This window comes from Thunnus albacares, chromosome 5, assembly GCF_914725855.1.
Source record: "Thunnus albacares chromosome 5, fThuAlb1.1, whole genome shotgun sequence".
Taxonomy (NCBI): Eukaryota; Metazoa; Chordata; class Actinopteri; order Scombriformes; family Scombridae; genus Thunnus; species Thunnus albacares.
This window is the reverse complement of record NC_058110.1, coordinates 4,620,195-4,747,572: the sequence shown is the minus strand read 5'-3', so window position 1 is coordinate 4,747,572 and position 127,378 is coordinate 4,620,195. Positions and strand designations below refer to the sequence as shown.

Here is a 127,378-nt window from a genome sequence, read left to right as displayed (position 1 = left end):
ACCAAAACTATAAAGATGGGGGACATAAAACCAAATCAATGAGCTGAGAGATGCTTAAACATCCTGTAAGACTGAGAAAAAGTGAGAGAGTCCAGTGATAATTCTCTTCAAGCGATTCCCCACATTACAAGAAGTCATTTTTTTCCATTATTGATTGGCACAGCTAGATGCATTCTTTATATATAGAATTATTCTGGATATTCTATGTTTAAAGGCGCAATATATGACATACAGCCCAATTACCCTTGCTATGTAAAGATATAGTGGAGTAATGGCTTCTTAAGTAGAGAATGTATGAGAGAATGTATCTCTGTTCTTTGTTTTGATAACCAGTCTGGCCACTTGTGCATGTTAGTGAATGAGTCCCTCCCTGTGAAACTCCCTCTTTGCAGTTTGTCCTGTAGCTCTTTAACTCTCACACTGTCTGTTTCTGCAGTTATCAGCTGGTAAATCGTGATTTAAAACTGTAAATTGTAGTGCAACCGGAGCTTCATCGTTACTCCGCTGTTACTCCACCGTTGCTGAACTGAGCTGCTCCGCTGCCCGGTTTTAACAGCTGATAACTGCAGGAGCAGATGGAGAATTAAAGAGCTACAGGAGGAACCACAAAGAGGGTTTCTGTTTTGTTTTTTGTTTGTTTTTGTGGCTGCCAGCAGCTTTTCCTCCCATGGACACAGACAGAGAGATTTCCCACAGTAGGTCAGTCTGAGCCTTGGCATCTGCTGCTGTTAGTTCCTGAAGCTAAAACTGTCTTCTGTGAAAATAAACTAAGTTAAACACATACAGGTTAATTTAAAGATGACTTCCAGCTTGTTTAAATGTTGTTGCACTGTTTGTCTTCCTCTCAGCTCTGTGAATGATTCATTCATGTGAATCAATGTGAATTTGAATGATGAGCTTTACTTCCAATGCCAATGAGCATTTCATTAACCAAGTAAATTATTTTTGGGGGGTTACAGGTTACATTAAAAAAAAAATAAATTACACAACGACTGCGTTCACAGTTTAGAATTTATTTTATCTGGAGCTGGTCCTGAATGCTATACGAATTTAAGCTAACATTAGCAGATGTTTAAGTGAGAACACTTTTGTTAAAATAAAAGTTTAATCTCTCAATTGAAGTGTCAATAATTAATTTATACCAATTTTTAATGTTTTTATTGTTTAATTTGTCAAAATGTGTCAAAAATCTGGCATGGGCTTAATGGGCGCCTAATGTACAGTTTAAGCCCATGGGTGTTCCAAATAAGCCCACGTCATGATTTGTTTGTAAATAAATATATGTATTAAAAAATCTTAACAATACAAACTTCTTCAATTCAAATATGTAATCTCTTAGCTCTCAATAGCTATTTTCATTTTGTCTCCACTTCAATCCTATGGCCTGTAGATGGCATTTGAAATGGGTGTGAACAGCCATTTTGCTGTGTTGTCAATGCAGAAAAAGCTAAATATACAACATGTATGTTGTTTGTAATGTAGCCAAAAAACTATTTATGAACAAAATCAAAACTATAGTGGAAATTACTCTTCAATACTTCATCTTTCAATATATGTTGTCATTTTGTCTGTATCTCTATGGTGTGCTGTTGGCATTTGAATTTGGCCAAAATTTCTGGTCTAGCCAGCTGGGTGAAAGTGCAGATGTTTCTATGAAGATTTCTGAGGACCAACTGACCGAAAGAAAAACAATTTGCAGGGTCAATACTAATGTTCTAAGCATGGTAAATGAGTCAATTTCAGGATTTACAATTAAACAATAACTTTTTCAAATGTTAATCACATTTAGGCTAGTATGAACACATTGTAAAACACATTTTAAACCCATTCAATTCATTTTGGAGTAACATTAAAACACACAGTTAATTGTGAGGAGACATCAGTCATAACATCTTGAAGCTCATGATCTAATCCCAAACTAAAACTCATCTGAAAACTAGAGCTTAAAAAATTATTGCTTATGTTAGGATAAATATAGGCCTGTCCAGAATGAATTGAATATGTAATATCACTGATCTTTAAATATGGGTATTAATTGTTGGGACTACATGTGGACCACAGTTTACCACATGTTTCAAGACTCCAAGAAACCTGAGCCCTGGGGGTTCGTACCCAAAGTATGAAGCTCCACCCATGGATCCAGGTTATCAAAACTAGAGATTCCCCTCTTATCTTTCTCTTTTCTCCCCGAGCTGCAGCAGGAGCAGCTCCTTGCTCTCTTTCTCCTTCAGCTGCAGGAGCAGCTGCTTGCTCTTTCACACCTCCAGCAGCTGCTGGAGCAGCTCTCTGCTCTCTTACGTGGCCTGCTCACAGCAGACACACACAGTCTTCTTTATGGCAGAAAACGCAAGAGCCTGCCTAAGACTCCGAAACTAAGTTTCCTTGTGCCAGCAGCTACCACACAAGTTTGCTGGCCAGTTTACCAAGTACAGGAGCCACGAAATGGAGTGCTTGCGGCAAAACTCTACACAAAGGAGTGACCTGGGCCCTCTGCACGACTGGAGTGCTGTCTCCCCAGCAACGCCTGCATCTTTCAGCTTCAGAGCCAAAGCCTTCTGAGCCTGACTCACCCACGGATTCACCGGCTACAAAGCAGAACGCCACAAAGCATCTCTTCCTTCATGGACTGGTAACAACTGGGCATAGCCTAGAAACACAGTGAAGCATAGTATGGCTAAGCAAGAATGTTTAACTCAAACAATGTACTGTACGTGTATTGATTTGGTTAAGGTTATACATTGAACTGTTGTTGTGATGTCCTTGTTGCTTATAGTCAGGTTACTGCATAGCCACACCGCTAGGTTAATGTTAGCATGCTTAACACATGTTACATCCAGTAACTAGGCCTTGCATGCAACTAACCTCATTTTAACCTGGCACCTTTAGCATACACCAATTGGCCTTGAATAGAGAACCACACAGTTAAGAGGTTAAAACCTAGTTTGGCAAACTTTGGCTCAGGCAGCACATGTGGTTCAGGACACCACATGGTCTGGCCTTTTATCTCTGTAGTTCCCTTTCAGCCAAACTGTCGGCATGCCATGTACTCAGTCACCAGGTGACTGCAGCCATCTTGCTATTGTCTTCCCTACACACACACACACACACATACACACTCATACTTGTATATAGGTACACTTAGCTAGATTAGTATTGTGTGTTGCTTTTACCCTTTTGTTAAATAAATGCTTTTGGATATACCTGTTGTCTGTTTTAATGTTGCACAGGAATGAGTTTTGCCAACCCCCACTCTGTAAAGAACTCCAAATCCTTCAACCATAACTAACTAACTAAAAGAAAACTACTGTTTTACAGTAGTTCTCTGCCTAAGGGCAAGAACTCTATTGTTTTTCAGGTGTTTCTTTCTTTCTTTCTTTCTTTATTATTATCTGACATCACACCTAAATTTGACTCCCTAAACATGCTCAAAAACTCACCAAATTTGGCACCCACATCAGGTCTGGTGAAAGATTTGATAAAATGTAAAAATTAATTGCCAAAGTGCCAAAATGTGCTCGAGAGCGCCACCTATGTATATGGCCGCCACTGCCCGTAGGATTGTCGTAGAGAGATCGAACCAAAACCCAATTATTTGTCTCATCAAGACTTACAAATCATATGACACCCCTGACCTAAATCCAACAGGAAGTCCACAATATGCCCATGTACGACTTTACGCCAATTTTGGACCCCCAAGAAACGCTATCTCCTCCTAGGGTGTTAATGGTATCGGTTTCAAACGTGAATACATGACTTATGACACTGTGCTGAACAAAAGTTATTAAAAACTTTGTAATGACTTGAACGATTTAGATTTTGTAAGCCCCGAAAGTTGGAGTGCCACATCGCACCTTACAATGTAAACCAATGGGGAGGCAATCTCTGGGCATGGACTTTGTGCCAAACTGGGGCATCTGACGTCTAAACTATAAGTCAGACCACTTTCAAACCTGTATCAATGGATTTGCAACGAAAATTCCTACTAAATTCAAGCTGCAAGCAGCGTTGAACGGGCCCTCGTGCCTCCGCGCATGTCTGGCCGCGGCGCAGTTGAAGGGCCTCTGTCATGGGCATGTAGATGTCTTCAGACTCGGGCTGTTTTCAGACAGTGCAAGAAGGAGATAAACATCACTTCCTTTGTCCACTATATTGCCTGCTGCTGGGGCTGCTTTGCTGCAATTTCGTAGGGGGCACTATTCAGCCAGTTTGCATCACTGATGGAATATTGTCATATAGACGTGTTCAGGCCGGGATTCTTATCAAACATGTAAAGTTTGGTGCAGACTAGAGCATGTACAATAAAGTTATAGCAACTTCCTCTCTCATGGCGAGCATCAAATCTCAATGGTGCGAGGACTTTCTGCAGGGTGAGACATGTCTGTCTTGCTCACACCTGTGGCAAGTTCTGGGCCTATTCACTGTAATTTCAATTAGTACACAGAAAACTCTTGATTTTTATGTGTATAAAACAAATTAATTTCCTAATTTTTATCAAGTTTATTTTTTAGAAAAGTAAAGACCTTTAACCCACATAATCTGGTCAAAGTTTGATTGAAATGTGTGCTGTCAGGTGAGTAGAGACAATAAGTAACTGCAGCTGGACACAGAAATATATATATAACATATATATATTTGAATGGAGAGTGTGAGCGAACTGCTAGGTGCTTGGGCCCTAATAAAGGAAAAACTGCAGTACAGAGCTACAAATTTTAGTTTTGATGGTATTTTTCTACAGCACTTTATCACTAAACTGTCACTCTCACTCAACGAGCTCCATTCAACCCCCACACCAGGTCTGAAAACATCTACATGCCTGTGACAGAAGCCCTTAGACTGCGCCACACCCCAGTTACTTAATGTTTCTACACATTTGACAGCAGTGTTCAATGCTTACTTTTTTTTCAAGGAGTACATGTGCTCCTAAATGAAAAAATTAGGAGCACACATAACTTTAGGAGCACACTGAAAAATGTTCAAGTAACAGTTTCTTAAAGAAAACAAATCATTACATACATATTTACAATTTATCATATACATATTTAAACTCTTTGTGTGTGTGTGTGTGTGTGTGTGTGTGTGTGTGTGTGTAAATCAAAATTTATGTTGTTTTTAGGGGTGCTCGATTATGGCAAAAATCATAATCACGATTATTTTTGTTCAATATTGAGATCACAATTATTTAACATGATTACTTTTTGACTGTCATTTTTGCCAGTTGCTGATGTTGATATATGTTCATATTTTTTCCCACTTCGCTGAGGAGACTATTACACATGCAATCATATATTGTACTAATGACCAAGAAAGACTAGCCTATATGAGGGAAGAACTCAGGAAGACTGGAGTTCCGGAGCTCAGCATTAAAACTTTAACGGACCTGCCAAGAGGGTGGAGCAGCAGTTTTTTTTTTTAGTTTATTAGACAGACAGGATTAATGTGTAGGATTTAATCATTGGTTCATAGTCCAAAGCGGAGGGTGGTAGTAATGCACCTAATATGCTGGTTGCCAACCACTGTTATAAACCAAAAAGAGGAGAGTAAAATATTTTTCCAAACAGAGTGGTACATCCTGTCAGCCGAGGGATTTCCTATGTGTGCAGCTGAACACAGCAGCTCCTCTACGGACTGTTTCTCCATGATGGTCCTGGTGTTTCTTCCGCAGGTTTCACTTCACTCAGCTGGCCGACAGACCTGCTGGTTCTTCCCGCTATAACCTGAATAACAAACCAGGGCTCGGTGGTCCGGTTGGATCCAAACAGAGAGTCGGGGCTAGCTGAGAGGCTAGCGGAGGCTAATTGGTTGTGCTTCTTTCTGGTCATGCTGCAGCTTACGCTCCGCTAGCCTTAGGAGCGTCACCACTTTCTGTATCCGTTGTTTCAACTCTAAATCCCTCTAGCGTTTCATGTAGTGTTATGGTTGTAATTTGTAGTTGCACAGTGTGCGAGTAAATTATTTCTCCACTGCACACATATCTATTTTTAGGGGCAAATGCGAGTGAAATACTCACACTGTAGAGCCAAATGACAGTACACATTTCAATAAAACTTTGACCAGATCATATGGGTTAAAAGTGTTAAACTTTAAACTTAAAAACTTTTTTAACAATAGACGATGAAATATAGGAAATTAATTTGTTTTACACACAAACTCATCAAGACTTTTCAATTTACTGCTTGAAATTCAAGTGACCGGGCTCAAAACTTGCACAGTTTTGATGACACAGGTGTGAGCAACTCAGCCTTATGTGACAAACATCATCTGATTCACATGAAATTTTCAAGGTGTGCTCTACAGTTGATATACAGCGACATGATGTTCACTTAATGTTTTCTAGCACCATATGGAGGACTCAGGAAATTATATTTAACTCCTTCATGCAATGTTAGATAACAGTGAAAAGCTAAAGTTACATGTCTTTGTCCAGCAAGTACTCTTAACAATGTACATTTAAACATACGCCACATAGAAGTGCAATCAAACAGGCTGAATAGCGCCCCCTACGAAAATTGAAGCAAAGCAGCCCCAGCAGCTGACAAGATAGTGGACAAAGGAAGTGATGTTTATCTCCTTCTTGCACTGTCTGAAAACAGCCAGAGTCTGAAGACATCTACATGCCCGTGACAGAAGCCCTTCGACTGTGCCGCGGCCCGACATGCGCAAAGGTGCGAGGGCCCATTCAACGCTGCTTGCAACTTTAATTTTTTTTTGAGTTTATTAGACAGAAAGGATTGATGTGTAGGATTTAATATTTGGTCTACAGTCCGAAGCGGAGGGTGGCAGTAATGTGCCTAATATGCTATAATTTAAGTATCGTTGAAGGTAGTGGCCGTGGCATGGCGTTGAGTTTTGATGTTTCGCCATGACAGAGGAAATTGCTATAACTTTAGTGCAAATGCTCCAGTCTGCCCCAAACTTTGCATGTTTGATAAGAGTCTTGACCTAAACACGTCCTCATGACAATATTCAGCCAGTGATGCAAACTGGCTGAATAGCGCCCCCTACGAAATTGCAGCAAAGTAGCTCCAGCAACGGGGAAAATAGTGGAATTGCCCGGGTCTGAAGACATCTACATACCCATGACAGAAGCCCTTCGACTGCACTAGAATGCACTATTATGCACTAGAATGTTATTTCACTACATTATTACAGACACGGATGCATCTCTTCATTTTTATTTATTTTATTTTATTTGAAAGGGACCATGTACAGTTTCAAACATAAATGTTGCCATTTAATGCACTGTACCAGTTAGCTTATAGCTAATTTTCATCTGCAGTCCCTTGTCACAATTAAAACATATTAGAGCACAGTAAAATGACCTGTTTTCCCTGCAGGACGGGAGAAGACACAAAAATCATTGTGTGGGCGTGAATGGTCAGAATGTTCGCTGGTGCGGGTGGGAGTGTAACACACACATTCCGGGAGCGGGTGGTAATGGTCAGAAATCCACCGGGAGCAGGCGAGAGCGGGATTAAGAAAATAGTCCGGTGCAGAGCTCTAGTTCAGCGGCTCAGAGACTGTTCAGTTGGGGGCACAGTTTCAGCGCCTTCAGCAGGCATACCACCAGTTTTTCAGAGTTCAGAATACTGCTTGTTTTTCCATGATTTTGAAACCTAATTTTATAAACTTGGCGATTTTTTTTAATCAAATTTGGCTGCATGGTTAATAACACATTTTTCTGTGGTTTGAAAAACTCATATTTATTATTGCTTTACACAGACTAATACTAGGATTAACTAGCTCTACACTACAATGCAAGAATACAGTTTCTTTATATCCATGTATTCATGAACCAGTCTGCTGATCTCTGGCTGAGGAAATGCAACTTTAGCCTCTGTCTTTTAGAACAGTATCATTATGAAGCCATCAAGTGCATATTTCAGACAGCTGGAGACAGTATTTTTTTAACTAGCTCACAGAGATAACATTAGCCAGCTAGCTACAGCTGATGAAATCTGCCAGCAATAGTAACATTTCAGCTAGCAACAGGGATGGACTAGGACTACAAAATGACACTGGACTTTTTTTTACCCTGCTCTCTCTATTACTCTCTGGTGCTGTCAGCTCGCTCGTGCTTTTTTAAAATGAGTCGGGAAGCCGACAACAAGTCTAACTTTACTTTTAATGTTATTCAACAAAGAGAAATGTCCTTCCTTTGTCCTACCCTCATGCTAGTAACGTCTTTGTACTCCTTCATGCTACAATGCTACATGTACTATAAACATAGGCTCTTCCGGTCTGCGTGCCATAAATCATTTTTGTCTGATTTCACAGTAACTCTGTAGTAACTTTAAGCACTGTATATATTTGGCCTACTGCAAAGGTACAGACCAATACTCCTGGGTATTGCTGGTTTATAAACAATACAATAATATTTAAACAAACACCAGTTACTGCATATATTTGTGCTAGTCCTATGCTATTACTGGTCCATAAATTATAAATAATATCTAAAAATGAACAAAAATTAAGTAAGTAAGTACTGTACATCTTCGGCCTGCTGCTAAGGTACAGACAACTATTCTTGGGTACTGCTGGTCTATAAACAATAAATATTTAGTGCAAACATCTACTGGACACATTTCTACCTCTGTTATGGTGCAGTTACTCTTGAATATTGTTGGTCTATAATCAACAAATAATATTTAATATTTAAATAAACACCACATAGCTTTAGATACAAACTTCATCTGAACTTTAAATGAGTCATGAGACTTTGACCTACAAATCTTGAATTTACATGTTTTTTTCTATCTTTTACTGTTTTTGAGATATTAGAGTTTGACTTTTAAAGTCTTTTCTTGCTCCTCCTGTGAGTTCTTGTGTATTGCAGAATGTTTCACAGTACTGAGGGGGTGACATCACCAGGAGCAGTTTAGATTTTAGGAGGATTTTAGAGTATGCTTCTTGTGGCGGCCATATTAGTTACATAGGTGGCTCTAGAGAGCACATTTTGGCACTTTGGGGGTTAATTTTTACATTTTACCTAATTTTTCATCAGACTTGATGTGCGTTCCAAATTTGGTGAGTTTTTGAGCATGTTTAGGGGTTCAAATTTAGGTCTGAAGTGGCAGAATAATAAAGAAAGAAAGAAGAAAGAAACAAACACACAAAATACAATAGGGCCTTTGCCCTTTGGGCTTGGGCCCTTATAAAGAAAGAAAGACACAAACAAACAAACAAATAAACAAACACATGAAAAACAATAGAGTCCTCGCCCAAAGGCCTTTTGGGCTCAGTCCCTAATAAATAGGCACATGAAGCAAGATGACTGATTACATGAAACTGTGTAATTTGTGTGGAAGCAAAAGTTTTGTTCAATTTGAGACACTCATTCAGAATTTTTAACAATTAAATAATCCATAAAGGTACAGAATACAAGTGTATTGTTAAATAAAATTTTACTGATTGCTTTGCACCTAGTGTTTTGATTCCAAAAAAGACATTAATGAAGTTTTGCAGTACTACTTTGCAAATATGCTCCATGTAAATGTTGAACTGATGCACAGGTGGACCAATTCAATCATCCATAGGCTCCCCCCTTCCAGCAGGGCAAAACAATTTTTACCTATAATCATAGAATCCCTCACCTTGTCATCTTTCACCATGTATTTTTTCTCTGCTTTGGATCCATCCTTGCACAGAGAAAGATCAAGGGGGGTGTTGTCCACTAACGAAGGGGGGGAAAAATGCATCAAAGCCCATATACAAAACATAAGGTCAAATTAATATCGATTTTAAAGGTCAGGCATTGACTTCCACCACACTCAATGCATTAATATTATTACATCAATTTTAACTTGAAGTGATATGGACGTTTAGTAAAACATTTGCCTATATATGTTTACCAGAAGTTTCCACTGTAGAACACAGATCTTCTGTTTTTCAGGCAAATGCATTGTCTGGCTACCAGCAACAAAAATGGTGGATGCCATAGATTCATCTGTCCAAATTTTGGACATGGCCAACTTTTCTAAATACATTTTAATGCTTTAATGTAGTAAGCAATCAGCTGTAACCTGTAAAACGTGTAAAATGTGAAAACTTACAAGACTTGGCTGAGTTGTAGATTAGAGTAGCTAGGAAGCCAAAATACTGTAATGAGCTTCAGGGGTGTCAACTTACTATATAATGCTTACATAAATCCATGATACCACATTTTGCAGAGGTTTCACTTTCACAAGAACATACCTTGCACTGCAGATGTCCCTTGAGTCTGCTCTGGCTGAGGAAAGTCCCTTGGGGTGCCATCCAAAGAACCTGAAGCTGCTGGATGATTGGTAGGGGATAGTTAAGTTGAGGGGTTCTAGGCTATACTGTGGTTGCAAACATTTTACAGTGAAATAGTCATTTATATCAAATTACTGGAAACAAAAGCTGTAATGCATGTAAGTGATATATCCATAGGATAACTCAATATACACAACTTTCAAAAGGAACACACCTTGCACTGTAGATGCTTGACTGTGCTCTGGAAGGGCAGGACATGGGTTGCCATCCAAAGTTGCTGAAGCTTAAATGTGAGGGACAGACAAAAAATAAATCAAAAATTATGTTACAATGGGAGTCAACAATATATAATTTAAAATAGGGCTGTGCAATATGACGATATATATCGTGTGACAAATTTGCTGCTTCACTGCCACTGTGTCAACAGAATGCATAGCACTCTGATCCCATATTCAACCTACAGGGTGACACAGGGTCAGTGCTATTTTAGAATATGATTCCACCATTTTGGAAGCCAGGGGACAGGAAAAAATGTTGAACTCCTGGTGAGGCTGTCATTCTCGACAGGGAAGGAGTTAACAGACCAAAGCTGATGGACATATTCACTCATAGAGAGCAGGAAATACAACTATATAGGCAAGAATCCAAGCTATCACTTTAAGCACTGCCACTGCAATGTATACATGTGTAAAATTCACATTGCAAAGATAGCAATAGCTGTTGGTACTGCCAGTTTCATTTTTCAAACTTTTTACCCCTTAAATATCAAAACACATTGAAAAAAATAAGTAATTTCTCAATATCATTGAGTCTTTCGCATCTTTTTGAAGTATGTCACATAAATTTGGTATAATATAAATATAATTGAAATCACAGGACAACTTCTAAAATGTATAAAATTGTGGATTGTCAAAGCTTGTCAGATCATAACAGAATACTACATTTTGTACTACATCAAAGTTAGAAAAAGGCCTACTTATATGTGGGGTTGAGAATTTTTGACATCAGGCATTTTTGGAGAGTTATGTATAGGTTTCAATAGTTATCAACCTCTTCCCTCAGAACATGCATTTTTTCTAATTTTCTCTTCAGGGCTTTATTTTCTGTTTCTGCTTCAGTCAATAGTTTTTTTGGTGCCACCTCATCATTACTTTCACCTGAATCTGTTGCCTCGTTATCCCTCAGGACCATCTCCCTTGGGAGAGTGCTGTGGTCCCTCTGGATTTCACCAAGGAAATCACCAAGGCAGAGGTACTGTTGCTGTTATTGAGGTATACACCTTGTGTTCTTGAGCAAAAATTAGAAATTTATTTACAACTTAATTTCAAATCAACAAATTCTTTTTTCAAAATACAAAAACAGAAAAAAACTAGATTAAAGTAATTTCAAAAACTAGGACCCTTTAAGTCAAAGTGAGGTCAACTAAACAAACAGCAACCTGAAGTGAACTCAACATAACAGACCTGACAAATGACACATAAGGGGGATTTATATACACACCAGCTAGCCTACACAGACACATAAGGGGGGCAGGAATAAACAATTAACTCTATAACACAAATTAACCTCAATCTCAACAAAGATTTAAATCAAGAAACTATTTACAACCAAAATTAAGTATCAAAAGCAAGAAAAATAAACTTAAAGTCCTAAAGTAATTAAATTTAATTGGATCCCAAAAGGCAGACTCCCCTCTGGCATGCCTGGTTGGCCTTTTCCACTTCCTGCCTGCCACAGTATAAGAGGCCATCTTTACCGGCACCAACTCTTTGGGCCAGAGGGAGGACTCGCTGGATACATGGAAAAATGACAAAGGTAAAGCAGGATTAAACACAAGCAAGAAATATTAAAGACAGATTGTTAACCAAAATGCGTGCACTCAAATTAGCAAACAAACTGTCAATAATAAAGTGTGTGCTGTATGAAAACAAAAGACTATGTGTACTGTGATTATTTGAAATATTTGTATGTTAAGTGTTAGAAAGAAAACTACTAACATTTGCTCACATGTGGTGTGGCCACCACACCTTTGTACTGAAACATAATTTGACAACCTCTGCTCTCACAGATTTACTTAAAATTGTTAACCACATATTTTCTGCCATAGTGATACCAGGCACTAAACATCTGTTTAAAAAGGTTTTCAAACACTTGAGCACTGGCTCAGTACAACACTATGTGTGCAAATTCTGCCAGTCATATATTGGAAATAATTTGGACCCACCCCAACATCAAAAATGTACTACTTGTAACAAGCCGTACACTATTACAGATTTAAAAAATAATATTATAGTATTCAAGGGTTCTTGCAAGGAGCTTGCAAAACCTGGGGGCCCACTACATAGTAAATACAATCTTTCCTATGTTTTCAACTCTGATGGAAGCCCATTATTCAAATCATCCTCATTCTCCACATGGCCAATTCAAATTTCAATTAATAAAATTCCTGCCAATGACAGGTATAAAAATATGCTTTTAGCAGGACTATGGTTTGGTAAAACTGAACCAAGGATGGACATTTTTTTGAAAAGTTTTCTTGAGGCTGCAAAAATCTTTTGCCCAGACGGTGTTATTTGGAAAAAAGGTTTAATTTTCATCAAAACTAGACTCATTGGATTATGCTGTTGTGTGGACTCTGTTGCCAGGCCACAGATGCAGAACATGACACAATTCAATGGTTATTATGGTTGTGGGTTCTGTTACCATCCTTGTAGATACATAGATGGCACAATGAGATACCCTGTTGGCACAGAGCAATATTCTGACAGAAGTGAAACAGAGACACTCAAACACATGGAAGAAGCAGTGCATAAAGGGTAAAGTGTCAGAGGTGTAAAGGCACCGTCACCCTTAGTGAATATACCCTTCTTTAATATTGTCAGCGGTTTTGTGCCTGATCATATGCACTGTGTCCTGCTTGGCATCACAAGACAGATTTCAAAAAGGTGGATTGAAGGAGTTGGTGAGGATTTGTATATAGGATCATCACAGGATCAACAAGTTGTAAATACCCATATCACGGTCTCTTAGTGAGAGAAAATTCTGGAAGGCAGCAGAACGGCGATCATGGCTACTTTTTCATGCCATTCCATGTTTAAAAAGGTGTCTTGCCCATGAAGTACCTGTACCATTTTAGCTTACTTGTAAAAGCCATTTACATTATTTCAGGGGAGTGCATTTCTAAAGTGGACTTGTGCACTGCAGATTTATTGTTACTTGACTTTGTCTTTCATGTGCAGATGTTATATGGAGAAAGGGGCATGACTTTCATGTCCATCAGCTAAGTTTCCTAACTAAAAGTGTAAAAAACTGGGGCCCACTTTGGGCACATTCTGCCCTCTGTTTCAAAAACGGAAATGGAAAACTTGCCAAGCTTGTAAAAAACTGTAAAGGAGTGCCTCTACAAATAGTGGATAAGTTTATGATGTCCAAAACTATTTTTTCTTTTACAAATGCTCATTGTAATTGCATCCAAAAGGGTACCTTACAACTATGCAGTACAATGACTGAGGCAAACAAACTGAAACATACCAAGACAGTTGGTAATATCTATTTGTTAGGAGCTGCTACTGTCTCAAGGTTGAGTGAAAGGGAAACTACTGCTGTTAGACAAGTCAAAGACATCCCTGCTGACACTGTGTTCAGTGTTTACCAGAGACTAATTGTAAATAGTGAGATGATTCATTCTGTGGACTATATCAGACCTAAGAGAACAAATGACACTGTTGTACTCCTCTTTGATGGGACTATTGGAGTCGTGTCAAAAATTGTCAACTTCTCAAATGGTGGCGTTGAGCATTGTTTTTTTATTAGTGAACATGATGCATGGTTTGTGTGATACACAACTGAAACATGGAAGCTCAAAACATGGAAGCTCTTGCTCACATAAAGATGTGTGCTTCCTAAGACAACACAGGTTTGTGTGCTATGCACCCTACTCCTATAAAAAGCAAGTGTATGTTAATTGACCTCTCAAATGAAATGTACTGTATTTATATGTTGTTAGTATTATGCTAAGCAAGGATTACTGTCCTGTCAGCCAGTTCAGTTTGTGACCTTAAGTGTCATGTTGTGAAACAAATTTATTAAAGTAAAAGTCCTGCATCCAAAACATATGTAACAGTAAACATTTTTATCAGTTAAATGTAGTTTAAAATCATCAGATAAAGTCTTCAACTGTTTCTTACTGTTGGAGGAAAACCTCTGTAAACATATTGTTAAATTTAATGGAGCCAAGCTTACCGGTGAACCTCTACTCCATCTAAAAGATCATTTATGATTTCTCATAAACAGACACTAACTCATTCTGCAAACATTTAACATAATTCAAAAGTGCTTGCTCATGGGGGAATTGTTGGGTCTCTGTAAATCAAAGAGTACGGTCTTGACCTGCTCTATGTGAAAAGTGCCTTGAGATGACTTTTGTTGTGATATGGCGCTATATAAATAAAAATTGATTGATTGATTGATTGAATTGAGTATTTATAGTATATAGAGAGTGAACGCTGGAGAGTGAGCGCTGGTGCAATTTGCTGCCGCTGCTCTCTGGAATTCTGTATTTTGTCATTTCTCTGCTGTTCCTCCAGCCAAATGAACAGTAGCTCACTCTGCCAACACATGACAGAGATTTAATTTGATAGATCTTATGGACTATTTATTGGTCTTGGTTTTGGCCCTGCAGTGTGTCCCATATCTGACCACAAGTTAGTGTCTTTCAGTGTCAATTTAACATTATTCAAAGCAAACCTACTTCGTTCCATCTCATTCCACAACATCAAGAATATTGATTTATCCATTGAAATCAAATTGATAACCTCCCAAGCAATGACAATTTATCAACTCCAGATGAACTTCTTTACTCATTACTTTTTGATGTGCTTGGTCCATTAAAAACCTGGACTGTCTCCTTTACCCACTCTTCCCCTTGGTTTACTCCTGAACTACGCCAACTGAAAGTTAAAGGTTGTTGCCTGCAACACCTCAATACTAAAACTGGCCTTGCTGTTCATAAAAATATGTATGCTGACCACAGTCTTCATTATAAGGATGCTCTTGCCACAGCCAAAACGACCTATTAGAACACTAGAGCCCTGTTTTCCACAGTGAACAGCATCATACAGCCACCTGATGCTTTTACTACTGTTGGGACTGGTAGGAGTGTGGTTATTAGTAATAATTCATAATTATCATAATTAAGAATTATGAAATCAAGAAATCATTAATATTAATTAATAATATGGGGCACCAACTGTTAGAGAGCCTCACATGGGGACACGACTGTCAGATCTGTGAGGAGAACAGTTGGTTATTAGCAATAATTAATAATTATCAGAGATAATTATTGATTATAAAAATAATAAAATTATTAGTATGAATTAATAATAATTGGGCACCACCTGGAAACCAGGACCAATAACCAAACAATAAAGTAGTCTCATAAAGGAGTTCACCTAGAATGTTAATATCTGAGGGATATCAATTTTCACTGGTGAACAAAGAAGGTATGAATTTGAGCTCTGACTCCCTCAATCAGCCACTTTTCACAATACATAAGCACAATAATGACAAAAGACTTCTCTTTAAAGATATAACAGTGTTTATTAAACTTAGAATTAACAAAGTTAACAAATGCTTTGATCAATAAACAACTATTCTAAAATCTAGTTCTACCTACGCAAACACATAAACAGCTATGTACAGTGTTGAACACATGCAAGTGAATGCATATGGGTGTGTGCGTGTGTGTGTGTATGTGTGTGTGTGTGAGGGAGTGTAGATGGGTATGTGTGTGTCTCTGTGTGTGTGGGCAAGATAGTGACCGTGATCTTGTGAGATGATGTTGCGCAAGATTTAAGATGGCTGGCGTAATCTCATGAGAAGACGTCATGCGATCTTAAGGATAGCAGGCGTGAAGTCACACGAGAACCAAATAGCGGAAATGACCGCTTTTTACTATTACTATTATTATTTATTTATTTATTCATTCATTTATTTTTTTTGGCTAAATGTTCGACCCTCAACTCAGACTGGACAGAGCCTGTCCACTCAGGTTCAACTTCAGAAATGATGCAGGTCGTATTGATCAACAAAGTGCAGAAGAGTAATAGTAATAAGCAGTCAATTGTGATGTGCGATTTTGACTGGAAGACCTTCTGTTTACCTGTACCTTAATGTTCTGATAATATTCACACATTATGGTCCACTTCAGCTGTGCTGCGCCGTGATTACATGCGTCTCCACTCCAAACTCACAGCAGAGGGTAGCTGTACTGCCCCTTGTTCCTTGTTCCTTCAGTTGGATGTTGTTCTCTTCACTGTGCAGAATGATGTATATGCAGAGTTTGTTTTCACATTGATCTGCTGAAGGAGGAAAGATTATCTGTCCTTACCAAAAATCTGAGTTCAAGGCATGTACATTTGAGCATGATTTCTGACATCACAACTAGTTTGGACCCAGTTATTACAGACGGACTGAAGCATTTCAACAGAATGTGCCTTGAAACACAACCTACAAAACTTACACTTGTGTTTTATTATTTGTGTACCTAAATAAATGAATACTTTAATTGAAAACTGGACTGAAATTGATGATTCAACAGACAAATGATACTGATAATGTTGGGAGACAGGGTCTAGTGAACAAAAGAATACCCAGCTCTGATCCGATCTCCTTTTCCCAAATCTAAACTTTGGCAAATAAATCAGACTTATTATAGTATTACATCCTAAAGGAAAGGCTATGAATACTCATACTGAAGGATTTCATTTTCAGCTCTAACAGGTTTACATTACAAAACCAACTATGTGACTTAGATTTTGCTGACAAAAAGAGTGTGAAATCTGTTTCCTGTCCTTTGACCCAGGACTTGGTTTGTCAGACAACATTGGTTATGAAGCTACTGCTTTCTCAGAAAAATATAATTTACTTCCCTTTTTCATAAGCCATCTGTGCCCACATGACTTCCTCTGTCCAAAAAGGTCCCTGTTCCCTGGAAACCTGAGCTCTTTTAAGTAGTTGTTTGAATGTGTTGAAGATATAAATAACTCATTGTCCAACAATTTACTCCAACTTAAGTGGGGGGAAAAGGAAACTGTTGTTATTGGATCTCTGCGGTAGGAAATCCAGTGTGTTGATATTTAACCTCTCTACCTGAAATGGACATCTGGGTGAGCCACCAGAGCTGCACAAACTGCCTTTTACTGTCTAAAAAAATACAGATTACAGGAGAAACCTGGCCAAAGGAGTGGAGACAATAATGAATGACAGGCATGAAAAAGAATTAAAAAGGAACAAGAGCAAAAGACTACAGTGATAAAACAGGAAAAATACAAAACACAGCAAAATGATGAGCCTGTGAGAGAAAAGTTCCACAAATTAATAAAAAGAATTATATCTTTAAACCATTGAGAGAAGATTGGAGGCAAAAGTGATTTCCAACCAAGTAAAATTCCATGACATGTTATAAGCAATATAAAAGCCAGAAGAATATCTTTTAAAACAGTTCACCTTACTAACACTTCACATGTTTTTTTTTATTTAATTGTTTTAATTATATATATATATATATATATATATATATATATATATATATATATATATATATGTAGAAGTCAGCCAAATACCTACACAAGTCAGCCACAGCCAAATACCTACACAGAGTAAGGCAGGTCCTGAAAAGTTGGCTGAATGGGAAGAACAAGATATGAGCCATCGACATGTATGCCCTGCCAGTCATCAGATACCCCGCTGGTATAATAAGCTGGCCAAAGGAGGAGATAGAGGCCACTGATATCAAGACAAGAAAGCTCCTCACAATGCATGGAGGTTCTCATCCCAAGTCCAGCACCCTGAGACTGTACACTAAGCGGAATGAGGGAGGCCAAGGACTGGTGAGCGTCAGAGCCACTGTCCAGGATGAAACAACCAACATCCAGGAATACATCAGGAAGATGGCCCCCAAAGATGAACTACTAAGTGAATACCTCAGACAGCAGAAACCCGATGATGAGGAGGAGGAGGAACCATCATGGAGGGACAGGCCCCTACACAGCATGTACCACCGACAGATAGAAGAAGTGGCTGATATCAAGAAATCCTACCAGTGGCTGGAAAAGGCTGGACTGAAAGACAGCACAGAAGCACTAATCATGGCAGCACAAGAACAGGCACTCAGTACAAGATCAATAGAGGCGGGGATCTACCACACCAAACAGGACCCCAGGTGCAGGCTGTGCAAAGATGCTCCTGAGACAGTTCAGCACATAATCGCAGGGTGTAAGATGCAGGCAGGAACAGCGTACATGGAACACCATAATCAAGTGGCTGGCATAGTGTACAGGAACATATGCACTGAGTATGGGCTGGAAGTCCCAAGGTCAGAATGGAAGACACCTCCTAAGGTGGTTGAGAATGACCAAGCCAAGATCCTGTGGGTCTTCCAGATCCAGACTGACAAGCTGGTGATGGCTAACCAACTGGACATCGTGTTGATCGACAAACAACAGAAGAAGGCAGTAGTGATAGACGTAGCAATCCCAAGCGACAGTAACATCAGGAAGAAGGAACACGAGAGCTGGCTCCAGCAGATTCCAGGTACAACATCTGAGGTCTCTGTCCAGAATATTGCAGTTCTAGGAACAGCTAAGATACTGCACAGAACCCTCAAACTCCCAGGCCTCTGGTAGAGGACCCGAGCTTGAGGAACACCACCCCCCATGGGAGGGGGGTGAGAGGGAGGGATTTTTTTAATATATATATGAGTAAATAAATAAACTTAGCACACAAAAAGTAAGGAAATTTGTGTTTAGTAGATTATTTCTTTGTTGTAACAATGCTTCTTGGTAATAAATCTTATACCGTTGGAAATCCTGTTTATTTCCCTTTTAAATGGTGCCACATTTGTAAGGAACATGCATTTGTGGGATGAGCAGCAGAGCTGAGTATGTGGGTTGCACCCATGAAAAATATGCCAAATCTTCTCTGCCAATGCCAAACAGCGTATTCTGCCATTGACTCTTGTTTGGTGTTTGGTGATTTGGATGATTGAAGTTTGAAGAAAAAAGACATATTGGCAATTTAACAATTTATTCATTTAACAAACAGATGGTAGCGTGTGGAAGAACCATACACAGCCAAAACAGCCTGGCACCTCCTCCTCATGCTGGTCACCAGCCTAGTCACACACTGCTGTGGGATAAGCATCCCATTCTTCAACCAGCATTTGCTGCAAGTCAGCCAACGTGGTTGTGTTGGTCACTCTGGCACAAACAGCATGCCCAAGCTGATCCCACAAGTGTTCAATGGGGTTGAGGTCAGGACTGCTGGCAGGCCATTCCATCCTCTCCACTCCCAAATTCTGGAGGTAGTCTCTGATAAACCCCGCTCTGTGGGGGCGAATGTTGTCATCTTGGAGGATAGAGTTCAGTCCCACACTGTGGAGACATGGGATTGCCACTGATTGCAGAATCTCATCTCGATATCTCTCCGCATTGAGATTGCCTCCAATGATGACAAGCCTCGTTTTTCCAGCGAAGGAGATGCTGCCCCATACCATCACACTACCTCCACCAAAAGATGTTCTACTCTATTCACTCTATTGGTGCAGCAATCAGCATAGTGTTCTCCGCATCTTCTCCACACTTTGACCCTACAACCCAACTGCCGTAGGCAGAATCTGGACTCATCGCTGAACATAATGTTCCTCCACATGTTCAGGTGTCAGTGCACGTGTTGCCAACACTAGCGCAAACAGGCCTGACGGTGAAGGGCAGTAATGGCAGGCCTCCTGGCAGCCATATGAGACCGGAGATTGGCTGCGTGCAGTCTGTTCCAGATTGTCTGGGCAGGGAGCCATATCATCCTGCAAACCTTGACTGCAAATCTGTAGAAGAGAGCCTACGGTACCTAAGTGCTGACAGGGTGAGGAAATGGGTGTCATCTTCTTGGGACACCCACTTCGCGGCCTGTCTCTGACATCCCCCGTTATATGGAATTCGGCCTTCACTTTGGAGATGGTACAAGGGCTCACTCCAAATAATGCCGCAACTTAGTTTTGCGGAACATCAGCTTGAAGTTGCCCTATCCAGATCAGTCAAACGTGGCATGTGATTGGAGCAGACACCTACTGACCACTGTAGCAGGGCCCATGCTCACACACCAGGGGGTACCAGAAGCTCAAAACAAGTCAATAGCAACAGCAAAATAAGCTGTTTGGCATTGGCAGAGAAGATATGGCAAATTTTTCATGGGCGCAACCCACATACTCCGCTCTGCTGCTCATCCCACAAATGCATGTTCCTTACAAATGTGGCACAATTTAAAAAGGGAAATAAACAGGATTTCCAACGGTATAAGATTTATTGCCAAGAAGCATTGTTACAACAAAGAAATAATCTACCAAACACAAATTTCCTTACTTTTTGTGCTGTTTATATCCTAGCAAATGGCAAAGCTAACAGAGTTAGTGTTACACATTTAACTTACTAGATGTGTACACAAAATGATCTTTATGAACCCGTAATAACTTTTAAGATGTAACAGGAGCATTACCAAACAAACAAATAAACAAGAGTTTGTTTTTTGTTTGTTTTGTTTTAAATCAAGGGCGTTAATGCATACTACTGTCGACAGTTAGACAACTATATGTAAAAAGTTGGAAACTTAGCTACAACTTCACTCCTCAACTTAAGCTACCGTAGCCACTCAAAAGTAAATGGTCCAAATAGGGGTGTGCCACTGCCTTCTGACGTTTGTATGTTATTTGGTCACTCGTGCAGTCAACCACCAATCAGTGAAGCTGAAGTGAAGAGACAGCCTATGTGACCAATTTGACCATTTTTTTCTGAGCCAGCCTTCCTCCGAGCTCGCTCTCTGTGCCTGCTAACTTACTCCAGTCTGTTCGGCTGAATGAGGAGTAACACTGGGGTCCCTAAGACAAAACTGAGACATATAGGAAGAATCATGAGATCCTAGGAGTCATCGCAGAGTTTTCTTGGAGCTTTCTTTGATCCATGTTAAGGAGACTTAAATTACACTTGTTTAAGATCATTTAGAGATCTCTTTTTTGATAAGAGTAAGACACAGATGAGTTATATGTGGTTGTTTCTTCTGAGATGAATTTGAGAAGTAGAAGAAAAAGCCTTTGGTCTCACCTTTGTCTTAAAAATAGCTCATTTATATCTAGAAAAAAAGAAAGAAACTACTATGAGATCTCTTGGATTTTGCTCTCCTATGGGTAGGCCCAAAACTATGCATGAAAACTCTCCAATATTACAAAGTTAATGTCTGAACACATTAACAGTATTACTAACAACAACAGCAAAAACATAAAAATGTTCACAATCTATCATTCTGTGTGTTCTCAAACACATGTTGGAGGAAAGATTCTATTGGGGAAAGGTGCCCATGGGGGTTGCCATGGAAGCCAAGAAGGGGACTGAGGTAGGTGTGTGTTTGTGTGTGTGTGTGTGTGCGCGCATGCTCATACACATGCATGTGGGGGGTTGGGAGAAGAAGTGTGTCCATCTGATGAATGGGCATGTGCCTGAACTCAATTTTATACACTAAATGTAGTCTCACACATAAATTTCTAAAGACCAGTCATTTTTGAAGTTAAATAAAAACACCCAAAATTTAATGAAAATAATCAAAATTTGTTTTGTGTTTTCAGATGCCCTGTGTGGACAAAGTCATGGAACCTTATCACAATCTGATTAAACAAACTACATTTTTCACAGAGAAAACTTGTAAAATTGGTCCAATTTCGACTGGAAAAAAGACGGTTAAAAAATACAGCAGAACCAGAGATGTTTTCTTGCATTCTTACCCATAATTCAACTAAATTCGATTGACTTGGCTGTACAGATTCGGATGTCTTATGCTAGCAACTGCTAATGCAGCCTCCAGCAGAGATGATGAGTGGGCTATAGAGGTCTGGTAATCTCACTTCTTCCACCTCCACACCCCCAGATTTGTTTCATTTTCAAACTTGCAATCATCAGCCCCAACCGATACTGCCTCAAGTCACTTGAGGCAAATGATTAGACATGCAGCTCCCTCTGGAGCCGCAAAATTATTTAATTTTATAAAAATCTCAGTAGTAGTAGTAGAGTAGTGCTTCTCAACACCTGGAAACACATTTTGATGTGTACAATCAATGGAGTTCCTCCTTAATTTCTCCCCTATATAAAGTGCACCCTATTTCCTCCATTGATACTCAGCACAAATCATGAGGTGCAGAATTGACAAGACAGTCCTACCAAGAATTTCAGCAAGTGCAACAAGTATGTTTATGTTTACAATCTCTCCCCTGGCCCTAACTACATGGATATGATTGTAGCAATGACGACAAATGCAATTTTAACCCAAACCATGGTTGTTTTCTAAACCTAACCAGACCTAAACCATAGTGTCACATCATAAAATGTATTTAATTTTTGTTATTTTATTTAGAGGACTTGTTGGAATTGTCCAACACAGATGAAATTGCATGATGAAAAGTAGTGGGCTGAGAAAATCTGTATATGCATTAATCTCTCTCTCCTACCTTGGACTAACTTTTTGCCATATACATACAACTTTGCTTCACATCCGGTCAGAGTTCCTCTTTCCTAATGGTCACAGCACACACACTTCCTCCTAAATATTAAGAATAAACATCAAATTTCTTTTAAATCAGCACAGGCCTGTCTTAATTATCCATTCTGCCAAATTATTTCTTCATCATCATTACCAAGTTATTATGTCTGTTTACTGATTAACACACATTCATTTCTAGTCACACAATCACAATATAAATCATTCACAACCACATGTATATACTGATTTTACTGATTATTCCCAACCATTACTTGTTTTAACCATTAGCTTTTTAGATGATAATTCACTGTCTCCTCTAATGCTCAAGTTGTCACACATTGCAGAGCAGTTGGGCCAAATGCAGAAACCAAAAGCAGGACTGAAGAAAACCACTTTTATTTCTGGGACCAGCAGGCAAAAACCAGCTGGGGCCTGTTTCAGAGAGCAGGTTCAGCAAACTCTGAGTCAAACCCTGAACTCTGAGTTGATGAACCCTGAGATGGGAAACTCCGAATTTTTGGTTTCAGTTTTCAGTTCAATCAACTCTGAGTATGTTCACTCTGAGTTAAGCGCATGTGTGATGAATAAAAAAAGCATCATCAATGGAGCCCCGATACTACGAGTCACCATGGTAACAGGTAAATAAAAGGCAGAGCGTCCATTTTAGTTAAGTGGACGTAGAGAACATGAATGCATGTGTGTGTGGACGCTGCACAAAAAAAAAATGAAACAGCGTGTCTGGCTCTGTAAGAGGGAGGAGACAGAGAGAAACTCAGGGTTTGTTGAAGAAAACCTGCCAGCGAGCAAGTAAGGTTCAGAGAGTCAGTTACTGCGGTAACTGAAAACCCAGAGTTTCCCTCATCTCAGGGTTAACAAATTCAGAGTTTTCACTAAATCCGCTTTCTGAAACAGGCCCCTTGGCAGGATGAACAGAACAGAATAGACTTGCTGAACATAACAGACAACTCAACAAGGACTGAACAGAAAACTGAACTTAAATACGAACTGAAGTAATCAGACAACAAGGTACAGATGGCACAACACAAGGGCAGGCTGGGAGCTGATAGTCTGGGGAAGACAGTAGGGCAGGGCAGGACTGACGAGGCTAATACAGGGCAGGTGTAGGGAAAACACAGAGCAGGGCAGGGCTAATAAGAGTAATGCAGGGCAGGTGAGAGGGGGGGCACATGAACACAGTGAAGGAACATGTTAGGGAAACACAAAGCAAACCAAATCCCAGAGCACACAACATTCAAATCACAATCAAACCAAGAATACAGGAAAGTCCCCCAAAGTCAAATAACAAACGAGCTCAACCAAATGACCAGGCAACATAAGTGTAACACAGAAAACCCAAAGAACACTGAATCCCCAACCCATGAATCCATTCTTCACAAAATAGAAAAAGTCTGGAGGGCATCTGATGGATAATGGAAACCAAGGAATTCAAAGACACACTCACAAGAGTCTCTAGAGTCAGTGACAGAACCATGACACAAGTGTCCTCAGCTGTTGTGGATACTGGAGACATGCAGGAGGTCTGCTTCTGATAAGCAGGCCTATTGTCCTCCTGAGGCTGTCCAAATTTTTCTTAATATCTGTACTGTATTCCCTGACATTAGAGACTCAGTAGCATTATATGAAGGCTCCCAGTGCCTTAAAAAAGGGCAGACTCAGATGTAGATGGACTCTCATTATGGCAATGTTCCACCACGTCTGTGAAATACAAAGACCTTTTTGAGCTAATGAAAGTATAATGACACCCCTCAAGCATCCTTTCAGTGGTCTGTTGATTGTTTTTATTGACTATTGCCTCATGCATTTAGATTAAAATGAGTCTTCCTGTTTGAGGTATACAAACAAAGCTTTTCATTATTCCAAACAGTTTCCCTTTGTGGCTGTACACTGAAAAATTTAAAAACAGAGAGGATCAATCAGTAGAAATCTCCTGCCTCTATCAAGGGCTCAGGATTGTTGTGTGCCAGTGTGAGATTAAGTTCTCCATTTCAGTGTCACCAGTTCCTTCTCCTCGCTTCAGAGGAAATCATTACCCATAAGAAATGTTTATTTCCCATACTCAATCTGTTTGTTGCCAGTATGAGCAGTGTCTAGACTAACTGCTTCGCTTTCATAACTTCAAGGTAGATAGTGTACATACTACCACACGCCCCTGAGATACATCAGTGTTGCTGATACAAATGCACACAGGTGTTAATTCATTGAGCAACTTAATATGTATAATCATCTTCCTCCTCCACAACACACAAACACAAGCAGCCTGAAAGGTCAGTGTAATTACATACACAGTATACATTCAAATATGAGTCTCAACTTAACGAAATTACTCTCCTCATGAGGGCAAAGTGTGATAAATTTGAGCACTAAGCAAACAGCTGTGGCAGTCACTTCATTAACACGCACAGTGTGGAGAGCAAGCCACAGAGAGGTAGGATGCAATAGTATGGCTCGGGCACTGCTGCGTATGATGATGATGATGATTATTTACTTATGGCTGATCTGCTCCACAAAGAGACACCAGGAGCATATATAAATCACTTGATGTTAAATGTAGCTAACATTAGCCCAAGTGTGCAGCGCTCAATGTTGCCAGTAAGCTAGCATTAGCTTTGGGCCAAGGAAGCGGGGCATGTTTCCAGAGTGTGAAAGGCACCCTGTATTGCTTATTTGGAAGGTCCTGGCTCCAAATAGAAAAGATGGCACTGACCATAAGCTGCAACTCTGGGCTTCAAATTGGCTCCAAAGAAACTGGCTCCTCGTCATCATCACACCTCACTACATCGATCTAATCCATAAAGTCTATGGTGGCAACTCAATACTATGCCAGTGTAGGTCACTGATGACTTAAGTAGATTGCCAAACTATGCCATTTTTATGTTGTTTGGTGCTGTCAACATGTGATGGTTATAAAGGTCCCCATGTGCTTTTGGGCTGAAGCTGTACAGTAACAGTCAAAAGTTTTGCGTTGAGATCTGGTGACTGCGAAGGCCATAACCTATGATTCACATCATTTTCATACTCATCAAACCATTCAGTGACCCCTCATGCCCTGTGAATTGGGGCACTGTCATCCTGGAAGAGACCACTCTCATCTGGATAGAAATGTTCCATCATAGGATGAAGGTGATGAATAACTTTGTATTAATTTGCAGTGACCCTTCCCTCTAAGGGGACAAGTGGGCCCAAACCATGCCAGGAAAATGCCCCCCACAACATAACGGACACCAGATCCCCTCACTGTATGAGTCAAGCATTCAGAGCTGTACCAGTTTTTCCTTTAATTTGTCACCCGTCTGTGTATATGTGTATTGTCCAAAAGGTGATAATTCTACTTTATGTTTATTATTGAGGTCATAGTGGATGGTGGTGGTGTTATGGAGTGCACTACATTGAAAAGTATTCCTAATATTTTACCCCCCTCATATGTTGAAGTGGACAAAATATTAGGAACACCATCAATAATACAAGTAGTACTAAGCTTTGTAAATGTAGATGTAAAAGAAAACTTGAAGGCAACAGCTTTAGTTGTGTAGTAAAGTGTACTCATTAGTAGAAGAGAAACAAGAAGTGTCTATATATTCATTTAATTTAGATTAAGTCAAGATACTGTATAACACCATGTCTACACAGAAAGCGTTTCAGGTGTGTTTTTCACTTGTCCATCTCATGCGTCTGACAGAACAAGTACAGTGATTGTGTGTTGGGCTCTGAGTGCTTCTAAAACATGGGTGACCTCCACTCAACATTGTGCCTGAATGCTATGTAGAAACACTGCACCTGACTGAGACCTCTCCCTGCCCTGACATTACCCCTGCCCCTGTTATAATTTCCTGTGCCACCCAGAATCTATCCCATCAAATTAGCTACCTGTTTATTTCACCAAAATTAACTTAAGAATCTACTGCCAAAAGATAAGCTACACTGTCGAAGTGTATAATAACAAATGACCTCTAACCCTGACCTTCCCATATGTGTCAGCTCCAACTTTGACATTTCTTTAAATCCCTTAAACCGCTCTGTCTCATCCAATTTCACAGCACACTTGAATCAATAGCCCGGAACCTCAGGGTGTTCCCAGTGCACCATGTATGAAATATGAAACACCCTATTCAGAGCACACACAGCTGTAGTAATGGCCAAATCAATAATGCGAAGGCACGGTGGGGAAGAGAGGAGTCTTCACATGAGAAGTAAATTGGAGCACCTTCTCAGTTGGGGCTCTCTCAGCAGTACTTGTCATTTCTTTAGAAGAATCTGCCCACAATCCTGTTTTTGCTGAGCAAGTTCCTTCCCAGCGTTGCTGCTGCTACTATGGTAATGCTAGCAGACATTTTCTAACAGAAAGCTACATTACTGTTCTACTCTGGGTACATAAAGCAGCCTTCCTGTACTTGAAAATATGCATTTAGACAACTACGTCACCTTACAATAACAGCAAACTAACTGCAAAATAAATACACAACACATTAATGCTTACCATTATTATCTATGGCATCCTCAAGTACAATTACCTGAGTTGCAGGAGAGCCCGTATTGTTGTCCATCTTAAAAATCAGGACCTGGAGGGAGATGAAAGCAACAGAACCATCTGCCCTCTGATTGGACAGATTGACTCTGTGTTCGACCAATCGGATTAAGCTGTAAAAACAGGGTCAAAATTTGTACTCATACTTCGTACTTTGAAGCTTGTAACTTCAGCGTTGCATACACAGGTAGGAAATTTGGGTGTCCATTTCTCATGTAACTTCACTATTGCACAAAAGGTAGAAAATTTGTGTGTCCATCTTTCAGACTTTATGAAACCTCACAGTTGAAAAAAATCATGCACATATTTTAATTACTTACACTAAATATTTCTACAGCTGCAAAACTTACACATTCACAATCCATTTCACAAGCTCAGAATATTAATGACTTTCATTTGACTCCATACACAGTATGTATGCAGTTGACTTCAACAAGAGACACCAGAAAGGGTTTTGACCCTTACACAAATAATACACAAATATTATTGCATATCTCAACATGGAGGGAGAATGATATCCTTGCCTACACTGGTCCCTGTGCCTGCAGCTAAAACTCGTTTAAATTCTTTTGACATGAGGAACTCTCTCATTGCTTGCACATGCTTGCAAACACACCACAGTTTTGTAAAAATTCTAACATGTTCCACAGAAATGATACTCCTTTTTTCCTAAGAAATTACAATCCCCTTATTAAGAGTAAAGGGCTCTTAAATCAAGGTCATACTAAGAAAAGAGTCATACTCAAGAGCAATATTTGGTGCACAGGGCACCAGATACCTGTCTGCCCCAAAGTTCATCAAAGCTCTGTCCTTCAAATTGCAACTTTTTGCATGCAAATGGTAAGCAACAGTTACACACAAGCAGGTGAGTGAAAGCTGTGAAAGTCGCAACATCAACCCTCCTGTCTCAGAGGCTAGTGACCTCCAGGCCTCATATATAAATGCCAGGAATACGAGTCCAATAATAACCTCCAGGAGGAGGCAGTAGCAACGCAATGCACAGAACATCAGGTGGAATCATTACATTGGGTCAGAATATCATCTATTCATACATTGTGGACAACTAAGAAACACATAAATATTTTGTTTTCCCATCATAAATGGAAAGTGAAACAGTGTACACAGAATCAAATAAACTTATGGCTGATTCTAGTCTAAAATTAAGTGAGTAAGATACAAATGAATGGGGACACTGAAGATATTATTTAATTTACACAGTGTGATATTCCATCTGTATGGAGATTATTATGTTACTCATGCTAGAGATGTGGCTCTATGGATGGCAATGTTGATCATAGGGCTAGTACCCCACTTTGGGTGAGACTGAAATGTCAAATGAAGAAGCATCTCAACTCCATCAAATTTATGCTGGCGGTGGTGGGCTTGAAACACTTGACTGCTTGAAGAGTTCATCTGAAATTTAGAATCAAATGTCATGGATTGCCATGAAATTTTGTACATGTTCATGGTCTCAAAAGGATGAATCTTCTCTTATCCAGTGAAATATCTCAACAACTAGTAGATGGACGGCCATGCAGTTTGGTACAGACATGCCTGTTCCCCTTAGTACATATTGTAATAACATTAGTGATTCACTTTCCATCTAGCACCATTATCAGGTCTAAATAAAAAAAAAAAAAACAATACTTTGGTTTATGATCAAACACCTGCAACTTGGGGGGCTTATTTTGACCCCACATGATAACCACATGACCTGTGAACACTTTGAACAGACTCTCTTGCTGCGTTACAGCTGTCTTTATTGGACTGTAGAGTAACTTATTTTGCAGTGAAGTTTGACCTTGATATGATGGCCTTGAGACACAGACTAATTAAGCAACTTGCTTAGTGGAGAGTAAATACACTTTGCGATCTTTAATGTTGTCTAATGCGTTCAGTGTGATGCTGCATTTAACTGATGCTGTGGAAATTAAAGAAAAGGTAAAGGAAAACTGAAGACTTTATTCTCTGGTGGATGCCATTTTTCTATAAACTATAAGTTGCAGGACAAAACACATTTGTCTGTTGTGTACCTGCCTAAATTTTTCTCTGAAGACAGTAATAAAGGTCATTCCCAAAAGCAAGTGTTAACTACATTCAGAGTGACCCAGACAAATGGGCTCAGCAAGATGATTTTGAAGTATTCCAAAAGTAATCCAAAGTGTTAAGAATATGTTACTTAACTTGAGTAATCTAATGAAATATGTTACAAATTACATTTTAGGGCATGTGTTCAGTAATCTGTAGTGGAATACATTTTAAAAGAAACTCTCCCAACACTGCAGCTGAACAAGAAAATAATTTGAAGCAGCCCAATATTACTGACAACTACAATCAGTGGAGGTCACAAGGGAGACTCAGTCTGGGAGGAACTCAATAAAATTTGCTGTCTTCAGTAACAGAAAGGAAAGTCTCACTCAGCTTACTCAACATCTCCACACCACCAATGTCTATGAGAGTGTTGCCATGCACAAAGACACTATAATGTTATGTGAACTATTATGTGAATTCATGGACTCTTTTTAAGATGTAGCTATTTTTCTATTGTTGTAGATATCCATTAACTATACTGCTCAGACTTAAGCCATTTTAGCAATGCTAACAATGGCAATGTTGGTCGGTCAGTCTACCACTGTGGTCAAGAATGAAATATCTCAACTCTTTGACTGATGACATGCCATGACCCTTTGTACAGGCATTCATGGTTCCCAGAGGATGAATCCTACTACTACTGATTAGTGCCGCCATGAACTTCACATGAGTGGTTTTGAGTGAAATGTCTCATCAACTATTGAGTGGATTACCATGAAAAAAAATCATGTCCCCCTCATGATGAACTGTATCATTAAGTGATCCCTTAACATTTCATATAGAGCCATCATTAGGTCAAACTTTTGTCCCATACTTTGGTTTATGACCAAATACCTGCAAAACTAATGATTTTTCCCATCAGCCTCAGCTGTACTTTGTGTTTAATGGCAATTATCAAATGTTAGCATGCTAACACGCTAATATATTATGGTGAATATGGCAATCATTATACTGGCACATCAGCATGTTAACATTAGCATTGTGACACGGCAGTCAGAAACTGTGACTCTCAGAGCAAGCAATGTAAAAGTTGTCACAGCATCATTCATAACCTTTTACCTGACAGAGTATTACTTCACTTAAAGACATAATATGTAGCTTTTCTGCATTAAAATGTCTGAAAATGACTGGACCTATGTTATATATTTTGTTGAGTTGTGTACTTACATTATTCCAAATGTTTCAAACAATGTTCAAATCCAGGGAAATCCATAATTTCCCTGCCCTCTACTGGACTCTATGGATAATACTCTCTTCCAATCACACGCATTCAATCGCCCACTAAAATTTGCATGTACGTAGCCAGCCAATCAGGACACGCCTACCGATTATGTGTGTCTCACACAGTACATAAGGCAGTGCTTCACTGATGCTCTCATTGTTCTCACTTCAGTGACGGCAAATCTGCACACTGATCTTACTTCACAAAGGATGGAGTCACTGCTTCAAAGCACTTATCACTCATCATGTCACGGTTTCATATGGGTGCCTGCTGTCATGGAGCACGGACAGGGCTCCATGACAGCAGGCTCCCGAATGGACCAAACCGACAGCGCAGAAATGACTGTGGGAGAGAGTGTCCCAACAGCAAGGGCTGTGCGCACCAGCACCCTTGCAATGTGATGGTGACAGAATGGTCTTCGCCCACCCCTACGTGGCCCTAGTGAGTGATTCCTATGAACCTCTGGAGCACTCCTCTCTGAAGGTGTTGTCAATCAAGACAGCTTTGCTGCTTGCACTGACAAGTGAGTAAGAGAGTGAGTGAGCTGTGTGCCCTGTCGGTTCACCCCAGCTGTTTGCTGCTTTGTGGTGACCATAGTGGTGCTACTCTAAGACCGAACCCCTCCTTTGTTCCCAAGAACATAAGGAGTTTAAGGGAGGCAAAATTGCATCTATTGTATGTGCGTTGGAATGTTATGTTGAATGTTCGTGTGCTATGGAGAGGGAGTGGCCAGTAAAGCCCTATCCAAGAAGTGCCTAGCTAGTTGGCTTTGTGAGTGCATCTCCCAAACCTACAGGCAGGCGGGTAAGTACCCTCCCACCATGGTCCTAGCGCATTCTACACATGGTGTAGCAGTGTCGATGGCCTTATTCAGTGGGCCAAGTGTTGAGGACATATGCATGGCATCGTCTTGGGCTACGCCTTGTCTGTTCATAAGGTTCTGTCTCTTGGACATGATGGGCTCATTTTCAATGTCTGTGCTCACAGGGATGACTCAGGACTTGTGAAAAGGGTGGTGTGAGTGTCAGCTGTGGTACCCGCTCCACCTACTGTACCCATAGAGTCCAGTAGAGGGAGGAGCCTGTGTGAGATAGAACGAAGGTTACGATATTTTAACCTTAGTTCAATAAGCACAGGCGGAGCCCTCTGCCTATGGACCCTGCCACTCCTACGCCATCTGCTGAAATGGTTTCTTGATGAAAGCGGCAGCAAAGCGCTGCCTTATATACTGTGTGAGACACATGTAATTGTTAGGTGCATGTTGCTTGGCCGGCTACATACATGCAGATTTCAGTGGGCCATTGCGTCGCGTGATTGGAGGAGAATATTACCCATACAGTCAAGTAGAGGGCTCCTCCTGTGCTTATAGACCTAGGGTTACAATATCATAACCTTTGTTTCATTTGGTCAGCAGTCAATGGCATCATATCCCCATTGCACATGTGTCAGTGTTTTGGTTGTCCGCTGGAAACTGTCATAAATTGACTTTTTGTCCACTTTTAAGCCACATCTTTATGATACACTTTTTAGATCTTGGTCATTTTTATACTATATCTTTTTGGATGAAGGATTTTAGTCATCGGATGTCTGGATCCTAAGTCATTAGAGAAGCAAGCTGAGCCCCTCCAGATGTCCTGTGTCCACCAAACTGTGTGGGGAAAAAACATAGATTTTTAACGTGAAACTGCTTTATTCAGTGTTTTTACTGGTTTTAATCTCCGAGTAGAGACCTCTGTGGATAATTTGGCTCCTGGTAAAAATCTCCTGAACAATGAACACTGAAGGAATCCTAACTGGGAGAAGCTGACTGCAATGATCAAACACAACATCAAAGTCCATCTTTTGTTACTGTTTCTATCGAGAAACCCCTAGCAGCAGAAAATTATATATTGCACTTTTAATACTGATGTTATGTTATATACGATATGTCACATATTTTATGTTTGTGACATCAGTGTAAATCAATTCTTATTCTTAAAACATATTTTATTTTAGCTGAAAAGATACAATATCAGTAAGTAAGATGTAAGACAGCTGAAAAATATCCCCTCTCCACAAAGCATGTTGTATTTATGCGGGTAGATAGTAGTTAAAAAACAAAACAAAACCCTGATGATGTCATCAAGATGTCGTTGTAGGCTTCAGATGTCACATTTTTAATTGAAAGGCCACTTTACAAAGTCAAGATGTAGGGTTTGACAGAAGTGCTTACTTAGGAGGCAGTGAGGCTCTAATGAAAGATGCTATTGAGTTGCTTTGTGAGAAATGTATGTGCATTTTTAGAGCATCTCAGCCTGAGGTACTTCAGTTTTGATCATTGTTTTTTTTAAAAAAATTGTCTTTTGTGAATGCAATAGTAAATCACTGGAGTAACCTGACTGTTAATTGTTCTTCAGTCCAGAACATACAGTATAAATATAAATAAATACATCCAATACCATGTATGCAACAATTAACAGTATCACAAACAATAGAACTGGAAAGTGTTAGGCTAACAACTAAAATAGCCTCTTTTTGTTTAATCTTAGTCAGTAATTTCCCTTTTGGTTTATTTAGTTTAACCTTCTTTCTGGGCTTTCACTCCAGAAGTGTACATTAAGCGTAAATGTACTGGGCCTGGTATGTTTGCTTTAAGCTGCAAAGGAAATGGCTGCAAATGAGGAATTCAGATTAGATAGCAGATCTTCAGTCTCTTGGCCAAAGAGCCATTTATCTCGAATTGCTGCTGTCAGGTGAAAACCAAGCAAAGGAATTCTCATTGTTTGTCACACGCTAAGTTATATATGGACAGCTGGGCTGTCCAAGCCATTTCTCAGCTCAGTTTATAAATTATTTTTTGCCAGTTATATTTCAGGCTGCCAAGTTCATTGAATCCTGTTAGCTACAACCCCTGACAAAATAAGGGTATACCAGCTGGAAAATCCCGTTACTTCCTCAAGACAAAAGGAATTTGGGTTAAGGTGTGTTTTATGTAACACTACTGAAATGTAGCCTGTGTATTCCCCAAACTTGCAACAAATTACATTTTGGCACTCAAGGCACACAAAGAGAAGAGGTTTAATTTTAATACTGTATGACTTTCATGTTGAGTGACTAGTCGAATGCTTACATCAAGTTTGCAGCTGATTCACTGTGGAGAGAAATTTGTGTCAACAGTAGTGGTACCTCAAAACAGTAGTGATAGCTCGAAATGTGTGGATGTAGCTCGAAACGTCATTTGTGGATGTCCCATTAAACTGCATCTAAAGAAAAAGGGAGCAACAGTGTGTGGACTTTCTTCTTTCTTTTGTACATTGTTTCTTTGGTCCATCACCTGTTTTAAAGTTTTTTGGACTTGTGCGTCTACCACAATCTTTTTCATGTCAACAGTAGTGACAAATGTGTGTTTAATGATCCAAAAGTAAAAACAAGCCATGGCAGTGTATGACAATTTGTGAATAATTGAAGGTGTTCACAAATACATTTTCTAAACACTAAAAGTGAAGAAACAAATTTGCTTTTTGCTTTTGAAATGCTTCTTATTACATTTTAGACATTATGTTGCATTTATTTACAGATTGTTGTTGAATCTGGATCACCTGACGTGCGGATTGAGCAACCTTTGTGTGTGAAGAGGCTGGTAAAGCACAAAAATGACATTAACAAACTAACAAACACACTATCACACAGTAATGAGGGCTAACTGTGAAAGAAATTTTGTCAAAAAGACAAGCTCTATCAATTATGAAAACCTGCATATATAATGTAATGTCAAAAGTACTCCATAAACCTGTTTATGTCAAGAAAGGAACATCACAAAAGCAGTTCAATCAGGAGAGACAAGTGAATGAAACTTGATGACTTCTGTTGAGACTGATAAGGCTGATGAGGTTCATGAGGCAATGCACTGATGAATCTGTGAAGAATGGGCGGTGATGGGGAGGTGATGGGGCGTGCAACACAGCACCATGAAAGTAAAGAAAATATATTTGAAAAGACAGCGGCATTATGATGGGGAAATAAAGGTGTATCACTGTGCTATTGGTTAGATGTGATCAGCTGATGTGAACAGTTGATGTCTTAATGGACACCCAGTGGAATGACAGCAAGGAAATTACAAGTGAGCATGTGTGAGGGATGGGAATGACAGATGGTTTGCGATATAATACTAACGACTTGAGCATGCAAAAGATAGTCTTCCTGACTGAACTTTCACTAAGCGTCATTATAGTCAGTGTGAAGTTGAATTAGCCAAAATTTCAGCCATATGTATCTATTATACTCAATGTAAAATATACTGACTTATAGCAACATATATTGTCTTCAGGTTTCCACATCCCACTTGTGTAAGTTGCATACTGGACCACGATGGTGGCTTCCAAACTAGCTGTGATGTCACAAATCATGCTTGTGAGTACACCTCTTAAAATCAGATTGTTACTGAGCACAGAGAAGCTTCCTACTGTCAGCAGATGAATGTGAAAACCTTCTAGTGTCAAACTCACATACATCATTCTGCACAGTGAAGCTCAAACAGTCAACTGTAGGAACAAGAGGAAAAACAAATTTCTGAGTGGAAGAGAACTTTAACTAAGTCCTGCCAGTGCCTAAAAATGACCATAAAAAATGTAATAATGCTTGCAGGTTAGTTGTGTAAATAGATATTAGAATTTAATTCTAATATCACTTTTGTTTTATTTCATTATTTATCATCACCTTACTTATACTCTATTTTTATTCTTTATCCCTCTATGTTGCGTTTGTGGGAGCAAATGCCAAGACACATTCTTTGTATGCTTGCATGCTTGGCTAATAAAAACAGATTCTGATTCTGGTTACTACCAGCGGATACCTTACTGCAAGATTGGCTATTTTTGTGGGAAAAAAAAGATGTTGTCAGTGAACATTTTATTCAACTTGCCCATTACAATAATGCACAACATTTTCTCATAATATTGACAGAAAACTTAATTTGGGCGGCATTTATGTCTCTGACACGCACAGATTTGCCAATATGGAAATAAATGCAACAAAATAACTTTTAGACATACAGTATGCACAGGACGCTTTTCAATTATTATAGGAACATGCATTTGCAAACACCACCATTTATTCACAAATCACCATACACATTTGATTTTATTTGTGGATCGTGAAACGAGCATTTGTCACTAATATTGACATTAACATCACTCCATAATGACATAATGAAAAGAACAACTTCAAACACTGAACAAAACTTGACATTGAAACAGAAAAAAGACACCCACACACTGGATGCACATTTAACATTATTTCACCAAAACTTGAACAAGAGTACAATCAGTAAATGTGTGAATACTTTTTTGTCTTCTCATTTCTAACTTAACCATCAGCTGCCCCTTTTGACCCCTTCTGAGGGAAGTGAATGAGATAAGGGAAAGAACATTAGTAAAAAAAGACATCCTGTCCCACAGTAAACATCATATTTAAGGTACTGCAGATGTACTGTACATCCGCTTATCCCACTATGACTCCTGGAAACAGGCCAAACTGTGAACAGCTGATAGTTGTTATAAGTAACGCTATATGTTTTTTATTCCTCAATGACAGCCTGTCAGCTAAACACATTAACCTCTGTAGGAGCCATGGGCCCTGGTGCCGGAAACATGGAGAGATTTCCTATTTAAGAAGAAGAGCATTTCCTCACAGTCTGAAGAACATCATCATCAGGTTCTTGATGCTGTGTAGAATGACACTGCAACACATAAACACACATATGCTTTAATGTACTATGTGCCTTGTAACACATGCACAGGTTTAACTTCTTTATATGTACCACTTTGTGTTCAACTATCTGTAGAGATTATGTGTGTGTGTGTGTGTGTGTGTGTGTGTGTGTGTGTGTGTGTGTGTGTGTGTGTGCGTATTGGAGTGTGTGTGTGTGTGTGTGTGTCTGTGTGTGAGAGAGAGAGGAAGGCCTGTCTTGCTACATTGGTTCCAGCAGTGGCAGCTGTGGTAGTGTCCAGTGATTACATTTCCCCTCAGTGAGACTGGATCATTAGCACTAAAGACACAATCTTAACTGAAGCCTCTAACACAATCAGGTATACTGTGATGGGGCTCAAGCTGTTGCCTAACATTATTTCTTTGCACTTATATGCCTGTGTGAGAGAGGAGAAAAGAGAGAAGAGTGTGTTTGAGAGAGAGGGAGTTTTTGGTGTCAAGGATACTTACAAAACAGAAATCAAAAAACGTCTCTCAGAAAGTGTGCTTGAATTTAATCGCTTGTGATTTTTCGATATGTAGGCCCTTCACGTTATTTTTGGTTTCCAAGGTTAAACATGAATGGACACAATAGCGAAAGCTCCACTCACTGAATGGCCGTGCGTCATCGCAGCAGCGCCAATAGCGAGCACGCCTCCTGACGTCCCTACTATAAAAGCTGCTCTCCTTTGAGACCTTGAAGCCATTTCACTCCGTTTGATGTGGATGTGAGAAATAGCCAATGTCCACTCAGTTTAAACAACTTCACTCACAGTTTATATGTGTCCACACATAAAGGCATCATGGATTTAAACTCCACGCTCTCGGGGCGCGACTTGTCCGGCTTGGGCGCACTGGCGCAGAGAATCTTTGGGAATAACTCACATTTTCCTTTTGAAAACAGCAGCGCCGCTTCCAAAACAGAGGAGGAAGACTTAGAAGTCAACACGGACGTTTACTCCAAGGTGATAGTCACAGTTATCTATGTGGCTCTGTTCGCTGTGGGCTCACTGGGGAACTCCATCACCCTGTACACCCTGCTGACAAAAAAGACCCTGCAGAACCTCCAGAGCACCGTTCACTATCACCTGGCCAGCCTCGCCGTCTCCGACCTGCTGATCCTCGTCCTCTCTATGCCCATCGAGCTCTACAACTTCATCTGGTTCCACCACCCGTGGGTGTTCGGGAACGCTGTGTGCAGGGGTTACTACTTCCTCCGGGACAGCTGTTCCTATGCCACCGCGCTCAACATTGCCAGTCTGAGCGTGGAGCGCTACATGGCCATCTGCCACCCATTCAAAGCAAAGAGCATCATGTCCCGCAGCCGCACCAAGAAGCTCATCAGCGCCATGTGGCTGGCGTCCTTCGCGCTCGCCACGCCAATGCTCTTTATCATGGGCCAGGTGATGCGCAAAGGCGAGAAGATTTGCACCGCTATCGTCTCCCCTATCACCATGAAGACTGTGCTTCAGGTGGGTGTCTCAGATTTTGGCTTTTTCAGATTGTTCCACTTCATGCAGGTTCATTTCTTTCAGGAAATGAAGAAGGCAGAGTCTTTCCACAAACAACATGACGATTGTTTTTACAAGATTAATCAAAAACGATATATGTGAAATTATCAGATCCTTAGTTCTTCTAGACGATTTGTTGACCCAATTTATCAGTGAAATTTCAGGGAAAATATCAAAAAGTGAGCAAACCTGCTTGTTGGCTCAGTTATTACGCATATTTGTTGTTAATGTGGAGCTGAAACAATTATTCAATTAATTGATTAGTCTAGTATATGATTAACCATTTACGTCATTTGTCAAGCAAAACTGACAAAGATTGTATGGTTCCAGCTTGTCAAACGTGAGCACTTGTTGCTTTTGCTTTTTTCTCTTTTTAAGCATACTTTTTGTGGAAAAATAAATGATATTTGAAAACCCAAAAGGTCGTTGTTGCACTTCCAGAACCATCTCCTCCTCTCCTAACCATCCTCCTCTGCTGCACCATAAAAACAGATTTTAATCCTGTCTCCCAAACTGGAATTTTTCCTAATCCAAACAAACATGGTGGCCTGAATTCACACATCTCCTTGCTCAATTTGTACAAAATGAACCAATAATAACAATGTTAAATGTTTTTATAAATATATAAATAAAAAAATAAAAGTTATATTGTATATATTGATGTTACAATATTGTCATACAATATCACATCTCAATGTTGTACAAAAAGTGCAAGGACATACTGTGTGTTATTTCCAGCTACCTGCACAGGAAACAGTTGCAATTTGGAAAAGGGTTAAAAATCTTCTTTATTATGCAACTGAATAAAATGCAATAATATGCAAGAATATTGTAATCTTAGTTAGTTTTATTAATTAGTTAATTAGTCTTTGAGAATTCAGAACAACTGTGTTTTTCAAAGATCTGAGGTCATTTATATTCTGAAAATCTGATGCTTACTGTAGTTCTGTGACTCAAATGTATTGATTATACATGGGGCTACTTGTATGGGATTTAATTTTGTACAAATGCAAAGAAATATGCGATCACAAATCATCCAACAGTAACTGCAACCCCAAGTCATTTCAAAATATGACAAAGAGCTACAATTTCAATGCAAAGCAAAATCCAAAACCACAGCAGTCTTTTGGTTTGCAATTTTTTTGTTTTTCCTCGGAATCCTCAGATTTTCTTGGTCTTTATGGTAATTGTGCACATTTTCTTGGGGCAATGAATCTGTGTGGTGTGGCTCTGCTGCTCTTCTATTGGTCCAATAAACTGCCAATCATATCTTGCTAGGAACTCACAGAGGTCTGATGCTATTAGCATTCGGCAGCGGTACTCTCTAAAGCTGAAATAAAAATTATTTCCACTGTCATTTTTATCACTTACCACATGATGAATCCATTAATCACAAAAATAACTATCAACCAATAAAATAATCATTAGTTATAGCCTTGTATTCATGTTAAGCAGGCATGCGGCTTAATGTAAAGAGCCACACACCTTCCAGGCTATTTCTCAAGGCCATCCCTTCTCTCCCCACTACTCCCCAAGATAAATGGTGTTTCTCTGCAGGTCGTAGGTCATATAAATGATGAAGCCAATCTCTGTGGCTTTGTTTACAATGCACATACTTGGCATTGACTCAGAAGCCCAGCAGAGTTCATGGTGTTGTGAGAGAATAGGAAATGATTAAGGTGAGGTTTTCTGTGGATGCTCTGTCACTTCGCTGCAGCTTTATGGACACTTGGCATGAGACAAAAGCAGAAGGGAATGTGACATTTGCTTGTGCGTATTCTAAGTAACTCTTTTTGTAATCACTATGATCATCACAATCATCTGCTGCGGTTTCTTCTGCTTCTGGGTTTAGTCTCTCTCTGCTTTTCTATGCCACACTTATTTTTTTACCATCTGTCTTGTCTTTTGTTTATCCCTCCATGCATGTCTTGTCTTTTCCTTTTCTCTCCTGTTCTCAATGTTTTCTTGCCCCCTCTATTCATCACTCCTACATGGCAATAACTATTTGATGCAGTGCCAAGGCTAACAATTCTTATCCTCTGATGCTTTCATTGAGGCTGTTGACATTCGTGAGCCAGGGTCTAGCAAATAGTTTGTGTCAGTGAAAAAACATTTTCTCACACATATGCTATAAAAATCATACGCTATAAAAATCACATAAGACTTTGTGTTATTTTTTCCACTTGATATAAAGACAAGAACAATATATACTCCAGGACAGTCGAGTCTGGGGACATAATTTGATGCACACTAGACTGACACACTGGACTGTGCTGGCAAAGAGGAAACAATCAAATTGTTCCCATAACATTTTATAAGTGGGTGTGTTTGTTTGTCTGCGCTGTGTATGTGTGCATGGAAGATTTAGTGCAAGCTGATTCAGTAGGCGCCTGACTGCAACAGAGGGTTCCCAAACACTCACTGTCTTTACAACAGTGAGTGACATGGGGTGAAGAGGAGTGTGTGTATTTGTGTGGGAAAATTGAAGTGAAAGGGAGAGATGAGGAGGTTAGACAGCAAGAGGGGAGACAGAAGGCTTTCCTGTGGAGATTAATAGGTGGAGCATGGCACTAACACTGCCAGGATAGGGAGTTCAATTCCCCCATGCAGTTATCCAGAATAAAGGTACGCAGTGCTGTGAGTAAAACTTTATGTCAAATGGGAAACATAAATGATACAGAACATCTACAAAATGGTTTTAACTTCTTAAAACTTTTTAAGTCCCACTGAAATTAAATTGCATGTTTTTTTCTGCTACAGCATACATATCTGCAAACAAAAAAAATCAAAACCAAAAGGGAGAAATTAATATTTTATATTTCTTGAGACATTCAAGTTTAGTAATGTATTCCATTTATAAGGTGCAAAGTAGTGGGCAGTTTTCCCAAGTTCAGTATTTACCTGAGGGGTAACTGGAGTTAAAGTCCAACTGAAATCACATTTAATCACCCCCTTTGTAGTCAAAAATAATGTCAACATGTTCTTAAAACATCCCCTCCAGATATGTATTAAGACATATCAAATACCTACTATAATGTTTGGAACAATATTGTGTGTCTGATATGGTTTTTCCACAAAAAATATAATTACCACTTTAAAATCCTTAAAGTGACATCTCCTCCTTCTCCCTCATTCAAAATTCCAGAATCTATAAATATGCATTTTTTTTTTCTCATAAGTTTGGACTGCTGGACACAAGGTGTGTCGTACTTTAATGTAAAGTCCTTTTTCAGTGTATGTGTACTGGAGGCTTTAACCCTTTGAACTCTGCAATAGAAATGGTCCGCCAGTGCCTACATTGGTATTTTTGCTTATTGTGATGTCATTTTTTGGAGTATCGTCAAATGCTTCATATCCCTAGAATCTGTACAACCTAAGCTAAAAGGTTATGTAAGTCAATAAACCATAATAATTGATATATGTATTGAAATTGTGTCATATATTTAAAAAATACAAAAATCGGACATGTTTTTTCATCAAATTTTACTGAATAAACACACAAAATACATTGATCCAAAACATTTCTGAATGTAGAAACATGAACAAAATATTTCTTAACATTCCATAAGTTATTTGAACCATGTACATTTTTTAGTTTTTGAGATATGCTCATTTTTATGAGCAGAGTGCAAAGGCGTTTTGTTAGTTTCATCTGCAATAGACATATTTCCCCAGTGTCTACGTTGGTATTTTTGCTTATTGTGATGTCATTTCCCAGAATATCTTAAAATGCTCCATATCCCTAAAATTTGTACAACCTAAGTTAAAAGGTTATGCAAGCCAATAAACCATAATGATTGATATAGGCCTAAGTATTGAAATTGTGTCATAAATTACAAAATACAAAATGTGTGTTGGGATGCTTTGCGTCTGGGTGGTCCTCTGTTGCTCCTTCATCTCCAGTGGGGCTAAAACAAAGATAAATGAAAATGACATTAGAAAAAACATAAAAAAAAGACATATCATTAAAAATAACGATGAACTTGAAAATATAATCCTTTGACAAGCAGAAACGTTCCGCTTTGTGGAGAAAGTCTGAAACTTCCCACACCCGCGAAAACCACACACTCCCACCATACACACATGCACACAGCACAAAAAACAACTCTCTAAAATGTAAAAAACAAACAAATAAATAAATAATAATCCCTAAAAATATACTTACATTTCCTGATATGGATCGATGCCTTCAGCAAAATGGTCTTCATCCTCACTGAAGGAGTCCGGATCAGAAGAAAGCACCTCTTCTGTTTGGTCACCACCCACGAACAAAACCCCCAAAGCCTTCTTTTCTTCATCATCACGACAAAAAAAAGACACATATATGCTCCAAAAATACACTTACTCTCTCAGTATCTGAATCTGAATCTCTCAACTTTCTCTCAATCTCTCTGACTTCGACCTGCTTCTCCATTCTGCTCCACTCCGCTCCACCGCACCACCCCGTGTCGTCATTACGTTTTACCCGGTTTTATTACACGCACGTAATGTGATATAATGGTGTCATCATCTTCTGACACAAGCGTACAATGTGATTGCGTAAAAGATGAGAGCTCTAGCTGTTATGGTTTTTATTTTAGATCTATTTGAATTGGACCATGTAAACAGCGCTGGCAGGATAGCTGTGTTACAGGCATGGAGACAAAGCAAACAAAGTAGTGTAGCAACATGTCATGGACAGTGTGTCACTAACAGGGATTTTGAAAAGCAACAACCAAACCAATATCGAACGGGTCCAAAGTGATATTTGCAGGTATGATTACATGCTGTTTAATGTGCTGTAGCTGAGTAGCTTATTAGATATCTAGCCTGCTAACTGACATTAGTGGTGCACTTTTCCCCAGTGAATGTTTGTTTGATAGCTCGTTCAACAAGCTAAGGTGCAGGACAAGACGTGTTCATGTTTGTAAGATAAAAACTGGACTTTAACAGGAAAGCTAATGTGGGTTGTTGTTCTATGGCTCTGTTGGGTAGCAGGATGCTGTCAGGCTCAGTGTGACCATCTGTTCTGCAACACAGTAAAATCCAAGCAAACCAAAATGTATCACTAATAGCCAGGTGAGATCATTCTCTCTTCTCAGTGGTCAGATGTGTCTGGGGTGGGAGCCCCATAAACACAGAAAGAAAGCCCTGAAGAAGTTCCTATTTGCCCAAATATCAAGAATGCAATGTACTTCTTTGTGGTAGTTCAGGTCAGATCTCAATTCATTCTCCGGCAAGCAACTGTTGATTTCACTCATCTGCTTGCAGAGTATGTCTGTACTTGGGTCAGATCAAGGTTGGATCATGTTCCTACCACAAACGAACTGCTTCAGAATTTGTTTGTGACCAGACTGTGACCACTTTATCTAGAGGGTAAGGTTGTTTTGGTCCACACCCCGGTGTTCAGATCTGCCAAAACAAATCATACTAAGGAGGAAAACAACCTATTTGACAGACGATACCTATATCTGTATCTTCATCAAACTTTATAAAAAATCTTTTGAAAGATATCCAGTGATTTAGTACTGCGTTTGTATAGTTGTTACCCGCAAATGTTTTTCATTAGACCTCTTCTGTAATGGTATAATGAATATCTTTGCACTTTTGGTCATAGGAAAAAAGAACACGCCACCTTGGACTTGGGAACATTTGATGGTTATTTCTCACTATTTGCTGACATTTTATGAATCACTAAGACCACACCATTTGAACGGTATAAAAGTAGATTTATTTGGATTGTCGAGAGGGTTCAGGATTGATGAGGAGAGTGTATGGTGGGTTGCATGTGGATCAAGGAGAGGGATGAAGGGGTCGATTGATGAATGGGAGCTGAAGGTTGGTCCGGGTCGTGTACGGTGGAATGATGGGGTTGAGGAGAGGGATGAAGGGGGTCGATGGCGTTGGGACAACCGGGGACCAAATGGAACATGTGTCTCTATGAGCTTTCTGCTTCGTCATCCCCCAAAATTAACTTCATTGGACTAAGTAAGAACGGGCTCTTTGAATGTCGCTGAGGTAGGTATGGAATCTTGGGAAGACTAGCGGTCGAGAATTTTATATATTTAATTTTAACGGGTGGTCTGGGATTATTATTTGGAAGTGGTTGAAGCGGCTCCACTGCGGAAGAATTGGCCAGAGTACGGTTAGGAATGTGGACTGACTTTGTCAATATGGGGAGACAGGTTGCCTGTGTGGAGAGTTTGGTAGTGGGCCAGGAAGTCTGAAGTGAGGGGCAAGCGTTTAGCATAAGATGTGGTTCGGACTTACAGATAACATGTCGAAGTGTGCGTGAAATAAGGCTAGGTATGGTGCCCCTGAGGACAGTTTTATGGAGACGTTAGTTTGGCTGGCATAGACGTGTATTGTGGGAGATTTAATCTTGACAATGGAACGGGCCGTTCAGGTGGCTGATCGGAGGTGAACCACCTACTGCTGCGTCTGAGCACAGCAGGATGTCGTGGGATTAGGTACAGAAACAAAAGAAGGAGCTGCTGGATCGGGTGGAGTCAAAAGCGTAGAGGCAGCTGCTGCTGAAGGAAGGGAAGAGGAAAGGATGAGGGGATGCGAGAAAAGATGAAAAACACGAGACAGATCAGACAGGGAGGGAGCAGGCACATGGGAAGATACGACCTGGCCCTGCGAGAGGGCTGAAGCTGTTGGCTGCGTCGTGACGTCCTCGACATGCGGCATATCGGTGTTGCTGGGCGGGGAATCCAGAAGTGAGTGGCCGTCTGGAGCGGTGATGGAGGTGGAGGCAGAGAGGAGCAGGGAGAACCGGGCATCGTTGTCAGTTCGGCGAAACAGGATTTGTATCTGGAGTTCAGCCTGGCCTTCAGCCAGGGCTGAAGAAGTCTGGGCTCTGTTGTAGTTGTCGGCGTTGTGATGTCATCGGTGTGCGGCGTGCATCGGCCCGGCGGCGGACAATGAACACGCAAGAGCGAGAGGATTTGAGCTGCCGGTGAGAGAGTTGATGGAAGTACAGTCTACATAGACTTGGAAAGTTTGTCTTTATCATCGTTTCATAGGAGTGGGACGACCGTCTCCTCGAGAGCTTGCCGGAGGTGAGCAAACATCCGATTGAAGATGTTAATCGCTTGGAAAAGAGCCACGTCCAAGTGGGCCATTGTGTGGATGCATTTGGAGCATCTGGATCCCAGCTGCGTCTGGAGGAGAAGGGGAGAAGGAGAAGGAGAATGTGGATGTGGTGGTGAAGGAGATATCCGTTGGTACTGCTGGATCTAGTCGTGGGTGGTATGTTGCCCAGGAACGTGGATCACGGAGCACGGGCAGGAGGTAAGGGTTTTCGATGCAAGCGTGTCGTAGGTCGCGTGAGAACTGAGACGTACGGGAGAGAAAGGGGTTAGACACACTTATATAGGTATGCACGGATGATTGAATTAGTGAGGCACGGGTGATTGAATTTAGTGAAAGAGAGGGGTGTGGTCTTGTTCCTGAACCTTGTCATAATAATAACTCCATTTAATGGAGAATCAAGGAAATAATGATTAGTTACAGCCCTATAGTTTGATTATGGTTTTCATACCCTACAAAAGAAAAGTGCTAAAAACTAAACTTGCAAGTGCAAGTGTGTAAATTATCTACCAAGGGGAAGGAGGAGAGAATGAGGGAGGAAGAGGGAGAGAGTAAAGAAGCAAGAGAGGATTTGTTTTTCATTTCTTCAAGACTATAGGATGTGAGCAAACTGAAAGGGAAGTTAACTCACTGCAGTTGACAGTAAGCTCAGATATTTCCAGTACATTTACATTTCACATGCTGTGTGTTTAGCTGGCACTGGTGTGTGCACTTACCTTGGCCTATATACCTGCGGGTCTGTTTGCTGCCATTGCACTGAGTGGTCTCCTGCTGTGCAGGAGTCTCTGCTTTGGTTGCAAAGGGTCATGCAGTTTGTGCAGAAGGGTGAATTTGTACTACAAAACAGTCAGAGACTATGTACATTAAGCCAGCTAAATTCTAATTTGCTGTTTTTGTGCAAAAATCCCATGCATCCGCAGTAGGAGTTTCAGCTCATTTCTGCAAATACCTCCATCCACATTAAAATGCCAAAATGGGTAATTCTTCTCCTACTGGGCATGCACGGACATCTGCAAGTCTGCCAAAATAAAACCACTGAAGAAGAAATGGTATACTGTTCCCCGTACACACTACAAGGCCAAGCTGGCGCGTTCACATTTGCACACTCTGAAAGCTGTTTTCAGGGAGAAAAATGCTGTTTTAGTCTGTGCGGAGGGCCAAAACAGAGAGAAGATGTGTTTACAGATTTAGCCAGCTTAGCATGGACACAGTCTGATTCCTCCGGGGGAGAAGGAGAATGTTTTCTAATAGCTTCAAATGTTTTATTGGTTGTTGCACACTTATTTCAGTTCCTCCTGGTAGACAAAATTATCATTTTTTTACCATCTAAAAACTGTTGTTTACATCATTTTGTAATTCTGGTTTACAACAGCAGAGAGCTAACTACAGAAACAGGCATGACAGCTATATTTTGACCTTGCAAAATAGGAAAAAAAAAAAGTCATATGAAATCCGATACTGCACTCTATGTTCAGACGATCTAAGCTAGGCTAGGGCATCTAAACTGGGGTAGTTAGCTTTTAGCTGGACAAGATTATCTGGTCTTACACTTTTCTTCATTATAATTTGATTTAACTACTGCCTTGTTTATATGGTATAATACACTCAATAACAAAGATTTTGTATGATCAAAATAGATTTTTTTATTACAGGAAACAGTTTGTAAAAAGTTGGTAAATTTTCTTTAGCTTAGGCTAGCTGTTGCTGCCCTCGATCAGCTAGCTTTAACTAGCTGGACTGCAGTCACTGCAATTTGGTTTTTACCTCTGTTTTGTAAATCCTGAAAATTTCATGTTTCTTTTAATTGCACATGTCTATGGCATAATCAGTTTTATATGTGAAACAGATGATGAGAAGTCAGATTCAACTCAATTTTGACCAAATATGTAGTTACTGTGTTTTGACTTTGAAACATAAATTTCTGTGCTAAATTTAAAATTGTGACTTGTGGCTAAAGTCTGAAATGACAACTCATTTAAGAGTTCTTTCCTTACCAGATGGCTTAAACAGTAGTTCTAACAGTAGCTTTAAAGCCAAATTACAAAGTCTGTTAAACCTACCCAATTCTTTATACACCCATTCTGCATCTTATTGGTTTTTGCTTTGTATAGAGATTCTTCCATGGCATGTGTGATGTGCTGTTGTACATAATTTTGCATTATGTGTCCTGTTCCATTTGTTTAATTTTCATGCTGTTCAATGCAGCTCATCTGATAATGATCATTTTAATTTACACACTGTTCAGTCATGTACACAACTAGCCCCCTACATTGTATCCTATACACTGTGTCGCTGCCCTCAAGCACTCAAAATAACCACAACAATCACAAGGTGATTTCAGTCATACATCACTTGATGATTGACAGTGATATCTTTAGTACAGATGTCAAGTCATCGCCATACTCTGCACACTGACAAACTTTTACACAGTACATATATGCACCATGTAATTTACACAAAATTAATGCGGGTGTATTTCTTAATATTAATGCAACATACAGTGCAGTCAGAAACTATTAAAACACTGACAGTTTGTTGTGTTGGCTTCAACCCTGTGATAAAGTGGGTGATACCGTATATCCATGTGTCTAACTCTCGGCAAGAAAGCAAGCGTATTTCTCAAAGCTGATATGACCTGCCTCTGTCAATGTTTGTCATTTTAACTGGAGAAAGTGATGGTCAGTATCAGCTGAAAATGAGAAGCTTCTACATATTGTAAATGTTTTGCATGCTGTTCTTTGCCTATATGAAAGAAAGGTAACTGCTGCTACAGCAGATTTTTTAAATGTCAGAGTTTGGCAAATGTGTATTTTTCTATTTTCCTGGGTTTCAGAACTCAATGTCACCTGTACCAGAGCACCTAAATAGTTTTTCACATTAACACACAGGAGGAGAAAAACGCAGTAATCTACAGTAAAGAAAAGATCAGATATTTGTTTTATATTTAGTTTATTAATCTTTTATTTTAGTTGATACTGTTCCAATAAAATCAGCCCTGATGTGCCTATTAAATTTAAATTTGCTGCTGAATTCTTAAGCATAACTCAGTCCTTAAATTTAATACATGTTTCAGGTCCAAACCACAATCATGGTCACACTCTTGATTTGGTTTTTTTGGGTCTGAATCTGAATTCCCTATACATTGATGACTTTTTTGTGTCTGACCACAAATGCATTATCTTTGATATTACCTTCAATGCTGACACCCAATCCATCAAACGCTCAACCCGCTCTCGCACTCTCAACAGCCATCCTGCAGACAAATTTGCCTCTATCTTTGCAGATCTCAGTAAAAATATGGCTTTGCCTACTCAGACCAACGATTTTGTCTGTGTCTTTAACAACCTCTGTTTGTCAACTCTAGATATTGTTGCTCCATTAAAAAACAAAACTATTCGAGTTAATTCATCCCCCTGGATGAATGACGACATAAGCTGTCTTAAAAGAGAGTGCAGAAAGGTTGAGCAGAGGTGGAAAAATACTAAACTTGAGGTTCACTTTTTACATATGAAAGAACTACTTTCATCTTTTAATAAGAGAGTGAAGGAGGCAAGAATGGCTTATTTTTCTAATCTCATTGAGTGCAACAAAAATAATTCAAGAGTTTTAGTTAACACTATCAATAGATTAGTGAACCCTGCCCCTCTACCTGTACCGGTCTCTTCAAATACTGACTGTGAAATGTTCTTATCCTTTGTAGATAAGGTCTCTGATATGAGGTCAAAAATATCGCCTTCTCATACTACAGGTGTTGACTGTTAAGCTCATGCCTCATTATTGAGCCAGTTTAGCCCATTAACATTGGAAGATCTCTCTGCCATTATCTCCCAAATGCGCCCCTCTTCTTGCTCTCTTGATATTGTTCCAACCTCTCTTTTTAAAGATGTTTTTAGTTTTTTAGGACCATTTTTACTTTCAATTGTAAATAGCTCTCTTAGCTCTGGCTGTGTACCTGATTATTTTAAGCATGCAATTGTTCAGCCACTCTTAAAAAAGCCAAGCCTTGACCCATTGCTGCCCAGTAACTACAGACCGATATCCAAACTTCCTTTCCTTGGACAGTAATGAGATCTTTGATAAGTTTCAGTCTGGTTTTCATGTGGGGCACAGTACTGAAACCGGTCTGCTTAGGGTTTCAAATGATGTTTTAATGTGTGCTGATGCTGGGTATTGTTCAGTTTTGTTGCTTCTTGACCTAAGTGCAGCTTTCGACACTGTTGACCACTCTATTCTGCTTAATAGGCTCCAGCAGTGGGTGGACATAACCGGAACTGCCCTTGACTGGTTTGCCTCCTATTTGTCAGACAGTTTTTCTGTGGCAATTGATAATTTCATGTCCTCCTCTGCTCGGTTGTCATGTGGTGTACCCCAAGGTTCAATCCTTGGTCTGATTCTTTTCTCACTGTACATGCTCCCCCTTGGCCTCCTAATTAGTTAACTCAAATGCATGTCTTATCACTGCTATGTGGATGATACATAGCTATACATTTCTGTCAATTCAATTGACCTGAACAAACTCTCCACCTTGCAAGACTGCCTAACAGCTATCAAGATCTGGATGGCAGACAACTTCCTCCAACTTAACCCTGACAAAACAGAAATCCAATTATTGGCTGTGAGATCATTACGGAAACAGTACAGCAGTGTATAGGTCCACTAGCAGTAAATATCAAGCAAGCCTCACGAAACTTGGGAGTCCTCTTTGACCATCACATGAACTGTCACATAAAGAAAGTTGTCCAATCTTGTTTCTTCCACCCTAGAAACATTGCAAAAATATTATCCTTTCAAGATCTGGAAAAAATAATTCATGCTCTTCTTGATTACTGCAATTCACTGTATATCACCCTGAGTCGTTCTTCTGTGTCTCGCCTCCAGTTGGTCCAGAATGCAGCAGCCAGACTGTTAACTAATACTTGGTGTAGGGCACACGTCTCACCAGTGTTGGCCAACCTACATTGGCTACCAATAGCTTCTAGAATTGATTTTAAAATTCTTTTAATTAACTATAAGGCACTACATGGACTGGCCCCAACTTATATATCTGAATTACTGTGTCCCCTGACCACAGTGAGATCACTGAGGTCTACTGATCAATGCCCTCTGGCTGTGCCAAAAACTAGGCTTAAGTTGTTCCGCCATTAAGCTGGCAGCAGAGGTAGTCACATTGCCAGATTGACATCTGTGTAAAAGGAACATGCACTGCAATTGCTACTGTGACAGCTTGACAGTGTTTCAGAACAGAAAAGTAACATTTCAGAATCTTTAGGTTTAACATAAGGTCATGCTACATAACTACCAAATGTGGCTCATAATAAGGCTGCTCAATTATGGCAAAAATTATAATCACGATTAGTTTAGTCAATATTAAGATCACAATTATTTAACACAATTAGTCATTGACTCACAGAACAGAAATGCTCCCATTTTATGAAATATATTAATCCACACTCCAAGACATGCATGAGTGATGCGCATCTCACTGAGAAACCCTGTGTTTTATTTAAGCTCCTGGTCTATTTCTGTCGCATTTAGTGAAACGTAATCTGCACAGACAGCCGTTTAAATCACACAAATATACTGCTGTATATGTGTCTTGAACTTATTAACAGTAGCTACATTGATTGATCAAGGCCCCCAGTCTGTCTGTGAGCTGTCTGTTTCACTACAGGCAGATTCCCCTCACTCACTATGGTTGGCGCTGAAATAAAATCACCAAATCAATAAATACAACAATGTCGATTTCTTCCCGTGGAGCTGACATGAAAACTATTTTGGTTGAGTAAATTTCTTATGTCAGTCAGCCTGGTGAAAGCAGTTTGCCCAGCCACTGTCCTCCCAGCTCCCCAGGAGCTGCAGCTGACAGACAGCCGGCTCTGTGGACACTGAATGCAGGTCAGGGTTGGTGTGGATTGAATGGATAGAGCATGCTTATGTGCTGCTCATGTCCCGCTTACTATGGATTCTCAGTGAGAGTGAGTTTGGCCTTTAAGGGAGGGAAGAAAGCGCACTGCTGTAAAGGAAAGGGATACACTGGATTTATAACACAAGACAAAATGAGAGCACCATTACGAAATGGAATGCGGCACAATAATCGCTTTTATCTCAATTATCTTGTTTTCATAATCATTGGAATCCAAATGAAAATAAAATTTGATTGATCACCCTAGTTTATAACACTATAAATATTCTTGTATCTGCTGACACATCTGAAATGTCAAACAAGAGTTCAGTATTACTTTGCCAAACAGCAGGCTGTTTTTTCTGTAGTTTTTTTCATTTTCACAGTGTAATGTGATGAATTCTCTCAGCCCCACTGTTTGAGTACAGTGAAAACAGATACACCAGAGGGGTGTTCCATCAACGCAGCTAAAGAAAGCTGTGCTTACTTGAAAAAGCCTTGCTGGAATTAACATCAACTTCCACTTGAGGCTCAAGCCATTTCATTAACGCAGCTTAGCTGTGTCTAGTCAACGCTAACTCTAGCCAGGCTGGAATAACCTGGCAGTATGTGCATGCACATGACTACATAAGCAGCCCAGAACAGTCGATTGTCGAAAAGACGATAGTATGTCACAAAGCGAAGGGAAAACTAGAGCAGTGTTCTTCTCAGCAGCAGAACTAACCTGCTGATGAAACTATATGAAGGATATAAAGGAGTCTTCTCCAAATAGGGCAGTACTGTTGCAATTAACAAGGTGAAGGAGATGGCTTGGCACAAAATTGAAGACAAAAGTTAAATTTACACCCGTAGGCGGGTAGTGATGGCCTAAAGGTTAGAAGAGCAAACTTATTACTAGAAGGTTGATGGTTGGATCCCCACATCTGGCTTGATGAGTCTGTGTGGGGAAAGTGAAGAGCAGCACTTGTCCTTGTTCATGGTTTTATCCTTATTTGTGAATAAAGGAGCATTCAGATCAGTAATTGTGGCTATATTATCACTAGGCTAGTAAATATCAGATGTATATTTAAAATTATGGTGTAGGCAACTTAAGAGAACAAACTTACCATTACCAACATTATCATCTACTCTTTGACACATTTTCTCTTTCACAGGACATCCATTTACAAGCACCAATGAAAGTTCAAAGTTAGGAAGTTGGAGTTGGAGATGAAGAAAATGGAAATGGATAATAAGTACAGTGGAAAGCGCTTACAGTGATCACGTCTGTCCGAGTCAAATATCACTATAAGCAGATGATTATAACCTTTTCTTTTTCTTTACTTCTCATGCAGAATACCATCTAATTGACATTTGTATATTTATTAGCCTACATGAATATAAAGTAATGAAATGGACAACCTCACTATTTACTGAATTTTTTTCACTGTTTCAAAATACAGTATAGCTGTTTCAAATGCAGTGTGCTTTTGCCAATGACAAGTTCCTTATTTTCCTCAGTGGCAGAACAGGCGAAGATAGCAGTGAAATTGATTTAAATTTCTTTCCCCCGCCTTTCATTGTCACAAGCTTCTAGGAGACATCTGTCAATGACAGAAAATTACTTTCTGCCTCCATCATGATTTCAGTGTGCACGCAGCAGCAGCCTCAGGTAGGCAATATTTGTGCCACAGCCGCTTATCATGGGAGTAAAGTACAAACAATAGATTTACCGTAGTTAAAATGTTTTTACATATGTTGTCATGTATGAAGACACCCAAAATGAACACTGTCAGTGTAAGACTACTGTAAGACTACTTGATTTCTATAGGCGAATTATTTATACAGCATAAATTTTGTGTAGGAATGATTCTGTCCTGAGCTTTTTGATCCATATAAGCAGCTGATCACTGTAACCGTGATCGCTATAAGTGGTTACCACTGTATACATCAACACAGCAGAAGGTCATGGTTTGGACTTTATTTAATTTTCTTTTTGTCTTCACAGCTTGAACAAAATGAGTGAATGAATGAATGAATAAATAAATAAATAACTTCAAAACAACATTGGCACCCTTTTATTTCTTAAATTATAAATGCTAAGCTTTTAAATAAAAGGGTTCACTCCAACACAGAAGTGACCATGAATAAAATGGGGATTAATTGAAGTATTTTTGTAAAAGTCCCTCACAGTTCTTATGTTTCTGGACAAGTGATGCAAGTGCAAAAATGCACTTGATGGAACTATCTTTTGGGAATCTATTTCTTCCGTCAGACATTCTTTGACACACCACTAAATTAAACTTGACAGTTAGCCTGCCACAGAGCAGGCTCATTCTGCTGAATAAGTCACTATGGTTACTGAGCTGAGAATCATAAAAGCCGCAGTGATGGAGCGGAGCTCTCACTTAAATTAGTGAGGCTTTTCGAAATAAGCCAGGCTTCTCCTTTAGCCAGCTTGATGGAACACCCCTCAGTTGGGTGTCTTCTGTTGTTTTTCTGACAGAGTTGCTGCTCAAAGCATCCATTTCCAGTGATCGATAAATGTGTAATTTCCAACAGAAATCTGGGACAATTATTTCAACCTTTTTAGCATTGTTACTATTATAAACAAAATCTTCAGGATTGCAACTGTAATACTACAGTGTGTGTGGGTTTTCTGGTAGAGAATATATGAGGAAGAAGGGTCAGAGAGTAGATTTGCCTTAAATTATTGTTCATTGCATTTTAAATACTTCACAATTTGTATGTGGTGAAATGTCTGAACATTGCAGGTCATTGTGAAAGCGTGTTTGGGTTCTTGTGCTCTGTGGATGTGAGAGATGAGGCTAGACAGGAGCCATCAGTGATTGTGTCTCTATGCAATTCTAAAACACCACGTGACACATGGCATGTAGCTTGTGCAGAGACCATTGTCTAAACAATGTCAGATGATGCAGATATTTGGATTGGATGCTGAAAGTGAGATAGATGTCTCTTTAGATATGAAGAAGTGGGTTACAGCAATTGTGAGAACAGTGTGCCGGAGGAAAATAAGGTAAATAGGTTCTCAACTGGTTGTAAACAGCATGTAAACACTGACTAAAAGGTAATTACTTAATTAAGGATAATAAGTCTAATAAATGATTTTATGAAAGGGCAGAAGATTTTAAAAAGAAAGAACACGCTTTGTAAAGCTGTGGGAAATTAGTCTTTTTGTGGGCAATAAATAAGCCAAAATAGTACATGTACACAGATTTTATTCATCAGGGACAAGAGGATATTTAAGACAAAGCCCTAAAACATAATTTTAATTTTAAAAGGACAACTTTTCTCTTTCTTTCAGAATCAGTCATACCCATCCTGTTCACCAAGCACTCAATCTCATTCTTTGCGTGCACACCTGTTACCTTTCACCTCATCAGCCCTGACCTATTGCCTACCTCCACAGCTGCACCTCAGTGGCTCATTAGAAAAACTGATAAAATGTATGTTTGTTACTATGTTTTAATAAAATATTCTTATTCCATATAGTCTTTAAGTTTTTGTGTAGCACCCCCAGTGAATCCAGATTAAAAACACAGACATTTATACAGTACCCCTAACTGCCACCAGGTCAAATTTACCTGTAAATGAAATGCATTTATTTCCATGCGGTGTATGTTTTAAACATTCTAAGTTGCTAGGCAGCAGCATTCGTTTGAGTGTGTGATCTGACAACTAAGTCAGAGGAGAATGACCTGCAATAAAACCTTCGCCATGTGCCTGAAGTGCAGGAAAGCTGTTTGTGGAAAATGGACAGTCAAGGTACTGAATGTCTGCTCAAAGTGTGTTTGAGGGACATGTCATGTTCATGTGTTAGCCCACTCACAAATGTTCACTGTATGTAAAACTTACTTTTAGTTAATTGATTATTCATCCATTATTGTTTTGCCATGTTACTGTTTATTGTTTATAGGCTATTTAGCCTAATTTGACCGTTGCCTTACTGTTTTCATGAATAGAACACCAAAAGAGAAATATATATTTGTGCTATGATGTTATAAATTAAAGAAGGCTTCAATGATTACCTCAAGTTTCTTAGTGATGTTCTCTTATTCACACACTGTTCAAATGCCTAAATTAATAAATGATTAAGTGAAATTGTGTGCTTGATTTTGTCATGTGGATTTTGTTGCGATATTGAATCACCCATAAGTGCAATGGTTGTTGTTATTATTATTATTATTGTTATGGCTCATTATTGCCCATTTGGGGTATTTAGGCTACTTTGGTAATTTAAATAACATGAGTTATCTCATTATGTGATGATACCTTCTAATACCCATTTTCAGTGTCATTTTAAGACTGATTTATACTGACACCCATGCAAAGCGATTAGTGTTAGATCTGTTAGATTATAACACAAGAGGACCAAAGCACAGGTGATGATTAAACAAACTCATGTCGTGACTTTAGATATTCCTTTGTGAAGACAAAATGCGGTAGCCAGATGCACAGGTGAAAGTGTTAAGAGTATTTTCTAAGAGTGTTTATAAGTGTAAATGTTGTAAACAACACAAAAAAGGTTTCCTACTTAAAATTGTTCAGAATGAAAATGAAGCTTAATGTGGAGTAAGCTTTCCATTATAATTCATGTTACTGTGTAGAAGTCAGTTTAAGAAAGTAAATTTTGATTGAATGAGCTACTACTCGAGGCAGATGTTACTGTCACAATCATATATCATCTAATGATCCTTCATTCCCTCTGCTGTGAGGCTTCACAACGCCCTTTGCTCTCAGTAGACAACACAGTGACTCATCATAATGCAATATACTACTCCCCTCAGAAATATTATATGTAAATATTTTTGCACTACACACTGCCAATTGCAGTGGAACTGTTTTCGGTTTTGCCCTACGCTGCCTTTTGCATTTGTACTGTTATTGATTAGGTTGGACAGTTTTTCTTTAAGTTCACAGTTTTAGGTTTTACAGTTTTATCAAGGTTGTACAGTTTCCTTTCTGTTCAATAGTGTTCAACAGTGTTCCATTAGCTCATTGGCTTTGCACTTCAGTGCCACTTGCATTGAAATTCAGGTTGTATAGTTGTACTGTTCTGCTTTGCTCGTGTACTTACCCATAATGGCATTTTATTCTTACTTTTACTTATTTATTTAATTATTTCCCCATTCTATATTTCAATTCTCTGATGTTACTTTCCTTATGCACATGTAACCCCCTGTGTTCTGATTCAGCCGCTGCTGCTGCTGCCGGAATTTCCCCCCAGGGGTCAATAAAGGCTTTCCTATCTTATATTAAAATTAAAATAAAGCAGTGGTGGTTCCTATAAGTTTCATGAATATGCACGTCGTCTATTGAGAATGTCATTCTGTCATCATTTCTGTATTAGAGTTGCATAAATAAAAACAAAATAGATAATGAGATAGATAATGAACCTGAGAATATACCACCAGCAACATGACATTTCAGCCAGAAGAAATTAATATAGGTCATTTGCAAGAATAGGGAGAGGAGGCTGAATTAATTTGTATGTGTTGGTTTATTTTCTAATTTAAACATCATCACTCATCCGACACCAAACATCACTTAACAAAGAACATCAGTGTTCACAATAAAAGTATAGAATTAAAAATGTACAAAAACAATGAAAATTTAAATAAAGCATGTCGCTTTTGGTCCCTCCTGCACATTGTAGAGCTTCTTAAGATGCTCTCAGCCTCCTACAAGTCATTCATTAATCTATGTCATTTCTGTAGAGTCTTCAGTCACAATACTTTTGAGAAACACCTCTTAAAGTTCAGAAAGTTTGTAAAATGGCTTTCATGATCATCTTTGCCTTTTGGCCTTTTGGAAAATGAGGTCCAGGTCTGTACATCTCAGTCCCCTTAATTGCATCTCTGTTTCCTCACATCGTAGTCAGATGCAAGAAAGAGGAATCAAGGAAACATGTTTTTAGTGAAATGAGACGTCTGCTCCTCTCAAGTATCATCTGAAATTTGCCATTTTCTGACAATGGCACAGCTTGATCAGCTGTCACTATACATAGCCTCAGTGGGCCTCCTTCCTGTTTTAAAACAACTGCTGTCACACCTGAACAAATAACTGAATCAGTGAGTAAAAGACTTTGGTGATGAAGCTGCAGCTGATTCTCTGACTCTCTGTGGCTGTTCCTCAACATTAGGCCCATGCTGCTTCATTTATCAGCAAGATAACTATTCTGATGTTAGGTAGCTAGCCATGTTACATACCAGTATTAAATCACCCTTAGGCACTGTTGCTCACAAGAAAATTGCCAACAGCTGCTCTCCCTCTGATTGTTTCCTTTCTTTTCTGATTTTGCTTGTTTTTAAAATGACTCGATAGCTCCAAATTCACCTTAAGTTCTCAGCATCACCATTAGCACAACTACAGGGTATGAAACCTGAACTATTTTTGTCCCCCTTGCTGCAGGAGTGGACTAAACCATGTCCACCTTTCAGAGGGGATGGCCCTGCAGAGGCTCTAATGTTGTTTTAGATACAAGAGACAGTCTGAACTATGTATTAAGCCGACAGTAATAATTTATGTATAATGCTAATAATATAAAACTTCAATATTTCAGATAAAAACTTTTATTCCAGGCTTTTTGAGGGACCTTCCCATGTTTGGGCACTGTTAATTTAGTTCCACAGTTCCCCACACTATGATTCAATTCCATTCAAGCCCCTATACCCTCCCCCTACTCACTGTCACTCTGTTTACGGGGTCTGACACATTATGTGCCATTCCAGAGTCTTCTACCACCAAGTCTGCTTCGACATTTGCTTATTTGCTACACTCCTTGAAAGTGCAGTGCCTTTTGTGTCCAAGATTACCAGAATTTGTGTAATTTATGTAAATCCTTTCATGTGCAACAAGTTAAAATATAACTTACAGTAAAACAATGTGGCCTAATAAAGGTTGATAATAAAGAAGAAGAAAGAAGATAAGAATAAAGACAAGTAGGAGCATTTCAGAAAATGTTTTATAAGTTGTAAATGCCTAAATGTAATTGTAACGTAATAGACACACATACCTGCTGCCAGTACATTAATGAGAAAAGGTGTCTTACCAGAGGCACTAGTACTAGAGGTCAGAAACTCCACAGGGTGCCTTTTAACAATAAAAACTGGACAAACATATCGTTTTGTATGTATAGTGTATACAGATCAGTCCAACCACTTTTAATCCATGATATGATTAGAATGTGCTCTGTGGATACAAAAAATTCCCTTTTTGTAAAACATTATTATTATTATAACACATATGTTGTGACTGAATGAAAATGACAGCAATAGATAAGAATATTTATTGTCTAAAGACAATCTTTCTGATGAATGATGAAAGTTGTTTCATGGTTCTTTTGGACCCAAGTAAAATCTAAACATTGGTCGTAATATGACATCTGAGTTGTATTTTTTCCTGATATACAACAGCAGCAGATGCATTGTCAGAGCAGTCCAATCACAGGTTTCCAAAAAAGGAGTGCGTCAGTCTGATAAAAGACCACCACAAAAGCTGGTGTATCCTCATTCAGGCCTCCTTGCTCCTCAAAGCAGAAATAAAAGCATTGGAACGTCCTTCATGGTGGTGGAACGGACCAATTTCTGCATGGCCATGAGAGTATTACCTGGTATCTAGACAGCAAGTGTGTCAGATGTATTTTTCACATGCATGTCACATGCAACAGATACACTCTCATTTTAATGTATGCAGCTGTCTGCACCGGCTCCGTGCAGGCTTGCGTCTCACAGGCATAACTGTGACCTGAAGTGTTCATTTACGCTTCAAGTCTATTTTTGTTTTACGGGGAAAATGGAGGAAAATAGGCTCTGAGCGCTTCCAACACACAGGTGACCTACGCTCAACACTGTACCCGAACGCCTTCAGTGTAGATACACACACAGAGCACTCATTGCTGCTGCTCTGCTGACGTACTGCTCACACTATGCTTGCTGTCTAGACACAGCAATAGGGAGCAACTGACTCTGCCAGTCATTCTGAAGGCTTTGTGGAAAGATTGTACTTGGGATAAAAGCTGCAATTTGTATTTAATAAAAGTATATACCATATTTTCTCTGATAGTGGCCGGTAGACCCTCAATTAAAAGCCGGGTGTCCAATAATGGCCATGGGTGTGGTCGACACGAACAAATAAAGGCCAGCCCCAAATACAGGCCGGGGAGGGAAAAAACAAGGATGGATTGAGGCTGTATTCAGACCAAATCAGGTGTTGCTGCGCACCGCTGCAGGGTTGTACGGTGGTGTGCAGGGGTGTGGGTGTGTTTATTATACACTGCTTTCTTACCAGCTCCATCTCTTCATTCACTCTCCAGCCCCCTCTCCCTCTTTTTTTAACAGGAGTTGGGAAACTGACAGCAACTTTTAACATTATCAAATGAAAAGAAATGTCCGTCTCCCTCCTCTTGGTGCCTGTTATAATGTGACTGTGGTTTGTTGTAATGTACAAGTGCCACAAGATGGCGGTAGCTATAATTGAAGTACCATATAGGACCTGTGCAAGTATCAGTGACTAGATTTTCCATAACACCAATGCCACAACACTGTAGAGAGCGAACATGGCACCCACCAGACGGAAGTTTGACATCAAATTCAAAGACAGAGTTTTGCAATATGCAGAGGAAAATTAAGGAGCGAAAGCTGCAAGACATTTTGACATTGACTCGAAAAGAATCAGATACTGGAAAAAAACAGAAACGTGAGCTGCTGTTAGCTGACAAGAGGAGAGCATGGCTAGCTGGAGGTGGGAAGAAGAAAGTTAGCTTGGAGCTAGAGAGACAGCTGATTGATATTTGATATTTGACTGTGCTGTTAACTGGCTATTAATGTTTATATCCAGTGTAACATTACCCCAGATTTGTTTAATTTTAACTGACACTGGCCATATTTCCCCTCCTGTACTTGACTGGTCATACTTCACACAAGTTATACTGAAATGTTTGTGTAATGTTTCACGATAAAAGTCAGGAAATGAAGGCTTTTATTTTATTAATAGCATAATTAATAAATAAATAAATTAATTAATTAATTAATTAAAATAAATATAAAAATTTAACAGAGCAAATGGAAGCAGATCAGAAAACAGGGAGGCTTTGTACTAAAAAAGAGCAAATATACTTATCAAACGGAGGGAATTAGGAATAAAGGCCTCTCTCTAATATAAGCCTGCTTCCAATAAAGGCCTAGTTCCCTCTGCAGTTGAGGTAAATAAAGGCCCCGGCCACTACTAGAGAAAATACGGTATTTTGTTTCACACAATATGCAAATTAACTGTAATTTTCCTAAAATAATAATAATCTGTTTTTCAGATGACAATAATTACATAACTAATAATGTTTTGAGAAGAAATAAGTTAACATTTTTCCATGATGGTTGTTTCTTACAGTAGTTCATTCTTGGGGTCCCCAAGAACCCCAGTCGGTAATACTTGTATGTTAAACCATTTAGGGTAAATTGGCTTTATGTTCTTCCTTTTCTGCTCCTCTTTGATAGAAAAATGAGGAGTGCAGCTGTTTCATTGCTTCAACATGGCCATGCCAGCAACTGAATGTGTACAGAGAGAAATGGAAGAGTGAATAATGGATATTATATAACTGTGAAGGCCTGGTATAAAAATGTTCAGGTAGCATGATGTAAGCAAGAGTATAAAACATTTGTGAAGAATGCAAAGGATATCCTTCAGGGTAAATGCTGCCATCCCTGAAATTGCATTATTGTACAATGACAGTGCATCCAGAAACAATGTAACAGAATGACAAAATGTGTGGTTTCACTCAAAAGTGACATGACAAATAGTATGATATTTTGGTAAACAGTATTAATCATTTAAAAGATACTTTAATTGAATAAGAGTTTAGAGGTAGAGAAAAACTGAATAGGAGAAGAAGAGGAGAAGAAACTAAGTAAAAAAATGTTGGTCATTTGTTTCAGTTGTACAAACAATGATGAATGGCATAGGGCTGCCAATAAAGCTATAAATCTTGTCTAAAAAGTAAGCAATGGTTTGAGGAATTGACTCGTACACACTTGATCATAATTTGAACAAAAATACTTTAATCTTTCTATCACTACAGTCAACATGTTTCTGGAACAGAATTGCAAATGCTTTTCTCTCTAATTGTTTCCCAATAGAATCTCATTACAGCATTGCATGACAGCAACACGGGGTTTTAAAACTTTTTTAAAAATTATGCAGGACACAAATGACAATGAGCAGCAGCTCATTACCTCACAAGGTTCACTAGGTCCTGCAGCTGTGTGACAGTGAAAAGTAATGCCTGGCTGAAAGAGGTCAATATTAAGAGTTTTAAAAATATGTTGGCCAATTTCTTTTCTTTTTTCTTTTTTACATAAATAAATAACATGAGCGGAAGTTTTGATAATTAAAGAATTTTGACCAATACATTTTGCCCATTCTGACTGGATTTATTTCTCTTGGGGAAGTGGGGTGATTTCAACATTAGCTGCACTGGTCAGTGATTTTAAAACCAGTCCAAAACAGGTATGTGGGTAATAGGGATGTGCAGAGCCCAGTATTTGTATTTGTATCTATATTTGTTGAGGCAGCAAAATTATTTATATTTGTATTTGAATAAAAGTGGAAAGAAGCTAAAAAATCCTGTTTCTGTTACACTTTTAATTTAAGAAAACTGAAGTGTTACAATAAGTGTTCATATATGAACTACCTTATGAAGGAGGTCTCCCAGATCATAGATGACTGTGCTGACTACTGAGCTAAAACTTTACTCATTGCCTCATTGTAGACAGACCTCTACCTATTTTTATACCCATAACACAGAGACAGCACACTGTGTAACGTGGAGGGAAGAACTTCAACAGTGATTATTGCTTTGCACTTTTCATTCATTGCCTATTTTTTACAACCTAACTTTGTGGAAAGGAGAAGGGGAACAACAGGTTATGGAGAGTCCATTGGGAGCACCTTGTGTGTGTCAGGAGCTCAGCTTTATCTCTGGGGAACACCCTCAACTCTGGGAGTGATGTCCAAATTAGGAAATGTGCGTCATGTAGAGGGTGGATGTGACTCCCCTCGTTGTACATAACAGTGGAGCTGAGGAGAGAGACTGAGATAGCAATGTAACCAACCTGCACGCTGGTATTTGACTTTTTTTTTTTTCTTCCCAAAAACAAATAATTTTAAAAATATTTTTATGAAATAAATATTTGTAAAAAAAACCCCACCATTTGTACTTTCGGGCACACCCCTAGTGGGTAATTAATCACCACCACCCCAGTAATACTTACAGCTGCAATTACTTACTTTTTTTCAGCAAACTCACTGATCCTGATGGGATCTGGGAATGACATTAATTTTAGAGGTATTTGGTCATAAAAGTGAAAATTTGACATTATGATTGAGCCAGCTAGGGACCTATTACGCTCATTTCCAACTCTATATTGTTATATTTGGACTCCACCAGAGTAGCTTTGGATGATTCACAGTTCAAAAGCTCCTTATTTATCCTATACTGTCCCTTTATGCAGCCCCTGTGTTCAGCCTTTCTCTGAAACAGGCCTTTTCGGATTCCTCTCTCCTCTGCCCTCCTTCCTAAAAGCCCACTCTGTTATGACCAGCTTCAAGAAGCTTTCCCCGGCTCCAGAGACAACTTAAACAAACTACAGCAGTCAGATTTTGCTTCTTGCGCTAGTTCTTTATGCAAAATATAAACCTCTCAAATATATCCGTTGTTTGTTTGAGCTGAAATCTGATTCAAAATATGCGAGTGGACAGCACGAACATCCGCAGCAACAATTACAGCAGGATGTCTCCGTTTGGTAAGGCTCATTACCTGTTTATTGTTTGATATCTTTATTTTATCTGTGTTCAGCTCTCAGTACTTTTATAGCTTCTAACTGAAACTCTGTGATTTGAAGTTAAGGATCTCTCTGTGTTCCAGTTTGTACTTTTAGATATCTGGCTTATTATACTGTTTGCTGATCACTTTCAGCATGTATCAGAGTCGTGTCACTCCTGATGAAAACCCAAAATTTTCTGTTTGTGCTGCTTCAAATTAAAATCTTTCAAAGGACTAAATAATGGGAGACTTTATTGTGAAGAATTTACAGGAAATTAAATGTGCCACAGCCGCATTGGGGCAGGAGGTAGAGTAGGTCATCCACTAATCGGAAGATCAGTGGTTTCATTCCCGGCTCCTCCAGTCCGTATGTCGAAGTGTCCTTGGGCAAGATACTGAAACCCAAATTGCTCCTGATGGCTGTGCCATCAATGTATGAATGTGTGTGAATGGTTAGTATCCTCTGATGGGCACACTGGGATCTTGTATGGTAGCCTCTGTACCCATCAGCATATGAATGTGTGTGAATCGGTGAATGTGTCTTTGAGTGGTTGGAAGACTAGAAAGGGGCTATACAAGTACAGTCCACTGACCATTTATATGAACACTGGTATAAATAAATAATAATAAAACTGGTTGACAGAACAAGATCTTGAAATCTGTCATGAGCCTATGTCGGCTCGGACTGGAAATAAAAAAAAAAATGTTGGAAACCAAGCATTCAGAGCAGTCTGAAGCCAGCCCTTTTTGCTCTACATGTTTACCTCATTATTTGACACTTTAGCCATGATTAATGTGAACTTCCAACACAATAACATTATACTGCACTGTAAAAAAATATTTAAAAAAAGGTTGTTTTTTTTTTTAATTTTTCCCAATAAATTTTACAATTTTTTGCCTGTATTTCAAGCTGACAGAAAAATCATATTAAATTACAAGAATAAATTGTATATTGAAATGTGTCGTGAGTTAACAAAAAAATCAGTAAAAATGGAATACATTAAATATCTGTTTTTTTAACAGCTTCTAAATGTCAATTTTACCAAAACTAACCATAATAATAAAGTTTTATTCATTAACAAAAGTAGCAGAATTTACTGTAATTTTACAAAAAAATTGTTATGGAGCTATATCACTGTCAAATACATAAAAATACTGTTATAATACATTTAAAATTGTACAACTGCAAGAAAATGTATGACTAAAGAAAGAAATATTTTGTCATTTTGCATAACTTATCCACTACTTTACATACATAAATTGAAAAAACACAGGGTAATAACTATCCTATGAGACAATTAAAAATTAGATATTTAACAGATTTTGACATTCACTTTATCGCCACATTTGTATTAATTTAAAGATTTGTATTAATTTAAAGATTTGATTGTTAAATAGGTGTTTTTATGTCATAAAAACTGTTGTGTGTTTAGAGTAAAATTTTAAGAAAATATTGAAATGGCTACTGATGGTCTTCAGTGGAACATATAGAGAACATATAAAGAACAAAATTCTGTTTGTGGAAGCGCTATGACCTTTGACATCTGAATAAGTTTGGTAACAGGTTGAGAGTTTAATCTGCCCTATTTTGAAGCACAGTGCTGCACAGTAAGTCACTAATCCCTCAAAATGAAGATTCTAGTGTCAGTGGTCCCAAATCACAACCTTCGATGCATTCGACTTTTGTCCCTCTGAACATCTGAGAAATTGTTCCACCACAGCACGGTTGCAGTGCTCCACTGATGATTACGAAAGTTGAATGACGTTTCTAGGCTTATTGGTTCTGAAGATATGACTAAAAAGTTGAAGTACTCAAGAGCAGGCTTCATTTGAGGCCTACCTGTAGACAAAATTCACAGGTTTGACCTAGACACACCAAAATGGGACTGTGTCATCACCAACTGGTCTAGTTCAAGCCTGTAAAAAAAGAGCTCTAGGTTTTATAGTTTCCAAGCAATGATGACAAATGTCACCCTCTGACCCTTGTAGGGTTAGAGAATAATAATTTTATTTCTGGAAGCTTCAGATTCAGTTTTTAGAACGTCACTTGACCAATCAATTGACTGATCAGAATCTATTACATACAGTGAACAAGGGTGAAAGTAGCTCCAATCAGGAAGGCTTGCTAAGATTCTCCTCCTGTTTGGAACACCTGGAAGGTCAGGAACCCAACCACACAAGATTAGGCCAGATTTGAAGCCTGACCTTGTTATTCAGAGACTCAAATACATTTTTTGGAATGGCTTCCAATGCTCTTCAATTGACATATAAGCCCCCTTCACACCTTGCATTAAAATGCAGATTGTATCTAGATATGATTTGACCTGATTACATTTACACCTGGTATTACTATGTGTCTCCAGTGTCCATACTGAGATCCGATTTAGATTTGATCACTCTGTCCAGCTCAAACAATGGCGTGTCACATCCTCCTCTTGTTTGTGTGAGGATGATGTGTGAATAAAAAAAAGACAGCAGCCATCTGTGAAGCTGCACTATTGTATGGGCTAAATTGAAAACAGACACTTGGTCTCATCTTGACACCATCCACGAGTGTCTTGAATAACCATAGCTTCTTGCAGCTTTCTTACTTGAAGCTTAGTTTGCTAACTGTCTGGACAATCCATCCTCAGTGCATCTTGGGTGCATTTAGAGGCCATAGAGAACAAAATTCTGTTATTGGAAGCGCTGTGACCTTTGACATCTGTATAGATTTAGTAACAGCTTGACTTCTGATTGGTTGAGAGATCAAGTGACTTCCAAATTGGAGATTCTGCTTCCAAGAGTTTGATTTCAGACTCAGTCACCCCCTAGTAAAAAAGCCAGTATTGCAACAGATTTGCCAATTTTCAACTATTTTGCGAAAACCGGAAAATATTTTAATGTTGTGCCCATGGATTCTCAAAATATACATTCAGAGCTGTCCACACAACAATTTTCAGATTTTTGAATTTTTTTTCTGAAAAAGATATGGCTTGGATAATTAGTTTTGGAAAAATTGGATTTTTTTTATTTTGTAAAAATAGAGCAATAAGTGATGCTGTACTATGCATGATTATAAGTAATTGTAAACTACATGGACTTTAAATAACTTGTTTATTAATACCTATGCAGTATTGACATATTCTCTGTGTTGCAAAGGCCAGAATGTTGGTTTGACTAGAACAGTAGGAGTATATGTGACCCGCATGATTCAAAAACCCATCTGTAGACAGAATGGCTGGGTTTGTGTGTATCGAACCAGGCATAACCCAGATATGAGTTTATCTTCTTTACCATAATATGGGATAGGGCACTAAATTGCAGATGGGATATTCAGGATTATAATCAAACTCATGCAAATGTACAACAACATTTGTTATCAGAATTCTCTGTTCTCAATTTAAAAAATACATTGACACAAAAGAAAATCTTATCCCATATGTTGCTTGCCTCTGTGGTAGGCCTTCAGTGTTTTTTTGTTTTTTTTTTTAAATCAACTAGCATGTACATTGTAATTTTGTAAATTAGAAATTAAATTAGTCAAAAAATGACAGTTGCAACGTAAATAATTTGCTGTTGTTTGGGTTTGTTTGTTGTCAATGATTAATGATAATTAATTCATAATTTGCACTCCATTGTCTATACAATTTGTACTTTTACATGAATATTTATGGTGCCTATTCTTAAACTATAGCAAAGGACTCGAGTTATGACCATGGCCGGAAATACATGATGGACGGAGTCTGCCAACAAAATGTGTAACACTCAATTTGCAGGCAATCAGAGTTGCTCCTGCTGAATGCACACAGGTAACGCTATCACGCAAGAAGCACACGACAAGAACATGAAGCAGATAGCACGCCAGGACTATTCCAGCTCTATTCAGCCACTTTTCCAGAAGAGAGGAAGCAGCATGTTTGAAAGGTAACGTTAAAACCTTTTTTTCGAAGGATTCAAAACATTGAAAACGTCTAATGTCCTAGCTAAGGGTATACATTTTGACCAAAACTGAAAAAAATCTAAGTAATGTTAACATTACGTTAGCTAGGTAACACTAGCAGCTAAGTTTTTGCTAAACTTTGACATCGGGACATTTTTGCTGGAGATTTTGACCGTTATGTCGGGCATATTCATGCCTTTAAACCGGACAGTTTTGTGACATCGGGACAATTTAGCTGGAGATTTTTACCGTTAGGTTGGGCATTTTCAGGCCCTTATACCAGACACTTTTTTTGTGACGTTGAGACATTTTAGCCAGAGATTTTGACCGTTATGTAGTGCATATTCATGACATTAAACGATACATCCTAAGCTTCACGTCTGGCATTTTTGGGTCATAAAACGAGACATTTTTACCGCATTTACTGTTTTAACCAAAAACCAAGATCTTTTCCTCATTTGAACGTGGAATTTGTGCCTAAATCTAACCAACTGTGTTAAATGATATGTGAAAAGGTTCAATGGCGTGCTATTTAGAGCTATGTAATGAGTGTCGTTGTGATGAATGCTGCCAAAGCTGTGTGTGAGGGCGCTCTATTTCTGTATTCCCAATATATAACAATACACTACTATGCGAAATTCAGTTATTTAAATGTGATTATTATTTTGTTATTTGTTGTAGCCTACAGTTTATAGATGAATTTTAAAATGTATTTGACCTTTTTGAACTGTAATGATATAGCCTAAAGCAATTGTAAAATTAATAAACCCCATAGACTGAATTATAAATAGCTATTTTGTCAAGCAAGTGTTACTTATTCTGGAATTACTGGTACACATAAATGCAATAGAAGACGAATATATTATAAAATGTATGTATGTAAAATGTATTATTATTAAAATGTAAAATATGCATATACATATAAATAAATGTAAACTTGTGTCTCTTTTTTTCCCTTTGCTGCAGTACCAGAAATTGGAACGTGAGCAACCTAGAACTCCTGGAATTGACAGCAGTCAGAAGTCCTCAAGCTCAAGCATTAGGGAAGAGTGGGGTGAGTTGAGCCAGTTTTTACTTGAGGCGTCTTTAAAGTGAGGGCATGACAGTAATGTCTCCAACTAAAATATGTACATATATTTTAGGATGTGGTCATCCTTTGGAATAATCACTTTATATCTAAAATAAACAGTTTTCAAAATATGACTTTCCCAAAAAAAGTGGTCTCTTGGCTCAACTTGCCCCCAATGAGGGGTAAGTTGAGCCTAGGGAGAGGATAAGTTGAACCACATGGGGGTAAATTGTGCCATTGATTATGTTGAAGTAAAACTGAACATTTTCACCTCATATAATCCTATATCAAAGCAAGACAAATTCAATACCAAGTTATACTTCTTAAAGGTTGTATTTAAAGGTGAAGTTTACAACTTCGAAGGCCAATTTTCTTAAAACAAGGCCTATTTAAAATTTTTAGAACAAAATCAAATTCAAAATGAAGAACAAAATCAACTGCAATTCTGCTCACAGGACCAGGCTACTCCTCAACATCCCACCTGTCAATGCTGCAGGGGAATATGAACTTCTGCTCCCTTCTAGATGAGATGTTCCACGTTTTTGCGGTCTGGGTAGTTTCTTGAGGACATCACTTCTAGGGATGAGTCCTTCATCATTCTCTTTGAATGTGAAGGTGGGCTTTCCATCCACAGAACTCCCACGACTTTATCTCAGAAACTTTGCACGGATGTCAGTGCCCTCAACCTTCTCCACCAATCCAATGTAATTACAGGATTTGTATTTACCCGCAAAGTTCACAACGATAAAGTCACCAGCAGACAGATTCTTGTCACCATCATTATCACTCAGGTCATCTTCTGAACTATCGTAGTCAGTGGTGTCGTTAAGTGAAATGTTTATGTCACTTTCTTCTGAGCTACTGTAGTCAACAGTTTTCTTCTTGGTTTTGATTTGTTTTGACCCTTTCAGAGCCTCTGTCTCCTTTTTTCAGTCTTTTTCTTCTCTTTTTCAGTCTTTATTTTCTCATTGTGTCATTGTGTGCCTTCTCCGGCTCCAGCTTTTCAAGATTTTTGTTTTTACTTTCTTCCTTTTCATTCTAAGTTTGGTTGCTGTGGCTTTAGGGAAGGGAAGTATGTCTCCTGGAGACACATACCCCAAATGGGCAGGAGAATCAGTAGCATCACTTACAGATGAGTGTTCAGGATTCATGATTCTGTTTAATGATTCAGGCAGAGTAGCAAGTGGTTCGTCTGGGTCTGGAACTGCTGATGAGCAATCAGAACAGAGATCATATAATGTGTTGTGGGTAACGTTAGTTTGCTTGTTGAAGTTACAGTGAGCTGTCTGGACTCACTCATTCATTCGTTTTTAATTGAGTGGTTGTTCAGTCACCTGTTAATGTTGTATGGGTAGTGTGCAGGAGGTCTGGCTGCTTGCTTCTGACAGTTTCTTTAGTTTGTTTTAGGCTGAGCTGTATATTGAGTAATAAGCTTAATGTAGCTAGAATAACAAGTGTTAACTAGTGGTGTAACTGATTGTAGTTGATCCGTGATCCGTACGGATCACCCCCCACGGTTCGGCAGGCATATGAACCACGGATTAATTGCAAAATTTAATGTCTCATTTAAGACAAAGTAAACAAACTGGTGTAAGTACAAGTCATGGACAGACAGCGCGTCGCTAACAGGAATTTTGAAGAGCAACGATCAAACCAGCATCTATAACGGGTCCGATGTGATATTTGAGTCATGTTTACCTGCTGTTTAATGTGCTGCAGCTGAGCAGCTTATTAGCTATCTAGCTGCTAACTGACTTTAGCGGTGAATGTTTGTTATCATCAAGTTTTGATGCTGTGGACAGAGGCTGTTTCATTCACTGTTTAAAAGAGGAAGGTTTCATGCCTCATATTGCAATAACTGAGCATTGAATATTTTATATATTTTATTTTATTTTATTTAAACACCGGACATCTTAAATGTTGTTTTCATTTAAGACCATGGGCAAAAGTTCCTTGCTGTTTCTGGCTGTCAGTGTGTTATAGAATAAATGGAAAACAAAGTTTTATTTGTCTCCCCCCTTTTTTTTTCGCTGATCCTAATAATGATCTGATCTGTGACTCAAATCCGTGATATGATCTGAACCGTGAGTTTTGTGTTCATCTTAACACCCCTAGTGTTAACATGTCAGCTTTGTAGACTAGGCCTATATTTTGTATATCATACATATAGATAAGGGTGTGTAAGTCATGTATTTGATACATGCATTAATACTTTCTGATCTGAACCTACACTTTTAGATCTGTGAATGTTTTTAGTGTTCAATCTTTCTAGTATTCAGCACTGATCTGAACCTGTATCACATTATAAGCTTTGTGCTACTTTATATATTTCTGTATACTAAGAAAATACATAGGAAATGCATGCAAATCATGTGATATCTTGTCTGTTTTTGATGAGAACATAAATTTGTTGTCACAATAGAACAGTACTATAAATTTGAATTTCACTTTGTTGGTAAAATGACACATTTGAACCACTCCATGGCTAAAATGAGCACTTCTTTGTTTAGAGACATTATGTATATGCTAAATGTCTTTATAGAAGCAGCCTTTTTTTTCTGTTTTTGTTTTTGAAAGCAAATTGTTTTATTGGCATATAAAATTGCCCCCCACCCCTCAGATTTCATCAAGTGGGGGACAATGATATAGTTTGATGTGGTTTGTTGTAAGATTCCATGTTAGTTTTCCTCCTGTGTGCACTGCACAGACCAGATAATTTCTCCTGCTAGCTTAACAACAGTCCTTAACAGTCCTTCCATGGATGTATAAAGAGTCCTTCAGGCTGTTACAATAAGCTAACTGTTGCGTTGGCTAATGCAAGGAGCTATATACTGCTGCTAGTCTGCCTTACAGTGGAGAGAATTGAAGATGAATTCTGGAAACTATCGTTGGACCAACTCAATGTCAATATTGCATTCTGGTTGTTGATTGGTAAGGGAGGACAGCCTCCCTTGGAGCGTCATTTTACGTGTCATGGCCAATCACAGATTAGCATGAAAAAAAATGAAATACACTGAGTCCAATGTAAGAGATCCCGCCCTGCGGAGGTGAGCAGGCACCCGTCCTCCTCTGTCCCCCACTCCACCTCCACCAATTTAAATTAAACACAGACTCATAACACTGTTATTTCACCATCTATTGTGTGTGTGAGGAGTTTTTTCAACAGTTTTTTAACAGTAACTACCCGGTTTGCTGCTTCCTGTTTGGTGCTGGAGAGAGCGCACCTATTGGTTGTTGACAATGTTCATGTCATTGAACTTCACTGTTTGCATGAACCAAGATTAAAGACTGATGATAATATTCAACATGTTTGATTTTATCAGAACGTCAACACATAAAAAGACTGACATAAGACAGCTTGGTCTGAGTTTTTTGACCACCTTACACCAAACGATCGAGATGACAGGAGCATGCCATAACTCTAGCAGAACTCATGATTTTATTCAGACATTGGAAATTTGTCTCAGTCTGGACGTCGATCTATTTGGATTGATTATGTATGTGCACCACCTGCACATACATAATAATTAGTGATGGAATAATAAATAATCCTTTCATTAATTATCAAAATCCTTTGCATGCCCTTAGTTTTCCTTGTTCAAGAGCTGATTTTTTCTATTTTTTGGTTGAGTTTGTAAAAGAAGCAAGCAGTGATAAAAAAAAAAAAAAAAAAGGTTTCAACCAGTGCTACTGTGACAGCTGAAACAGCAAGAGAGGGTCAGGAAGGGATAGCTGTAGCTAATCAGAAAGATGTAGGAGGCGGAGGACAGCAGTCAACATGCTGCTGTGGGAGAACCAGCCAGGGCAGAAGCAACAGGTGAAATTGACAGCAAACAGAGAGAGTACAGTAGAAGCATGGCAGGTCAGAAAAGCAGATTTTTCAGCAAAAGGGGCCTCATCTCTGTTCTTCTGTGCGTTGTAGACTGGACATCAGCAAGCAGCAATCACAGAAACACTGGATTTGATCCAAAGTGGCTGAATATGCCTCAATTTAAGACCTGGCTGTACCACACACAGCATGGTTAAGTTAATATCTCCCTATTTTTGTGCTATCATAAATGTTTTTATTTCTTCTTTCATTTTCACCTTTTTGTTATTATTATTATTATTATTGTTAGTAGTAGTAGTAGTATTTTTATTATTATGTGATCTCACTGTGTTACGTCATGTCCTATGTATATAATTTAAAGGGGAAAAAAAAAAGAAAAAATACTCAAGTATATGTGTGGCTGTTTAACAAATTTGATAAATTATTGCTCTACTTTTTAGGGATATTTTGTTGACTGTGCAGGCACCACAAGCCCACACTTAAGAAAGGCCACACAAAGAGGGCTTTTGTTGGGTTTGGAGCGGTTATCTACAAAACGATGACCTGGAACAGCACGTCACCACAGAGCACCACCAGGACAGCATCAGATGCCGGACATCTCTTGCATCTGGTAGGTTTCAATTTCAACAGCAGATAATATAACTGGAGTATACTCAAATAATTTTCTAACCACTTTGTCATTTACAGGCATCTCAGTGATGGACACCTTTGAGCCCACTGTTGCTGTGGCGCATGAGGCAATCATTGGTGGGTTCAAGTGCCTATTCTGGCTCATTAAAAATGAACTGGCCCACCACACACACTTCTCAAAGCTTCTAGGGTGTAACTACTTCAGGAAATTGAAGGTAATGGTCACCTAGCCATCATTTAAGATTGGCTGAAGATTTTATTAAAGAGTGAATACAATTTACAAAGTCCTTTTTTTCCTTTTTCCAATGTCAAGATTGACCAGAGGAACAATTATAGATCTCACTGTATCATTGACGAAATGCTTGAGATCTTAACAGAAGTCATTGAGGAGCTAATTCTCATCAAGATTACATCATCACAGGCAATTAGCCTGGAAAACAATGAGAGCACAGATGTCTCAACGTAGAGGCAACTCTATTTGCACGTCCAGTATGGGAACATTTATTTTCTTTGATATCAGAATCCCATAAATCCTAGGTCCTGTATGAACTGTAAATATTAAACACGCCTATGCTCTCTCTCAGATACCTGGATGAAGAGGGACATGTTCCCATTATCCCCTTTTAAAATGGCTGTTAAGGAGCAAAGTGAATGCTCTGTTCAGGGCAGAAATTTGTTACCCCAAAACTTCATATTCATCTTTGTACCAGAACACATTGACACATTATATTTGCACCTAAGTAGTTCCCATGACACTGTTGAATGTATTGTCTTAATCATTGTGCACCCTTGATTAAGATCCAAAAGTTTTCAACAATTCTATTTTTGAAAAAAAGTTTACGTGGTTTCTTTACTTGGAAACTTAATATAAATGAAGATTTTTATTTTTTGCACTATACTTCATTTCTTCAGCTCTGTTTCTCTTAACACAGAAAAATGTGTTTTGCATGCATATCTGCCACTATAACTGCAAATTGATTTCAGTTTACAGTTCTTCTTGGTGTATTTATTTTCTCATTCATTACATGTCTGAAATTGGTACCATTGATACCAGTAGCCTGCATTATGTCCGGTCAGTAGGTGAGGAAATATGAACTGTTTGGCAGTAAATCAATAAAGTATTTTGTTGAAGTCAAATCAAGTGAAACCTTATTTTTTCATACACAGGAAACACAATGTGCTTTACATAAAATGCAAACTATATGTGGTATTATTTAATCACCCACTCGGCCAGTTACCAAACTGTGAACCTATCCTTTCATCTTCAAAAGTTGCAAATGAAACTTGATACTGCAGCTGTTCCAAGATAACGTGATAAACATGGATTTTTCATTCCCAAATGTGTCTCTGTGAGAATTCACTTCCTAAATTAAGGAGGAGGAAGGAGGAACCATTTCAGCCTGATCTATTTGAGATTTAAGCAAGTACTGATACAGCTTTTACTTTTTATGTTCACTAAATTCAGAAATCATAAATGTCAGCATTTGGACTGTGCCACTTATATAATACAAACACATATGAATACAAAAGTACATTGAGATTGGAAAATCGAAAGAAAAATCAAATAATAAAAACATTTAGATGAAACTTAAATCACATCTGTATTGATGTTAAATATTTCAGACTTGGTCTATTTCGACAACTGACAACAAAATGAATTAATTTAGCATGCAATCACTGTTTGATTTGGGCTGTTATGGCGATTAAAATAAAGCCGGCAGTTAATATGTCCTCGCTAGTTGCCACATTCAAAGCTACAGAGGCTATCAATACAACAATAACAACATAGAGTTAGCACCAAAAATAATAATAAGCCTTACAGATTCATCTTGCAGTTTAACTTCATCCATTAAACCATTTTCCTGTTTGCCTTGCAGCTACACCCCCAAACAGGTGTCCAGCAGCACAAAGCTAATGTTAGCCAGCTAAACAGACCAGCACAGCTTGGTTAAAGTTACACACATAAACAACACAGAGTTAAAATCCTCCAGAAGGCTTAATTTCACTGCATTTCGAATACATTACCTGACATGGTGATAACATCCACCGACGTGAAGCATGTTTACAGGACAAACAGTTGAAGTTAGCTTGTCAGTTTCCCATAACTACATAACATATTAAATTGAAATAACTACTAATAAGGTCCCTCTTTTACAACAGTCATAACTTACGTGGTCAACCACGCACACCAGAAGACAAAAGATGAATAAAAATTAGCCAGGTGAATGACAGGTAATCACTACGGGCTTTAAATGACAGTGAACCTAGTGTGTGTGTGCAGCATGTGCAGCACCCGGCTATCGCTATTTTCAGCTGATGAGCATTCATCAAATGTGCCATAAAGGACATGTTTTAATAATAAAATAAATGATAAAACCTGTATATAAGCAGGTGTAGTTAAAAGCTAACTCACTGCACTGAGAGATAGTCTTGAGAGTAACGTTATTTCTGAGTAAACATATTAACTAACATTAATGAACACATTAATTAAATAAGTTGTAACGCTACCGTACTTTAAGTCCATTGAGGCTATCAGACATTAAGTTTTCATTTTACATTCAAAATATAAATATGAAGGACTTACTTTTCACTCTTAATGAAATCCCATGATCCTGAAGAGCAACTCCAATCTTAAAATCCACCCGGCTGCGAGCACGGCAAATCTTCTTGATGTATTCATATGACATAGTAGGCAGGTAGCCAATTTGTGTATAATATGGCAGGCAAATGTGTATAATTTGAAACAATTGTGTATATCTTGCAATACCAATCTCAACTACTGGGTGCACTGTTCGAAGTTCACACATACACATCCTGGTTTGTAAGGTCCATATCTGTAAAGGTCATTAGTATTAATAATGTTTTAAAGTATTATTATTCAATAATTATAACAATATAAATTCCTTGAATTATGAGACCATCAAAAATGGTGGAGGGTGAGGGAAGATGGCCGATGGTGTGAATTCTTGTGCAGTACTCTGTGCCAACTTTCCCTATCATGCCGCTAAACTGGGTGTAATCTGTGATCATCCAAGCATACACTAAACTGGAATAATCTGTGGATGAATCTGTTGAAGATTTGGAGTCTTTTATCGATGCATATTACTACAAAATGCCAAGTTAACGCAACAGCAAACATGGCAGGCAGCAGCTTAGCTCAAGCGAAATTGAAGACTCTCACATATCAGTGGACCTCCATGATGTACCTGAGTCTATAACAATGATGAAAGAGCAGCTGCAGAAGTTTGATCTAATGAAAAGGTTAACAGACGATGTTGAAGAGTTAAAGCAATCGCTGGGTTTAACAATTCCCTGATTGAGGTCTTAAAGGAAGACAACGCATCGCTTAGGATCAAGGTTAACAGCCTCAAAAGTCTGACAGCAGAACAAAAAATGTTAAAATGGCAAATGACATGCTATATGCAATGCAGAAGCATGAGAGACAATATAATAGTTCACAGGCTTCCTGAACAAACCAAAGAAACTTACCAGACAACAGAGTGGCTAGTCAAGTAATTTATGAACAACAGCCTGAAGATGGAGGTGCAAGAGGTGGAAGCTATTCGCTTCTCCAGAGTTCACCGTATCGGGCAGACAAAGGCTGGAAAACAGAGCTGTCGTTGTGTTGTGGCAAAGTTCACTGACTCTAAGTTGAAGCTTGCCATCATGGTAAAGGGATCCTGTGGAGACGGAGGCTGCTTAGTCCAATCACGATAGAAGCAAGGCATTCTTTTCCTTCTCTTTCTTTTTTCCCCCGGCTCAAATGACTATAACTAACGTGGCTAGGGAGTGGCCAATTGCATCTTTCGTCGAATTTCTTTTTTTGATCGTTTGTTTGTTTGCATGTTTTTTAATATTTTGTTTTTCTGTGTTAGGTTATGTGAAGGCATGGGGGTTTGGGTGGGGATGGGGGAGGTCGGAAAGGGAGGAGACAGTGGAAGGGGAGGGAGCGATCGAGGGAATGTATGTAGTCCTCAACAATTTCAGGAACATGATGCTAAACTTACAGTATACTGCATTTATTTGCACTTGATACTGAAGAGAAGAAACATACAAATTTGTTCAACACATTTTCTGTTGCCTAATGAATAACACAAAGCTAAGAATTATATCTTGGAATGTGAATGGTGCTAACAATCAGGTCAAATGTGGTAAAATTTTAAAACATTTAAAAAGCTTTTCCCCAGATATTGTCATTTCTTACATTTTAAAAATGGAAATTTGCAACATCTAAAAAGAGAGTGGGTTGGGGAGGTAATTGGTGCTGGACAATCTTCAAAGTTAACAATATATCAAGACCCATCAGGAAGATATATTTTTATTAATGGTTCCTTAAAGTCAAACAGTATTACTTTCGTAAATATTTGATAAATGTGCCTAATGAAGATAGTCCATCATTCTTCAGTACAACTGACCATAAATTATCAGATTTTTGCAGCTCAATAATAATTTCAGGAGGGGATCTAAATCTAACATTAAACCCACAAGTTGATAAAAGTGGGAAGATATGTCAACCAAAAAAATCTATATTTTCACTGCTGAAAGTAATGCAGACTTTCAGTCTCTTGGACATTTGGAGGACAATACATCATGATGTCAGAGATTACACTCTCTACTCAGACATCAAACCTACTCACGAATCAACCTTTTCCTGATCTCCCAAGAAATTGTTAGAAATGTGACACAGAGTTTAATACATCCAATAGTTATCTCAGACCATAGTCCCATTCAGTCTGACTCTAATTTGCAATCAGCACCACTGCAAACTAAACAGTGGAAGTCAATAACTTTCTATTTGAAGATCCATAAATCAAAATCAAATAAGTGAATACATTCATACATTCATGGACATTAACAAAAACTCTCCACTCCACTGATATGTCAGGGAAGTCAGGAAAAAATGGAAAACAGCGTCGTGGCAAGACTGAAAAATGTGAATCGATTCTTGGAATTTCTGAATCGATTCTGAATCAGCAGAGATAGAATCGCGATTTTTATGTGAATCAATTTTTTTGCGCACCCCTATCGAATTATGCTAAATGTTTGCAGAATGAGTTAATGTCTCTTTATGAGAAATCATAAATGGTCTTTTAGGAGTAGAGTAGATGTTTACCTCTGTTAAGTTCAACAATATGTTTATGGAGGTTTTCCTCCAACAGTAAGAAACAGTTGAAGACTTTATCTGATGATTTTAAACTACACTGAACAGAAAAAAATGTTGACTGTTACATACGTTTTGAATGCAGGACTTTTACTTTAATAAATATGACACTTAGCATCACAAACTGAACTGGCTGACAGGACAGTAATCCTTGTTTAGCGTAATGCTTACAACATACAAATACGATAGGAAATCCCATAGAAAAATGGCAAAGCTAGCAGTTAGTGTTGCACTATTTAACTAAAAACATTTAGTAGATGTGTACAAAAATGGTCCTCATGAACCCGTGATAACTTTTAAGATGAATCAAGAGCATTACCAAACAAACAAACAAAGGAGACAAAGGAGCCTTGAATTAAGACATGACGAACCTAATTTGCAGTGCTAAGCTACAAGAAAGATAGATTTTTTTTCTATCAAGGGTGTTAATGCATACTGATGTCGATGGTTACACAACTATATGTAAGACGTTGAAAACTTACCTGCAACTTCACTCCTCAACTTAATGTCGCCCACTCGAAAGTTAGCGGTCCAAATAGGAGTGTACCACCACCTGCAGACATTTGTATGTTATTGGGTCACTCATGCAGTCGACCACCAATCAGTGAAGCTCAAGTGAAGTTACAGCCTATGTGACCAATAGGACATTAATTAATTACATTAATTTCCATTGCACGCTTTTTTTTTTCTGAGCGAGCCTTTTGTTGAGCTCGATCTCCGCACCTGCTAACTTACTCCAGTCTGTTTGGCAGAATGAGGAGTAACACTGGAGTCCGAAAAACCGAGACATATTTTTGAAAAATCATGAGATCCTAGGAGTCATAACAAAGTTTTCTTGGAGCTTTCTGTGATCCATGTTCAGGAGACTAAAATTACTTGTTTAAGATCATTTAGAGATCTCTTCTTTTATCAGTGTAAGACACAGATAAGTTATATGTGGTTGTTTCTGTTGATGTCACAATGAGAAAACTGAGATATTTTTGAGAAGAATCATGAGATCCTAGGTGTCAGCTGAGCTTTCTTTGAGCTCTTTCTCTGATCTCATGGTCTCATGTTCAGGAGACTTAAATTAGACTTATTTAAGACTTATCTCTAAATCATAAGAGATCTCTTGAACAGAGTAAGGCATAAAAAAGATTATATGTGGTTGTTTCTCCTGAGTTGAATTTGAGAAATAGGAAGTAGTCTCACCTTAGTCTTAAAAATAGCTTATTTGTGTCTAGGAGGAATGAAAGAAACAACTATGAGATCTCTTCTTGGATTTTGCTTTCCTATGGGCTTGGCCAAAATTCTTGCAGCCAGATTAGTTCAGGTAATCAGAAAACTGATACACACTGACCAAACTGGTTTCATGAAAAATCGACATTCATCTGACAACACAAGGAAAATATTCAATATCATTCATTATGCAAAAAAGTGTTTGTGTATTGTGTATCTCAGATGCTGAAAAAGCCTTTGACCAAATTGAATGGCCATTTCTGCTCAGTGCCCTGCAGAATGCAGGATGTCCAGCTTCAGGACTTTTATTCAATATAAACAGAGCACAAAAAGTAAGGAGTTTGTGTTTGGTAGATTATTTCTTTGTTGTAACAATGCTTCTTGTCAATAAATCTCAAACTGTTGGAAAGCCTGTTTATTTCCCTTTTAAATGATGCCACATTTGTAAGGAACATGCATTTGTGGAATGAGCAGCAGAGCTGAGTATGTGGGATGCTATGTTTATCATTGAAACATTAGCTGAGAAAATAAGATCTTAAAAAGTATATTAAAGGCATAAAAATTGGAAGTCAAATCTATAAAATGTCACTATATTGTGATGACATCATCCTATATCTAACAGGTAGATTCCTCATTTTGTTATATCAGACAGGTTATCACTCAACGTGGCTTACTTTCAGGGTACAATGTACATTGGGGAAAATGTGAGTTACTGCCTTTAAACAATCATTACAGTATAACTACAAAATACAAAAATTAAATGGAAACCAACAGAGTGAACATATTTAAGATTAAGTATTACAACTAATAGCTATCAAACACAAGATATAAATCTCACATAAATATTTAATAAAATAAAGTCAAATATAGATTGATGGTCAAATCTTCCCATATCTCTGTGGGGTCATATGAACATAGTAAAGATGAATATTCTTCCAACTGTCAATTACATTCTGAGGATGTTACCTGTCATTATACAGAAAACCTGGTTTGAACATTTGCATAAAATAATCTCAACCTTTATATGGCATGGAAAAAAGGCATATTGTTCATACGTAAGGATGTCTAATTCGTACAATAAAGGTGGACTACAGCTACCCAACGTTTTTGGAATTGGAAATACATAAAATAAAATATGTTATAAAACTTAAACATTGACATGAAATGTCTATATTTTATGAAAATATTTCCAAAGGAAATCATGCAAAGCCCAATCGAAGCGTCATCTAACATCTTGAAATCATGTACAAAGATCATTGGAATTAACACAACTATGTCAGTAAATCAACCACTATGGCAGAATTCAAATACAACAGTAAACAAAAAGGTCATAAAATGGAATAAATGGAAATACATCATTACGTTTTGATGACAGTAAGTGTATAAAATGTGGTGCTGCTGAAGGAACTCTGCTCCATTTGTTGTGAGACTGCAATAAAATTAAAGATCTTTGGTATAACAAAGCAAGCAATGGACTACACTAATATAGTCATTCAACTTACACCACAATCATGTATATTGGGAAATTTGCATAACTTCAGTGGAGTATCTTCAAAGAATAAAAATATCTTTCTTTCATTATGTATGGTCACAAAAAAGTAATCACGAATAACTGAATTGCTTTAAATACACCAACTCAGAAAGAATGGATCACTGAAGCATTAGAAATGATTAAAGATATAATATGTGACAATTACGTTTTAAAATGTCTAAAAACAACTAGACCTATGTTATGTTTTGTTGAGTTGTGTACTTACATTATCTCAAATGTTTGCAACAATTTTCAAACCCAGAGAAATCTGTAATTTCAATGAAGGTAGTGGTCTGTTTCATTTGGTTGCCTGTCAATGGCGTCATACCCCTCTACCAAAGAGTATATGCACACAAGATGCATGAGTTGGCGTTGTGTTTGTCCATTACAATTGTGTCTACCAAAGAGTGTACACCTACAAGATCAGACATCGGTGTTGTGGCTGTTCGCCATAATGGCATCTACCAAAGATTATACACCAACAAGATAATACATTGGCCTTGTGGCTGTTTGCCACAGTGGCATCTACCAAAGAGTATATGCATAGAAGATAATACGTCAGCATTGTGGTTGTTCGACAGAAATTGTTATAAACTGACTGGTGGTTTTTAACTCTATCTTTTAACCAGATGACGGATTTTAGTCATCGGATGTCTGGATCTTAAGTTATCAGAGAAACAAATTGAGCGAAGGTTAGCAGCAGCTTGGCTGGCAGCCCTTCCCAGAAGTCCGGTGCTCACCAAACATCGTTGGAGAAACATTGATTTTTTTACATGAAACAGCTTTATTCAATATTTTTATGGTTTGAATCCCAGTGTACATTTGTTTTTGGAGAGGAGGAGACCTCTGTGGATAATTCGGCTCCCAGTAGAAACCTGCTGAATGTCTGGATCTTAAATTATCAGAGAAACAAGCTGATCAAACATTAGCAGCAGCTTAGCTAACAGCCTGGTGCCAGCTGAACAGCATCAGAGAAACACTGATTTTTATTCAGCGTTTTTACCTGTTTTAGTCACCAGGTCCGTTTTTTTTGGAGAGGAGGAGACCTCTGTTGATAATTTGGCTCCCGGTAAAAACATCCTGAACAATGAACACTGGAGTAATCCGAGGAAGCTGGTTGTTTAACAATGAAGACAACAACTCCCATGATCCCATGCTACTTCACACCGTCAACACACTCCATCTTTTGTTATTGTTTTGATTCAGGACCCCTAGCAGCTGAAATTACATATTAAGGCATTTTAAGTTGGAAAAGGTAGCTTTCCGACTGCAAAACAATGAGACAGATTACGCTGGAATATGGTTGCCAGTGGAAAAGTACTTAATGTCAATTTTAAAAACAAACACAGAAAAAAAAACAAGACTACCATGTTTATTCTATTTTATTCACTTTATCTTATTTTATTTTGTTTTTGTTTTTTTGTTGGTTTTTTTTTTTTGTTTTTTTTAATCTAGGCTAATGAATGTTGTTTTCTTTTTCTCTTAGTGCTGTTCTACAGTATCAACACTGCATGTTATTTGTGCTGTGAGACAAAAGTATAGTAATATAGTTTATGACTGATATTGTTTGAGGGGTGCATTGGTATAGGGTTGTATTAGATTTGTAAGTTGATTTGGAGGGATTTAGAAATGATAGGACTTGTATGTTGATTTATTGTCAGAAATGTATATCTTTTGTCTTTTTGTTTGTATTTTGTGAGTCAATAACATATTTAAAAACAAAAACAAAAGAAAAAAGGTTGTAACCCCACCCGGTCTTGTAATATTGGTATGTAAGCCTGAAAATTGAAACTGACAAAACCATATAGGCCTACTCACACACACGCACGCACACACACATACGCACACACACACAGACACACATAGACACACACACACACACACACTCATTCCAGCCATTTTCTCCAGAGCTGACAAATGCAGATCTCCTTATGGCATTTAGAGGCTTTGTGGTCCTCAATAGCTGCCAATTTTAAATTTTTGGTGCCCACAATAAAGCTATTTGTTTGTAATCGATTGGCCACTGATCAAAACCGTCGGTGACTGGCTTCGACTGGCTATCTGAGTTTTTGCTGGTCAGATTTACACACTTGTGCCACACATGGCTGCACGATGGTTCACAGTAAGGTCACAGTCACACACAAACTAAAACTAAATGCTATGAACTGCAACAGAGACTCAACTGGTATTGTTACAGCATGTCGGCCACTGTGGCCGGTAGGTTTAGCAATTTCACCAGCCACATAACAAATTCCCATGCATTTGGCTGGTGGCCAGGGCTAATTTCCATCCCTGGTATATGTGCATAGTGTTGTGTTCAGGGTCATCCAGGTTCTTAAGGTGGTGCTGGTATGGAAACAAAACAAAACAAGACAAGACTGTTGTGTTTCAATTTGTGGTTGTTCTTATGAGTAAACTAGGAGAAGGTCTGTTTTTATTTCCAATTACCTTTAATGGATATTCCAGGTGAGTGTTTTTGCTAGAAGGCAGAGAGTGTAGGCAGCTAACGCAGTTAGAAAAGCAATAGTCCTCTTCGTTTGTGAGCTGCAGCTTATACACCCCTTCACAGTCAAATCATTTTTCTTGTTGCAAGCTCTCTGGGTTTACACCAACATAATAAAATCTGAGCAGGGCATATTATGTCTTATCTGCTGCTGTGTAGATAACATATTATAATGCACTTTATACTTGGGGGCCCAGTGACCAGCATTTAAAGGATAAGGCTGGTGATTTTCTATATTTCTTTTATTGTCAACAAATCTCATGTGCAGAGTCAAACCAACAATGAATTGACTTACAAGTCTTGTGTGTGTATCCAAAGTCTGATATATTGTATTCCTCTGTCAATGTGCCACACTGACATGTTCCTTCATTATGAAGGGTCTAATGGGGACTAATAACAGCGTTCACGTTTTCAGTCACCAGAGACTACTTCTGTGTAAGGCAGTTGCCACTGAACCTCTTGACTTTGTACTGAAGGTCTCTGAGAAATTTACACTGCACAATGTAGTACAAAGAGAAGAGGATTTGTGGGTTTGCTTGAAGTATGAAGTAAATCCACAACTATTTTATGTCAAGGTAAACTTTGGTGAACATTGACACTTGATTTTGTGTTGCATTAAACTTTGGTAAATTTTGACATATAAGGGAATGGAGATCCAGAGAGTTCAAAACAGAGAAAGCTATCATAACATATTCGTGATTCACCATCTCCATTTTTATTTAACCCTCTGTGTCAAAGTATAAACTGCCCGAAAGAGAGGTTTATAGACAGTTTTGAGACAAGAGTTGCTGGCACAAATGCATGTTACCAGGAGGTGCAGTTTTCTCTTTTCGTAGAGGCAAACTGTCTGCCCCCACCTCAGGCCTCTTCACCAAGCTAACACAGAGAGACAAAACTGATATCAACCCTCCATCAAACACCCAGTAGGACAACAAACAATTAACTCTCAAAACAGCCAGGATTAGTAACTGTAATGTAATTACTGAATTTCAATTTTTGAGACTACTTGTTTCTGTGTTACTGAAAAAAGTAATCATTATTGTATTGCATAGTGCCTTTCTGAACAGCACTGGTGATTGACTAGCACCGGCATGTTTCCAGCTACAATAGTTCCTAAACTAGCCCTGCGAGTAGTCCCTACGTCACCAAGCTTCTAGTAACACTTCAAAACTTGATGTAAAATGAAATTTGAAATTTGATATAATAGGATGTCATATCCAAATGTATACATTAAAAATACTATGCAAAGCATCTAAAGTTAAATCAGAAACTGTTAAAAACCCACCATAGTTTATTGTGGCCCTTCTAATCAAACACCAGCATGGTAGGTTTCTTTTATACAAATGAAATCAGGACAGCATGTAAACAATGCAAATGACCTTAAGACATCACAGAAGAACAAATGCACATGGCTGAGGTTGCTAGGTGACAGTTTAATGATGGCATACAGTGTTAGATAACAAAAGATCCCTACAACTGCAAGCTGTATGTTTGAGCCAGATGAGACTTAACAGCCTGAAGAGTCTGGAGGAGCTGATGGAAATACAGCATACTGCCTCGCCTTGTTTAACACATGTAATGAATGGTCGGTTTGTTTATTAAAGTGATAGTAAACAAATATATTTGAGAAGTCTTCAAATAATAATGCACAAAACTAATTCAACACAGCAACCCACTGAAGTGCAAGGTCTGTATTTTGTGGTGAATGCATGTTTGAGGCAGAGACAGAGATGAAAACAAGCTGGCTACAACATTGTATAAAAGCAAAATATGTACAGTATTCTAGGTGTCTGGCTCATTTAATTGTAACAAAATACTGACAAAAGAAGTGTACCCTGTTTACCATGTATCAAATCCAATGTTGTATTAAGAGTAATATCCTTTTTTGTTGTCACTAGAGGCTTGGAATTTGTTTAGGTAATAATTCACTGCATACACACCAGGCATCTTGTTGGGCATCCAGTTGAACAAAACGTTCCTCTTGTTTCACTGTTCAACAACACAGTCCCATTGACAGGTTGACATTTTCTCAAATCTAACTAATTAATGAAGCTGTCAATCAAATATTAAAGGGTATGTCCTGCTATCACCTTTTGATGTGGGTTGTAACCCTCTGCACCACTAGTGAGGCCAAACAAACTTACTTGGAGATTCAAAACTACTCAAATATCTTTGTAAGACATACAGGACAGTCAGTGGTCTGTGCAAATGGAAATGTTGCAAAAAACTGAGCTTCCTAACATATTTACTATGAAAGTGGGGAAGCAAGACTACACTAAACACAACCTGAGGGCATACAGGAGCCTGGACACCTATATAATATTTAACACCAAGAACTAGGTGATAGGTCTTGAGTCCAAAGGCTGTGTGGTCGTCTCCAAGCACACCTGCTATTTTGGTTTATAGGTGCAGCGGTGCAAAGTGCCACAGGGTTGAGTGAAGTTGATTATAGATGGGTGGGTGTGGTGATTAATAAATACACTCTCAGCTAGTCACATCACTGCTCTGATAGCTCTGAGACAGCTGAGCCAATCACAGTGAAGCATTATGACGATAGCAAATGGAAAGACATTTCAGTTATTTCAGGAAATCGTATTGTTGTCTGGATGGTGCACAGCAGCAGATGGCAGATAGTGTGTTTTTTGAAACAGTAAATGAGTACAGTGATGATAGGCATAAATCATAAAAATGTTGGTGAAGCTGTTTAGGCCTATAATGAATGAATTCAACATTATTTTTACTGTATCTCACATCTCAAATGTTCACATCATATCATACTTGATATGACAGTGTTTTCACCATAATACATTTAAAGAATAACACATGAAATGCCACTTTTTGCTTAAAAAAAAAAAAGAGGTAATCATGCATTGGATTTATGAGCCCAGTTAATCCAGTGTCTCACAAAAAAGGACAGAATACTAAATTATGACCAGTCTGCTGTATGTAGAGGTGTGTGTAGTTATACTGTAGCAGCCTTGTGTCCTTCACATGTAATTTAATGATGGTAAACACAGTGAACATAATGGTACTGCTCTCTGGCGCAGCACTTCATAAATGAGAGGCTGCAGATTTGCACTAAACTAAATACCAAAACACCACACAGACAGCCAATTCCAATTTCAAATTCAGAAATATACCGAACTCTGTGTGCTGCTTGAGCTGGTTGTTGCACCACTACTAAAATAGGGCCTCTGGTCTTAAAGCAAGATCTGTCAGTGAAACCAAAATCACAAGGACTTCAGTCTAACAGAGAACTGTGAAAGGCAATCGAGACAGTCACTGAGCAGTCCAAAGGCAGTCTAAGGTATAATTTGATCTAAAAATGTAACAGCTGACACAAAAAAACTACCTGTCTAAATTTTGCCACAAGGATTCCAACTGTCTCACTGAATTGCAGCGATCCATTTGCTTTTCTTTTATTTAAGTCTTCTGCTTTCTGTAAAAACTTCAGTCTACATTCTTTTTTAAATCTTTGTTGTACAGTGGATTACACAAATCACATTTTGTGTGTGTATAAACGTTTTTTGTTTCTTCTTGTTTTCAAGAAGAGAGTTTGTGTCTGCCATTCAGAGGGGAGTGACTGTGGTGACCTCCACATATAGAGATGTCATATGCACATACTGTATTCACAACTGTTCTGAAGAGTTGGAACTAGGACATGAAGATTACAAAAATAAAGTAAAGGAGCACACAGGACGTACTTAACAGTTCTTTACAATGGTAGGAGTGGCAAGGTCACCAGCTCTTAAGATGATGGGCCGCAATTGGTGGAGGTGGAGTGGGGGGCCATGGATGTATAAAGAGAACTGCATACAGCATCGGAGGCGGGGCCCCGTTCATTCCTATGAAAATTGCTCAGTGGGCATGAAGCAAAAAAAAATCAACTTCCCGGTATGAAAGTACCCGGATCTTCCGCATTGTGCGGCACATAGAGCATGCACACTAGTGACTTTCGCTGGCTGAGTTGGCTACTTCTGGTTTAGCCCTCCGGCTAACTTGAATGGGGATAAAACAATTCAATCATGCGGCTCTTCGAGGCTTTTGAAATGTGATCAGACCGAACGTATGTAATTCTGATAGTGAGACAAGTCATTTCGTGGGGGTTGTGACGCTCAGAAAAAATTATCGGCTGATTTACAGACGTCTCTTTCACAATATAAGTCTATGAGAAAAAGTCTTTTTGGGCCAGTGTGCATCACGTGACATTGTAATTACACGGTTTGGTCGCCATTTCAAATTGGCTTCAAAGCCTGGCGCTCTTCCTGTATCCAGTGCTCTGTATACATCCATCTGGGGGACAGAGGAGGATGGGTGCCTGCTAACCTCCGCAGGGCGAGATCTCTTACATTGGACTCAATGTATTTCTTGTTTTTTCATGCTAATCTGTGATTGGCCATGACACGTAAAATGACGCTCCAAGGGAGGCTGTCCTCTCTTACCAATCAACAACCAGAATGCAATATTGACATCAAGTTGGTCCAATGATAGTTTCCAGAATTCATCTTCAATTCTCTCCACTGTAAGGCAGACTAGCAGCAGTAGATAGCTCCTTGTGTTAGCCAACGCAACAGTTAGCTTGTTGTAACAGCCTGAAGGACTCTTTATACATCCATGGAAGGACTGTTAAGGACTGTTGTTAAGCTAGCGGGAGAAATTATCTGGTCTGTGCAGTGCAGCAGCTGCAGGACGCTTCCGTGGAGACTGGGGAGAGAAGCAACCAGAGAAACAACCAGGAGAGTTAGCTTGTTTGTCATTGTTGCTAATGATATCAGATTGGTTAACCAGTAGCCACAAAGTTCTGTTAACTAACAAACAAGATGACCAACAGCTACAAATGGACGTTATGACATGAATACTTCATCTCCATGAAAGAAAGAAGAAGACGTCAGATAACTTGACTCAGATACAGCTTCTCTCTCTGTGTCTCTTTGGTCGCTAATTTCATCTCTGATGGTTAAATGTCTCTGTGTGGCTTTTTTGTGCTTTTTATCTCCTTAACAAGAATGCAGCAGAGATCATATAATGTGTTGTGGGTAACGTGACTTTGCTTGTTGAAGTTACAGTGAGCTGTCTGGACTCACTCATTCATTCGTTTTTAATTGAGTGGTTGTTCAGTCACCTGTTAATGTTGTATGGTTAGTGTGCAGGAGGTCTGGCTGCTTGCTTCTGACAGTTTCTTTAGTTTGTTTTAAGCTGAGCCGTATATTGAGTAATAAGCTTAAAGTAGCTAGAATAACAAGTGTTAACTAGTGGTGTAACTGATTGTAGTTGATCCGTGATCCGTACGTATCGCCCCCCACGGTTCGGCAGGCATATGAACCATGGATTAATTGCAAAATTTAATGTCTCATTTAAGACAAAGTAAACAAACTGCTGTAAGTACAAGTCATGGACAGACAGCGCGTTGCTAACAGGGATTTTGAAGAGCAACAATCAAACCAGCATCTAACGGGTCCGATGTGACATTTGAGTCATGTTTACCTGCTGTTTAATGTGCTGCAACTGAGCAGCTAATTAGCTATCTAGCTGCTAACTGATGTTAGCGGTGAATGTTTGTTATCATCAAGTTTTGATGATGTGGACAGAGGCTGTTTCATTCACTGTTTAAAAGAGGAAGGTTTCATGCCTCATATTGCAATAACTGAGCATTGAATATTTTATATATTTTATTTTATTTTATTTAAACATCGGACATCTTAAATGTTGTTTTCATTTAAGACCATGGGCAAAAGTTCCTTGCTGTTTCTGGCTGTCAGTGTGTTATAGAATAAATGGAAAACAAAGTTTTATTTGTCTCCCCCCTTTTTTTTTCGCTGATCCTAATAATGATCTGATCTGTGACTCAAATCCGTGATACAATCCGAACCGTGAGTTTTGTGTTCATGTTAAGTGTTAACATGAACACAAAACTCACGGTTCAGCTTTGTAGACTAGGCCTATATTTTGTATATCATACATATAGATAAGGGTGTGTAAGTCATGTATTTGATACATGCATTCATACTTTCTGATGTGAGCCTACACTTTTAGATCTGTGAATGTTTTTAGTGTTCAATCTTTCTAGTATTCAGCACTGATCTGTAACTGTAGCAGATTTAAGGTTTGTGGTACTTTCTATATTTCTGTATACTAAGAAAATACATTGGAAACACATGTAAATCATGTCATATCTTGTTTTTGATGAGAACAGTACTATAAATTTGAATTTCACTTTGTTGGTAAAATGACACATTTGAACCACTCCATGGCTAAAATGAGCACTTCTTTGTTTAGAGACATTATGTATATGCTAAATGTCTTTAAAGAAGCAGCTTTTTCACCACTCTGGGGTTTTTATTTTTGAAAGCAAATTGTTTTATTGGCATATGAAATTGCCCCCCACCCCTCAGATTTCATCAGGTGGGGGACAATGATATAGTTTGATGCAGTTTGTTGTAAGATTCCATGTTAGTTTTCCTCCTGTCCTCCCCAATTTTTTGAGTCACCAGCCGCCACTGATATACTGTATATCAATACAAAGCTCTTTTTGGTAGATTTCTATCAATAACTTGTAGTCTATATAGAATTCTTGAATGTCGTAAATACAACCAAAATGTGATCAAATATTGAATGTCAGCTTTTCATTACATTCACCTGATAGTCTGTCTGTCTGCAAAGAGAAATTATGACTCAAACCTTGCAAATAAAAGGAGAACAGAAAAACAGATGTTAGTGTGAACATGGCTCGTTAGTGGTTTTCTCACAATTTTGGACATAGTAATTAAAACTAATTATATTCACAGTTGGAAAAAAAGTAGTAATTTGCCAGATCAGGTATGATAGTTTTTAAAACTAAATTGGCTGGTGTTTGTATAATAACATAATAATAAAACATAATACATAATAATAATTATGTATTACATTGCTCTTTTTTCTCTCACTGCCTTACTCTTTCTCCATCTCTCTCTCCTAAACATGGACATACTGTGAGTGACACTGAGGGTGTGGCTGATAAATTATGTATTAGAATCACCACCACTCTACCCCACTCACCAAAACCATACACATGTGCAAGAGCACAGAGCTTTGGTTTCAAAAGCTGCAGGGATTTCTTTTTTTTTACCCCCAAAAACATGCTGAGGAGGTGGCAGTAACTGTTTTCAGTATGGCCAACAGCTTCCAACAATTTGGAAGCCTGGGTACACTTGAAAACGTGTTATCTGACCAGATCTGAAGACAAAAGTGTTTTAGCTGTTCCAAAAGTACTTGAAGGTGAGGCAAAAAGCCTATGGTCATCGAGAAGGAAAACATGCAGTAAATAAAAGCTTGAACAGTGATAACAGCGAACACTTCAAAGCATTCATAGTGTCATTTGTACACTATGAATGCAAAAATTGTGGCAAGCAGCCCCCCAGTTAAAATGGAGAAGCAGCACATCGAAGGCGCAAGTCAAACCTTTAGTGGATTCACACCATAGTTGTTGAATTAAACCAAGATGAACCCAGAATCTGAAAGTGAATTCATTTAAACTGCAGATTGTATTATCAGTTAGTGAAAGTGTTATCTTTAGCTTTCGCCACACTGGCAACACACATACAAAGATTTTAAGCTCTGTGAATTGATGTTTCTTACAGAAATTCCAAGTGGAAGTGCTTCAACTAGTCATGTAACAGTGTCTATGGAGAAAATGAATGTGACTTTTACTTCTGGAATGGGCTCAAATTAGAGTATCAACATTTTTATTAACTTGTCTCTTCGCTCATCCGGATTTTGGCTACTGACAGTTTACAGACATTTCACTGAAAAAATCCTAAACAAACTTAAACTTTTGAGGTTGAATGGACAAAAAGGATTTTGATGAGTGAGGGGGAACATGTTTCTCCATCTGCAATGGAAGTTATGCCTGTGCATGTGGCACTTTTATTATTTTATTCTTAAAATTGATTTAAAATATCAATGTGGTGCCATTACTGTATGTTTAAGATATGACTTAATTAAGGCAGCTAAACCCCCTTTTCAATGTTATAGAAAAATGGCTTGACTAAATAATAAAAAATCTAGCATTCTCTGTTGGAGGAGATGGAATGCCCTAGCACTGCATTGCCGTTAAATATTGGCATTGGACTGCAGAATGATCAATTCAGGTCTAGACCATACTCTTTAATTTACAGAGAGAGACCCAACAATTCCCCCATGAGCAAGCACTTGGCGACAGCGGTAAGGAAAAACTCCCCTTTAACGGGAAGAAACCTCAAGCAGAACCCAGCTCTAGGTAGGCGGCCATCTGCCCCGACAGGTTGGGTTGAGAGAGACAGAGAAGAGGGTGGATACATGACAATAGATACATGACTAGCAGCAACAAACAGCAACCACAGCAGGAACAGCTGGTGAAGTTCAGAGGAAGGACATCAACATGTCAGCATGGTCTCTTGCGGATGAGAAAGCACAAAGAACTATAAATGTATAAATGTAAGTCTTGGGAGAATGAGCTGGATCCCTCCAAAGCAGTCTGTAAATTATGGAAAACCAAAGTGAGCCAAAGCCCAGACTTAAGGGGCAGTACAATAGTACTGCAAATTCACATGCACCTCATGCATTAAGAGAATGACTGGCCTACTGATGCTTTCTCTGGAAGCACACACCCTTACAGGACACTGTTAATTTATTTGGCATGGACCAAAGTTATTGAAATTCATCTTCTTGTCACCAAGGATATCTGTACCAAAAATTATAAAGATATTTTAGTACGATCAAAAATGTCAACCTCGTGGTTGTGCTACAGGAAAAGTCAGGGGATCACCAGAGGGCTTCATCCTCTGGGGACCATGATTGCTTGTACAAAACTTCAGGAGCAAATTAGTGGACAGACTGACCATCTATTAGATGCCATTACATTCATAGTTCCCAGATGATGTATCCTAAACAGCCTTTACTGTAGTTTGTGTTTAGAGCTTATTGTGTTGCCAAATATTTCCAGTGGAAAATAGCTAATGCCTGCTCATTAAGTCATTAGATTGAATATCAGTGACATTACCTAACTTAAAACGAGATTTTAAAAAATGAAAAATAAAGTAAATTAAGTCAAACAAAACTTAACTGACTCTAACTAATTATATCATTAGCAATTATTATTTTTTAAGCTCCTTGTGACTGTTCAGCTCACTGAATACAGTCAGTCCAAAGAGCCACAGCCACATGCCAGCACATTCACTGAGTAATATTGGCAACTCCCTTCAAGGGAGAGGAGTTGCCCACAAAGTCACTAGATTGGTCCTTTGGCGCTTTTTTGAGAAAAGTAGCTAAAGGGGTTTTAAAAGTCACCAAATCTAGTGAGAAAGCTGCTATGAAGGCAACATTGGTGCTAGTTAGCAAATGTTAGCATGATGTTAAAACACTAAACTAACATGGTTGTACCTGTTAAACATTGGCATGTTAACACTGTCATTGTGAGCTCATGTTAGCATTTAGCTCAAAGCTCAGATGTGCATAAGTACAGCCTCACAAAGCCACTAACTCTTAGGACCCTATTTTTGTGAACCCAGTGGCAGATCATTGTCAAGTGCATCCCTCCACAGCACACAGAGCTTTCCCCATCATGATGCACTGACAGTTTGGTAATCCTGTGGAGAGTTTTCCTCAGAGGAAACTTGTTGCCTGGGATGTGAAGAGTTTCAAATATGAATACAGCAGCTCAAATATGCTGCCAAGATTATATGATGTCTTTTTTACTTTTTTTTCACTTTTATGAACACGTGTGAACATGTCTACCTGCATTGTGTTTAAAAATGTGGTGATTTGCATTAGAAACCACGCAGAATAATTAATCATAACCAACAAGTTTGGTATGCATATAGCACAAAGGTTTCTGTATTTATTTTGCAACAGTCTGGTGATGGTAACACAAAATATAACCAGCAGATCTGGCATGCGTAATCATAATAATCATTATTATAGCAAATCACAACATTTAGGCATTTTACATATAAAACATTTGAATTTTTGAAGGAACATCAACCTTGTCTTGTTAATTTCTATATTGTGAATATCTAAGACAAAGATTTTTGCACCTCTTGCCTGTTTTTGATAAGCTTGTATGCAGGTATTTCATTGTTTGTTCCTCCTTTGTGTTATGTCCCTGAACCTCACCAAACTAGATGGGACAATGAATTTAAAAAACACAACCAAAACAACAAAACTACATACACATCCCTGCACAAACCTTTAGCAAATCTCAGTGTGTTCATATAAACATTAATATTACCAGCAAGTGCCATGATGCTGAGCTCTTATGCCCCAACAACTCTGTGTCCACAAACATAGCAGGGTGTTTTTTTAACTCAAGTGCCCAATGAAAAAACAGCATCTCATTTAAGTAAAAATATTGTGGTATTCTTATCAGAGTTCTCACCACCCACTTTCACTCACTTCCTAAAGAAAATACAAGTGCAACAGCAGTTAGTCGTAAATCTCCAGTGACAAGGAGGTAAATTAGAAAATAGGTTATAGGTTATATATTGTACACAGTTGAAGCTATGCCAGCAGTCAGTGAAGGGAACATTAAGTTCTGTAGTTTTGGAAGGCCTGGTGTAAAACTACACATTAGTTTTAATGTTTTGCAAACTGACGCCTAGATTTTAAGCCCTGTATGCATGAGTCACTCCAAAGTTTGCCAGACTTTTAATTTCACTTATTTATTTTTGTGTGTCACCCTTTTCCCCTTCAATCATTCTAATTATCCACATTAGCTCTGCCAGTTTTTTGGCTGCTTTTCACAAATCCCCCCCCCTCCAAAAGCTGAGGTTTTGTCTCACTCTGCAGCCAGGGTTTGCCTTACTGCTTTTCTTCTGCTCTCCTTTTCAACTTTAATCAGTCATCAATGTCTAGGAGGCAGGGGACCCTCAGAAGTCAGCCAGCCTGTTCATTAAAGCCATTAACATTTTTCATCCATGATTATCCCTTGGAAAAACAACAGCACTGCGTCCGTTTGTGTCTGTGTGAGTGTGTAGTAGGTGGAGAGAAAATGCTGTAGGGAAGAAGAGATGTAAAGCTGTTACGGTTACATTGATTAAGCAAATATCTGTACAAATGAGCACTACACACATCCCTGCACGGTTCCTCTTTTCACCAACCTCTCTCATTGTTCGCATACTTGCTCCACAGTCACACAGTAGGTCTAATAAGAAGTCTGCTGTCATAAATGATGTCTAGCAGCACCTCCTCTCTCTTTCAACTTTTAGCCTTTCCGCTCTCGTTCCATTCTTCTTGCTCATTAATCCTCACCACTCACTTTATTCTCGCTCTTTTATGTTCTATCAACAGCAAGGCAACACAGTGTGAAGAAAATGATTCACACAAATCCATCATTCCTTTGCCAGGGAAAACAAAGACAGAGCTGAAAACTATTGCTTCACATGTCTGCTAAATTAATTAATGAAAGGAGAACTGCATTACACTGGTTGTAAAAAAAGGTTTTGAAAAGCAAAAAAAGTGCTGTACTCAATTTCTTACGCAGCACCCCTAATTTTCTTTCAGGTATGTGCCTGTGATTCGTCCTACTGTCACTCAGTTCACCTGCACCTTGCTGCCCCTCATTTCCTCTCTCCCTACATGTTTTCTTTCACCACTATTTTTACACCCTGTCCATTATCCCTCTCTCACTACAGTAGGTGTCTGCTTTCACGTTTCTTTTTCTATTCTTATTTTGATTTTTTTTAGATTTTTTATAAACTTTTACCCGGTAAATAATCTTGTGACATCTCAAAGTTATCTCATGACCCAGGTTTATGACCACTGATCTAGGTCAAACATTCTAGAAAAACATTCTTAGGATGTGATATGTTTTACCTGACCTTCAGCCGTGTGTTAGCTCCACAATCTAACCAGTGTTTACCAGACTACTGCCTTTTCTCCCTGAACAGGTAAACGCATTTCTGTCCTTCGTGGTACCCATGGTGGCCATATCGGCACTGAACGGGGTCATAGCCAATCAACTGCTGCGAATGTTCCGTGAGGCAGAGCAAGACAACCGTGTCTGCATCATTGGCGGCAATCCCACCATGCTGAATGTCACTGTGGAGCCCAACCGTGCTCAGTCCCTTCGCCATGGAGTTCTTGTTCTTCGTAAGTGAACACTCCCTACTCCCACAACATAGACACACATACATAAACACAGCATGTTATAGCCCATGTCATCCTCTTTGTAGATGGAGAGGACTGTTTAATTGACCAGTTTGTCAGATTGTCTAGAATATGTTGTGCCTTCATTCAAAACATGAAATTCTGAGCTTTGGAACTGGCGGCATCTTGACACCCCTCAAGACTTATTTCCTAGCCCCATGACAATTTGCATGAATTGTGGGCTCATCTTCCAGTTATTGAAAAAGAAAGACACTTATTTAATACCACTAATTTTCACAGATGCTGGTTCAGTAAAAAGAATAACTGAAATTCATGTCCATAATTAATACAAGGTGTCATGGGGCTAGAAGTAAACTTGATAAAATGTCATATGATAGTGAAAAATTAAGGAATCAAATAAGGGTCAGTAATATTTTGTGGCTGTAGAAATATTTTGTGTATGTGTAATTAAAATTTGTGCAACAATATTTTCAACAGTGAAACAGGTTTCACAAGGTCTGAGAGGTGGACACACAAATTTCCAACCTTTGTGTGCGACAATGAAGTTACATGAGAGATGGACATACAAATTTGCTATCTGTGTATGCAACACTGAAGTTACAACTACAAACTGCAAGTTAAGAGTATGAATTTTGACCCTGTTTTAACAGCTGAATGCGACTGGTCAAACGTAGAGTCAATCTGTCCAATCAGAAGGCAGATGGTTCAGTTGCATTCATCCCCCTGCAGGTTTTGAAAGATGGATGAGTGCGGTCTCGCAAGTGGGTTTAATTGTACTTGAGGATACTGTGGATATTAATGGTAAATATTTAATGTGTTCAGTATTTAGCTTGCCGTTAGTTCACTGTTATTGTAAGGCAATGCAGTTGTCCAAAAGCATATTTTCAAGTTCGGGAAGGCTGCTTTATGTACCCAGAATAGAACAGTAATGTAGCTTTAGGATGTTAGCAAATTTCTGCTGGCATTTCCAAAGTAGTAGCATGAACGCTGGAAAGGAACTTTTCAGGCTGGAGGAAAACCAAGAATGATACATGTACCGTAATGACATATAGTTAGACATGAACACTAGCTCAATTCTTTGTGTTTACAATTTTGTGGATTTAGGACAGTCTAGCTCCTTTAGGAGGACTGTTTAGGAGCTAGAGCTAAATTTGAAGACAGTATCAGATTCATATTGACTTACTTACTAAGATAAAGCTAGCATTAGCTATTATATATATATTAGCTTAGGTAAAATTGATGGTAACAGTAAGCCAGTAAATTTGCAGGAAGTTGATTATATTTTCTGTGCTGTGATAGGTTTGCATTTTAATCTTATTCTGTTTCTTGGCATAGGTTTCTTGGATGATCTGTTGGAAGTATGAGCAGTGGACAGGAAAATAGGGGCTGTGGAAAATGGTGCACAGGATGTTGGCCAGAAATGCAGGGATATACAGACAGCTGTGGAGAGGAAGTGCTACAACCAATGACTAGAGACAATTTCAACATTGCTGTATATGGAGGCACATATATTGCGGGGGGGAGTGTTGCACAGAGGATCAAGTATTACACCTAGGTAATAGCTGACCTGCCAGACACAGCAGAGGATAACAGACAGTATTTGCATGCCAGTGTGGAACTCTTGGTCCAGGTCACACACTTGTCATCCCAAATTGCTGTTTTTGGAGAATCTGATATCCAGTGTGTCACAGAAAGCACAGTTTCATCTGAATGAGGATGTAGCTTCCATTTCAATTTGTCAATTATAAATAGTCTGAGATGCTTTATACTGTAAATAGGTTACTTATGTACATTTTATTTGCTATGTAATTTTTCTTTTGCCACTGCGTCTTTTACAATAAAGTGACTCGAGTGAATTGTTTCTAAACAAATACATGTTTGTTACACCATTGTACCATTAACTATTTTTACTAGACCCTCACCTTCATTTACACTAATGGCATGGACAAATTAATTAACAGTTAATCATGACATGCAGTCTTTAAGAAGCTAAACAAAATGAATTATGACTTTTTAGAGTTGTAAGAATTTATTTGGCTCAAGAATAAATATACCCAGAAGGTTGGATTACAAGTCACAGATAAACAGCTATATGGGGGGCGATTTAAATGGTAAATGGACTGTTCTTGTATAGCAGCAGCAGCAGAGTCTCAGCACAGAGTCCTGCTCTCTGTTGTAAACACACACAGCTGTTAGTGAGCAGCTGCTCTCATGTCTCTCTGGGTCTTGGTTCTTGTTTTTGGCAGAAACTTTCCCCGTCTTTACCTGCTCAGACATCCGGGTACATACAGCATCCTTCCTGAACTTGAAAATATGCTTTTGGAAAATTATGTTACCTTACAATAACAGTGAACTAACAGCAAGCTAAATACACAACACATTAAATACTTACCATTAATATCTACAGAATCCTCAAATAAAATTAAACCCACCTGAGAGAGGGTGCTGTCGTCCATCTTTCAAGACCTGCAGGGGGATGAAGGCAATGGAACCATCACCCTCTGATTGAACAGATTGACTCTATGTTTGACTAGTTGGATTCAGCTGTAAAAACAGGGTCAAAATTCATACTCATAACTTGCAGTTTGTAGTTGTAACTTAAGTGTCACATACTAAAGTAGGAAATTTGTGTGTCTATCTCTCACTTTTGACTTTGTGAAACCTCACTGTTGAAAATATTCCTGCACAAATTTTAGTTACACATACACAAAATATATCTACGGCTAGATTCCCGGCTCCTCCAGTCCACATGTCGATGTGTCCTTGGGCAAGACACTTAACCGCAAATTGCTCCTCATGGCCGTGCCATCAGTGTGTGAATGTGTGTGAATGATTAGATTTCCTCTGATGGGCAGGTTGGGACCTTGCATGGTAGCCCCTGTACCATTCGGCGTATGAATATGGGTGAATGTGATTCGTGGTGTAAAAAGCGCTTTGAGTGGTCGGAAGACTAGAAAGGCACTATACAAGTACAGTCCATTTACATTATATGTGTGTACAAAACTTTTTCACACATACACAAAATATTTGTACAGCTGCAAAACTTTATTACACATTCACAGAGCATTTCACAAGCTCAAAATATTAATGACCATTATTTGATTCTATAAAAAAATACACTGTATTCTAATGGCTCGTTTTGTCAGTCAGTCTAAAAGATATTTAATTTTCATTGATATATTAAGAAAAGCAGCAAATCCTCACATTTAAGAAGAAAAAAACAGATTTTTTTCCCTACCTAAAAGCCTCCTAATTTTGATATTCCTGATGTTAATATTCAGTGTGTCTGCTTGCCTGACTGCCTGCCTATTGCTAACTGTAAAGCACTGGTTACATAATTGTGGTTACATCATCAAAATGACACATCGAAAATCAGCAGTGTATTTTTGCAAAGTACATGCTAGAAGTTAACTAACTCAGTTTCATTGTGCTCTATTTGGGTAAAACATAAATCTAGATCAATTTTTCTGTAGATATAAGCAATTTGTTATTTGACAATGCTTTGATGTCAAATGTAATAAAATAAATAAATGCATAAAGGCCCTGTCACACCAGCACAATACATCTGCTTGCTAGCTGACTAGCTAGTTTGCTTAGTCACTAACTGGACAAAAAGTTCACACAGTTCATTCAAGAGACATCTGGTATTTATACTTTTGACTCCTGTCTCATAACTGTCTGCCAAACATGCATTTTAATTAGTTTTATACTCCAACATAGGAGGGTTAAATGAAACAACTGATGGTGCAACAAAGCTAATAAGCTACAATAGCGTTTGTTTCAGACTCCCAAGTTTTCTGTTCCCTCAAAGGTGAGCATTGTCAAAACAGTTTGTTAAGGAACAATGGCACTAATTTGGGCTTCAACATTCACCAAACTTGAATGCAACACGAAAGATTTGCGCAGATTTATTTTGGGACCTGCACACAAATCCATTTTCTACGCTCCAGTTCCGTTTTGTGTATGCTCTTGAGTCCACAGCTTTTCAGCCATGTGGCAGGAAAAGCAGACAACACAGTCAGTCAGCATATTTTCACACAAATTAACGCATGTGCGCACACTTTAAAAATAAGACCTTTATAAATCAACTTAGTTACTCCAACAAACTTTCAGTGATCTGCACTTAACTCACTCCAACTGAGCGAATGCGCCACCAAAACCATTATATTCATCACTGTTATCTAGTCAGTGATGTATCAGTAAATCAAATGTGGGTAAGCAGCTGGTAATCATCATAAGCCCAAACAACCAATGCTATAATTTAAAATGCTGATTTATTATGTATATGTTCAATTCAATTCAACAGCGGTAAGGAAAAACTCCCCTTTAACGTGAAGAAACCTCAAGCAGAACCTGGCTCTAGGTGGGCGGCCATCTGCTTTGACCGGTTGGGTTGAGAGAGAAAGAAAGGTTAGTGGGCACAGAGAAGCAGAACAACAACAACAATAGATACATAACTAGCAACAGCAAACAGCAGTAACAGCTGGAGAAGGATGTCACCATGGCCACGGGCTAGAGCTTGTTCCTTGGGGTTTCCTGCGGATGACAAAGCACAAAGTACTCCGGGGAAGAAGTCAAGTTATGAACATGCAGTAATGGTATATGAATACATACAGATAGAGAGGAGGAGAGAGGAGCTCAGTGCATCAAGGGAAGTCCCCTGGCAGTCTAGGCCTATAGTAGCATAACTAAGGGCTGATCCAAGGTGAGCCTGGTCATCCCTAACTATAAGCTTTATCAAAAAGGAAAGTTTTAAGCCTACTCTTAAACATAGAGAGGGTGTCTGCACCCTGGACCGAATCTGGAGGATGGTTCCACAAGAGAGGAGCCTGATAGCTGAAGGCTCTGCCTTCCATTCTAATTTTGGAGACTGTAGGAACCACCAGTAAGCCTGCATTCTGAGAGCGCAGTGTTCTAGTGGGGTAATGGGGTACTATGAGCTCTTTAAGATATGATGGTGCTAGACCATTAAGAGCTTTGTAGGTGAGGAGAAGGATTTTAAATTCAATTCTGGATTTTACAGGAAGGCAATTTAGCGAACCTAAAATGGGAGAAATATGATCTCTCTTTCTAGTTTTAGTCAGTATACGTGCAGCTGCATTCTGGACCAGCTGGAGAGTGTTTAGAGACTTGTTAGGGCAGCCTGATGATAAGGTATTGCAATAATCCAGCCTAGAAGTAATGAATGCGTGGATTTTTTCTGCATCTTTTTGAGACAGTATGTGCCTGATTTTTGCAATATTACCTAAGTGAAAAAAAGTAGTCCTTGAATTTTGTTTTATGTGGGAGCATATCTTGATCCAAAATAACTCCCAGATTCCTTACAGTGGTGCTGGAGGCCAAGGTAATCATCATTAGATAATGTATTTCTAAGGTGTTTAGGACCAAGCATAATGACTTCAATTTTGTATGAGTTAAGTAGCAGAAAATTGTAGGTCATCCAGGTCTTAATGTCCTTAAGGCATGCTTGGAGTTCAGTTAACTGGTCGGTCTCATCTGACTTCATTGATAAATATATTTGGGTGTCATCTGCATGGCCATGAAAATTGATGGAGGGTTTCTGAATAATATTACCCAAAGGAAGCATATACAAGGTAAATAGTATTGGTCCAAGTACAGAACCTTGTGGAACTCTGTGTCTAACTTTTGCCTTCCTGGAGGATTCATCATTAACATGTACAAACTGAAATTGATCTGATAAATAGGACTTAAACCAGCTTAATGCAGTTCCTTTGATGCCAATTAAATTTTCCAGTCTCTGTAATAGGATTTGATGATCAATTGTGTTGAATGCGGCACTAAGATCTAACAGGACAAGCACAGAGATAAGTCCCCTGTCCGATGCAGTTAAGAGATCATTTGTAACTTTAACCAGTGCTGTCACTGTGCTATGATGCACTCTACATCCTGACTGAAAATCCTCAAATAAACTATAAAAAACTATACTAAACCAACGTGAAAATAAGCATCTTTCAGGTTGATGATGGTGAACCCGTTGCCTAGTTGAACCAGTTCCAGCAATCTTCTGATGGTCAGCATGCAGAACATCTTTCTGGCGATGCATTGGTTTAGAATGTGGAGATCCAAAATGGGTCTGAATCCTCTCGTCTTCTCGCCTTCTGTCTGTCATGAGCGGGAATGATCGAGACAGTCTGTTTCAATAACAGGTCACGGATCTCTTCAGAGAGAAAATCTATCTCCTCTCAGGAGGATAGGTGCTCTTAGAAGGAGCACAGCAGAACTGGAGAGAATAACCCAGTCTCAGTGTTTGTCCATCTACTCCTATAACATGCAGCTGTGATGATGCCATTCTTCGTAACACTGTGTCAGAGGACAGGTGGTCAGCTGGGGGGCAGCAGCCAGGAAGCTGTGATATTCTGATTCGGCCCTGTCCACTGCTAAACCTTCCATAATTAGAAGACTGGCCCATGGGGGGCCAGTATCAAAAGGACCAAGCTGACAGAGTGGTCTGTGAATGCATCACTGTCAGCTGCCTCAACACAGTATCAGCTTTTGTGTCTGTCACCCTCCGTATTTCCCACAGAAATAGCCAGAGGGGAGCGGAGCAGACTTGGTGTCTCCTCTCCTTGGTCCATGAGTGAGCCCCGGGTATTACTCTCTAAAGAAGAAGTAACACCGCGGGCTGCACTAACGTAACCCTAAGTGGTGAGCTGTATATGCTGGTCCCAAGAAGGGCGCGAACAGCTGGAGACACTAAGCAGACAAGAAGCTTCCTCGCTCTGGTCAGCATGTAGGTGTGAGGCATTATTCCTGTGTGAGGAATGCCTTTCGCCGCATCATCATTTCCCAGGGCGAGCGCAGGTCTCACTGCGCTCGCTGGTACTGGCACAGATTTGCTTTTGAGTGTTGCAATGTCAGGCAGGATGTGTGATTTGTTTTTTCTCACCACATTGTGCCTAACATAGTGTTCATTGATGCAGTCAGGGCTGGGCTTTTTTCAGCTAGTGCTGTCTGCAGCTGAATAAGGCCGCTTGCCATCTGTTTCTTTGACAGAGAGAAGAGAGGCGGGGGCACCAGCAGAGCAAGTGCTTTCTTGATTACGCAGCCTCTGTGACTGGATGAAGCAGGCTACCATCCCAGCGTCACAGAGGACCAGAGAGGTGGAAGAGTGGAGAGTGGAGAATTGTGCTCTTTGTAAAATGTAATATTTTTAAAACATTTTCAAGATTTTCAAAATTAAATATACAACTTGAACAGCGGTAGGAGGGGGTGGTGGAGGAGGCAGTGAACTCCGCTGACCCATCCGGGGGGGTGGGTCCACGCCGATGTGACACTCCCTTCCGCTGACAGTCATTTCAGTGCCGCTGACTTAGTATAAGCCAGCTTCAGCAGGTGTCTGTCTGTGCTCCTTGCTGCAACTTGGGCTGCTCTGTGGTCACGGGTGGGCTGGTGCTGTGTTGTCTCTGTTGAGGTGAGAAATGGAAGGTTAGATATAGGTCTATAAGTTGGCTAAGATGCCTGAATCAAGAGTAGGCTTCTTAAGAAGAGGTTTAATTACAGCTACTTTAAAGGACTTTGGTACATAGCCTGTTACTAAAGACAAATTGATCATATGGACATAAGAGGTGCAGTTTGGCCTCCCTGGCTTCCATGGGGTGGAGGACAAAATGCCTCTATCAGAATAGTTCTCAACCTAAATGAGCTCCTTATGTTCTTAGGAACAAAGGAGGGGTTTGGTCTGAGAGTAGTACTGCTGTGGTCACCATGAAGCAACAAACAGCTGGGGTGAACCAAAAGGGTGTACAATTTGCTCATTCTCTTGGCTGAAGTCAGTGCAAGCAGCAAAGCTGTCTTGAATGAGAATGCCTTCAGAGAGGAGTGCTCTAGAGGCTCTTAACTTTATCACTCACTAAGGCATTGAGCAATTCCTGCTGGGGGGCAGAGACATGCATCATTGGCTGTTGTCTCCTAACCCCCTGCAAGAAATATTTCATGAGGGGTTGGTCAAAGACAGGTTTGTTGCCAAAACCCTCATGACAGGTGGAAACAGCTGCTGGATACACTTTAACATTGCCGTGAGACAGCCCCTTTTCCACCAGATACTATAGAAAGGAAAGAACCTCTCCCACTGCATATGTCAGGGGGTCAAGTCTCCTTTCCTTGCGCCAATGTTGGAATCCCAACCACTTTGCCTTGTAGAAAACAATGGTAGATCCCGCTCTTGCCGCCTGGATGGTCTGCACCACCTGTGCACATTTTGGGGGTGGACCAGGGCTGCGCTGCCAACAAGCAGCGGGGGAATGAGATGAAAAGGGGGAAAGGCATAAAGCAGCCTCCTTGGCCATGGCATGTGTGCAAACATATTAACCCCAAGGGTGGATCGTCTTGCAGTGTCAGGGAGAACCAGAGTGGGCAGTGGGTGTTGTTCCGACTGGCAAACAGGTCCACTTCTGCTCTCTCGAACTGGTTCCAAATCTGCTGCACCACCTTGGGGTACAGCACCCACTCATCTGCCAGAGAGCTACCTCTCAACATGATGTCAGCACCCCTATTCTCCAGACCCAGAATGTGGAGGGCTCTCAGAGACAGGAGGTGTTCTAAGATCCACACCAACAGGGCTGATCAGACTCCGCCCTGCTTGTTGATGTAGGCCAATGTTGGAGAATCAGGAGCACCACCTGAAGTTTGAGGAGGTTGATGTGTCGGTTTTTCCCTGAAGGCCACATACCACCTATCATTCTCCCCAGACAGGTGCCCCTCCTTCCCACTAGGGATGCTTATGTGAACACCGCTATGTAGGAGGTCACTCGACCCAGCGGTGTTCCTGCCAATAGATGCTGTGGGGACCACCAATAATGCAGGTCCTCCTGCACTGATGACAGAATGTTCACCGAGTGTTACTTGTGATGGAATGGCCCGCCGGCATGAGCCCCAGTGCCTGCATGACAGTCAAAGCTGTCACTGCCACTCCCTGCCAAAGTCTGAGGACTGCCTGCTGCAGGGCTATCTGTCTGGGTTCCAACAGAACAGCCTGCAGCCTGACTGAGTCGAGCACGACCCCTAGATACTGCGCCTGCTGGTGTGGCCAGTCTTCTTCCAGTTGATGGCAAAACCTAACCGGGTTAGGTGCAGCACCAGGCTGGCTGTGCAGAAAATGGCTCATTCTCTGGACCTGGCCATGACAATGAGGTTGTCTAAGTAGAAGAAGACCCTCATGCCCCAGTCATGCAGCGGTTGCAGCACCATGTCCATACATTTGTTGAACATGTGGATAGCCAGGGAGTAGCCAAACAGTAGCCTGTTGTACTTGTAGGCCATCCCCTGGAAGGCAAAACGCAGGAATTTCCTGTGTTTGATGCCACCTCAACGTGAAAATAAGCAACTTTCAGGTTGATGATGGTGAACCTGTCGCCTAGTTGAACCAGCATGGTTCCAACAATGGTCAGCATGCAGAACATCTTTCTGGCGATGCATTGGTTTAGAATGTGGATATCCAAAATGGGTCTGAATCCTCTCGTCTTTTTGGGAACCAGGAAGGTAGTAACCCCTTCTGTCTGTCATGAGTGGGAATAATCGAGACAGTCTGTTTCACCAGCCCACCGTGCTCTGCGGTCACGGGTGGGCTGGTGCTGTGTTGTCTCTGTTGAGGTGTTGTGGGAGATGGCAGAAGCAGCAGGGGCTGACAGTGCTCTGCCCTCCCTGCAAGCTCTTCTCCTTGTTGTGGCGTTACAGCAATGCACCTTGTCTCTTATCTGGTTTGAAGAAGGCAAGAGTGGCAGATGACAGGTCACTGAAGAAAAGAGGATAGTGAGCAGCAATGAGGCTCTGCTTAAATAATGTGCGAGTGTGCATGTGCATGTGTGTAATTAGAAAAGAGTATTATCCATAGAGTCCAGTAGAGGGCAGAGCCTGTGTGAGATAGAACCATGGTAACAACAATTGCATGACAGGGCAACATAAACTCAGTGCTTCAGCTTACATTAACTTCATCAGACTCGGCTTGGGTTCAGACAGAAAACAGAATGCCAGTCGGGTTTGGGTCGAGCTCAGTAACTACTCTCTCTGACTTGGGTCAGATGATCTGGACAGAATTTTGCGGCCTGAGCCTCACTCTAATGTCTTTCTATAATGATTCCACTCTCATTGGTCTGACCTATGTCATCATATTACAGATAGAATTTAGTGGCCAGATGGGTCCAGTTTTGTGTCTAATACTTCCAGTTACAGCAGTTTTTACTGAGATCTGCCCTGATGCGTGATGAGTAGCGTTGCACTTTAGCGACAATCCAATTGGTTTTATAATGCCAGGCAATTTTAATTATGGAAAAAAGGATTTTACATGATTTCTAATATTACTCTGCCTGTGATTGCCATTTTTATCACACAGAGACAGAATAATCTTCACTGTAATGTGCCTCATGTTCTGTACTCATCAATTATGAAAGTAAACTGAGACATGGTCCAGAATGGGGCACAGATTAAGTTCTTAGCATTTCCTCTCCCAACTCTCCTCTCAATGTCTCGATGTATCTCTGTCCTTCTTTAACTTAATTAGACTTGCTCCCCTACATGTGTGTTTGTCATCAAAACCCAGTTTGTCATCATCAGCCAGTCTTTGTCCAGCTGTTTTATCATTTAGCAGTTCAACATCTATCACTATAAAACCACATATCTAACCAACATTAATTAAAGGTGTCCACAATGAGTCATTGTTTTTAGAAATAGCCACAGATTTCAAGAAAATAGCTACCCCACAGGCCCTTGCAGCTCCTTTTTTCACCACAAATCTGTAGTCATCTAGTCTGGTATAGTACTTGCTCAGCCACTGTGCAAGAGTTTTGATTGATTCTTATAAAGTATATGAATGCACAATGACACATGCATGCCAAAAAATGTATTCTTCTCCATGAAGGTTTACCTTATTCTGGAAAAAGTCCAGAGTCAATGCATTAGTCATACTAGCCCTGAACACAGAAATCAGTCAGGGATGAGACTCTTGTACTTCTCAAACTGGGCCCTTTTAAATACTAAACATCAGTGCAGTTACATGTCTTAAAGGAGCATTTATGTATTTTAGCACACACCAGATGGAATCAGCGGAATAGGTGTTTCTTTATTGAATAGATAGTGGCTGTAGACTGTGAAACCAAACAAGTGAGCAACACATTCTATATGTAGTTGCACTAAGGTTTTTAAAGGGAGGCTTTATGATTGATTCTGATTCCTGATTCAGTCAGCACCCAGAGCAGTAAAGGTAGTATGCTTTTTTGTGGTTTTAGTAATGATCGATTATTTATTTCTTTTACTAAGATGGCAACACTTTAAACAAGAAATACAAAAGTCTTAACAGCCTAAGTGCTTGCCATTTTGAGACAACAAAATGCTCTTATTCCCTGCACAGACTGGGCCTAATAACTCTAAGGCTACTTTTGCAGTGATGACCCCCTCACATACTCCCCCCATTTGCAAACAAAAAACCCCACACATTTTCCTTGTGTGGATCATTTGGATCTTTATGGTTCTTTGTTCAAGATTATATGACAGCATCACATATTCAAGACAAACGGGACAGATTTCCCTCTCCCTCTCACTATCTCTACAGGCCAAACACACCACTCAGGCAGGACTTTCAGCTGTATTAGGTGACAGCACAGGAGAGTTTCTATTAAGTTTAAGGTCAGGCTCAGAAACAGGAGGATGTTTGAGCATTTACATATTTGGCTCTTTTTCTGTAGCATTTGACTATGGACTAAAAACTGAATTTGATGTGTGGAGACTGGTGTTGGTAATTAAGTTGAAAACAGTGGGGTTTGTCAGGCTTGCCAGGGTGTACTGTCTCCCCAGTTTTGAAGCCTGGACGGAGGAATGAAAGTAAATTCTGTCAGTATTTAAATGAGAGCAGCATGCTGTATGATTGCAGGTATTGCAGGTGTTTTTTCCTCTTTTCATACAAGGAAATCCATTGACATCTCAACTTCCCAATTTGTTTTGCGAACTTTTTGGGTTCTTCTCAGGTTTATTGTCCTGTATTTTACCGAGAGCTTCCTCCAGTGGTTCTTTGTGCAATCTCTTCTTGGACTTGATGCTTTCCATTCCATAAGCAATGTCCCATTCTCCAAAAGTTGTATGTTCACCAAATGTTAAATTCCTCCATTCTGGTATTTGTTTAATCTAGAGTTGTTCGTGTTAAATAGCCAGCTACTAGCTGAAGCCCTTGGGCTAAACCATGCTAAAGCTGTAGTTACCTACCCAGTTTAGTACCGGCGCACAAACTGAAAAAACCCACCTATGTCAAAGGTGTCCAGTTATACTGTACAGTTATTAAAAGTTAATCCACACCTTGGAGCCAGTCAGAATTGAGAATTTTTTGTGGCCATGGTATAACAGATCTTTCCCACTTTAAAATGAATTACTTTTGTTGAGGCAAGAGACCAGCTTAATTTGTTGGGACAGCTTTGATTATAACTAATTATTTTATATGCGTATGCTTATATAACAACTTGTAATTTTTTTACCCACAAAATAATATACTTACATACAGAACCGAGGATGGAGCTGCCTGCGGGAATAGACTCTAGATAAATGAGATCCCAGTCTGCCACTGAGCTTTTGATGGACTTCATGAGTGTAGTGCACTCACACACACACACACACTTCAGCAAACACTACATATTAGTATGTCCAACAGGGAATAGAAAACAATAACTGCTAAGTGTTGGCAACATCGTTGGTTGAGTTTTTCTTGACTGAACTCACTGTCACTTGATGAATGCCTAAGCTGTACTTCACTACCTGTAGAGTGTCTTGCCACAAAATCGTGAGACAAGAAGAGGAAACATGTGAGACCCTGATGTAATCTCACCTGACAGGCATACAAATTGACACTCAAGTATCTGTTAGCTCTCTGTTGTGTAGTTGGCCTATCATGCAGTGATAAGTAACCCTTTCAACGTTGTACAAGACAAGCTTCCTGGGATATCTAAGTTTGGAGCTGGCACCAAAATAGCAAATCTAAGTGAACTAAGATGTTCTTACAGTAGTTTCTCAAAATAGCCCTGTGGTGACAATAGAGGCATACATTTTAATTTTCTGCAGTATACTGTCTAAAAATTGTTGCACGGGCTAGAAAGGTTTGATTTTAAACTGGATTTTTTTTGTTTGAATTCTAGAGATGACGTCAGGATTATTTTAAGATGTTAGTGTAACCACTACTTGTTATGAATTAACCTAAGTGCCAAATAAATAGTTACACCAATATCTTATGTATAGGCCCTTCAAGGAGAATGATAAGTAAGACACCAATTCAACTTAGTGAAAATAGAAAGAATGAATTTATTCCACACAAGGAAAAAATATAAACCAAGGTTTACCTTTCACATATTACTTAGATTTGGCCACTAATAATAAAATAAAAATATATATACCCCTTTAAAATAAAACAGTACACCAATTTAAATGTATCCCTTTCTCTGAGCTCCTAAAATATTAAACCAAAAAATAAATAAATGAATAAAGGAAATTAAATTGTCTACCCTTCAGTTCTTTTGTTAATACAAATAAATGGAAAATAAAATTCCCAAGGCAACAATTTCTGCCAGCAATAATATCTAGTAATAATAACATCTAATATCACTTCTCAGAAAACACACAGATCAAAAATCACAAATCTTTACAGTGCTTCTGTCTTTCTCTGATAGTTTTTTTTCCATCCACAGTCATAAAGTTAGCATGAGCTAACATCAATTTTTAAGCTAGCACTGAAAGGAAAACACACTCAGAACTGTCATCAAAAACATGTCTAATAGTGATCCTATTTCATTCTCTGGTAATCAGTAATATCCCGGAACAAGGTAAGTCTCTTCTGGACAACTTTAGCACTGAACTTCAACAAGTATTAAGAACTTTTTCACTCTTTTCCTCTCCATGCTTGATTGTACACACACTGGACTCTATTCCCTTTTTTCTGCCTTTCCTACTCCCCACCCCCCACCTTCTTTCTCTCGCACATCGCTACTGACAACAGACTCATTCTGAAGGCGCTTACCGCCACCCTCTGGACTTTTGGTCAAAAGTACAACAATAACTCCAGCATGATATTTGAATGAATATCTGTCTAATGTGGGTGTTAATGGGTGTTACATATGAATCAATGTGTATACAAAATCAATGAAGGTTTCATTGTAACTTTTTTATGCCAAATGCAAATAACTATAAACAAGTGGAGTTAAACAGTAAAGTTTAGAGTCTGTTAAATTTATGGGGGTTAAACTAGGAAAGTAGAAGCAACAAATCATGACACTAGCCATTACTATCATGAACTACATTTGATACAAAGAGGATAAATGAGTGTACCACCACTTTATTGTGTGAATTTGTGTGATATTTATGACTTGAACCTCATTCCATGGCAATGACAAGCATACTGTATGGAACAACTTTAAACTAAACTTGAGTTGAATGTGGTAAAATGAATGTTTTGTGAGATTGATATTGGTGGTGTAGTACACTAGTTTGTTCTCAGTCCAAAATCCAGTCTCAAGATGTTTTTAATATATAATCTCAAGCTTTTCCCAGTCTCGATCAGTTGGCTTTTTTGGATGCGTTATCACTGTGGCTCTAGCAATGTCGATCAGTCAGTTGGTTTGTCCACCACTTTTGTCTAGATTGAAATATCCCAGGTATTGGCTGGATTGCCATGAAATGTGGTTGAGATATCCATGGTGCCAAAAAGATGGATTTTATTTACTTTGGAGAACCACTGTCATTACCTCTAGTACCATCAGCAGGTTGACACTGTTGGCTTTCAGTGAAATCTCTTGACAACTTTTGGAAGGATTGGCATTCATGGTTCGCAGACAATGTATCGTAACGACTTCAGTGATCCTCAGACTTTTCCACTAGCCACCATAAGGCTGACATTTGTGGTTTTGAGTGAAATTTCTTGACAACTATTGGATGGATGCTATTTCACAGACATTCATGTCCCCTCTGGATGAAGTGTAATAACTTTTGTGATCCCTTAACTTTTCATCTAGCACCATCTTCAGGTCAAAAGTTTAATTTGTCCAAAACTTTGGTTTATGACTAAATACCTGCAGAGAACCCTCTTATCAGCCTCAGAGCTAGATTGTTTTTACTGCTAGTTAGCAAATATAAGCATGCTAACATGTTAAACTAAGATGTTGAACAAGTTAAACATTATACTTAGTATACAGTTATGTAGGATATCTTAAGGTTTTAATGACATCATGAATTGCCTTTGGGTATGTGCTTCATGGCTAGAAGCTTTCAAGCCTGTGGCTAAGACGCAGTTGATTATTTTACCCTGTAAGGCCTACAGTTGCAAAATTACAACAATCACTTTTAGCTATCCTAAAAAAAATCTGTAAATGTTTTTTTAAAGACCACATTTACATAGTCAGTGGGTCCTATTGTTTATCCTTGCAATGCTATTGGATAGTAAATGTGTAAATAGGTCCGGCCATCTGGCCATGAACTCATGCTACCTGCAAACTTTCTGTAAAGCTCATCTCCTTGTTTTATTGGACTGGATGTGTCAAGAGAGAAGTAAGTAAAATTCCTTAAATATTTTTTTGTGATTATTACAATGTCTAGAACATGTAGATACTTAGTTATTGTGCAGTACATTCATCAAATTTGATTTTGAGCTTGTTATGTCTGTGTTGCAATTCTACAACAATGGGTGAGCTTACACATTACATGGGGACATTGTGCTTCTCATATGTTCACATATGGAAAAAAAATACTGATAGACATATAATGTTTTTGATGATTCACTGTAACTAAGTTCTAAATTTGTTTTCTCTGTTAAATTTTTGAGTTTAGACAAGAATTGAAGAAATGAATTAACTGTTTCTGGTCGCAGTATTTGAAACTCTATCTGTAGCAGAAACTATATCTGTATCTTATCAGTTAAAAATACATTTAAGTGATCTTGGGCTTTTTTCTGGGCTTTGTTTGTTTGCCCAAACAGGTGCCTGTTGCATTAATTAGGAACAGGCTCTGAATGTTCTGAATGTTTTGGGGGATGGTTGTTGCATTGTTTGAGGACAGGTGAAAATCGTCCTGATGTGGGGATATAAGTGTTCTGGGGGGATGCAAGTATTCCTTTAAGTATGATAAGTAGAGAGCATAATAGGCTAGTCCGATAGTGTTGTATGAATTTAGCGGGATGTGTAAATAGGATTAGGGTTAGGGTTAGGTTTGATTATGTGGACATCGAGCCCCAACCAAACAAACACACCATGCCTTGTGACAGGTATCGTTGGCTGAAAAATTTCCCAGTGAAGATGAAGAGAGGATGCTGCAGACACTGCAATAAAGGATACACCAACATGTTATGCAGCAAGTGTGATGTTCGTCTTTACTTTTCAGAGGAAAAGAAGTGTCTTTGGAACTATCACTGCAAATGAACATGGCTGAGCACTGGGACGAAGATGAAATTCAGTTTTGTAAATACAAATTTATCCTGTTTTTTTCATTAATAAATGACTATTCATAAAAAATATGACTGTTGTGTGATTATTATTCATGATGTATACTGTTATGGGGCTAAGTAAGAAGTCAAACCTGCAAATTAACCTTTAGTTCTTCTGTATATTTGTTCAGAGAATGTGACGAATACAGAAATTCTGCTCCCAACTAGGGCCAATGTTGCAATATTACATTTCCTGAAAAACGTACTAAAATGTGAAAAAAAAAGAAAAAACCCTTTAATTTCTGCATCAGAGACCTCTTGCAACATCTGAAAGGTGAAAAAAATGCTCATTTCTTTTCTATATTTGGGCTTTACAGGGTTAAAGCCTCTGCCTTAATTAATTTTGAGCTTGTAACAGTGATGATGAATAGTCATAGTTTGGAAGATTGCTGACTCTACATGAAATAAAAATTGTTGTAAGATCCCTTTTCCACAGCAAGAACCGTGGACTAATTTATTTTGCAGTGGTTACATTTCAGTTACATATACTGCCAAAGATACAATCCAATACATACAATACATGAGGGATTTGATTCATGTATTTATGTACTTATTCAGAGAACTCATGCTGTTTTGGTCTTAATAATATTGCTTTTAATATTAAAATAATTGGTTAACATTATTTTTATCACATTCACACCTTGGACACTTGTACAACTTATCGAAGATACAGATTGGGTGCTGTGAAGGAATTTTCATATATGTATTTGTGAAAGAGGACTCCATTGTTTTCACAGTGGAAGAGAGTGATGCAGATTAGATACTACTAGGTGATGAGGGGATTTGGACAATCAATGGATTCATACTGATTTCAAGATATTATAACTTATTGAATGGAAGTGCCTGATTGGCACCTGATTGGGCTGCAGCACCTGTGGGTACCAGAAGCTCAAAACAAGAGTCAATAGCCACAGCAAAATAAGCTGTTTGGCATTGGCAGAGAAGATTTGGTAAATTTTTCATGGGCCCAACCCACATACTCAGCTCTGCTACTCATCCCACAAATGCATGTTCCTTACAAATGTGGCACCATTTAAAAGGGAAATAAACAGGCTTTCCAACAGTATAAGATTTTTTGCCAAGAAGCATTGTTACAACAAAGAAATAATCTACCAAACACAAATTTCCTTACTTTTTGTGCTAAGTTTATATAACAAGGCAGGGAATGTGACAGTTGGGATGACGCTGTTATTGACAAAGGTGTTTTGACAGAAGGGACAAGGAGGACTGAGTTCAGGTTGAAAACAAAACTGTTTGCAGGACAGCTTGACACAGTATACCACCCTGTCATCCAATCACAACTGTATGGATACAATTGCAAAAGAAGTACATGAAAGAGGAGGGACAGACATGGAAGAGGAAGAGAATAAGAGAAGAGAAGTTAAGCACATAGAACATTTATAAATAAATCTTGTTGAAGAAACACAACACAGCTGTTTGAATCAACCATTGATTTCTGCCATTCTCAACTCTGAGCCACTCATTCTGCCTTGGTAGAAAGTGTTGTTATTTTTAAGTTTTTTGAAACACAGGTTAATTTCCCCTTTAATGCTTGTTTTGTGCTAGTTTTGGTCTGTTATTGACTTTTGTATGAAGTGGGTTCTGTTAAAATTGAAAATGCTGTTACACATGTAAGTACCTACTCTAGATATAAACAAATACTAACACATTATTTGGATATGAACCATGTACTCTGAATCGGAATCTTTTGTCACCTGATTTGCCAATGTGTCACACTTCTCAGAGTCATAAATCAGCAAAAGCAAACTTCTTTGCAGCAGTAACAAGATCTCTGATAGCTTTTGTGACTAAATGCAATTTCTTGTTTTGCATTTTTTCCATCTGTCTTCACACTGTGTTCCTAGGGTTTACTTTCCATTTTAAGATGAGTTGGCATCCACTTCAGCACTTGCTATCAGGAAAACCAGCAGCTCCCATGAAAATTCCCCAGTACAGTTGTCAGGGTTCCCACCAGGTATACTTCTTCAGTTGGGAGTAGGGCTGGTAGGGGTATGGGGTTGGGGAGACAGGGCTGCTGAGCCTGAAGCTGCATCTGTAGGGCCTGGCACCACTTTTGGTGGTGTGTGGTGGGGAACTTTCTTATGTCTCCAATTGAACACATTATTCTCTTTCTGTCCACAGTAACACAATACAAAGCTACACCTACATTTATAGTATTCGATCAAGTCTGACTGTTAAACATTCACACTAATCTTATGAAAACTGTGCACACTTTGCAAAAAAAAAAAACTTTGTCCCTTTCTGCATCAATTTTATGTTATATTGCTTTTTATGTGTCTGCTCATTTTTTGTCTTTGCCTTGGTTTCTGAGGCTATCTCTGTTTTCTTTTTGTTTAGGAGCAGTGGTCATAGCCTTTGTGGTCTGCTGGCTGCCTTATCATGCTCGTCGCCTCATGTTTTGCTACGTGTCTGACTGGTCTGAGTGAGTAACAATTCCACTTTGCCTCTCATGCGAAAGGAATCTCCAAGTAGTTTGCTCACTTGATCTCTATAGATACACACCGATGCCACATAGAGTATAGACATACGCATACACATAAGCCTGTACATGCATCATCATTCACATGCACTGTCATACACAAATGCTCAAACCCAAGTACACACATACAGACCTTCACACTGACACACATACAGTGGTGTACTGGCCATCAGGCATACTGGGACAAATCTCAATGGGCCGCTGCATTGGTAGGCTGCAGTCAACTAATCTATCAAGTTTTTGTGTGCCTGTCATTTGGGGTGCACATGAGAGCTTGCTGCATGCGTGTTCCGGGACTGAGCTTAATGGCCAAGTTATATACTATAATCATACTATAATCAATCCTCACTGACCCGACCCGACCCATCACTTAAGACCATCTGACAAAGAGGATCAGGGCAGTTACATCTTCCTTGTTAGATTGCCTTAATTTAACATACTCATTCAGATTATAGACACAAATAGGCCTGCACATGCATGATCATTCACACACACTGTCACACACACATGCACAAACCCAAGTACGCACACACAGACCTTCACACTGACAAACACATATTGGCCATAGCCATCACTTATAGGGTTATCAGTTAAGAGCGCCTGACAAAGTGGAGCAGGACAGATACATCTTCCTGATTAGACTGCCTTCATTTAACATTCCCATTCTCTTTCTCTCTCTCTTTCTCCTCTAACGATTAGCTCTTCCAAAGTATATACTGTTTTCCTAATTAAATCAGACACCATTTCAGTAAATGGATGTCAGTGGTTGGAAAGCCTCTTTCTTCCACTCTATATGAAGGATAGACAAACTGTATTTGAATGAGGGAACAGAAAATCATATGACCTCTGTAAACACGGTTACTGTAAACTTGCTGCCTATACAGTCAATAAAACAGACAAACCACAAAGTATGTGTGCCTCTTGTTCACTTTTTGGTGCCATAATTTGACAGGAGTTGGTTTCATTATGATGACTCAAATTTGCATATTTTAAAGTAGCATTTCTCTGCTTCCTTTTTTTTAAAAATCAAACAAAAATCTAAATGAATTTCATTTATATTGTTAGTGTTTGTCTTGGCTTGTATACTTATTTGGTCAATTGTTACAATTCTAAATTTCAGTTTATTTGTTTTTATGTATATGGCATATGGAGTGCTGTTGTAACAGAACTGTCATTTGTCATTAACACAACCAACCCAATGGAAAAACAGTAGTTGGAACACACTCTGTACAGTGTGGGACAAACAAAACACTGAATATGGAGGAGCTTGACAAAGGCACTCAGCAGGTCTTGCAATAACATGATTGCTAGATTCCACTCTCTGAGTACAGTAGAAACTTAGGAGAATGATGGCCCCCATTCAAAAGGGAAAAAACGTATCAAACATATACAATATGACATGTAACGGTGGCGCACCACGGAAGTTGACAACGTGAGTCCTAGCAATGCCAGCTTTCAAATGTCAGTCAACCATGGGCGTTCGTAGCTGAGTGAAGCTAAGAGTATAAGATAGAAGGCCCAAATAAAAAAGAAAAGAAATAAAAAGAACAACATATTTCTATTTTTTCTTTTTAAATTGTTTTCCACTCAGAATAAAAAGGTACAGTTATTTTATTGACAAACACAAAATCACCATATACAACAAGTTAATCTTAGTCAACACTATTGACTAATGTTTAATTTTAGCATCAAGTTGGATCCTAATTTTTTCCCACACTTCACTAATGTTAAAATGCCAATGTTAGCAACAAATGCAAATCTTTATAAAAGAATTAAGTTGTATTTGCTGAGTAATACTTGAACACTCACTCTGTGTGGCTTTCTTGGATTTTTTTTTCATTTAACATTTTTTAAACAGAAGTTACAGTACTGTACTGTTACCCACTCATTCTGAGCAAAAAGGTGTTACATTAACCGCCAGAGGCCACAAACATGTACACACAATAGGTATTTTATCCTCTTTCAAAAATGGAAAAAATATCCACATATGTACCCAAGAAACCACAGGGTACAGTATCTGCATGCCTGTTAAAAACGGTGTCAGTCAACTCTCCAGCATGATGAAAGGACAGCCTTCTTCAGTTTCTCTAAATTTCAGATGTAAAAGGGTGTTATTTGGGAAATATATTTGTTCCGCATGGTAAAAGGCAGCAATAAAACAAGGTAGCTCAGTCAAAGTCAGTTGGAAACGATATCAAGAAAATTAGATTAGACTCCTAGAGACTTAAGGGGTGGGCCCAAATACGAATACCTTATTCGGCAAAGCACAAATAGTCGGTTTTTTACGAACATTTATTTTGTACAAATATTTTAAAAATGATTTGTTTTTGGGAAGAAAATTTCAGTTGCTATCTCATTCTCTCTCCTCTGCTCCGCTGTTACGTCTATCAGCAGGTCTCAATCAGGGGAGTCACATCCACCTGCTACATGATGCACATTTCCTTATTTAGACATCACTCCCGGAGTTGATAAAGCTGAGCTACTAACACAAGCAAAGTGCTGTCAAGGGACTCTCCATAACCTGTTGTTCCCCTTCTCCTTTCCACAACCAATGTTGTAAAAAATAGGCAATAAATGAAAGTGCAAAATAAGAATCACCCTTGAAGTTCTTCCCACCACGTTACACGTTTGCTCTCTGTGTTATGGGTGTGTAAATAAGTAGAGATCTGGCTGCACATTTGTGATGCACTGGGTTTTAGCTCAGTGCAGTCATCTATGATCCGGGAGACTCAAGTTTGAGACCCGGTGTGGGGCCTCCTTCGTAAGATAGTTTATTCATAAACACTTATTTTAACACTTTAATATCCTAAAATTAAAAGCATAATGAAAAACAAAAACTGTATTTTTACACCTATTTCCACTTTTATTTGAACGCAAATACTAAATACTAAATACTAAATAATTTTGCTGCCTCAACAAATATAAATACAAATACAAATACTGGGCTCTCTGCACATCACTACTGGAGACAGAAGACAGACAAAGCCAGCAAAGGAGTGGATGGGAGTATGTCTACCTGCCTTGCTCACTTGTGGATAGTGACAAGTGTGACTGAAGCAGCCTCCTGTTAGCCTGTATTGTTTTTTCAGCAATGAGACTTTGCACTCGCCATGCATTGTGTTAGTTAATGTGTGTGTATAGACTGGCCCCTCACAATAAATATCAAGTAAAAATGTGTGCATGAAGGAGTGTTTGTATTTGAGACAATAACAGACACAGGGCTCTGTTCTCCTGAATCAGTGGTGCAATGCAGATATCACAGAAAATACTGCACTTTCCAGGGTGTTCAGGGCATTTCCACTGAAATTTGCTAATTTTGTGCCAAGAAGCACCCGGCACAGATGGACTTGGATTGGGATTAAGAGGAATCAGTGAGTGTTGTAAGGGCTGGGAGCAGTCATGACCAGTGAAGTGGGTTGCTTTTCTTTCCTGGTAATAGTAGTCCTCACTGATGAGTTCATGACAGCAAGCTCGCTCCGCAGTCATTCTGCCACAAGAGAAAACTGACTGATGTCTGTGTGCACAAAGCACTGAATCTCCATATTAGAAAATGCTGCACCTGTGATCCACAGTTTGCTCGACACCGTGTGTAATTATAATGAAAAATGCCTCTTGCTTGAGGGATTCCTGTCAAAGTCAAAATTTTACGAGTGCAAGAACTAGCTCATGGCTCATGTAACATCCTCCATTACATAAATAGAGCCCACAGAATAACCTGAGTATATATAATGAAAAGGTCATGTTCAATACCGTCCGTTATCCCTCTCAATTCTACCCTCATTCATCTTTAATGGTGTCCCTGTATACAGACAGACACATACATCATTGACTTTATGCACACTTCAGTGACCCTTGTCTATGGCCCACAATTCTAAGAGCAGAAAAGATCAATACACCAGATTCTAGTAACTGAGATGACGCTGGGGAGTATCTACACTATGTGTTAGGATATATTGATGTGCTGTAACCTTTTGCTTCACAGTTATTGTCTGTTGTTTGCCTGTGTGAATTTGGCCTATCTTGTCCTCTTATTTCTGTGTCACAAACCTGCCTACTTAGTATCCATTCATTCTTTATTTCCTGTGCACATAAAGATTGGATATATATGCTGGTGATCCATCAGTGCAATGCTTGAAGTTAAACTGAAATTAAAATTCAGTTTTTCTCAGAAATCAGTATATATAACCAGAGTTGTTTTTGACTTGTGTACTTATAATACATAATCTTAATTACCAAAAAGAAGATATTTTAGGTTTATTCGATTTTCTGCAGTGACAGCGACCCCTACAGTGGAGTTTGCAGTTTATACTCCAGCAGAAGATTGTTAAATAAAAGTAGATATTGCTAGTGTGTGTCAAGGGGGAAACAGTACAATATTTGGTTCTGATTGACAATGTTGGTACAATGTTTGGGGGCAAATATTCTCAGTCATTGCTTAGTCCCATCTAGTATTCCTTGCATTACTCAGTGACTCTGCACGTCAGTTACCCTGTGTTTCGAATCATGACACAGATTAACTAATATACCGAGTGTTGAGGTTACAGGACTACCTATTACTATGAGTTGAAAGCCTGGACATTTGCTATAACCACAACTGGACCCAAATGATAAAATGATAGCTTATGCATACATATAGTTGATATACAGCATTTAATTCTGAACCAGTGACAGGATGATGGAGGCTTCAGGGAGGGGGAGAGAGGCTTAATTAGGCTATTGCTGTCTTGAATACTTAAAAAGTCGCTTCACTTTGTGAGAATTTTTGGAAATTTTCTAAAAAACAAAAAAAATTGTCATAGCCTGGAATATCGCTGTGGGAGGGTGTACATCCATTATTTTCTGAAATCATGTTTTATTAAAAAGAGAAACCTGCTTCACAAAGGTGTGTGATCGAGAATGGCAGTTAAGTCTGACAGACTGAAGGGATACTTTGTAGTATAATAATGCTAATTCCTTATTGGACTACAAATAAAACAAATCCTTCTCCCACACAAGATTTACACCCAGTTGCAGTAGAGGTCTCCTTACGGTTGTCTATGTAGAGAAAAATCAGTATCCCCCTCAGACAGCTGAAGCTTGGATCTGTACAATATGGACTCCAAAAGCTGATCTTACTCCACAGTATGCATCTGTTTAATTCCAGTTAAAACGTTTTCTTCTTACTGTAGCTTTGGCAGCATTACTATAGAAAGAGGCTGGCAGGCTGGTTGTGGAACAGCAAGGCCTAAAATGAGCAATGACATCTAAAGAGATGATTAGTGGTTTAGTGTAATACATACTCACCAGCAATTAGTACACACCAGGCTCTCTGGTCTTCTTAGCCTGACAATTCACATAAATTCTTAAAGTATCTGCTCAGTGGAATAAAGCAAGACACGATTTCCACTCTCATTTTATTATATATTCTTTGCTGTTATACACAATATAAAAATTATACACTTAGCCTTTTGGGGACTCAAAGTGATATTCAGGGTCCCTGTGAAGCCAAATTATCTACATTCTCACCAACTTTCAATCCTGGTGTATATTACATCACCTCAACCTGGTTCAATCACTAACAGCAGCTAACCACTAACAGTAGCTTACAAACTGTCGGTTTGCAAGACACACATTTTATTTAAGAGATGTATTCATTGACATCTGTAAATTAAAGAGTACGGTCTTGACCTGCTCTATGTGAAAAGTGCCTTGAGATGACTTCTGTTGTGATATGGCGCTATATAAATAAAGATTGATTGATTGATTGATTGACATGACCTTTTCTCATAACTGTCTACAGACCATACCTCTTTTGTGGTAACATCATGTATTTCAACTAAAAATGCCAGAAACTATTTTTCTCCATCATGTGTGATAATTGTTTTGCCTTCAGATGACTTGTACAGTACATATAATGTATGAAATTGGATTATTACTCTATCAAATTGTCTATACATATAATTTACACACAATTTTGTATTTGACAATGTTTAAATGTCAAATAAAATTCCATAAATGAATATATAAAGGCCTGGTCACTGATTACAAGCAGGGCTAACATTAGCTAGAAAACAGCTTTAGCTGCTGAGCTAACCACTAACACACTAGGTAGCTGCGAACATGCTAGATCTAGTCAATCACATTAACCGAGCTAACTAGCTTTCTAACTGACAGTATATGCTTGGTAGCTTGTTTCTAATGGGACAATAAGTTCAGTATTATGAAAGACAGACATGTATTAAGACATACAGAAATACTCTGCTTGGAACAATAATGTGTACAGAGCCCGGGAGGAGCCATGGAGAAAAAAAACTAATTTGTGTTCTTGATGTAGTAATTTGTGCTCTCGATTGAATTAACTATTTTGTGACAAGTGACAAAGAGGATGTTTCCTGTCAGTTACTGATCCAAGCCAAGCTTGATCAAAAGCAGCCAGGAAGCGCTCCATGGATGTACTTAGAGAATATAATACATAATATATATTAGGGGTGGTGTCGAATCCAAATATGTTATTCGGCAAAACACAAACAGTGGGTTTTTACGAATATTTATTTTGTACAAATATTTTAAAAATTATTTGCTCCTGGGAAGAAAAAAAAATGTATATATATAAACAGCTGGTTTTCCTCATGTGTGCATGGTGGGTATTTTGTGCTCCGCCTGCTCCGACAGTAGGAGAGAGAAGGGGAGAGAGAGTACAGACAGAGTTTCCAACACAGCCTGACTAAAATGTAGGCAAAACCAGAGGCTTTGGGCAAAACGTAGCACATTGCTGCGCAACTATTTTGTTTTGATTAGGTTCTTTTTCGCTTAACTCGTTTGCGTAGGTACCTTATAATAACATTACTTGTCTTTTGTTTTCCTGTTGGACCTGCAATATCTGAAGTGCAGTTTGTTCGATGGGGAGGAGGAGCCTGTTAGCTCTGGCAGTGTAGTACTAGCTCACTGACACACTGTGCTCACTGCTCAGTCAACCTTTGTGTCACACAGGTGCAGATATCATACTGGAGAAATAATTTGGCACGCACATCAGGTCTGGTGAACAATTTTATAAAATGTAAACATTGAACCCCAAAGTGCCAAAATGTGCTCTATAGCGCCACCTATGTAACTAAAATGGCCGATGGGCCCATAGGAATATCATAGAGTGATCACACTAAAACTGACTTATATGTCTCATCAAGACCTTCAAATCATATGCTGACACCCCTGACCTAAATCCAACAGGAAGTCCGCAATTAGCCTTTCAATATAAGACTTTGCCTCAATTTTGGCCTCCGAACAAACACTATCTCCTCTGAGGACGTTAATGGTATCAGCTTCAAACTTTAATAATTGACTAATGACACTGTGCTGAAAAAAAGTTGTTAAAAACTTTGTAATAACTCGAACGGTTTGGATTTTATAATCCCTGAAAGTTGCAGTGCCACATCACATCACATGTACCCCTTACAATGTAAAAGAATGGGGGAGGCATGGACTTTGTGTCAAACAGATGCTTCTGATGTCTAAATTATAAGTCTGACCTCTTTCAAACCTATATCAATGGATTCTCTACAAAATTTCCTTCTAAAATATGTTTTTTAATGTAAGATTTGGCTAAAGTAATGGGATTTATGTGGAGAAGAGAAGAAGTGTATTCTAAAATCCTCCTCTCCAACTGCTCCTGGTGATGTCACTCCCTCAGTACTGTGAAACATTCCGCAATACACACTCATTAGAAAATCACAGGAGGAGCAACAAAAGACTTTAAAAGTCAAACTCTAATATCTCAAAAACAGTAAAAGATTTTAAAAAAAATGTAAATTCAAGATTTGTAGGTCAAAGTCTCGTGACTCATTTAAAGTTCAAATGAAGTCTGTATCTAAAACTATGTGGAAGCAGTAAATGTTCAAAAAGATGTGGGTTTGCTCACACTCTCCATTCAAATATATGAGTATTTTTCTGTGTCCAGCTGCAGTTACTTATTGTCTCTACACACCCGACAGTACACATGTCAATCAAACTTTCAAAATAAAAGCACACCACACTTGTAAGAAATATCCCTCATTTTTAAAAGCAAAATGATCTGATCCCGACGGGCCAGAGTGTGAGGTCCCGACCAACGCTGCTTGCAGCTTTAATTTAGAGTAATGGTTGAGTGTGGATTAGGAACTGAATTTAAGTTTTAAAATGATTTTCTTTACAATGATGTTTATGGTTATACATGTTTCTTGCTGGGTTTATGAAAACCATAAACCAAAATGACATTTAAGTGTTTATAATAATTATATTAGTTTATTGAAGAACACCTATTTTAACACTTTAATATCCTAAAATTTGAAGTGTAATAAAAATTAAAACAAAAAAAACAGGATTGTTACTCCTATTTCCACTTTCATTTGAATACAAGTACAAATACAAATACTGGGCTCTCTGCACATCCCTAATATATATACTGTATCTGTACATATATTTTTGCGTGTTCTCCCCATGCCTGTGTGGGTTCTCTCCAGGTACTCCGGCTTCCTCCCACAGATCAGAACCATGCAGGTTAATTGGCGACTCTAAATTGCCCATAGGTGTGAATGTGAGTGTGAATGGTTATTTGTCTGATTGACTAGCGACTTGTCCAGGGTATACCCTGCCTCTCGCCCAATGTGTGGATGGATAATACATCCATGTCCACAACCCTGAAGCTTAGTTCTTATGAACTGGTTGCAGGAGCATGAAAGTGTTTACAGTGAAAAAGTTTGTTATCCCATATTGTATGCTCTATATTATAAGGGATCTCAGAAATAACAGTGTTGTGCTTAAAGTGTATCCACATTTTAGTCCAAATAAAAATAAAATAAACATCAAAATAAAACCTTATCATATCCAAGCAATCCACTGTAAGGGTGTATGTCAGATGAGATAATGGCATGTGGGTGAAATCCGTTAAATCGAAAACACGAATTATTAAATCAAGAGCACAAATTACTAAATTTAGAGCACAAATTACTAAATTGAGAGCATAAATTAGTTTTTTTTTCTTTATAGCCCCTCCCAGGCTGCATAAATGTTTTTTCCACAAAAAAAAATAAAATTACCATGTTAAAGTCCTTTAAATGACACCTACTTTTTCTACCTCATTAAAAATTCCAGAATCTATGAATATGCAAATATATTTTATTTCAAAAGTTTAACTGCTGAACACAAGATGTCTCTTACTTCACTGTAAAATCCATTCTCAGTGTTTCTGCACTGGAGGCTTCAAGTTTCACATCACACTTGTATAAGTTAATACTGGACCAGGATTGGCTACCTATGATGTCACAAATCATGCTTGTAGGCCCACCCCTTAAAATCGGATTTTCAGTGAGCACAGAGAAACTTTCCACATTCAGCAGATGAATGTGAAAACAACCTTCTAGTGTCAAATTCTGCACATACATCATTCTGCAGAGTGAAACTCAAACATCCAAGTTTAAAGTAACAATAAAAACACATTTTTGAGTGGAGAGGGACTTTAAGACTACTATCTACAAGTTAATCCTCTTTTGTAGAGCAGTTTATATTAATGCAGAGGAGTGTTAAATAAAAGTTGATGCTGCAAACAGCTAATAAGCTACAATATAGTGGATTTAACAAGCAAGAAAGTAGAAAACTACCCTTATAAAATATTGGAGAGAATTTGTCATTTCACACAAATATTACAAAATATAAATTTTCCTGCTCAAGTCAACAATGCCACAACATGGTATGTCTATGTATATTATAATGTGTACTATACAAATGTGTCCAAATCAATTTGACAATGATGAACTGATGTTTTGATACGCCACTCGTAACAATGACTCCTCTGTCCTCTCACAGTGACCTGTATGACTTCTACCACTATTTCTACATGCTGACCAACGTCTTGTTTTACGTCAGCTCGGCCATCAATCCAATCCTCTACAACCTGGTGTCAGCCACCTACCGCCAGATCTTCTTCTCCACGCTGCGCTACTTCTGCATGCCCTGCCACCATACACCCAGGAGGTACCCCCACCCCCTGACCCGTCACTCCATCAGCATCTCCAGCAACCACACCCTCTCCACCAACATCATCAAAGAGACTGCATATTGATTGAACTGAACTGCAATCGAATACATTTTCTCATACTATAAACCCACCTGCTGCCACCTTGTGATTACTTGTCCAACTTCATCAGGAAATTCTGCCTCTAGTTTGGAGAATGTTGGCCAGTATTAGGGTCACCATCATTGTCAAGTGGGTCAAGTGACCACTGCAACCACTGGTTTCATTTCAGATGCACATTTTATTATGTGTTACTGTGTGTTGTATGTTTATTAAATATAACCTGAATTTGTGTAATCACAAAAACAAAATACAACAATGGAAGAATGAAAAAGGGAAGAAAGGATGGACATAAAAGGAATGCCTATTTTAAAATGGTGTGTTAATGTTTTATACAGTACAGTATGTTTCTATTTACATGTTTTAATTGGACTAATCATTCAAACTTGCTTGGTGTTGTACAGTGTAAATGACTGATGTTTTAGTGTTGCATCCATTTATGAAACTCCTGAAAATACTTGGCCACTGGCAGTAGTTTTACCATTACAAAGGTTCTGATGTAACCATCCTTTGGTGCAATTTTGGGTCTGTGGATAAACCTGGCTTTGATGTCAGAAAAAAAAAGCTTTTTCGTCGATCCAAGTTGCTTTCAAAGCTGTATTTGAAGAATCTCTTGCATCATTGCCTCTCTTACTATTGTCACAAGCAGCTTTTTTGCAAAACTTTTGTTATACATGTGTGTCTAGATAATGTCTGGACAATCTGGTAAACTGGAGGAAGGAAGGGGTCCTTGGAACACTGCTTAGACTCTGAAATATGAATGTCTGTGGGATTTGTAAATAGTGCAGACAAAGATTATGATTATTCCCTGGTAACAGTTTCCTGCATCAATTACAGCCTTTAGAAAATGTGAGGTAAGTGGGTAGACACAGAAATGGCTCTAACAGGTTATTTTTAAGTATTCGTACATAACACTGTGTGGACTAATTGTGGAGCAAGTGACACCCTTTGGAAATAAATTGCTGTATAGACAATGCAGTGAAGCTGCTTAGAAAAGAAAATACAATGAAAACAGTGGGAGGAGAAGAGGGAGGGAAAGATGGGGGAACTATGGGGGGAAATGGAATGTAATGTTGAGTCCATGGGGGGCAGACAGAAGAGCACTTCAACAGACACAGAGCATCTTGTGTTTTCCCACCAGTTGCTCCTTCACGAATCAGAGGCAGGCAGAGATCAGGGGAATCCAACTTCTCCTTTAGGAGAAACACAAAGATGTGAAACAACCTGGACTCTGCGAGAGGTCACTCTCTTCTGAATTATAGTGAATGGCACAACAGATGTTAATTCTACCAGTGTTGTGGTCTCTTTCTGGTATAGAAATTCAAACTCAACTGATCTTTGAGTTTCTACTGCACCTTCACAGTATCCCTGCAAATTTCAGTCCATATTGGTCCATATTCGATTCCAGACCTCACAGTTTACATTCAATGCCAATGTTCAGTTCCAACACAGGAAGTAGTGTCTTTTATGTAGTGAGGCAGTAAATAAGGGGTGGAGGTGGTAGATGGGCTTGTGTCATGTCAGCCTCTCATTCAGGACACCAGAGTTCACGTCCTGACACAGACCTGCAGTTGACATTTTTAACTGTAACCACAATCTTTCCCTAACCATAACGAAGAGCTTTGGTTGCTAAACCTGACCATACCTTTATCACAGTTTTTCATAACTATGATCTTTCCCTTGATCTATCATAACCAAACCTGTTTCAGTTGTCTAAAGGCCAGCGTATGCTTGCAACTAACTAGTTCGTTCAACATGTCATGCAAACACATCTAAAGTCAGTCAGTCCTTATAGTTGTTCCAAATTGCCACACTCAAAGGTGGAGTGAAAAGCTTGCCATGATTGAGAGGGGCAAGAATGATAATCGTTCAAATGGGGATAATGGACTAGACTTTTGTACAGTCCTTTCTTGATTGCATAGTATTGCACTCGTTTGTACACAAAAATAGTGACAGAGGTAGTTGTGTAAAGAATGAAACGAGAGACACAGCTCCCCAATTCCAATTGGGGGGGGGGGGGGGGGGGGGGGGTACGGATTTCAGACACTGCTTGATGATACGATAAGCACTTGAAGCATACTGACGCCTTAACCTTAACCATAGTATACCATCCTAAATTGATTCTTGTTAGGTAATTTCTTTAAGTTGCTAGTCCTTACCAGGTAAATCAAAAATAACATAAAAATTTTAATGGGTCATCATAATTGCATTAGTTGGAATCAAGCAAGATTACCTGGTTGCTCATCTCTGTAGGAATTTATCAGACTGCTGGTGACTTCTTGCATGTGTTGCCAGTTTTCGGAGTCACAAATGTGTGCAGTGTGAGGGTGATGCTTTCTGTAGGTGTGCTCCTCACATAGCGCACCTAACTTTGAAAGTATGTTGTGAATGTCCTTCTACTGCACAAGTCATTGGGCCTCATTCACTAATACGTGCATAGAAATGTTGCTGTGTGTATGTTAGTTAATCAGAATCATACTTGTTGCACCACTACCGCACAGTATGTCCATAACAAAATAAAAAGTTGGTAGATGTGTAGATCTGTGAACATGATCTAAATAAATCTCTACTGCTGCGCCAGATGCGCATCGTGTTTCGTCTCTGTCCTGGATTTGTGCTTCAAATGTTCATACACACAGTTTAAGTACAGATTTGTACATACGCACTGTTTGTGAATGAGGCCCATTGCTTCTACTGTACGTTTCTCTGCTTTAATATAAACAAATGGGATCGACAAATCACCAAGACTTAAACATTTTATTTGCATGAGGCTATTTTCAGCTGGTGGTGAGTGGACCTAGGCTTAATTTATGCTGTTAGAGGAGCCTCTACGTTTATGCTGATTTCAATTTGCTACAAATTGAAATGAATGTCAGGCTGTGGTAATGAGACAGTATCAGGGCCACAGCAGCAACATCATTCAGCACTGCTCATTCTACTGAATTCCTACCAGTGAATTTTCATCTTGTAGCCTCTTTTGAAGTTTGCTACGTTTAATACCAAAGGTTTTGCCAATGACCCATGAATGTACAGTCCCATGAAAGACTATAGTCTTCTAAGCAGTGTTGCTTATGTAAGTGAGGACTTAAGTTTAAGAAAGACTCTGAAAAGATGAGAAAAAAACTTAGATACTGCATTAGTGCAAAAAGATCAGCGGTAATTTCACTGCATTACACTTACTTTTGCTACAGCACTACTTTACCGTAATAAAGACTTGACACTGCCATCCTGTTTTCAATGCATATCACGCCAGTAAATTGCAAGAAAAAAAAGGTCAACCTCTGTGTATTATTTTTATTATATCATGACTGATCTTTTATTAAACAATGTACTTAGTTAATATCGGTGACAGTTATTAGTTGTGCTTTGTATTGGTTGATAAATCTCTGTACTTCTGTTAATTTGTGCAGTATTTGTGTTGTTGATGAATCTGTGTTGAATCATACATGCTTCATTAGATATTCATTCACATCAGATTCCCTAACCCACAGATTCACCAAGACAGCCATCTTGAATGAGATACACAAAAAATTCTGTATATCCCTTTAATTTTACAACCCATATAAACTGTATATGCAGTCGCAAACCTGTTTTCTATACTGTACAGACCTGTAAACAGACGTATCATAACTTGAATGTGTCTTGGTTTTATTGTATTTAAATC

General features: G+C 38.9%; 1 protein-coding gene and 1 long non-coding RNA gene across 3 annotated transcripts; both read left to right on the top strand.

Annotated features, from left to right (window-relative positions):
* Nucleotides 1-37,164: 37,164 nt before the first annotated feature.
* ntsr1 (neurotensin receptor 1 (high affinity)) lies at nt 37,165-126,315 on the top strand. Its single transcript, XM_044352055.1, has 4 exons — nt 37,165-37,858; nt 94,452-94,653; nt 113,489-113,573; nt 123,447-126,315. Exons 1-4 carry the CDS (start codon nt 37,190-37,192, stop codon nt 123,700-123,702), a joined length of 1,212 nt encoding a protein of 403 aa, XP_044207990.1. The 5' UTR covers nt 37,165-37,189; the 3' UTR covers nt 123,703-126,315.
* On the top strand, nt 66,288-73,238 carry LOC122982632. 2 transcript variants are annotated; one of them, XR_006403503.1, is made up of 5 exons: nt 66,288-66,594; nt 67,577-67,664; nt 71,949-72,118; nt 72,196-72,353; nt 72,452-73,238. It is a non-coding gene; the product is annotated as an uncharacterized LOC122982632 (long non-coding RNA). The 2 variants fall into 2 exon arrangements; XR_006403502.1 differs by having other exon boundaries at nt 66,289-66,594; nt 72,196-73,238.
* Nucleotides 126,316-127,378: the final 1,063 nt, after the last annotated feature.

Coding starts and splice junctions, on each gene's coding strand:
- ntsr1 (XM_044352055.1), top strand. CDS start 37,190: ATGGATTTAAACTCCACGCTCTCGGGGCGCGACTTGTCCGGCTTGGGC. Junction 37,859..94,451: donor CCATGAAGACTGTGCTTCAG/GTGGGTGTCTCA, acceptor CTCCCTGAACAG/GTAAACGCATTTCTGTCCTT. Junction 113,574..123,446: donor TACGTGTCTGACTGGTCTGA/GTGAGTAACAAT, acceptor GTCCTCTCACAG/TGACCTGTATGACTTCTACC.